This window comes from Loxodonta africana, chromosome 18 (genome assembly GCF_030014295.1).
Source record: "Loxodonta africana isolate mLoxAfr1 chromosome 18, mLoxAfr1.hap2, whole genome shotgun sequence".
NCBI lineage: Eukaryota > Metazoa > Chordata > Mammalia > Proboscidea > Elephantidae > Loxodonta > Loxodonta africana.
The window spans coordinates 34,904,373-35,029,629 of NC_087359.1; the positions used below are offsets into that span (position 1 = coordinate 34,904,373).

At 40.6% G+C, this 125,257-nt stretch overlaps 9 protein-coding genes and 2 pseudogenes across 17 annotated transcripts; 7 read left to right on the plus strand and 4 right to left on the minus strand.

Moving 5' to 3' along the window:
- Positions 1 to 5,947: 5,947 nt before the first annotated feature.
- LOC135228087 (keratin-associated protein 9-1-like) lies at positions 5,948 to 7,893 on the minus strand. The gene has a single exon (XM_064271094.1). It carries the CDS (start codon positions 6,398 to 6,400, stop codon positions 5,948 to 5,950), a length of 453 nt encoding a protein of 150 aa, XP_064127164.1. The 5' UTR covers positions 6,401 to 7,893.
- A 7,381-nt stretch (positions 7,894 to 15,274) lies between these two features.
- On the minus strand, positions 15,275 to 15,727 carry LOC100665335 (keratin-associated protein 9-3-like). The gene is made up of 2 exons (XM_064270316.1): positions 15,457 to 15,727; positions 15,275 to 15,390 (listed from the first exon to the last, which is right to left on the minus strand). The coding sequence occupies exons 1-2, from the start codon at positions 15,725 to 15,727 to the stop codon at positions 15,275 to 15,277; spliced, it is 387 nt and encodes a 128-aa protein (XP_064126386.1).
- A 7,731-nt stretch (positions 15,728 to 23,458) lies between these two features.
- Positions 23,459 to 24,037, minus strand: LOC100665051 (keratin-associated protein 9-1-like). 3 transcript variants are annotated; one of them, XM_003414456.3, is made up of 2 exons: positions 23,767 to 24,037; positions 23,459 to 23,700 (listed from the first exon to the last, which is right to left on the minus strand). In XM_003414456.3, exons 1-2 carry the CDS (start codon positions 24,035 to 24,037, stop codon positions 23,459 to 23,461), a joined length of 513 nt encoding a protein of 170 aa, XP_003414504.1. The 3 variants fall into 3 exon arrangements, with proteins under 3 accessions (XP_003414504.1, XP_023409182.1, XP_023409181.1); XM_023553414.2 differs by having other exon boundaries at positions 23,740 to 24,037; XM_023553413.2 differs by having other exon boundaries at positions 23,459 to 24,037.
- A 19,716-nt stretch (positions 24,038 to 43,753) lies between these two features.
- On the minus strand, positions 43,754 to 44,485 carry LOC100664761 (keratin-associated protein 9-2-like). Its single transcript, XM_023553412.2, has 2 exons — positions 44,133 to 44,485; positions 43,754 to 44,057 (listed from the first exon to the last, which is right to left on the minus strand). The coding sequence occupies exons 1-2, from the start codon at positions 44,483 to 44,485 to the stop codon at positions 43,754 to 43,756; spliced, it is 657 nt and encodes a 218-aa protein (XP_023409180.2).
- A 7,472-nt stretch (positions 44,486 to 51,957) lies between these two features.
- On the plus strand, positions 51,958 to 52,791 carry LOC100664479 (keratin-associated protein 4-7-like). The gene is made up of 2 exons (XM_064270317.1): positions 51,958 to 52,231; positions 52,517 to 52,791. Exons 1-2 carry the CDS (start codon positions 51,958 to 51,960, stop codon positions 52,789 to 52,791), a joined length of 549 nt encoding a protein of 182 aa, XP_064126387.1.
- A 5,241-nt stretch (positions 52,792 to 58,032) lies between these two features.
- Positions 58,033 to 58,463, plus strand: LOC135227212 (keratin-associated protein 4-7-like; annotated as a pseudogene).
- Positions 58,464 to 64,744: 6,281 nt separating this feature from the next.
- On the plus strand, positions 64,745 to 65,326 carry LOC100663908 (keratin-associated protein 4-1-like). Its single transcript, XM_010594442.3, has one exon. It carries the CDS (start codon positions 64,745 to 64,747, stop codon positions 65,324 to 65,326), a length of 582 nt encoding a protein of 193 aa, XP_010592744.2.
- Positions 65,327 to 69,457: 4,131 nt separating this feature from the next.
- On the plus strand, positions 69,458 to 82,202 carry LOC111751744 (keratin-associated protein 4-11-like; annotated as a pseudogene).
- A 6,830-nt stretch (positions 82,203 to 89,032) lies between these two features.
- Positions 89,033 to 89,937, plus strand: LOC100671959 (keratin-associated protein 4-2-like). 2 transcript variants are annotated; one of them, XM_064271096.1, is made up of 3 exons: positions 89,033 to 89,486; positions 89,637 to 89,732; positions 89,808 to 89,937. In XM_064271096.1, the coding sequence occupies exons 1-3, from the start codon at positions 89,290 to 89,292 to the stop codon at positions 89,935 to 89,937; spliced, it is 423 nt and encodes a 140-aa protein (XP_064127166.1). In that variant the 5' UTR covers positions 89,033 to 89,289. The 2 variants fall into 2 exon arrangements, with proteins under 2 accessions (XP_064127166.1, XP_064127165.1); XM_064271095.1 differs by having other exon boundaries at positions 89,033 to 89,732; positions 89,778 to 89,937.
- A 7,749-nt stretch (positions 89,938 to 97,686) lies between these two features.
- On the plus strand, positions 97,687 to 98,810 carry LOC100671674 (keratin-associated protein 4-7-like). Its single transcript, XM_003414727.3, has one exon. The coding sequence runs from the start codon at positions 98,250 to 98,252 to the stop codon at positions 98,745 to 98,747; it is 498 nt and encodes a 165-aa protein (XP_003414775.3). The 5' UTR covers positions 97,687 to 98,249; the 3' UTR covers positions 98,748 to 98,810.
- An 11,677-nt stretch (positions 98,811 to 110,487) lies between these two features.
- Positions 110,488 to 120,823, plus strand: LOC135228088 (keratin-associated protein 4-11-like). 6 transcript variants are annotated; one of them, XM_064271100.1, is made up of 5 exons: positions 110,488 to 110,675; positions 112,982 to 113,004; positions 113,476 to 113,480; positions 120,348 to 120,448; positions 120,494 to 120,823. In XM_064271100.1, exons 1-5 carry the CDS (start codon positions 110,488 to 110,490, stop codon positions 120,792 to 120,794), a joined length of 618 nt encoding a protein of 205 aa, XP_064127170.1. In that variant the 3' UTR covers positions 120,795 to 120,823. The 6 variants fall into 6 exon arrangements, with proteins under 6 accessions (XP_064127170.1, XP_064127168.1, XP_064127167.1 ...); XM_064271098.1 differs by lacking the exons at positions 112,982 to 113,004; positions 113,476 to 113,480 and having other exon boundaries at positions 110,488 to 110,759; positions 120,419 to 120,823; XM_064271097.1 differs by lacking the exons at positions 112,982 to 113,004; positions 113,476 to 113,480 and having other exon boundaries at positions 110,488 to 110,740; positions 120,334 to 120,823.
- Positions 120,824 to 125,257: the final 4,434 nt, after the last annotated feature.

Sequence of the window (125,257 nt, forward strand, 5' to 3'; positions counted from 1 at the left end):
TCTGATTAAATTAACTTTATTAAAAAACACACTTTCCCATCAGCTGAGGTGTGGAATGGGGATGAAAATCTTATGTATATCTTCATTTCTAATGGCACACATTAGCTAAATCCAGACTATCAGTAGCAATCATAAAGTCTAACTTTTAAACGAAGGCAGTGAGGACGAGGATGAGTTTTCTTAAACCTGTTCTTTCCTTGATAACATATTATTTGGTGAAAGGAATGAATATCAGAAGCCTGTTTTAAATGTATTTCAAATCATCAAAAGCCAACTCCACTGAAATAAACTATAGCAAAGAGGAGGAAGGAAGATGAGGGGGTGGAGTAGGTCACTCAGTAGAGCCTGGTTTCTATTACAGGCTTCTTGGATGAGGAATGCTTTTGTTTAGAGACAAGCTTTCTGGCCAGAGACAGGTTACAACTACTGTGAGTACTGGGGTGATCAGAGGTGGGTGAAGAATGTGTGTTTTCTTTATCTGGTTTACACCATCTATGTAGTTTAGGCTTTTTTTGATTTATGATTTGGGTGTGGAGGAGGAGGTTGGTAATGGTTCATTTTGGTGGTGTTGTATATCATGGGTTATTAAGGAGAAGGCCTGGGAAGAGATAACACAGGATGCTATCACGCCTAGAAAATGCCACTAATTTAGAGCTTTTTATGATGTTAGGAGCAGGTAGGGTTGGGAAAAGATTATTGGGTCAGCTTTGAGATAGAACAGGGCCTGACTTCCAGACATTTCTAGTGTTCTGCCAGCTATGAATATGGGAAAAGAAACCAGTTTCCATTAACATTTTTAAATAGACACATTTTTGAGCTCATTGTTTTAGATCTTCTCATGGGGCCTTCGTGGCGTAGTGGTTAAAGAACTCTGCTGCTACCAAAAAGCTGGCAATTTGAATCTACCAGCTGCTCCTTGGAAACCCTATAGGGCAGTTCTACTTTGTCCTATTGGGTCGCTAGGAGTTGGAACCAACTCGATGACAATGGGTTTGGTTTTTTTGGGTTCATAAGTTCTTGGCAATAGGGTGGCTCAAGAAGAAAAAGTGAGAGTGACCTAAAATTGTGGTTTGATTTGTGGACGTGGCAGAAGTCAAGAAGCAAGGACACCTCTTTGGGCAGGCATACTAGGGATTGGAGAACCCAAGCACTAAAGGAATGGGGAAAGGGAGAAGAGTAGACTGATGGCATAAATACCAAATTTTCAAGAGATTTGAAGACCAAAGGCAAAAAACCCATGTTTGAACCATAATATTGATTATGGAACATGTACAATATCCATTATAAAACATGGTCTTGAAGGTAGACATCCAAGTTGCACTGAAGGCATTGGCAAAAAACAAGGTTCCAGGAATTAATGGAATAGCAATAGAGATGTTTCAACAAATAGATGCAATGCTGGAAGTACTCACTTTCTATGCCAAGAAATTTCGAAGACAGCTACCTGGCCAACTGACTGGAAGAGATCCATATTTCTGCCCATGTCAAAAAAAGGTGATCCAACAGAATGCAGAAATTATCAAATAATATCGTTAATATCACACATAAGTAAAATTTTGCCGAAGATAATTTGAAAACAGTTGCAGCAGTACATTGACAGGGAACTGCCAAAAATTTAAGCTGGATTCAGAAGAGGACATGGAATGAGGGATATCATTACTGACATCATTTCTAAAGGTTCTTCTTAACATAAATTAAACGCAGAGTTTGAGCTTGGAGTCTAACATTCATTCTCATTTCAAGCACATACACAAGAAAAATTCCACGTGTACTTTCTGAAACCATGTGCCTGCTATAGGAGAGATTCCAAAGAGAAGGTTTCCAATGAAAAATGGGTTGAGTTTTCTGCACTTTGATAGAGGAAATAAAGACCAAGGCCAGTTTTCTTAGATCAACCCCAGTTCTTTCCATAACAATATTATATTTTACTAGAAGGCCTAATCTAGAGGTTGTCTTTTACTCAAATAAAAAAAGAGAAAGGGAAAAAACCTCAACTCATCCTGAAATGCAATTAGAAATATTTAAATAACGAACAGATATCACAGTAGAAATGAAATAGGCTGAAGCATAAATTTCATCATGGATGTTCATGATGCAATGGCTTGAGTGAGGAGGCATCAAAAGTTAGGGACTACAGTAAGATACCACCCAAGACTGGGAATCTACATTACAAAGAACCAAGCCCAATTTTGCAAAGTCACCTTAAAAAGAATATATGCCAAGCCTGAGGAATTGACTCAGATCTGATTGAAGCTATAAAAAATGTGAAAAAACAAACAGTGAAACTTAGATGGGGGTGGAGGTGTACTAATGAGCCATGAAAACTTAGAGCTAAGAGAAGTGCTGAGGCAAATGTTGGCAGTGTATGGCCAAGCACTGGCCAGGGAAGAAGGAGAGTTAGCGGCAGGACTGTGGGTTTTCCAGTTGCGCTGGTGAGACCTATTGTGAAGTGAATGCATCAAACGCCTCTCAACATTTAGTTCCTTTTACTCCATTGTTTTATCTCTTCCTCGCAAAATAATCTTCTATAAGGAGAATATGTGGTGGTTGAGAAGATTTCCATTCTTGATAAAGTTAATTCTCTTGTAAGTTAATAAATAGACATCTTTGCTTTATTGGCTTGGATAACATTAATCTGCTCCAAGAGGTGGCTTCAGACTTGGTATGTAAACAAAATCAGTTCTGCAAGGCTGAAGACCCAGGCCATGATAAAGTTATCAAGGTTGTGAATGCCTTTTGGAAGACAGTTTTTGTGTTTTTTTTTTTTAATCTCTCCAAATGAATGCCAATGATCATGGCAGTGTGAATGTTTAGTTTAAGGCATTATGCATTTGAATGCTTTATGTATTTGAATACTTATGGACTTCAGAGAATGGTAACATGATAGCAATAAGTCAATCAAATAATGATGGGGTAGGGCAGAGGGTGTTTAAGAAGCTCAAAGAATCTTAGTGATGGAAGGGACCTTGATGAACTTCCTGCCAAATGGTTAGCTGTCAGATTCCATTTTTGAAAATTCCTCATAAAATGCAAGGTGCTGTGTGTAGAGATTGTGGATAGCTCAAATGTAAAATTTCTACGGAGTGGTTGTTGTTTTTGTTGTTAGGTGCCGTCAAGTTGGTTCCAACTCATAGCAACTCTATGTACAACAGAACGAAACACCGCCCCGTCCTGCACCATCCTTACAATCATTATTATGCTTGAGCCCATTGTAGCAGCCACTGTGTCAATCCATCTCCTTGAGAGTCTTCCTCTTTTTTGCTGACCCTGTACTTTACCAAGCATGATCCTTCTCCAGGGACTGATCCCTCCTGATAACATGTTCAAAGTTAGTGAGATGTAGTCTTGTCATCCTTACTTCTGAGGAGTATTCTGATTGTACTTCTTCCAAGACAGATTTGTTCATTCTTGTGGTAGCCCATGGTATATCCAATATTCTTCACCAACACCACAATTTAAAGGCACCAATTCTTTGGTCTTCCTTATGCATCATCCAGGTTTCACATGCATATGAGTCAATTGAAAACACCATGGCTTGGGTCAGGTGCACCTTAGTCTTCAAGGTGGCGTCTTCGGTTTTCAACACTTTAAAGAGGTCTGTCGCAGCAGATTTGCCCAATGCAATGTGTCTTTTGATTTCTTGACTACTGCTTCATTGGGTGTTGATTGTGGGTCCAAGTAAAATGAAATCCTTGACAACTTCAATCTTTTCTCTGTTTATCATGATGTTGCTTATTGGTCCAGTTGTGAGAATTTTTGTTTCCTTTATGTTGAGGTGTAATCCATGCTGAAGGCTGCAGTCTTTGATCTTCATCAGCAAGTGCTCCAAATCCTCTTCACTTTCAGTAAGTTAGGTTTTGTCATCTTATAACACAGGCTGTTAATGAGTCTTCCTCCAACCTTAATGCCCCATTCTTCTTCTTAGAGTCCAGCTTCTCAGATTTATTGCTCAGCATACAGACTGAATAGGGATGGTGAAAGAATACAACCCTGACACACACCTTTCCTGACTTTAAACCATACAGCATCCCCTTGTTCTTTTCGAATGACTGTTGATCTATGTGCAGGTTCTTCATGAGCACAATTAAGTGTTCTGAAATTCCAATTCTTTGCAATGTTATCCATAATGTGTTATGATCCACACAGTTGAATGCCTTTGCATAGGCAATAAAACACATATAAACATCTTTCTAGTATTCTCTGCTTTCAGCCAGGATCCATCTGACATCAGCAATGATAGCCCTCATTCCACATCCTCTTCTGTATCCAGCTTGAATTTCTGGCAGTTCCTTGTCGATATACTGCTGCAGCTGCTTTTGAATGATATTCAGTGGTTAGATTATCTCAATTCCTAAGACTGTGTCCATGCTCAATTTCCTTAATAATGTTCATGTCAGGAGAATAAGTTGCTTTAAAGTTTGGGAGTGCGTGAAATATGTTCAGAGGATATGTTTTCTGATATGTGACTCGATCCCTTTTTTATTTTCCACACTGTACATGGCCAGGTGAAATAGACATTTCAGAATGCGATTTGCATGACATTGAAGAACAAAGAATTCTTTAGATGAGCTTCTAGCTAAATGTTCTAGTACAGTGCCAGAAATACGATGATGCTGAAATATATTGGATGGATTTTAAAACAGCCTGCTAGCCTGTCATGGATTGAATTGTATCTCCCCAAAATATCTGTCCACCTGGCTACGTCATGATTCCCAGTATGATTGTCTACCATTTTGTCATCTGATGTGATTTCCCTATGTGTTATAAATCCTATCACTATGATGTAATGAGACAGATTAGTGGCAGTTATATTGATGAGATCTACAAGATCAGATAAAGTCTTAAGCCAATCTCTTTTGAGATATAAAAGAGAGAAGTGAGTAGAAAGACATGGGGACCTCATACCCCCAAGAAAGCAGTGCTGGGAGCAGAGCATGTCCTTTGGACCTGGGGTTCCTGCACAGAGAAGCTCTCAGACCAAGGGAAGATTGATGACAAGGACCTTCCTTCAGAGCTGACAGACAGAGAAAGACTTTCCCTGGAGCTGATACCACGAATTTGGACTTGTAGCCTACTAGGCTGTGAGAGAATAAACTTATATTTGTTAAAGCCATCTACATGTGGTATTTATGTTAGAGCAACACTAGATGACTAACACATGGCCTTCGTGTGCGAGTGGTCACTGAGGTTTTGGAAATAGAATAAAGAATGCACATGTAAACAGAAAAATAATCTATATTTGGAAAGGTCTGTTTTCACTCGATAGGCAATTCAAAGCATGTGCCTTTCCAGTGTTCTGACCACTGTTTTCTTTGTGTCACTTTATTCCTCTGGAATATGGAGATGAATCATCTTGGTTCTGCCAACTTAGGGGTCATTGTCAGGCTCAAGATAATATTTATGTAATAAAATATGAATGTAATGCCTCGTAAGGTAAATGTAGGAAGAGCAAAATCACAATACAGGTTGGAAGATAACAAAGACTTTATTAAGAAGAAATTAGGGAAGTTTCTCTGGAGCTGGGAAGACAATGCAAAGTGGTCACGAAAAGGAGAAAGTGGCACACTGGGAGAGAGAGTACATTAGAAAAACATGATTATAGAGAATGGTAAACACGAAAAGGATTTATTATTGAGGCTACTTAATGGTAGAGAGTGATGGGCACTAATCCGAGATGGGGCCATGACCTTAGGTCAAGGACATCCAAGGAAGGCCTACAGCTGTCACAGATCAACAGAGATGAAGCGGAAGAAAATGAGAGGAAGTCAACTGCACCCTACCAAGACCACCCACAAAGATTTTAATCAAGATGAGGAGTAATATAAAGATGGTTATATCATGGCAAGTGCCAGCGATGCCTGGTGATCAAGCTTGCGGCAGTAACTGGGGAACTGGCAGGTTGGTTGTGAGAAGGTTGGTCATGATGGATGATTCTGTGGTGAGTGGATCAGCAGCAGGAAGGTTGGCAGCAGCTGGATCCAAAGCTCTGGGGTAGGCCACTAGTCAGGCAGACACACGTTGGGCGGTAGCAGGTTCTCCGACAGTACACGGGGCCAGAGCAAGCTGGCTGGCAGCAGGGTGTGGAGCAGCAACTAGGGCGGCAGCAAGGCTGGCAGCAGCTGGACCCACAGCTGGTTTGGCCAGCGCAGCTGGACACAGAGCAGGTGGGCTGGCAGCAGGGTGTGCTGCAACAGGAAGGACGGCAGCAGCTGGTCTGACAAACTGGTTGGCAGCTGGTGGTACAGCAGGTGGTTTGACAAGTTGGGCGGCGGCAAGGCTGGTAGCAGCAGGACCCAGAGCAGGTGGGCTGGCAACAGGTGGTTGTGTAGCAGGTGGGCTGGGAGCAGGTGGTTGTGCAGCAGCTGGGCTGGCAACAAGGGGAGCAGCAGGAGTGGGTCATGGTGTCAGGTGTGGAAGGTGGGCTTCTGTTCAGAGGTGAGTGTCCCAGGTTCTGAGAACTCCTTCTGCTCTGGGGCTTTTATACACTGAACTGCCAAAGTTTGAGCCAATAACCAGGACTTTTCCTTGTTATTGCTCATGTTGTTTTCTATCATCATTGGAGGAATTGTCAAGGAGGAAGTTGTTCTTTAAGGGTTTTGCATCTTTTGAAAATAGATGCTTAATGTTTCTTAATTGAGAATTATTCATAGAAACTTTTTTTCAGATAAAAGGGAGGCAGTCACATCATCAGCATCCTTCCTGCTCCAATCATCGTCTGGTCACATGATAGTTCCAGCTGCCATGGAGGGTCAGAACGGTGTTCCTCTCAGCTGATGCCGATGCATGGAGTCATAAATTGAAAGCCTGCTGGGCCCAAGCCTGTTCACCAGGAAAGCCTGATATCAAGGCTACAATAAATAGGTATCTGTGGCAACTGCTGTACCTGGGTATCCCAGTTCTATCAAAGATACTGGTGTAGAGGATGTTTGGCACCATCTCTTCCATATGGCAAAGAAGAAGGAAAACAGGTGGTTAGAAACAGAAGCAGTACGCTGGGGACTCAGGCAGCATCCATTACTTTACAACTTGGGTGACCAGGTATTCTGGCTTTCCCAGGGCTGAGGAGTTCCCATGATGTGGGACTTTCAGTGTCTTTATTTGGAGAGTCCTTGAGAAACTGGAACAAATTGGTGACTCCAGCCTTGACCCTGTTTACTGGTAGATTCAGTGACTTGAGGTGAGACACTCTAACCTGCACATTCTTTTTATTGTGGTAAAAATACACGTTTGCCATTTCAACATCTTTTACGTGCACAATTCAGTGACATTAATCACATTCATCATGTTGTAGAACCATCACCACTCTCAGTCTCCTAATTTTTCCATCACTCTTATCGGAAACTCAGTGCCCTCCGGACAATGACTTTCCTTTGCTGCCTTCTTCTTGCCCCTGGTAACTACTAATAAACTTTGGCGTCTATACATTTGCCATCTCTCGATATTTCATAAAAGTGAGATCATACAATATTTGCGCAGTTGTGACTGACATATTTTACTCAGCATAAAGTTTTCGAGGGTCACTCATGTTGTAGCATGTATCAGGCCTTCAGTTCTTTTTATGATTGAGGAATATTCATTTTGTGTATCTATTTATCTATTGATGGGCATTTAGGTTACTACCACTCTTTGGCTATTGTGAATAATACTTCAGTGAACATCGGTGTACCAGTATCTATTTTCATTCCTGCTTTCAATTGTGTCAGGTATATATCTAGAAGTGGAATTGCTTGTTGATATGGTAATTCTATGTTTAAGTTTTTGTGGAGCTGCCAAACTGTTTTCCACAGTGGCTGGATCATTTTACAATCCCACCAGCAATGAGCGAGGGATCCAATTTCTCCACACCCTCATCACCTGTTGCTTTCTTTCTTTTTTTTAAAATCATAGTCATCCTAGTAGGGGTGAAGTGGTATCTCATTATGGTTTTATTATTATTATTTTTTAATGACAGCAATGGGTTTGGTTTGGTTTTTATGACTAATGACCTTGAGCATTTTTCATGTGCTTGTTGGTCATAGGTATGTCTTCTTTGGGGAAATGTCTATTTAAGTCCTTTGCCCATTTTTTAATTGGATTGTTTGTCTTTTGTTGTTAAATTGTAGGAGTTCTTCATATATTCTGGCTATTAAACCCTTTTCAGATATATGGTTCCCCCCAAATTTCTCCCAATCTATAGGTTGTCTCTACACTTTGTCGTTAAAGTCCTTTCATGCACAAAAATTTTAGATTGTATTGAAGTCCAATTTATCTATTTTGTCTTTAGTTGTTCATGCTTTTGGTGTCATATCTAACTAAGATTTTATTATCATAAACTAGATAACAAAGGAATACCCCTATGTTTTCTTTTAAGAATTTTATGGTTTTAGTTCTTATATTTAGGTTCTTTTTTTTTTTTATTAACTTTTATTGAGCTTCAAGTGAACGTTCACAAATCAAGTCAGACTGTCACATGTAAGTTTATGTACACCATACTCCGTACTCCCACTTGCTCTCCCCCTAATGAGTCAGCCCTTCCAGTCTCTCCTTTCATGACAATTTTGCCAGCTTCCAACTCTCTCTATCCTCCCATCCCTGCTCCAGACAGGAGATGCCAACACAGTCTCAAGTGTCCATCTGATATTATTAGCTCACTCTTCCTCAGCATCTCTCTCTCACCCACTGTCCAGTCCCTTTCATGTCTGATGAGTTGTCTTCGGGAATGGTTCCCATCCTGTGCCAACAGAAGGTTTGGGGACCATGACAGCCAGGATTCCTCTAGTCTCAGTCAGACCATTAAGTCTGGTCTTTTTATGAGAATTTGGGGTCTGCATCCCACTGATCTCCTGCTCCCTCAGGGGTTCTCTGTTGTGCTCCCTGTGAGGGCAGTCATCGATTGTGGCCGGGCACCAACTAGTTCTTCTGGTCTCAGGATGATGTAGGTCTCTGGTTCATGTGGCCCTTTCTGTCTCTTGGGCTCTTAGTTATCGTGTGACCTTGGTGTTCTTCATTCTCCTTTGATCCAGGTGGGTTGAGACCAATTGATGCATCTTAGTTGTATGTTTAGGTTCTTGATGCATTTTGAATTAATTTTCATACATGGTATGAGCTATGGGTAGAGCTTCATTCTTCTCTAAATTTTAGGATGGCTTGTAAATCCCACTCTCTGCATTCCCCCTGCCCCGCATACCCTCAAAAACTGCTTGCTTTTCTGCTATAATTATGTTGTATTTATGTATCATTTTGGGGAGAATTGGCATTTTTCCAATATTGGATCTTCCAGTTCATTAATTTAATATATCTTTATTTAATTTTTTTTGCTTCCTGTAATAATGTCTTGTAGTTTCCTGTGCAGTTTTTGCACAGCTTTCATTACATTTATCCTTAGCTAAGTAATGTTTATCATATTATAAATGGAATCGTTTTCATTTAATGTTTACAGCTGTTGTTTTCTGTCATATAAATAACAATAAAATTTTTGTATATTGGCTCTGTAATATCTAGAAACCTTGCTGAAACACCCTTATCAATCCTAATAATTTATCCATAGATTGGGGGTTTCTATGTACACAGTAATGTGACCTGTGAATTTTGAGCCTTGTATTATTTCATTATTAATCCCATTATCAGTTATTCTTCTTGCCTTACTGCACTGCATGCAGCCTCCAAAACTATGTCGAATAGAAGCGGTTATAACAAGGAGCTTTGTTTTCTCCTGATCTCAAAGGGAAACTTTCCTTTCATATAATACTTTCTGTTTAAAAATATTTTAATGAGATATAATTCACATACCATAAAATTCGTCTTTTGAAAGTGTACAATTTAGTGGTTTTTATTATATTCACAAGGTTGGGCAACCATGACCACTATATAATTACAGAATATTTTCATGACCCCAACAGAGAAACTTTGTACCCATTAGTAATCACTTCCTAGTCCTCCTCGTCGCACGTTGTGGCAACCACTAATCTGCTTTTTGTCTCTATAGATTTGCCTATTCTGGACAATTCATAGAAATGGAATCATACAACATGTGGCCTTTTCTGTTTAGCTTCTTTCATTTAACGTAATTAATGTTTTTGGGAGTTACCGACATTGTACTTCACTCCTTTTTATGACTGAATAAGCCCTCACCTGCTAATCAGAAGGTCATTGGTTTGAACTTACCAGCTGTTCCATGGGAGAAAGTAGTGCATTCTTCTTCCATAAGGATACTTGGCACAGCTACGGATACTTCCTAGACACAAGCAAATCTCTCACTGGATGGTCTACTGGGTTTGAGGGCTTGGGACCACAGTCTCATGGGGGAACTTGATCAATTGGCATAATATAGTCCATAAAGACAGTGTTGTGCATCCTACTTTGGTGTGTAGTGTCCGGGGTTTAAAAGCTCACTAGTGGACATCTGAGATACAACTGTTGGTCTCTACTCATTCAGAGGTAAAGAGAAAGAAGGAAACCAAAGACTCAAATAAGAAACTAGTCTACAAAATCAACAGTCTACATGAACAACGACATCACCTGTTTGGAGACCAGAAGAACTAGATGGTACTTGGCTACCACTACTGACCATTCTGATCAGGACCCAATAGATGGTCCTGGATACAATGGGAGAAAAATGTAGAATAAAACTCAGATTCCTAAAAAATGGCCAGATTTACTGCACTGGTAGAGACTAGATGAGCTCCGAGACTATTGCCCTGAAATACTCTTTAAACTTGGAACTCAAACCACTCCCAGGGGTCACCTTCCAGCCAAATGACAGATTGGCCCATAAAATAAAAAATATTACCCATAAGTACTGTCTTCCTCAAAATAATCATGTAGATGAAGCCAAATGCTTAACATTTACCTTAGACCAAAGATGAGAAGGTTAGGGGCTACAGGGAAGCTAGATTAATGGAAACAGAACAACCAAATTGGAAATAATGAGATTGCTGATATATTGTAAAGAATGTAATAAATGTCATTCAATAATATGTGTGGAAATTGTTAAGTAAGATCAATAATTTCTTGTGTAAACTTTCACCAAAAACACAATAAAATATTTTAAAAAATGATTTACAGCCTTGGGAACCCTATGAGGCAGTTCTGCTATGTCCTGTACGGTCACTATGAGTTGCAATCCACTCAACAGAAGTGGGGTTGACTTTTTGGGTTTTGTACAGCTATATCAAACTGTGTTTATCTGTTCGTCATTCCATGCACATTTGTGTTATTTCCACTTTTTCGTATTTTTGAATAGTGCTGATATGAACATTCCTGTACAAGTTTTTGTGTGAGCATAGGTGTATTTCTCTTGGGTAGACACCTATGAAGTCACAGGGTAACTCTACGTTTAAGTTTAGAGGAACTGCCAAACTGTTTGCCAAAGTGGCTATGCCATTTTGTATTTCCACCAGCAGTGCGAACGTTTCTAACTTGTGGGATACAATTGTTCACATGTTTTTCCTTCTAATTTTTTTCATTTCTGTAAGGTCAGTAGCAATGCCCCTCATTCATTCCTGATTTTAATAATTTGAGTCTTCTCTCTTTTTTTCTAGGTTACGTTAGCTTGAATTGGGTATTTTGTTTACATTTTAGAAGAATCAACATTTGTTTTCATTGATTTTCCCCTATTTACTAGTCCCTCATTTATTTCCAGTTTAATATTTGTTATTTTCTTTCTTCTGCTTGTTTTGGGTTTAGTTAGCTCTTCTTTTTAGGTTTCTTAAGATGGACAGTTAGGTTACTTATCTGAAATATCAATGTATTTTCTAATTCCCCTTATGGTTTCTTCTGTGACTCATTGGTTATTTATCAGTACATATATGATCTTTAATTTCCATATATTCTTGAATATCCCAAATTTCCTTCTATTGTTGATTTCCAATTTAATTTCTTTGTGGTTGGAGAATGTACTTTGTATGAGTTGAATCCTTTTAAATTTATAGAGGCTTGTGTTATGGCTTAGTAAATGGTGTGCCCAGGAGAATTGTTTATGTGTGCTTGAGAAAAATATGTATTGTGCTGCTGCTGTTGGATGGAGTGTTCTAGAGAAGTTGGTTAGGTATCTTAGTTATTTAGTCCTGCTATAATAGAAATACCACAAGTGGATTATTTTAACAAAGAGAAAATTTATTCTCTCACAGTTTAGGAAGGTAGAAGTCCAGATTCATGATGCTAGCTCCAGGGAAGGCCTTCTCTCTCTGTTGGCTCTAGGGGAAGGTCCTTGTCATCAATCTTCCCCGGTCGAGGAGCTTCTCAGTGCAGAGACCCTGGATCCAAAGGACACACTATTGTCCTGGCTCTTCTTTCTTGGTGTTATGAGGTCCCCCTGTCTCTGCTGGCTTCTTCCTTTTACATCTCAAAAGAGATTGATTTAAGACACAACCTAATCTTCTAGATTGAATCCTGCCTCGTTAACATAACTGCCTCTAATCCCACCTCATTAACATCATATAGGCAAGATTTACAATGCATGGCAAAATCACATCAGATGACAAAACGGTGGACAATCAAACAATATTGGGAATCATGGCGTAGCCAAACTGACACAAATTTTGGGGTGGCACAGTTCAGTACATTACAGTAGGTATAGTTGGTTTATGTTTTATAGTTTTATAACATTTTAAAAAATCATGTAAGTTGTATTAAAAGGTATAAAATGCTCTTTCTGTATCTATTAAGATAATGATGGGAATTTTTTATTTTATTTTGTTAAGGTGGTGAACTACATTGAGTAATTTTTGCATGTTAAATCTACCTTGCGTTGCTGGAATAAATGCTGTATTAATCTTTGTATGTATCAGAAAATTCTTTTTGTTAATATTTTGTTTAGAAATTTTGCATCTCTGTGGTTTGCCTGAATGTGTTTACCTGTAGCTTTTCTTTCTTGACATCACTGTGTTATGTTTGGGTATCAAATTTATACTGGACTTATAAAATGATTTGTACATTATATCTTTTTAATCATACCTACAAGAATTTAAGATTTTATTATTTCTTCCTTACTATTTGATATTCAGCAAAATACACTGGTGGAAGCCATTTGTTGTCTCAGGGTGTGTATGTGTGTTGCAGGAAGGGGTTTAACGTTTATAATTGTTGGTTCAATTTCTTGAGTAAATACAAAACTCTTCAGATTTTCTATTTCTCATGTCAGCTTTGATTTTTTTTCTCTAAAATTCTCAATTTTATGTAATTTTAAAGAAATTTTGGCATAAAGTTTCCATCATATTGCCCTCATATCTATCATAGATTCTGGTGATGCGCAGTTTCTGCTCATATTCTTGTTCCTCTCATTTCTCAGCTTGTACACAGACATTAAGCAAGTCACTTTTCTCATTTATTGATTGCTAAAGATACTCTTGGAAACCCTGGTGGTGTAGTGGTTAAGAGCTACAGCTGCTACCCAAGAGGTTGGCAGTTCAAATCTACCAGGTGCTCCTTGGAAACTCTATGGGGCAGTTCTACTCCGTCCTAAAGGGTTGCTACGAGTTGGAATTGACTTAACAGCAGTGGTTTTGGTTTTTTTTGGTTTCGAAAGATACTCTTGGTTCAGACCATTTGTGAGGCTTTTGTGAGCACAGGAAGGAACAACAGACGTGAAATGCAGTAGGAATGTGAGCTCTTCTAAAGGAAATGATGCAGAAACAATAGCAAAATGTGGAAATGATGCAAAGTGGTAAATATTATATTAGGAAATAAAGAGGGAGGACTCCTTGTAGCTAAGAAAACATACTAAAGTGAACATAAGAAAGAGAAAAGTGAGACACAAGAGTGGAGAATACATTGAGAAAACATTTATTATTTATTATTGAGGAAAGTTAAGAAAAAAGCCATGAAGTGTTTGTTTGTTTGTTTTTAAACTGCTTAGAGAGAAAGGGCGAAGATCACTTTTCCACGTCTGAGAATGCCAATGATCGTGGCAGTGTGTATGTTTCAGTTCAGGCAGTAGGCATGTAAATCCTTTCTGTATTTGAATGCTAATGACCTTTAAAAAAAAAATGGTAATACATTAGTGATCAATCAAACAAATAATGATGGGACAGGACAGAGGATGTTTAGGGAACTCAAAGAACCTTGGGGATGGGAGACATCTTTATAAACTGCCAAGTTGTTTGTTATCCCATCCAGTCCTTGAAAATCCCTCATAAAATGCAAGATGCTGTGTTCAGAGATTGTGGATGGCTCCAAGGTAAAAATTCCACGGAGTGGCCAGATAAGCTCAGTTCCTAGGGCTGTGTCCATACTCAATCTCCTTAATAATGTTCTTGTCAGGAGAATAAACTGCCTCAAAGTTTGAGAGTGCATGAAATATGTCCTGAGGGTGTGTTTTATAGCATGTTACTTGATCCCTTTTTTATTTTCCACACTGTACATGGTCAGACGAAATAGACATTCCAGAATGCCATTTGCATGACATGGTAGAACAAAGAATTCTGTAGATGAGCTCCCAGTTAAATGTCTTAGCACAGAACCAGAAAAACAATGATCTGCAAATATACTGGATGGCTTTTAAAACAGCCTGCTGGCCTTAATGTGCAAGTGCTCACCGAGGTTTTGGAAATAGATTGGAGAATGCACGTGTAAACAGGAAAATAATCTGCATTTGGAAGGTCTGTTTTTACTGCTAGAGAGACAATCGAAAGCACCTATCTTCCCAGTGTTCCGATCACTGTTTTCTTTGGGGCACTTTATTCATCTGTAGGATGGAGATGATGATTTTGGTTCTGCCAGCTTAGGGGTAATTGTCAGACTCAAGGTAATATTTATGAAATAAAATGTGAATGTAAGGCCTCAGAAGGTAAGTGTTGTACAAACAGCAAAATCACAACATAGGCTGGGAGACAGCAAAGACTTTATTAGGAAGGAATTGGAGACATTTGCCTGGAGCTGGGAAGACAATGCAAAGTAGCCATGAAAATGAGGAAGTAATACACTGGAAGAATGAGCATATTAGAAAAAGCATGAGTATGCAGAAATAGTAAACACGATAAGGATTATTACTGAAGTTACTATACCGCAAAGAGTGATGGTCACTCGTTCAAGACTGAGCAATGACTGTAGGTGAGGGACACCCAAGAAAGGCCTGCAGCTGTCAAAGAGATCAACACGGATGAAGTTGAAGAAAATGAGAGTGAAGTCAATTGCACCCTACCAAGACCACCCACAAAGATTTTAATCAAGATGAGGAGTAATATATCATGGCAAGTGCCAGTGATGCCTGGTGATCAAGCTTGCGGCAGTAACTGGGGAACTGGCAGGTTGGTTGTGAGAAGGTTGGCCCATGATGGATGATTCTGTGGTGAGTGGATCAGCAGCAGGAAGGTTGGCAGCAGCTGGATCCGAAGCTCTGGGGTAGGCCACTAGTCAGGCAGACACATGTTGGGCGGTAGCAGGTTCTCCGACAGTACACGGGGCCAGAGCAAGCTGGCTGGCAGCAGGGTGTGGAGCAGCAACTAGGGCGGCAGCAAGGCTGGCAGCAGCTGGACCCACAGCTGGTTTGGCCAGCACAGCTGGACACAGAGCAGGTGGGCTGGCAGCAGGGTGTGCTGCAACAGGAAGGACGGCAGCAGCTGGTCTGACAAACTGGTTGGCAGCTGGTGGTACAGCAGGTGGTTTGACAAGTTGGGCGGCGGCAAGGCTGGTAGCAGCAGGACCCAGAGCAGGTGGGCTGGCAACAGGTGGTTGTGTAGCAGGTGGGCTGGGAGCAGGTGGTTGTGCAGCAGCTGGGCTGGCAACAAGGGGAGCAGCAGGAGTGGGTCATGGTGTCAGGTGTGGAGGGTGGGCTTCTGTTCAGAGGTGAGTGTCCCAGATTCTGAGAACTCCTTCTGCTCTGGGGCTTTTATACACTGGACCCCCAAAGCAGGGACCAATGAGTAAAACTTTTCCTTGTTACTGTTTATGTTGTTTTCCATAGCCCCTGTGGAAATGGCTCAAGGAGGAAGTTGTTCTCTAAGAGTTTTGAAGCTTCTGAAAATTAGTGTTTTCATCTTTTTCTTAATTGGGCATACTATTTTAGAACATTTCCCAGAAATGAGAAAGGCAGCAATCAGCATCGTTTCTAATCTTGTGACATTATCCGGACATGTGATAGCTCCTGGTGGCCCGGGGAGGTTCAGAGAAGTTGTCTCTCCCTAGCTTGGTTGGTTGTTTGGGTTTTGGCCTTAGGTGGTCCAGTGGTTAAAAGTTCAGCTGCTAACCTAAAGGTTCACTGTTCGAATCCACCAACCACCTCTTGGAAGCCCCATGGGTCAGCCTATTCTGTCCTATAGGGTCCCTATGAGTCGGGACTGACTTGAGGGCAATGGGTTTACTTAGATTGTGTAGTGTCCCTGGAGAGGGGCATGATGTCGATATGTTGTGATGAATTTAAACTCCTCCTGGGTCCAAGTCTCTTTACTCAAAAGTCTGATTCAAGGCTAAACAGGTATCCTTATCTGTGGCTGCCTACTCTATATGTGCACCCAAGTTTAATCAAAGATATTTGGTTAGAGGATGGTTGGCACAATCTTTTCATAAGCAAAATTAGCATCGACGCAGGAGGACAGAGGCAGATGCAATACACTGGGATTCAGAAAGCATCAATCAATTAACTTCCATACTAGGTAAAAGGTCTGGTGATCTGCTTCTGAAAATCAGCCAATGAAAACTTTAGGGATAACGACAGAACATTGTCCAGTATAGTGCTGGAAGATGAGCCCCTCAGATTGGACAGCACTCAGAATACCCTGGATTGTCACAGTGACTGCAGCAATGGGCTCAAAAATAGCAATGATTGTGAGGATGACAGAGGACCTGGCAATGTTTCGTTCTGTTATATGTAAGGTCGCCATGACCAGGAGCCCATTTGGTGGCAATTAACAACAACAACAACAAACCTATATTCTATTTGGGTAGGTGACCTCAGGTGAGGCACCCTGACTTTCACATACCTGCTTTTATAATTGAGGGAATCAGGTGAGAGGAGATGATACTCAAGGTATTTTGCATTTGTAAATTTACGTATTTCAACTAATTTGGGAAATCGTCAGCCATAATATCTTTAAATTTTTTCAGACCCATTCCCTGTCTCCTCTATCTGAAACTCATTGCGTCTTCTGGTCTAGATGTACACCTTTCTGTTGAGTGTATACATAGGAGTGAGATTTCCAGGTCATAGGGAGGGAGAGTAAGTAGTTGACATTAGAAGAAAGAATAAAATAGTATTCCAACGTTCCCCCGTCAGCAATGAATCCTGTGGTGCTGATATTGTGTGTCTTCTGAATTCTACTGGTATGTATGTATGCTTTTAGTTTGCATATCTTTGGTGACTAATGTATATTCTACGTATGTTTCTCCTTTTTTGAGAGATGCCTTGTCAAGTCTTTTGTCCATTTCTATATTCTTCCTGGTTGTCAGTTTCTTATGGATTTTATAGATTCTGGATATATATTCATATATACATGTTATATATATTACCTACCTTACAAATATTTTCTCCCATGATGTGTCTTGCCTTTTCAGTCTCTTAATGTTGTCTTTAGATAATTTAAAGATCTTACTTTTAATATCATCCAATAAATCTATCTTTTTCTTTATTTTGGTGTATTTAACGTTACTACATTAGATCACAAAGATGTTCTTGTATATTCTAAAAGCTTTAGTGTTTTACCTTTTACATTTAGATCTCCTGTATCAAAAATATACATGGAATTGGATTTTATATGGCAAAAGGTAGACAACAGCTCCCCCACCCCTTGCCTCTGGTGGGTAGCCTATCGTTCCAGCATCATTTATTAAAAAGACCAATCTCTCTCCAGTAATCTGCTCACCTTTATTTGCTGTAAATCCAATTACCTCATATGCCTGGATCTTTTTCTTGCTTTCTTATTCTGTTCCTTTGGTCTACTTGTTTATTGTTTTGTGAATATCAATCATACTGTGTAAAGTACAGCATATCTGTAAAACGTTTGGTATCTAGTAGTGTAAATCCTCCTATTTTGTCTTCTGATTCAACGTTGTCTTGAATCAGACAATTCATATTCTTATAATTTTTAAAATTGGCTTATAAAGCCCACCCTCAGCAAACCTCCTACCCCACATGCCCACCAAAAACTGCTTAATTTTTTATTGTGATTATAATGCATTCATAGATCAGTTTGGGGCGAATTGACATTTTTCCAATTTTGAGACTTCCAATTCATTACTTTAATATATCTCTTTGTTGATTTAAATCTTCTTTAACTTCTTATAATAATGTTTTGTAGTTTCCTGTGAAGAGGTCTTGAACATCTTCCATTACATTAATTCCTAGTTAAGTAGTGTGTGTTTATCATATTATAAATGGAATCATTTTGGTTCGATGTTCCTACCTGCTTATTTCTGTTATATAACATTAAAAATTTTGCATATTGGCTCTACAATATCTAGAAACCTTGCTAAACACCCTTATCAATTCTAACAATTTATCCATAGATTGTTTGGGGTTTTCTATGTACACAGTAATGTGATCTGTGAATGTTGAGCATTGTATTATTTCATTATTAATCCCATTATCTGTTATTCTTTTTCTTGCCTTATTACGCTGGATGCAGACTCCAAAACCATGTTGAGTAGAAGTGGCTATAACAGAGAGCTTTGTTTTGTTCCTGAACTCAAATGAAAAACTTTCCTTAAGTATAATGGTATAATTTAAAAATATTTTAATGAGATAAATATAATTCACATACCATGAAATTCATCTTTACGTGTACAATTCAGTGGTTTTTAGCATATTCACAAGGTTGGGCAATCATGACCACTATATAATCTTGGAATATTTTCATCACCCCAACAAAGAAACCTTATATCCATTATCAGTCACTTCCTATCCCTCCTCCCCCCACCTCCTGGCAACCACTAATCTGCTTTTTGTTCCTATAGATTTGCCTATTGTGGACAATCCATATAAATGGAATCATACAACGTGTGGCCTTTTGTGCTTAGCTTCTTTCATTTAGCATGCTGTTTTTGAGAGTCACCCATGGTATAGCATGTATCAGTACTTCTTTCCTTTTTCTGAATGTTTAAGCCTTCAGTTGTTTACCAAAAGGTCATTGGTTCGAACCCACCAGCTAGCTGCTCCATGGGAGAAAGATGTGAAGTCTGCTTCCGTAAAGATGTATAGCCTTGGCACAGTTATGGATATTTCCTAGACACAAGCAAACACAAGCAACTCAGTGGATAATATAGTCTATAAAGACAATGTTCTACATCCTAGTTTGGTGAGTAGCATCTGGGGTCTTAAAAACTTGCTAGTGAATATCTATGATGCGACTCTTGGTCTCTACTCATCTGGAGCTAAAGAAAAAGAAACCAAAAGGCAGAGCCAATGTGGTGCTATAGACAGAATTACCACGCCATCCCTCACAGCAAAGACCTGAAACACTAAGTAGAATGGATACCAATGTTAATCCTGGAAACCTAAACATCAAGTGAATGAATACAGAACTTGATTAAGCACCAAATGGAATAAGAAACTGACAGAGAACAGTGAATGAGAAGAGCTACGTACAGAGTGGAGGTCCCCTACCAGCTCGTCAGTCTTACCCTCTGTCTTCTCCCTGTCCCACATGCCCCCAAAAATTGCTTGCTTTTTGACTGGAAATATGTTGTACTCATAGATTATTTTGGGGAGAATTGATGTTTTTCCAACATTGAGTCTTCTAATTCAGTAATACATGTCTTTGTTTATTTAAATCTTGTTTAACTTCTCATAATAATGTCGTGTAGATTCCTGTGAAGAGGTCTTGCCCGTCTTTTGTTACATTTATTCTTAGTTACATGTTTGCTTATGGTATATAAATGGAATCATTTTGATTCAGTGTTTATACCTGCTTATTTCTGTCATATAAAAATAAATTTTTCATGTACTCTGTCCTATAAGGTCGCTATGAGTTGGAATGACTCAACGGCAGTGGGTTTGGTTTGTTGGGTTTTGTATGGATATACCACACTGTGTTTATCCATTCATCATTTCATCACATTTTTGTTATTTATGAATAGTGTTGATATTAGCATTAATGTACAAATTTTTGTGTGAACATAGACTTTTGTTTCTCTTGGGTAGATACCTGTGAGGTCATAGCGTAACTCTAAGGTTAAGCTTAGAAGAACTGTCAAATTGTTTGGCAAAGTGGCTGTGCCATTTTGTATTCCCACCAGCAGTGTTAGGATTTCTAATTTGAGGGCATATAATTGTTGAGATATTTTTCTTTATAATCTTTTTCATTCCTGTAAGGTCAGTAGCAATGCCCCTCATTCATTCCTGATTTTAATAATTCGAGTCTTCTCTCTTTTTTTTCTTGGTTAGTCTAGCTTAAAGTGGATAATTTTGTTAATCTTTTAGAAGAATCAACACTTGGCTTCGCTGGTTTTCTGTATCATTTTTCTAGTCTCTTTCATTTATTTCCAGTGTAGTATTTATTGTTTTCTTCCTTCTGCTTGTTTTGGGTTTAGTTTGCTCTTCTTTGTGTGTTTCTTAAGATGAACAGTTACTGGTTTGAGATATCAATGTATTTTGTAATTCCTCTTATGATTTTTTCTGTGACCCATTGGTTATTACATATATGATCTTTAATTTCCATGTATTTGTGAATTTCCCAAATCTCCTCCTGTTGTTGGTTTTCCAATTTAATTTCACTGTGGTTGGAGAATGTACTTTTTATGAGTTGAATCTTTCAATTTATAGAGGCTTGTATTATAGAAAAAAAAATTTTTTTTTCTATTGTATTATGGCTTGACAGTGGTAGGTTTGGTTTCTTTTTTTTTTTGGTTTTTGTATTATGGCTTAGTATATGGTGTATCCAGGGGAACTGTCCACACGTGCTTGAGAAAAATGTATATTCTCCTGCTGTTGGATGGAGTATTCTAGAGATGTTGGGTAGTGTAGTTGGTTTATGTGTTATAGTTTCATAACATTTTTAAAAAAACATGTAGTGTGTATTAAAAGCGTGACATGCTCTTTCTACATCTATTAAGATAATCACGTTGTTGTTTTTGTTAGGTGCCGTCGAGTCAGTTCTGACTCATAGCGACCCTATGCACAACAGAACAAAACACTGCCCGGCCCTGCACCATCCATATAATCGTTGCTATGCTTGAGCTCATTGTTGCAGCCACTGTGTCAATCCACCTCATTGAGGGTCTTCCCCTTTTCCGCTGACCCTGTACTATGCCAAGCATGATGTCCTTCTCCATGTCCAAAGTATGTAAGATGCAGTCTCACCATCCTTGCCTCTAAGGAGCATTCTGGCCGCACTTCTTCCAAGAGAGATTTGTTTGTTCTTTTGGCAGTCCATGGTGTATTCAATATTTGTCGCCAACGCCGTAATTTAAAGGCGTCAACTCTTCTTCGGTCTTCCTTATTCATTGAACAGCTTTCACATGCAAATGATGCAATTGAAAATACCATGGCTTGGATCAGGCGCACCTTAGTCTTCAGGGTGACATCTTTGCTCTTCAACACTTTAAAGAAGTCTTTTGCAGCAGATTTGCCCAATGCAACGTGTCTTTTGATTTCTTGACTGCTGCTTCCATGGCTGTTGATTGTGGATCCAAGTAAAATGAAATCCTTGACAACTTCAATCTTTTCTCCATTTATCATTGGTCCAGTTGTGAGGGTTTTTGTTTTCTTTATGTTGAGGTGTAATCCATATTGAAGGCTGTGGTCTTTGATCTTCAGTAGTAAGTGCTTCAAATCCTCTTCACTTTCAGCAAGCAAGGTTGTGTCATCTGCAGAACGCAGGTTGTTAATGAGTCTTCCTCCAATCTTGACGCCCCGTTCTTCTTCATATAGTCCAGCTTCTCATATTATGTGTTCAGCATACAGATTAAATAGGTATGGTGAAAGAATACAACCCTGACGCACACCTTTCCTGACTTTAAACCAATCAGTATCCCCTTGTTCTGTCCGAACAACTGCCTCTTGATCTATGTAAAGGTTCCTCAGGAGCACAATTAAGTGTTCGGGAATTCCCATTCTTTGCAGTGTTATCCATAGTTTGTTATGATCCACACAGTCGAATGCCTTTGCATAGATAATCATAAAAAAAACTAAAAAGTTTTTTTTTTTTTTATGATTATCATAGGATATTTTAATTTTATTTTGTTAAGGTCATGAAATACGTCAAATAATTTTCAAATGTTAAATCTACCTTGCATTGCTGGAATAAATCAACTTGGTTTTGATGTATTAATCTTTGTATGTATCAGAGAATTCTTTTTGTTAATATTTTGTTTAGAATATTTGCATCTCTGTGGTTTGCATGAGTATGTTTGCCTGTAACTTTGCTTTCTGGACATAACTGTGTTACATTTGGGTATCAGATTGATATGGGAATGTAAAAAGATTTGTACATTATTTCCTTTTTATAGTACCTACAAGAATTTAATATTTTATTATTTTTTCCTTGACTATTTGATATTTGACAAAATATATTGGTGGAAGCCATTAGTGTTTGTATGGTGTGTGTTGCAGAAATGCGATGTTTATAACTGTTGATTCTATTTCTTGAGTAGAAATAAAATTCTTCAGATATTCTATTTCTCATGTCAGCTTTGATATTTTTTCCTCTGGGAAATTCTGAATTTTATGTAAAATTTAACTAATCTTGGCATAAAGTTTCCATAATATCACTCTCACATCTATCACGGATTCTTGTGGTACATAGTTCTTGCTCATATTCTTATTCCTCACATTCCTCTACTTATATGCAGAAAAGCACCTTACACATGAAAGTATTAAGATTTCCAATGCATAGAACAGTCAGTGTATCAGTGTTATTCCCACTTGCAGTAAGCAGTGATGAAAGTGTCCCCGAGTTAAAGTAAGAAGTCCAGTGCACTGGATCTCATGACATTAAGGGACCCATTTTTCTAATCTACTCATTGCCAAAGATACTCTTGGTTCTGACCATCTAGTGAGGGTTTTGTGAGAATTGGAAGGGATGACAGAAGTGAAGTGCAGTGCGAACATGAGTTCTTATAAAGGATATGCTGTAGGAACAAAAGCAAAATGTGGAAAAAGATGCAACGTAGTATAAATTTTATCAGAAAGTACACAGGGAGGACTCCTTGTAGCTAGGAAGGCAGACTAAAGTGAATATAAAAAGAGAAAAGCAAGACATGAGAGTAGTAAATACACTGAAAAAATATTTATTATTGAGGAAAGGTAAGAAAAAAGCCAGGAAGTGTTTGCTTGTTTTTTAGGCTGCTTAGAGAGAAAGGGTGCAGGTCAGTTTTCCACACCTGAGAACACGACTTAAGAACAGATAAAGCAGGCCAGGAGCTGGGACACTGATCAACAGAAAAAGAGAAGGTCAGAGTGAGGTAGGCTGCAGCCCATAAAGCACTCTCAAGAGTTATAGGAGAAGACAAGTAACAGTATGGCAAAGCCCGGGAAGTGATTTTGTTGCAGGACCTGCATTGGTGGATGGAAAGTTGGAACGTGGCTGGTAGTGGGTCCTCAGCAAGAGGATCAGCAGCAGGAAGGTTGACAGCAGTTGGTGACACAGCAAGGATGGAAGCTGGTGGTCTGACAGCAGGTTGGGTGATAGCAGGGCTGGCAGGAGCCAGACATGCAGCAGGATGGGCGGCAGCAATTTGGTTGGCAGCAGGGCTGGCAGCAGCTGGATCCAAAGCTCTGGGGTAGGCCACTAGTCAGGCAGACACATGTTGGGCGGTAGCAGGTTCTCCGACAGTACACGGGGCCAGAGCAAGCTGGCTGGCAGCAGGGTGTGGAGCAGCAACTAGGGCGGCAGCAAGGCTGGCCGCAGCTGGACCCACAGCTGGTTTGGCCAGCACAGCTGGACACAGAGCAGGTGGGCTGGCAGCAGGGTGTGCTGCAACAGGAAGGACGGCAGCAGCTGGTCTGACAAATTGGTTGGCAGCTGGTGGTACAGCAGGTGGTTTGACAAGTTGGGCGGCGGCAAGGCTGGTAGCAGCAGGACCCAGAGCAGGTGGGCTGGCAGTAGGTGGTTGTGCAGCAGGTGGGCTGGGAGCAGACGGTTGTGCAGCAGCTGGGCTGGCAACAAGGGGAGCAGCAGGAGTGGGTCATGGTGTCAGGTGTGGAGGGTGGGCTTCTGTTCAGAGGTGAGTGTCCCAGATTCTGAGAACTCCTCCTGCTCTGGTACTTTTATACACTGGACCCCCAAAGTTTGGACCAATCAGCAGAACTTTTCCTTGCTATTTTTTTGTGTGACTTTCCCTGGTTTATGGGGGAATTGCTCCGGGAGGAAGTTGTCCCTTAAGCATTAAGAATATCCTGAGGCTAATTGATTTGTTTGTGTTTCTAGTTAATATAAAAAATGAGAAATGCAGCCATCATTCTTCATATCAGTTAAGCACCAATGCTTATTTTAAAGCTGAGTATAATATTTGGTCACCCCAAAATTGCAACTCTGTTTGGTGAGAGGTCAGAATCATCGCTGGTCTCCATCTATACTTCTTTGCTGCTATTTCCTTTGGGAAGCACTTCTGAAGAGAGGGTGGTGTTGGTGAGTCACGGTGATGAATTAAAATCAAGTTTAGTGAGGCTTCTGAATCCACCTGTAATGTAGAAGCTAGTATAAGACTTAGCCTCCTGCTGTAAACAATAATGAAAGCTGGGAAAATACATAAAACAAGTGTTTGCAGGCATTGAACAGCAATCACCTTGAGGCTTCAACCTTTGAAGGAGGGAAACACACAAGCTGAGGCTCACATCATCTCAGGTACACAGGGAGCAGAAGGGACAAGAGACAGGGGTTGGATGTCCAGTGTCAGACAACCCAATAAGCAAGGTAAGCATGGGCTTACTTGTGCTTACTTACTAATCTGTAGTGAACAATTTCACATTTTTTTTTTTTTTTTTTTACCACTTCAAAGATTCTGCTCTTAGGTATGGCTGGCATCTGTCTTTCTCCCAACCCCACAGCATGTTCCTACAGAATCAAAGCCACTTTTCAAATTTACAATCCCTAACAGGGACAAGGAAATCCTGCTGGCATAGTGGTTAAGTGCTACGGCTGCTAACCAAAGGGTCGGCAGTTTGAATCCACCAGATGCTCCCTGGAAACTCTATGGGGCAGCTCTACTCTGTCCTATAGGGTCGCTTTGAGTTGGAATTGACTCGACGGCACTGGGTTTGGTTTTGGAACAGGGACAAAGTACCCAGTAAGCAAGGTAAGCACAGGCTTGCTCGTTCTTACCTACTAATCTGTAGTGAACAGTTTCACATGCTTTCACTTAGTTGAAATGTGATTTTTGATGACCACATTTTCTCAAATTTGAAATCGTTGAAATTATCAGTTGTCTCTTTTAGAAATAACTCTGTGTCTCTCTTGTTTAAGGGATATTTTCTTACTCTAAGATCCAAAGTCCTTCACAAAAATCATCTAGCAAGGTTTTCAGGGTTTTGTCTTTAAGCTTTAAGTCATGAATACTTCTGGAATTAATTTTTTGTACACGGTGTGGGGTTGGAATCCAGGATGATCTTTTCCACGTGGGTACTTTTTATTTCTAGCTTTGATTATTGTACAGTCTGTTTCATTCCTAGATATGTCCCCCATTTTCATTGATACTATTCTTTATTTCTGTCTTCTCTCTTTTTCTTTACCAACACTATCAGTGGTTTATCAGTTTTGTTGAGTTCAAACAAACAAAACTTTCTTTTTATTGTACTTTAGATGAAGTTTTACAGAACAAACTAGTTTTTCATTAGACAGTACACACATTGTTTTACGACATTGGTTAACAACCCCACGACATGTCGACACTCTCTCTTCTCAAACTTGTGTTCCCTATTACCTGCTTCCCTGTCCCCTCTTGCCTTCTAGTTCTTGCCCTTGGGCTGGTGTGCCCTTTTAGTCTCATTTTGTTTTATGGGCCTGTTTAATCTTTGGCTGAACAGTGAACCTTGGGAGTGGCTTCATTGCTGAGCTAAAAGGGTGTCTGGGGGGCCATACTCTTGGGGTTTCTCTAGTCTCTGTCAGGCCAGTAAGTCTGGTCTTTTTTTGTGAGTTAGAATTTTGTTTTACATTTTTCTCTAGCTCTGTCTGGGACCCTCTATTGTGATCCCTATCAGAGCAGTCAGTGGTGGTAGCTGGGCACCATCTAGTTGTGGTGGACTCAGTCTGAAGGCTGTGGTAGTTGTGGATCATTCATTCTTTGAACTGATCGTTCCCTTGTGTCTTTGGTTTTCTTTATTCTCCCTTGCTCCTGATGGGGTGCAGCCAGTGGAGTATCTTAGACGGCTGCTCACAAGATTTTAAGACCCCAGATGCTACTTACTAAAGTAGAATGTAGAACATTTTCTTTATAAACTATCTTATGGCAATTGAGCCAGCTGTTCCCCAAGACCATGGCAAACCCAGCCCTCAGCCCAGCAATTTGGTCCCTCAGGGAGTTTGGATGTGTCTATGGAGCTTCGCCCCACATGTCTGTCAGTTTGTCGTACTGGGGGGGCTTGCGTGTTGCTGTGATGCTGGAAGCTATGCCACTGGTATTCAGATACCAGTAGGGCCACCCATGGAGGACAGGTTTCAGCTGAGCTTCCAGACTAAGAAAGACTAGGAAGAAGGACCCGGCAGTCTGCTCCTGAAAAGCATTAGCCAGTGAAAACCTTATGAAGAGCAGTGGAACATTGTCTGATATAGTGCTGGAAGATGAGCCCCCCAGGTTGGAAGGCACTCAAAAGATGACTGGAGAAGAGCTGCCTCCTCAAAGTAGAGTCGACCTTAATGACGTGGGTGAAGTAAAGCTTTCGAGACCTTCATTTGCTGATGTGGCATGACTCAAAATAAGAAGAATCAGCTGCAAACATCCATTAATAATGTATGTATGAAGTATGAATTTAGGAAAATTGGAAATCGTCAAAAATGAAATGGAATGCATAAACATCAATATCCTAGGCATCAGTGAGCTGAAATGGACTGGTATTGGCCATTTTGAATCAGACAATCATATAGTCTACTACGCTGGGAATGACAACTTGAAGAGGAATGGTGTTGCATTCATCGTCAAAAACAACATTTCAAGATCTATCCTGAAGTACAACGCTGTCAGTCATAGGATAATATCCATACGCCTACAAGACCAGTTAATATGACTATTATTCAAATTTACGCACCAACCACTAGGGCCAAAGATAAAGAAATAGAAGATTTTTATCAGCTGCTGCAGTCTGAAATTGATCAAACATGCGATCAAGATGCACTGATAATTACTGGTGATTGGAATGGGAAAGTCGGAAACAAAGAAGAATCAGTAGTTGGAAAATAAGGCCTTGGTGATAGAAACACTGCTGGAGATTGAACAATAGAATTTTGCAAGACCAACTACTTTTCCACTGCAAATACCCTCTTTTACCAACATAAATGGCAACTCCATATAGACCTCGCCAGATGGGACACACAGAAATCAAAATGACTACATCTGTGGAAAGAGACAATGGAAAAGCTCAATATCATCAGTCAGAACACCCAGAGGCTGACTGTGGACCATCAATTGCTCATATGCAAGTTCAAGCTGAAACTGGAGAAAATCAGAACAAGTCCATGAGAGCCAAAATACGACCTTGAGTATATCCCACCTAAATTTAGAGACCATCTGAAGAATAGATTTGATGCATTGAACACTAGTGACCGTAGATCAGACAAATTGTGGAATGACATCAAGGACATCATCCATAAAGAAAGCAAGAGGTCACTGAAAAGACAGGAAAGAAAGAAAAGACCAAGGTGGATGTCAGAGGAGACTCTGAAACTTGCTCTCGAATGTCTAGTGCTAAAGCAAAAGGAAGAATTGATGAAGTAAAAGAACTGAACAGAAGATTTCAAAGGGCAGCTTGAGAAGACAAAGTAAAGTATTATAATGACATGTGCAAAGAGCTGGAGATGGAAAACCAAAAGGGAAGAACACGCTTGGTGTTTCTCAAGTTGAAAGAACTGAAGAAAAAATTCAAGCCTTGAGTTGCAATAGTGAAGGATGCTATGGGGAAAATATTAAACGATGCAGGAAGCATCAAAAGAAGATGGAAGGAATACACAGAGTCTTTATACCAAGAAGAATTAGTCGATATTCAACCATTTCAAGAGGTAGCATATGATCAGGAACCTATGGTACTGAAGGAAGAAGTCCAAGGTGCTCTAAAGGCATTGGTGAAAAACAAGCCTCTGGGAATTGATGGAATATTAATTGAGATGTTTCAACAAACAGATGCAGCACTGGAGGCGCTCACTCGTCTATACGAAGAAATATGGAAGACAGCTTCCTGGCCAACTGACTGGAAGAGATCCATATTTATGCCTATTCCCAAGAAAGGTGATCCAACCAAATGCGGAAATTATAGAACAATATCATACGCAAGCGAAGTTTTGCTGAAGATCATTCAAAAATGGCTGCAGCAGTATATTGACAGGGAACTTCCAGAAATTGTGGCTGGTTCCAGAAGCGGGCGTGGAACCAGGGATATAACTGCTGATGTTAGGTGGATCCTGGCTGAAAGCAGACAATACCAGAAGGAAGTTTACCTGTGTTTTATTGACTATGCAAAGGCATTCGACTGTGTGGATCATAACAAATTATGGATAACATTGCAAAGAGTGGGAATTCCAGAACACTTAATTGTGCTCACAAGGAACCTTTATGTAGATCAAGAGGCAGTTGTTCAGACAGAACAAGGGGATACTGATTGGTTTAAAGCCAGGAAAGGTGTGCATCAGCGTTGTATTTTTTCACCATACCTATTCAATCTGTATGCTGAGCAAATAATACGAGAAGCTGGACTATATGAAGAAGAATGGGGCATCAGGATTGGAGGAAGACTCATTAACAACCTGTATTATGCAGATGACACAACCTTGCTTGCTGAAAGTGAAGAGGACTTGAAGCATTTACTAATGAAGATCAAAGACCACAGCCTTCAGTATGGATTGCACCTCAGCATAAAGAAAACAAAAATCCTCACAACGGGACCAATGATAAACGGAGAAAAGATTGAAGTTGTCAAGAATTTCATTTTACTTGGATCCACAATCAACAGCCATGGAAGCAGCAGTCAAGAAACCAAGAGACACATTGCACTGGGTAAATCTGCTGCAAAGGACCTCTTTAAAGTGTTGAAGAGCAAAGATGTCACCTGGAAGACTAAGGTGCACCTGACCCAAGCCATGGTATTCTCAATTGTATCGTGTGCATGTGAAAGCTGGACAATGAATAAGGAAGACTGAAGAAGAATTGATGCATTTGAATTGCGGTGTTGGCAAAGAATATTGACTATACCACGGACTACCACAAGAATGAATAAATCTGTCTTGGAGGAAGTACAACCAGAATGCTCCTTAGAAGCAAGGATGGCAAGACTACGTCTTACATACTTTGGACATATTGTCAGGAGGGATCAGTCTCTGGAGAAGGACATCATGCTTGGCAAAGCAGAGGGTCAGCAGAAAAGAGGAAGGCCCTCAAGGAGGTGGATTGACACAGTGGCTGCAACAATGGGGTCAAGCATAACGATTTTAAGGACCGCACACGACCGGGCAGTGTTTCGTTCTGTTGTGCATAGGGTCGCTATGAGTTGGAACCAACTCAATGGCACCTAACGACAACAACAACAATGGAGCTTCCATGACCTTACCTTGTACAAACTGTGCTGGCTTCCCCAGTATTGTGTACTGTCTTACCCTTCACCAAAGAGACAGTGAGGGTGGGTTATAAAATGGCAACATGAGGGATTTTCGTGGTGATGGAAATGCTCTGTATCTTGATTATATCAGTCTCAACATCCTTGTGATATTGTGGTATTGCTTTTCAAGGTGTTACCATTGGGGGATATCTAAAGGGTACCTGGGATCTTTGTATTATTTTTTACATTTGCATATGAATCTACAATTATCCCAAAACAGAAAGTTAATTCAAAAAATCTAAATGAAGAAAGGATATTGCATTTTTAAAAAGTAGAAGGATAATGGCATTTGGGTTTGTGAAATATCTGATCACCCCCACTGTAGCCATGGTGATCATCTTAGAGGGAAGTTGTTATGGATTGAATTATGTCCCCGCAAAATGTGTGTTGTAAATCCTAACCTCTATGTCTGTGGTTATAATCGCATTTGAGAATGGGCTGTCTTTGTTAACCTTAACGAGGCAGGATTAGTGTATATCTTGAGACAATCTCTGTTGAGGTATAAAAGAGATTAAATAATCTAGCAGTGCAGAGATGGGGTAAGAAAGATGCCAAGATACGTGGAGATCCCCAAGAAACCAGGAAGCAGAGCTAAAGAGACAAGGACCTTTCTCCAGAGCTGACAGAGAGAGAAACTCTTCCCCTAGAGCCAGTGTTCTGAATTTGGACATTTAGACTCCTAAACTGTGAGAAAATAAAGCCTTCCACTTGTGGTATTGATGTTACAGCAGTACCAGATAATTAAGACAGAGACAAACAGTTTATTAAAGAAAAAACCCAACTTCCAAACGAATCTGGATTCACAATGTCTGGGTTGTATTTGTAAAGAACTTCTCGAATTTTTTTTTTTTTTTAATAATTTTTATTGTGCTTTAAGTGAAAGTTTACAAATCAAGTCAGTTTCTCACACAAAAACCCATAGACACCTTGCTACACACTCCCAATTACTCTCCCCCTAATGAGACAGTCAGCTCTCTCCCTCCACTCACTCTTTTCCTGTCCATTTCACCAGCTTCTAACCCCCTCCACCCTGTCATCTCCCCTCCAGGCAGGAGATGCCAACATAGTCTCAAGTGTCCACCTGATCCAAGAAGCTCACTCCTCACAGGCATCCCTCTCCAACCCATTGTCCAGTCCCATCCATGTTTGAAGAGCTGGCTTTGGGAATGGTTCCAGTCCTGGGCCAACAGAAGGTCTGGGGGCCATGACCACCAGGGTCCTTCTAGTCTCAGTCAGACCATTAAGTCTGGTCTTATGAGAATTTGGGGTCTGCATCCCACTGCTCTCCTGCTCCCTCAGGGGTTCTCTGTTGTGCTCCCTGGCAGGGCAGTCATCGGTTGTGGCCAGGCACCATCTAGTTCTTCTGGTCTCAGGATGATGTAGTCTCTGGTTCATGTGGCCCTTTCTGTCTCTTGGGCTCGTAATCACTTGTGTCTTTGGTGTTCTTCATTCTCCTTTGATCCAGGTGGGTTGAGACCAGTTGATGCACCTTAGATGGCTGCTTGCTAGCATTTAAGACCCCAGACGCCACTCTTCAAAGTGGGATGCAGAATGTTTTCCTAATAGGTTTTATTATGCCAATTGACTTAGATGTCCCCTGAAACCATAGTCCCCAGACCCCTGCCCCTGCTACCCTGGCCTTCAAAGCATTCAGTTTATTCAGGAAACTTCTTTGCTTTTGGTTTAGTTCAATTGTGCTGACCTCCTCTGTACTGTGTGCTGTCTTTCCCTTCACCTAAAGTAGTTCTTATCTACTATCTAATTAGTGAGTGCCCCTCTCCCACCCTCCCTCCCTCCCCCCTCTTGTAACCACGTAAGAACATTTTCTTCTCAGTTTAAACTATTTCTCAAGTTCTTATAATAGTGGTCTTATACAATATTTGTCTTTTTGCAACTGACTAATTGCACTCAGCATAATGCCTTCCAGGTTCCTCCATGTTATGAAATGTTTCACAGATTCTTACTGTTCTTTATCGATGCGTAGTATTCCATTGTGTGAATATACCATAATTTATTTATCCATTCATCCGTTGATGGGCACGGTGGTTGTTTCCATCTTTTTGATATTGTAAATAGTGCTGCAATAAACATGGGTGTGAATATACCTGTTTGTGTAAAGGCTCTTGTTTCTCTACAATATATTCCAAGGAGTGGGATTTCTGGATTGTATGGTACTTCTATTTCTAGCTTTTTAAGGAAGCACCAAATCGATTTCCAAAGTGGTTGTAGCATTTGACATTCCCACCAGCAGTGTAGAAGTGTTCCAATCTCTCCACAGCCTCTCCAACATTTATTATTTTGTGCTTTTTGGATTAACGCCAGCCTTGTTGGAGTGAGATGAAATCTCATTGTAGTTTTGATCTGCATTTCTCTAATGGCTAATGATCGTGAACATTTCCTCATATATCTGTTAGCTATCTGAATGTCTTCTTTAGTAAAGTGTCTATTCATATCTTTTGCCCATTTTTTAATTGAGTTATTTGTCTTTTTGCAGTTGAGTTTTGCAGTGTCATGTAGATTTTAGAGATCAGGCTCAGATCAGAAATGTCATAGCTAAAAGCTTTTTCCCAGTCTGTAGGTAGTCTTTTTACTCTTTTGGTGAAGTCTTTGGATGAGCATAGGTGTTTGATTTTTAGGAGCTCCCAGTTATCTAGTTTTTCTTCTGCATTGTTTATAATGTTTTGTATACTGTTTATGCCATGTATTAGGGCTCCTAACGTTGTCCCTATTTTTTTTTCCATGATCTTTATCGTTTTAGATTTTATATTTAGGTCTTTGATCCATTTTGAGTTAGTTTTTGTGCATGGAGTGAGGTATGGGTCTTTTTTCATTTTTTTGCAGATGGATATCCAGTTATGTCAGCACCATTTTTTAAAAAGACTGCCTTTTCCCCATTTAACTGTTTTGGGGCCTTTGTCAAATATCACCTGCTCATATGTGGATGGATTTATGTCTGGATTCTCAATTCTGTTCCATTGGTTCATGTATCTGTTGTTGTACCAGTACCAGGCTGTTTTGACTACTGTGGCGGTATAATAGGTTCTAAAATCAGGTAAAGTAAGGCCTCCCACTTTGTTCTTCTTTTTCAGTAATGCCTTATTTATCCGGGGCCTCTTTCGCTTCCATATGAAGTTGGTGATTTGTTTCTCCATCTCCTTAAAGAATGTTTTTGGGATTTGGATTGGAATTGCATTAAATGCATAGATCGCTTTTGGTAAAACAGACATTTTTATAATGTTAAGTCTTCCTATCCACGAGCAAGGTATGTTCTTCCACTTATGTAAGTCTCTTTTGGTTTTTTGCAGAAGTTTATCGTAGTTTTCTTTGTATAAGTCTTTTACATCTCTGGTCAGATTTATTCCTAAGTATTTTACCTTCTTGGGGGCTACTGTAAATGGCATTGATTTGGTGATTTCCTCTTCGATGTTCTTTTTGTTGGTGTAGAGGAATCCAACTGGTTTTTGTATGTTTATCTTGTATCCTGATACTCTGCTGAACTCTTCTATTAGTTTCAGTAGTTTTCTTGAGGATTCCTTAGGGTTTTCCGTGTATAAGATCATGCCATCTGCAAATAGAGATACTTTTACTTCTTCCTTGCCAATCTGGATGCCCTTTATTTCTTTATCTAGCCTAATTGCTCTGGCTAGGACTTTTCCAGCACAATGTTGAATAAGAGCGGTGATAAAGGGCATCCTTGTCTGGTTCCCGATCTCAATGGGAATGTTTTCAGGCTCTCCCCGTTTAGGGTGATGTTGGCTGTTGGCTTTGTATAAATGCCCTTTATTATGTTGAGGAATTTTCCTTCTATTCCTATTTTGCTGAGAGTTTTTATCATGAATGAGTGTTGCACTTTGTCAAATGCCTTTTCTGCATCAATTGATAAAACATGTGATTCTTGTCATTTGTTTTATTTATGTGGTGGATTACATTAATTGTTTTTCTAATGTTGAACCATCCCTGCATACCTGGTATGAATCCCACTTGGTCATGGAGAATTATTTTTTTGATATGTTGTTGAATTCTGTTGGCTAGAATTTTGTTGAGGATTTTTGCATCTACATTCATGAGGGATATTTCTTGTGGTGTCTTTACCTGGTTTTGGTATCAGGGATATGGTGGCTTCATAGAACGAGTTTGGTAGTATTCTGTCCTTTTCTATGCTTAAAATACCTTTAATAGTAGTGGTGTTAACTCTTCTCTGAAAGTTTGGTAGAACTCTGCAGTGAAGCCCTCCGGACCAGAGGTTTTTTTTGTTGGGAGTTTTTTGATGACCTTTTCAATCTCTTCTTTTGTTCTGGGTCTACTTAGTTGTTCTACCTCTGTTTGTGTTAGTTTAGGTAGGTAGTGTGTTTCTAGGAATTTATCCATTTGTTCTAGGTTTTCAAATTTGTTTGAGTATAGTTTTTCATAGTAATCTGATATGATTCTTTTAATTTCAGTTGGGTCTGTTGTAATATCGCCCATCTCATTTCTTATTCAGCTTATTTGTTTCCTCTCCTGTTTTTCTTTTGTCAGTTCGGCCAGTAATTTATCAGTTTTGTTGATTTTTTCAAAAAACCAGCTTTTGGCCTTATTTCTTTCAATTGTTTTTCTGTTTTCTATTTCATTTAGTTCAGGTCTAATTTCTATTATTTGTTTTCTTCTGGTGCCTGTGGGTTTCTTTTGTTGCTCTCTTTCTATTTGTTCAAGTTGTAGGGATAATTCTTTGATTTTGGTCCTTTCTTCTTTTTGGATGTGTGCATTAATGATATAAACTGGCCTCTGAGCACTGCTTTTGCTGTGTCCCAAAGGTTCTGATAGGAAGTGTTTTCATTCTCATTGGATTCTCTGAATTTCTTTATTCCATCCTTTGTGTCTTCTATAACCAAGTCTTTTTTGAGCAGGGTATTGTTCAGTTTCCAAGTGTTGATTTCTTTTCCCTGCTTTTCCTGTTATTGATTTGCACTTTTATGGCCTTATGGTCAGAGAAGATGCTTTGTAATATTTCAGCGTTTTGGATTCTGCTAAGGCTTGCTTTATGCCCTAATATGTGGTCTATTCTAGAGAATGTTCCATGTGCACCAGAAAAGAAAGTATACTTGGTTGCTGTTGGGTGGAGTGTTCTGTATATATCTACGAGGTCAAGTTGGTTGATTGTGGCATTTAGATCTTCCTTGTCTTTTTGTCTTTATTGAGCTTCTTTCTGGATGTCCTGTCCTTCACCGAAAGTGGTGTGTTGAAGTCTCCTACTATTATTGTGGAGCTGTCTATCTCACTTTTCAATGCTGATAGAGTTTGTTTTATGTATCTTGCAGCCCTGTCACTGGGTGCATAAATATTTAATATGGTTATATCTTCTTGGTGTATTGTCCCTTTAATCATTATATAGTGTCCTTCCTTATCCTTTCTGATGGATTTAACTTTCAAGTCTATTTTGTCAGAAATTAATATTACCACTCCTGCTCTTTTTTGATTGTTGTTTACTTGATATATTTTTTTCCATCCTTTGAGTTTTAGTTTGTTTGTGTCTTTAAGTCTAATGTGTGTCTCTTGTAGGCAGCATATAGACAGATCTTGTTTTTTGATCCATTCTGCCACTCTCTGTCTCTTTATTGGTGCATTTAGTCCATTGACATTCAGGGTAATTGTGGATAGATATGAATTTAGTGCTATCATTTTGATGTCTTTTTTTGCGTGTTGACAGCTTCTTTTTCCCACTTGATTTTATGTGCTGTGTAGATTTTCTTTATATAGTGTCCTTTCCTCATATTTGTTGTTATTGATTTTGTTTCTGCTCAGTCTGTACTTTTCCCTCGTATTTTATTTTGATGAGTAGGATAGTTTGTCTCCTTTGTGGTTACCTTATTATGTACCCCTATTTTTCTAAATTTATAATTAACTTTTATTTCTTTGTATCACTGTATCTTCCTCTCCATATGGAAGGTGTGTGACTGCATTTCTTAGTCCCTCTTTATCATTTTAATGTTGTCTTCTTTTATATAATAACATCGCTGTTACCCTGTTTGGGGCTTTTTTTTTTTTTTTATAATCTTGCTTTGTTTCTTTCTATTTCCCTGTCTGGATTGACTTCTGGTTGCCCTGCCCAGTGTTCTAGTCTTGGGTTGATACCTGATATTGGTGATTTTCTAACCAAAGAACTCCCTTTAGTGTTTCTTGTAGTTTTGGTTTGGTTTTTACAAATTCCCTAAACTTCTGTTTATCTGGAAATGTCTTAATTTCACCTTCATATTTAAGAGACAGTTTTGATGGATATATGATTCTTGGCAGGCAATTTTTTTTCCTTCAATTTTTTAAATATGTCATCCCATTGCCTTCTTGCCTGCATGGTTTCTGCCGAGTAGTCCGAGCTTGTTCTTATTGGCTCTCCTTTGTAGGTGACTTTTCATTTATCCCTCGTTGCTCTTATAATTCTCTCTTTATCTTTGGTTTTTGCAAGTTTGCTTATAATATGTCTTGGTGACTTTCTTTTAAGATCTACCTTATGTGGAGTTCGATGAACATCTTGGATAGGTATCTTCTCATCTTTCACAATATCAGGGAAGTTTTCTGCCAACAAATCTTCAACAATTCTCTCCGTATTTTCTGTTATCCCTCCCTGTTCTGGTACTCCAATCACTCGTAGATTATTTCTCTTGATAGAGTCCCACGTGATTCTTAAGATTTCTTCATTTTTTAAAATTCTTTTATCTGATTTTTCTTCAAATATACTAGTGCCAAGTGATTTATCTTCAAGTTCAGAAATTCTAGCTTCTACTTGCTCAATTCTGCTCCTCTGACTTTCTATTGAGTTGTCTAATTCGGTAATTTTATTGTTAATCTTCTGAATTTCTGATTGCTGTCTGTCTATGGATTTTTCTAGCTTATTAAACTTTTCATTATGTCCCTTAATAATCTCTCTAATTTCTTCAGTTGCTTTATCTGTGTGTTTCTTGGCTTGTTCTGTGTATTGCCTTATTTCCTTCCTGATGTCTTGAAGGGTTCTGTATATTAAACTTTCGTATTCTGCATCTGGGAATTTCAGGAATGCACTTGCATCTAGAAGATCCTTGGATTCTTTGTTTTGAGAGCCTGTTGAGATGACCATGGTCTGTTTCTTTATGTGACTGGATATTGACTGTTGTCTCCGAGTCATCTATAAGTTATTGTATTAGTTTATGCTTGGTTACTGTGTCGCAGCTGCTTGCTTTGTTTTGTTTTGGTATACCCCTATGGGTTTCTTGAGTGAGCTAGCTTGATTATTTTCGCCTTTGGAGCTCTCTTGTTCTGTCCCCAGCTGGCTAGAGCTGTTATCAGGTATATCAGTCTAGGAGTCCATTCAGTTTTCTTGTATGAATTTAGCTCAGGTTTCCAGGTAGATGATCATCAAGTGTGTGGTACAGGCTCTGTCCTACAGTCTGAGAGGGGCAGGGGTGATTGGCATATATGCCAGTATCTGACTGCAGCAGGGTGTCATGCTCTGAATAAGGCAGGGCGCTCAGATCCGACCTCCAAGTGTCTCTGAGAAGAAAGCGTCTCTGTTCCCTAGAGTGTGCTGGTGGGTGGGTTCGGCAGACGGACCATGGGCACCCAAAGTTTTTGACTGTAAGGCCTGGGAGGTACCAGTTATCTTTGAACCCCTGTCGCGGGTGACTGGGTGACCTGAGTGGAGCTACCAGTCCTCAGGTCCCTGATGTGGGTAGGTGAGGACCTTGTTTAATAGGCAAAGCAATGTCAAACATCAAACACCCACCTCTCCACTGCACAGCTGAAATGGTTGGAGTTTGCCAACACGGGGCTATTCTCTTGAAATAGGCCCACACGGGTCCATGCAGAAGGGAAAGGTGCTCAAGGTCCACGGACGGTTTATGCCTGGACAGGAGCTGCTTCTGTCCTAAGCTCCCCTGGTTAATGGAGCTAGCAAATTATCTTTTCCTCCCAATTGCAATTTTTTTTCCTTCCCCAAGGCTGGGAGGATGGCTGTAGGTGCTCAGCAGAGTCTATCTCAGGCCCAGGGATTCAGCCGCTGAAGCCAGCTTGGGGGTGGGGGGGGCATGGTAAAATATATGCAATTACTTAGCTTTTGCCGAGAGCACCCTTATCCTTAGGTTCCGGAGGTGTGAGTAGGCTGTGTGGCTGACTGCTTCTCCCTGAGGAAACTGTGGCTGAATGCTAGCACCAGCCCGCTGCCGCTCCAGAAATGGTGCCTGAGGGCTCCCCGCGATTCAGGTCCGGCAACTCCTCTCCACTTCTGAATGGTCTCTTCCTTCCCCTGACCCTCAGTTCGTTGTCTAAGCTTGCCTTTGATGCTCAGGGCTCCCAGTTCATCACACATACACTTGTTTCACTCGTTTTTTCGGGTCTTTGTTGTAAAGAGGGCTCACTGGAAGTCTCTGTCTATTCTGCCATCTTCGCTCTGCCTCGAGAACTTCTCAAATTTTACCTCTTAAGCCTTTATATTAACTAGATAGCTGTCAGGCTGGATAGTTCTTGTCACCAATTTGCAAAGGAGTTCAACATCCTAATCTGAACTATCTGAGAAGGCATTAAATCATCATGCAAATACTGTGGACATCTCTCTAAACAATTTATGTAATACTAGCATTGTCAGCTTTCCAAATGACTGATTTCATAATTTGTATAAAAAATTTTCTACACTGAATCCCTCAGTGGGAGTGATTATACATTCCCTTTGATTCTTTCTCCATTTTCTCCACATCTTACACTTACTTAAACTCGGAACCTAGCAAGCTTCTGAATTCTCCTGCCAATCAACTTGACATTGATATGACTTTCAATACTAGAATTTCTAAGGGCTCTTTCTTACTCCTGGGTGGTATAGACAGTTAACATTCTCAGCTGCTAACTGAAAGGTTGGAGGTTCAGGTCCAGCCAGAGGTGCCTTGGTGATCTGCTTCTGGAAAAAAAAAAAAAAAAATCAGCCAATGAAAACTCTGTGGAGCACATTTCTTCTCTGATGCACATAGGGCCTCCGTGAATCAGAATTGACTTGATGGCAACTAGTTTCTCTTAGTCCTTAAATTATCAGTGCTAGCAGAGTTTGGCTTCAGACGCCGACATTCCTTTTCTTTTTAAACACATACATGAGCCAAATCATGCCATGTAGGGGAATTCAGAGTAGATGTTTTCTAGCAGAAAAAGACACGAGCTTCGTTATTTACTTTGGACAAAGGCAAAGAAGAATAGTTTTCCTGAGAGTATTTCCTTGTGCCTTTCATAATAATATCATATTTTACTAGAAGACTGAACTGTGGAATTATCTTATGTCCAACTGGAGTCATACCCAGTAACACAACCTGGAGTCATAGGAAGAGGGAATTGCTGAATGGCTTGCATTCACCATCACAACTCATCAAGGGAACCCTGGAGAAGACATGTGGTGCATGAATTGCTCACTGTAAGCCGGTGATGTCATATTATTACCTAATGGAAACAAAGACCCAATGCTAGCTTCTGAAGACAGGCCTGCAGAGTTGAATTTTATGTTTTTCTTTGGAAGAAATAGAAAGTGGACAAAACCCTGAGTTTTCTAAAAGATGAGACCTATGCCCTGAAACTTAAGAAATGTTCTATAAATATTATGGCAAAATGAACATAAGTAAAACATAAAATTCCTTGTATACACTCATGAGGTAAGGACTCAAATGAAGTTGTATCAGAAGTTGGGGAACACTGGAGGTGCTGCTTCAAGACTTGCAGAATTTACACGAAGTAGATTGAAGATGTTTTATAAAAAGAACATGTGACTCTTAAATGGAAGTAGGGGGTACATGTTGGCAGTGCCTGGCCAACCACTGCATGGGAAGAGGGGAGACAGACAGTCATCAGCCAAGGCATCCTGAGTCTTTCAGATTCATTGGTAAAGTCTATTTTTAAACTTATGCATGATATACTATTTAACATTCCTCTTCAAATACTCTGTTCTAAGTGTTTGCTCAGAAAATAACCTTCTGGTTAAGATTTAAGTTTTCATGCAAGTATGCCCACAGGAAGAATGTATGCTAGTCAAAAAAGACCTATGAAAGCTCCAATACCTCTTTAAGTTATTTCTCATATAAAATTGTAAATTGGTACACTGATTTTATGGCCTTGTTTAAATTGAGTCTGTCACAGAGGTGATTTCACCCTTGGAATATAAATAAGATCAGTTATCAAAGTCTGCAAGGCTGAAGGCCCAAATCAGAAAAACCAAACCAGTTGCTATTGAGTCGATTCTGACCCATGGTGACCTCATGTGTTGCAGGATAGAATTGCTCCATTGGGTTCTCAAGGCTGTGACCTCTCAGAAGCAGATCACCAGGCAGGCTGAAGGGCCCCACCTAAACCAAACCCGCTGTAGCTGAGTTAATTCCAAATCATAGTGACCCCAAAGGACAGAGTAGAACTGTCCCATAGAGTTTCCAAGGCTGTAATCTTTACAGAAGCAGACTGCCACATCTTTCTCCTGCAGAGTGGCCGGTAGGTTTGAATCACCAACCTTTTGGTTAGCAACTAAGCACTTTAACCACGGCACCAGCAGGGTCTCTTGGCTGAAGGGTAGACTCATAAATTTGTCAGGGTAGTGAATACCCTGGAAGCCTTGCAGAAGGCAGCCTTCCTGTTCTCCCCAAGTGAATGCCTAATAAATGTATATGGCACTGCCTATTTCTTTTTAAAATTTTATGTATTTTGTTGCTTATGGGCTTCGAAGAATAACAGCAAACAGTTTTAAATAAAACAAAGAACTTTAAGGGGCTTTGAAGAATCTCAAGAACTAAAGCGGCCCCCAGAGTCCAGTAATAATAATCAATTACCAAAATTTGTGAATCCTTCGTTCCATATCCAGCCAGATGATTTTTCAGCCAATGCTTAAATCCCTATAGTGTTTGGAATTCATATACCCAGGATAATTCTCATATTAAGTTCCCTCCACCCTGGGCCTCCTGCATATTTTCCTCTTTAGGATCACTTGTGAACACACTGACTCAACAGAAATCCTGCGAAGTTTCTACCCTTCTTAGCCATCTTCTCTCCCAGTGCCTCTTTCCATGATTTCACATTAATTTTCTTCTAAACTCTGGATTCTGTCTTTCCACTGAATAGACTACATTCTGGCAACGCACTTCTTTAACATCTCCAATCATCACAAACTTTAGGATGGTCAGCATTTGCCAAAGTCCTCCTCGCTGACTTTACCAACCATACCCTCCTCTTTGTTAGGATCAAGTTCAGAATACTTCTTCTGGATATTCACAACCTTACTATGTTCTATTTTAGCAGAATGAGGTTCCAAGGAGTGTAAGGAGAGCTGACTATCTCTTCATTTGTGCCTCTTGCATCCATGTCTGTTTTGTGAGGTGCAATCTATCTGATCGTTTCACCTCAGGTAAGTTCCTTCAATGACAACCCATGTAACCACCTCTCTTTTTAACTTCATCCATATGTTCTCCATTGTTAAGAAGACATTAGAGTGTAGGACTTGAGCATGGGGAGTGCAATCAGGTATAATGAGTATTCATAGCCCTGCCCTGCCACTCATTGGCTGTGAACTTGGGTGAACTAACCTATTTAAGCCTCCTATTTCAGTTAGGGGAGCCCTGGTGGCAGTGATTAAAGGGTTCGGCTGCTAACACAAGATCGGCAGTTCAAATCCACTAGCCTCTCCTTGGAAACCCTATGGGGCAGTTCTACTCTGTCTTATAGGGTTGCTGTAGGGTCACTATGAGTCAGAATTGACTTGATGGCAGTGGGCAGTTTAAGTTAAGGGCCGGGCAGAAAACTGTAACCACACCAGTTATTTTAGTGGAGAGAATTTAATATAAGGAATTATCAAGTAGGTATTAGAGAACCCAGTAAAAAGGGAACACTAAATTGTGACAGAGATGGTAACTATAGGAAGCAACTATCACCATAGGACTGACAGAATAATGGGAGGAGGTTGGGTTATTAAAATTTAGACACTTGGAGGTAGAGTCCTGCAGAGCTGAGAGCAACAACCTGTAAGGAGGAGCACTGGTCGGCACTGGTGTCTTATGAGCTTAGAGGAGAAGTTGTAGACCTGAGATTCAGGCCTCTGAAGAGGAGACTCTGCCTGGCTGGTCTGGCATATCTGAAGACCCTAACGGGGATGATTCTCCAAGCATTAAAGACAACTGCAAACTGGTCTTCATTTTTGCTACCTGGCCTCAACAGGTACCGCCTGGATGAAGAGTCACTGCAAGGTGAAACTGACAGCAACAAGAAGTGAACAAGAAGCCTGCTAGTCTCCTTCTAGCCTTCCCATCTGCCATTATATTGCTTAACGAAGTGCAAAGGAGAAATGTGGTTTGCAGCATCGCAGAACAGAGTACAGAAGTACGTTTGGACATAAGATACAATAGCTTAATAACTAACACAGTCTGTACTTGCCATTCACTTTTTTTTTTTGGTAGAGTTTCTGTTCAAATCTACTGCCCATTTTTAAAATTGGATTGTTTTTCTTATTACTGAGTTTTAAGAGATTTTTAAAATATTTTCTGGATACAATTCTTTTATCAAATATGTGTTTTGCAAATATTTTCTCCCAGACTAGGCCTTTTCTTTCTGTTTTCTTAATAGTGTGTCTTTCAAATACCAAAAGTTTTTATTTTTGATAAAGTACAATTTACCAACTTTTTCTTTTATTATTTATGCTTTTTTTTTTTTTTTTTTTACTAAGAAATCTTTGCCTAACCTAAGGTCAAAAAGCTTTTCTCTTATGTTTCCTTCTGAATGTTTTTCAGTTTTAAGTTTTACATTTAAGTTTATGGTCCACTTAGAGTTCATTTTTGTGTATGGTATGAAGTATGAATTAAGGCTCTTTTTTTTTTTTTTGGTACATGGTTGTTTAATTATAGCACAATTTGTAAAAAAAACTACACTTCCTCTGTAGGTTATCAATTATCAAATTGCTTCAAAGTCTGAGAGCCCCAGAAATGTGGCCTGAGTTGGTGGGCTTTTGACTCCTAGTCTCAAGTTCTGCGGAGATGTATACAATGACATCAGAATGCTAATTCCACCGCATCAAAGAAGAAGTTCCTTTAGGTGAGGGTCAGATCAGGCACTTCAATGATGCTCATTTTTTTTGTTGGTGGTGGTGGTGGCAGATTGCCCTAGTGGCTGATCAGAACCCAGAGAAAATGTAAAGGCTCCTTTTATTGATTAGAACGCTTAAAGATGGTCTCTAAGGATCATAGATGTGGAGAGACTATTTGGGAAGATCTTTGTAGACAGGGAATGATTCTGTACATGAAAGGGATAATTACTTCCATCGTTAGAGAAGCAACTCCAAACGTACATCTTTTCTGTGCCCAGTCCACAGTATAATTTCTACTCATAGAAAGATATAAAGAAAAGTGCCCTTGACCTGGAATCAAAAAACCTGGACGGACATTATAGCTACTGTCAATCACTAGTTCTATAGCAAATCATTTTTGCATCACTAAAATGGGAATCAAAATCTTTGCTCCACCCAATTTGTATGACTACTGTGATGCTTGAGTGAGATAATAATGCATATAAAATGTAATTCAAAAGAAAGGCCTCATAAAGGAAGCTCCACAAACAAACAAATAAACACGCCATAGGATGCAGATTAATACGGATTTTATTAGGAAAGATCAGTTAGGAAGACAAGTCAATGGGATCATGAAAGGGTGAAAAGAAGACACAAAAATAATGCACATGTCCAAAAAAATACACGAAATACTAGTCATTGTAGACAGCTAAATATACAGTCATAAGAATTTTTTCTTAAAGTTTCATAGAGACTAAAGGTGATGATCACTTTCTTGAGGCCTAGACCCTGAATGCATGTCAAGTTCCGATGGACTTGACCAGCATCTGGTATAATGATCAAGACGAAATGAAGAAGAATAATAGCAAAGTGACTTACATCATCCCCTCAGAAGATTCACAAGCATAGAAAGAAGATGACAACAACATTCTGTGACAAGAAGTTTCGTGCCAGCATGTAGTTTCTCAGCAAGGTTTGGGAACAAGTTTATTACAAGAACAGGCTCTTTGCAAAACGATTGAGGAAATGTGCTCTTTGGTGGGTGGTAGGTCTGTGGTAAGTGGGTCTATAGCAAGAGGATCAGTGCAGGATGGTTGGCATCAGCAGCTGGGGTGGCAGCAGGCAGTCCTACAACAGGTGGTCTGACGGCAGGCTGGGTGGGGGCAGGGCTGGCAGCAGCTGGACACGCAGCAGGCTGGGCGGGGGCAGGGCTGGCAGCAGCTGGACACGCAGCAGGCTGGGCGGGGGCAGGGCTTGCAGCAGCTGGACACGTAGCAAGTTGGGCGGGGGCAGGGCTGGCAGAAGCTGGACACGCAGCTGGTTGGACAGGGGCAGGGCTGGCAGCAGCTGGACACGCAGCTGGTTGGGCGGCAGCAATTTGGTTGGCAGCAGGGCTGGCAGCAGCTGGATCCGAAGCTCTGGGGTAGGCCACTAGTCAGGCAGACACATGTTGGGCGGTAGCAGGTTCTCCAACAGTACACAGGGCCAGAGCAAGCTGGCTGGCAGCAGGGTGTGGAGCAGCAACTAGGGCGGCAGCAAGGCTGGCCGCAGCTGGACCCACAGCTGGTTTGGCCAGCACAGCTGGACACAGAGCAGGTGGGCTGGCAGCAGGGTGTGCTGCAACAGGAAGGACGGCAGCAGCTGGTCTGACAAATTGGTTGGCAGCTGGTGGTACAGCAGGTGGTTTGACAAGTTGGGCGGCAGCAAGGCTGGTAGCAGCTGGACCCAGAGCAGGTGGGCTGGCAGTAGGTGGTTGTGCAGCAGGTGGGCTGGGAGCAGATGGTTGTGCAGCAGGTGGGCTGGCAGCAAGGGGGACAACAGGAGTGGGTCATGGTGTCAGGTGTGGAGGGTGGGCTTCTGTTCAGAGGTGAGTTTCCCAGGTTCTGAGAACTCCTTCTGTTCTGGGGCATTTATACACTGGACCCCCAAAGTTGGGACCAATGAGCAGAACTTTTCCTTGTTATTATTTACTATACTCTTTTTCATGACCCACAGGAAATTGGCCAAGAAGGAAATCTTCCCTAAGTATTATGAATCTTCTGAATATACATGATTGAATTGTTGTCCTAACTGATAAATAACTCATAAGAACTTATTTCCAAAAATGAGAGAGACAATCAACATCAATAGCATCATTTAACTATGAACCATCATTTTTTAAAGGGAGTGCATCAGTTGATCACCTGACAGTTCAAGTTCATTTAGGGAAGAGGATAGAACCATTGTCATACCGCCTTCTTTTTTCCCTCAGTGCCCCATAGAGTGGGATGCACCTCTGAAGATAGAGCATGTTGTTGATGAAACTGTGGTGACAAGTTTGAGCCATATTTTAGCACAGTTTGAACTAAAACCGTAGTTTACCAAGGTTTAGTCCCTGGGTGGTACAAGCGATTAATGTGCGCAGCTGTTAACCAAAATGTTGTAGGTCTGACTCTACCTAGAGGGACCTCAGAAGAAAGGCCTGGGGATTTACTTCCGAGAAATCAGCCATTGCAAACCCTATGGAGCACAGTTCTACTCTGACACACATGGGGTGACTACGAGTTGGAATGGACTCCACAACTGGTTTGGTTCGGTTAACAAGGTATTTATCTGTGCCACACAAAATCCTGATTCAAAGATAGGTGACTATCAGCAGCAGACACTTGGTATCTCCACTTTGGTATCTTATTTCTTTGAAGAGGACACTGAGTTTAATTATAATTGACATAATCTCTTCCAAACTGAGTTCCAAATCTGTAGAGAAAGTCACTACCAGACCTACCCCCGGGACGCTTATTTACCATCTCAATGAGACAAACTGGCACAATACCCTCAACAGCGGGTTCAAACACATGAAAATCATGGCTATGGGGCAGGAGAGGAGCTGACTCCAGGCAACTAACAACAAGTGGTGAAATGCAGTTACTCTGACAAAGAATTTTTCCTTGAATTGTAGTTTAAAAATGCCAAGGCCCAAAAGTGTATTTAATGCAGGGAAAAAAAAGGAAAGCGATCACTCCATCATCTGTATCAATGAAGCTAAGGCAGAATAGGGTGCATACTACCTTGGATGCTTAGCAATTTCCATATTTGGCTAACCTAGAGCCTCAGAGTGGGCTTTTGATACAGTTTCATTTGCTCTGACTTAAGCTGCGGCTGAGGATTTCTGGGGCTGCTGCAGTATTGATGGCCTTGGCTGTACAAGTGGATAATCCCCCTGTTTGCAGATCTTGCCAAATAATCTGCTGCTGTTCACTGAGTAAGGAGCCCCGCTGGGGCAGTGAGTGGTTAAACCCACCAAACGGTGGTGGTTCGAACCCACCAGCTGCCCTACAGGAGAAAGGTGTGGCAGTCTGCTCTCAAAAGATTATAGACTTGAAAGCTCTATGGGGCCTATAGGGTTGCTATGAGTTGGAACCCACTCAATGGCAATGCGTAGTAATAGCAGTTCCTTGAGTCAGAATAGAATCATGTTGGGAAATGGGATGGGATGGGGTATTATTCATCTCTGTGTCTCTTCGTTGAGAATAGGCCCAGCGCATCATGGGAATCAATCATTCTTGAAAAGGAGAACTAAGTTTGCTAGCTTGAAAACTTGGACTGACAGTAATTTGTACTAGGACTGGAGAATTGTGGTTCTGGTTTGAAAAAGCGACACAATGACCAATTCTATTTTGAACGAGTCAAATTTGAAGCCACATACCTTAAACGCAGCCCATTGCACTCCACATTTCTTAGCTTCTTCACAATTCATAAGTGCACTGTGCTAATTTCACTGCCAGCCATTTTACTGTAATATATGGGGGGGAGGTCTGTTTTATTGTGTATTAACATATCTTGTTTGCATTTACTTTAAGCACTGTCCAAATAAAAGGCTAACTCTACATCAATATCCTACCAAAATCAGCATGTCTTTAGAAAGACAAACAATAGCAAGAAAATAATCCTGGGCATGGCAACAGCAGCTCCTTAACATCCCCCTCAAAACAAACAAACAAAACAAATAAACAACAAACAAACAAAAACCCTGTTGCTGTCTAGTCGATTCTGACTCACAGCATCCCTATAGGGCAGAGTGGAACTGCCCCATGGGGTTTCCAAGGTTGCAATCTTTATGGAAGCAGACTACCACATCTTTTTCTCACGGAGCAACTGGTGGGTGCAAACCAAGAATCTTTCAGTTAGCAGCCGAGCACTTAACTATTGTGCCACCAGAACTCCTTTTAGTAGCTCCTTCCAAAACCAAAAACCCATTGCTGTGGAGCAGCTCCTTCGAAGGGTGTAAAAGAGAACTTAGGGGAGAAGACTTTCAAACTTGAGACCATTTCACTGTTGCTAGGTGGACAGAAAAAGAGATTAGCGAGGGATCAAGATCCTGGATGAAGCCAATGGCTGGAGGTGGGGTTGAACTTGAAGGTACAAATAAAAGGTGACTTTGAAATGAGACATCTGAAAAGACAAGACATTTTAGTAATTAGGGTGAAAAAATGCAGGTGAGATGGCAGTCCCTGATGGCCTTGGTTTCCTTTACAATGACAAATTTAACAACAATCACTCCAGCAATGGCACTCATACTTAATATTCACTGAGTATTTAACATATGAAGACTGTACTGAATTCTTCACAAGCATTATCTCTTAATCCTCACAACACTAAGGTTGGTACTGTTAGGATTCCCATTTAAAATCAGAGAAACGAGGTTTAGTGAGGTTCAATGACTTGACAGAGCAAGGCGTCAGTGGAGCCATATTGTATTCAGGCCTGACTGCCAAACTCGTGTTCTTCCCATTCCTGCATTCCATAAAGCTGGAGGTTATGTTCTTAGTGAGCACTGTAGATCATGAGACTAAAATGGTAGACATGATTTGAAACTGAGCTGTGAAAAATGTGAAAATGAATCAATAAGAGAGGGGCAACTGAAAAACTTGAAGAATTGCTTGACCAGCTCTTGGGCTGGTGGACTGGCTTCTTCTAGCCCCCATTTGCACACATCCAAATAATGTCAGCTCTGAAAGTACAGTTCAAGAGCTACCTCCTTCCTAGCATTTTCCCAGATCCCCCCACCTGACTGTGACCACTCTTACCTATTAATTCTCTAACATTTTATTTCAATTTTTCTTATGGTCCCTTGTACTTTAACCTTGGAATAAAGCTATTTGTTTATGTGTACATTCTATCTCTTCCAGACAGCAGATTCCTGCTACAAAGCCAAGTGATGTTAGTGCTTTACCTCTTAGTATTTCTAATTTTCTCGATTACTCAGCAAGGTTGGCATCATTTTCATTTTATAAATGGGAAAACAGAGGTGCAGAGCAATTAAGAAACATGCCCAAATGCCATAGGGTGGCTGAATTGGGTTAAGACCAGGTCTCTCTGATTACAACCTCCTTGTTCCTTCCCTTTGCCCCAAAACACAATGTATTTGGTTAACACTAATTAATATTTGCTCGATAAATGAGTTCTTGGCTCTGGACGCAGTCTGGTCTAACCTGACAGCAGTTGACTTTTATCCATATGGGCGCTTTGAAAACGGCTCTTTGTTTCATGGACTCATGGGGTAATGACACTGAAGAAATAGTGACCACATTAAAGAATGGTGACAAATCATCAGAAGATAAACCTGTAGTAAAGGTACAGCACACACCAAATTGTCTTCCCTAAAACAATGTGAAACGCAGAAGAGAATTTCAGGAAAAAATGATATCTTGGATAAAGCCAACCAGAAGGAAGTTCTCTCTTCCATCAAATATAGGCACTCAGTATAATTGCCTAAATTTGACACATGCTTTTCAAATCTGATAAACAACAGCTAAGACATAATGTACATTTCAACAGGATATTCAATTTTTTTTTATCTTTAGTGGCCTATGAAATGACAGTTTCAGCAACATGAAAACTGTTCTCTAGTGGGGGTTATTTTCTATGAATGCGTAGGAGAGAATGCCCAGCTAACAGGCAGACTCTGATTTGTCACAGAAGAGAAAAGTGGCTGAAGAATGAGAAATAATCAAGGACCAGAGGTAATATTGCTAACACCTCTCTCCCACACACCCCCAAAATGGAGGGGAGGGCACAACTAATTTGATTTTTAGATTAAAAAATGTACCTAGAAAACACATTAGTGGTAGAATATAGTTCCTTCATTAGATTTATAATATTTCTCAAGAAAAACCCATTTGTAATTATCTGTAATTGAAGATACTGGTGACAAATAGAGTCCTGCGTATGGTAACATAATCTGCCTGTTAGCTGGGCATTCTCTCCTATGCATTCATAGAAAATAACCCCCCCTAGAGAACAGTTTTCATGTTGCTGAAACTGTCATTTCATAGACCACTAAAGATAAAAAAATATTTGAATATCCTGTTGAAATGTACATTATGTCTTAGCTGTTGTTTATCAGATTTGAAAAGCACGTGTCAAATTTAGGCAATTATACTGAGTGCCTGTATTTGATGGAAGAGAGAATTTCCTTCTGGTTGGCTTTATCCAAGGTATCATTTTTTTCCTGAAATTCTCTTTCGTCCCTCAGCAGGCTATACAAGAGGATAAGGGACAAAGAGACTTTCAAAACAAACAACCTTCCTCTCTGGGAAGTGCACCCAGAGCCTCAACCCACTGACAACATGACCAGCTCCTATTATGGTTCTGTCATTTCTGACCAAGGTTCTGGCAAGAGACCTGCTGTGCCCTCAGCTCCTGCCAGACCACCCGGTACTGAACGATCTGCTGCTGCCCTTCCTGCTGTACCTTCAGCTGCTGTTGCCTGGTCTGCTGCCAGACCACCTGTTGCCACAATACTTGGTCCTATCCCAACAGCTGTGGACCTTTTCTCTACTAAACTTTAAGCTTGACTATGAACCAAACTTCAGTCAACATGATGCCAATTGCAATCTAAGCAACGGTCTTTGACTTTCTTCCCTGGTCTTGCACTAAACTGCCATGATCTTTACTAACAAATTTTACCATATAACCTGTTGGTGTTGCTGTGTGCTATCGAGTTGATTCTGACTCATAAGGATCCTATAGGACAGAGTAGAACTGCCCCATAGAGTTTCCAAGGAATGGCTGGTGGATTCAACTACCAACCTTTTGGTTAGCAGCCTAAGCTCTTCACTACTTCGCCACCAGGGCTCCTATCATATAACCTAGCAACTGTCAATAAAGCATAAATCTATATACTGATAACTGAATAAACCTGTCATCTCCAAGATATCTCCCCTGACTTGAAACAGAGGACCAAACGTCTCTAAACAAAATAACCATAGAACTGTAGTCCAATTAGACCAGAATTCTAAGCCTATCATACTTGTACTTGACCTTGATGGTGACTTCTTTGTGGTAGCTCCAAAAACATTAACTTTCTTATTTTTATAGTCACTTGGCTTACACTTAAATCAAGTGTAAGAAGCTGTTAAAAAATACACAGGAAAATGATTAAATCCACAATCATAGCAGAGAATGTAACACACTATTTCAAAAGCAGTCATTTGAAGAAGAAAAATAGAGATAACAGAGAATTTTAGGAAGACTTAGATGTAATGGATATTTACATCTAAAAAAAAGATGGGCTGAGGGCTACAGACCATGGTCTTGGGGGACAGCTAGCTCAATTGGCATAACATAGTTTATAAAGAAAATGTTCTACATCCTACTTTGGTGAGTAGCGTCTGGTGTCTTAAAAACTTGTGAGTGGCCATCTAAGACACTCCACTGGTCTCACCCTGTCTGGAACAAAAAAAGAGTGAAAAAAAAAAAAAAAAACCCAAAGATACAAGGGAAAGATTAGTGCAAAGAACTAATGGACCACAACTATCACAGCCTCCACCAGACTGAGTCCAGCACAACTAGATGGTGCCTGGCTACCACCACGGATTGCTCTGGCAGGGGTTATGATACGGGGTCCCTGACAGAGCTGGAAAAAAGTGTAGAACAAAATTCAAACTCACCAAAAAAAGACTGCACTTACTGGTCTGACAGAGACTGGAGAAACCCTGAGAGTGTGGCCCCCAGACTCCTTTTAACTCAGGACTGAAGTCACTTCTGATGTTCACCCTTTAGCCAAAGATTAGATAGGCCTATAAAACAAAGAATAAACCACATAGTCCAACCATGTATACGAGACTAAATGGGCACACCAGCCTAGAGGCTGAGGTTTTAAAAATGAAATATTTTACATTTGTCATTCCAATTGGTAACAATAACAGCTACTCATTACTGTATCCCCAGAGCATAGGGTAGGACAGGCAAATAGTAGGTGTTCAACAGGTGGTTTGATGAATGAATAAATTGTTCAATTAAGCATGTTTTTATAAATGATAAGATTGAACATCTTTAATAAGCTTAAAAGGCATTATATTTATTTTTCTTTGAACTGTTGATATTCTTTACTCAATTTTGTATTTTTAAACTTTTTTTTTAAATTGAGTTGTAAGAGGTATTTGCAGCCCTAGTGGCCCAGTGGTTAAGAGCTCAGCTGCTCTCCCAAAGGCCAGCAGTTCAAATCCACCAGCTGCTCCTTGGAAGCCGTATGGGGCAGTTCTACTCTGTCCTATAGGGTCACTAAGAGTTAGAATTGACTCGATGGCAGTGGTTTATTTATTTATTTTTTGGTAAGAGGTATTCATATATTAAGGAAAACAGCTCCTTTTGTGGTATATTGATTAATGAGTTTGTTCCCAGTTGCCCTTAAACTATTGATTTTAAGGTTTTTTTCTTTTTTGACCAGGCAGTAAATTTTTTCTGTTGTCTAAATTTTAAATCTTTTCCTTCATTACTATTAAGTTTTCTGTGTCTTGGAAAAACTATACTGCTTCAAATATTTTAAGAAAAAAAATTCCCAAATTTTCTTCTAGTATTTTCACATTTCATTGTTCTCAAAAGGGTCTCTAGAAACAAGAAACATTGTTTCCAGTTGAGGAATGATGTGAGACACAAGGCTTTAAGGGATACACAGAATGTTGAGTTCCAAATGATTGATCACATGATAGGCAATCCAATGAGGAAGCTGAAGATTCTTTGGAATTAGATGATACCCATAAGAAAGAAAATCAGAGGTGATTCAGTAGGACAGATTAGATTGGTTAAACCCTAACACAGAGAAAGGAAAAATACATTCCATCTAACTTACATATACTCCCCTACAATTAACTAATTTCAGAAGTGTCTATCTATTAATATAAACAATAACAAGGAAATAGCCATTAACATGGTGACAGCGGCTCCTCAGCAGGGTATAAAAGGTGAGGCGGGGCAAGGAGACTTCCAAATTTGAGAAATCACTCTCCTATAAAGACATCTACAACCTCCACCCTCTGACACCATGGTCGACTCCTGTTGTGGTCCCATCTGCTCTGACCAGGGCTGTAACCAAGTCTTCTGCCAGGAGACCTGCTGCCGCCCCAGCTGCTGCCAGACCAGCTGCTGCCAAACCACCTGCCGCCCCAGCTGCTGCCCCCCAGCCTGCTGCCAGACCACCTGCCGCCCAGTCTGCTGCCGTCCAGTCTGCTGCCAGACCCCCTGTCGCCGCAGCTGCTGCCGCCCCAGCTGCTGCCGCCCAGTCTGTTGCCAGACCACCTGCCGCCCTGTCTGCTGCCGTCCAGTCTGCTGCCAGACCACCTGCCGCCCCAGCTGCTGCCCCCCAGCCTGCTGCCAGACCACCTGCCGCCCAGTCTGCTGCCGTCCAGTCTGTTGCCAGACCACCTGCCGCCCCAGCTGCTGCCGCCCAGTCTGTTGCCAGACCACCTGCCGCCCAGTCTGCTGCCGTCCAGTCTGTTGCCAGACCACCTGCCGCCCAGTCTGCTGCCGTCCAGTCTGTTGCCAGACCACCTGCCGCCCTAGCTGCTGCCCCCCAGCCTGCTGCCAGACCACCTGCCGCCCAGTCTGCTGCCGTCCAGTCTGTTGCCAGACCACCTGCCGCCCCAGCTGCTGCCGTCCAGTCTGTTGCCAGACCACCTGCCGCCCCAGCTGCTGCCGTCCAGTCTGTTGCCAGACCACCTGCCGCCCCAGCTGCTGCCCCCCAGCCTGCTGCCAGACCACCTGCCCCCCAGCCTGCTGCCAGACCACCTGCCGCCCAGTCTGCTGCCGTCCAGTCTGCTGCCAGACCACCTGCCGCACAACTTGCTGTCGCCCCAGCTGCTCTCAATCCTCTTGCTGAGCATCATACCTGACAATCAACCATGAGCTGGCCACCATCTTATCAACAGAAAAGTGGCATTCATATGAACTTTTCTCTGTTTTAAACGGCCACTACCTTTATTATCCTGTTATACCAGTAAGCAACTGGTGAAAGGCCACAAGTCTACACTGAATACCCCTTATGTCTCCCATGGACCTTTTCTTTGCATTCAGTCCTCAGATACATGATGCAGTGGACAAAGTCCCTGAGCCCATGATTATTACCCTCATCTTGAGATTCACAATTATATGTTAATTCTTTCTCAATAAATTTTTTTTTATCAGAAATTCTTGTATACTGAATTGTATTTGAGAGTTGACTGTCAGTTTTTTTCCCCTAGCGTTATTTCTTTCAAGATGAAGAATAGTTTGGGTTTCTGTGGCCGGAAAGAAAATTGATTTTGCAAATATTATCTAATGCCTATATTGTAGGCAGGACCTTCTTCACATATTTTTCAAAATAAGATAACCCACCTTACTTGTCTTATTCAGTCAACAAAATTATTGATCACTTGCCATGTTCATTGCACCGTTGGGCTCTGGGAATCATATCAAGATATGTGAGCCACTGTTTCTTCCTACACGGATCTCACAACCTAGTCTTGGAAATAAGAGGAAGGTCAAGGCAAGTAGACTGTTTTGGGTAATATTGATCATAAGGGGTGAATTCCTGTTTTGAAAAAAGTTAATATAGAAGTAATAATTTTTAGAAACAGAATGAGTCAAGTCAGTAAATTCAAGGGAAATGTACACATTCATAAAATAAAGAGGAAGCAGAGGAGACAAGAAAGTGTTTGCATTCTTGTGATGACTAGAGAAAATGAGCCAAAAAATAAAAAACCACCTGCAGTTGACCAAATGTGACAGACTAAACCTCCCTGGCCTTACCCAGCCCCCTTCATTTTAATGATGGCTGTTGTTATTCGCTGTTGAGTCAGCAGGGACTCGTGGTGATGACATGTACAACAGAATGAAACACTGCCTGGTCCTATACCATCTTTACAATCGTCGTCGCAGATACTGTGTATTTTGAGTGCCTTCCACATAGGGGGCTAATCTTCCAGCACTACATCTGATGATATTCTGTTGTGATCCACAGGGTTTTCACTGGCTAAGTTTTGGAAGTTGACAAGGTCTTTCTTCCTAGTCTGGAAGCTCTGCTGATACCTGTTCACCACTGGCGATCCTTCTGGTATTCAAAATACTGGTGGCATAGATTCTAACAACACAGCAACATGTAGTACAACACAACAGTGCAACACACTGACAGACGAGTGGTGTCGTTTTAATGATCCCAGCCCAATGATACTATACTAAAAAAGTCATAAGCAAATGAGGAGACCATTAGTCAGAGGGGGAGTAACACCCCCTTTGGGGAAGATTCGGGGAGGAGGAAGAGGGTTTGAATGGTAGGCAAAGGTGAGTTTATAAGAGGGAAAGATTTAGGTTGTGCCTCAAAGCTCTGCACTAAGACTGCACTCATCGGACATTCTTAGATCCTACAGGTCTCCTTTATCTCAAGCAGACTTAATCATGTTCAGGTAAGTAAGCCAAATGTCTCCTGCAGTCACATTGCTTCACTTGTCTTGTCTGATGCCACTCCCACATGAAAAGAAGATACTGGGGTAGGAGCAGAATAAATGAGCCAACGATCTTTTTTGGGCAATGATCTAACAGTCTGTAGTACGTAAAAATATTCCCATTCATTCTTTTTAATTTTACATTTTAATTCTATTACTCCTTATACCAATCTCATCAATCAAGATACAGAATACTTCCAGTACCACAAGAATTCCTCAAGTTACCCTTTTATAGCCACACACTACCTCCTTGACTCCTGGCAACCATCGATCTGGTCTCCATTTCTATAATTTTGTCATTTCAAGAATGTCATATAAATGGAATCATACAGTACATAGCCATTTCAGATTGTCTTATTTTCACTCAGCATAATTCTCTGGAGATTCATCCAGGTTGTTTTGTGTATCAATAGTGCATTCCTTTTTATTGCTGAGCACTAGGCCATGGTATGGATGTACCAAATTTTTTTTACCCATTCACACACTGAAGGGTATTTGGGTTGTTTTCAGTCTTTGGCTATTATGAACAAAGCTGCTATAACTAGGGTAGTTACAGAATAAATTATGAAACAGAAAGACCCAAAATTATAAGATCTTTTTTATCATAAAAGAATATATACATTTCAACACTAAAAAGGCAAAAAGGACTAACATATATCAGAGTAAAGGGGTACTCCTCAAATGACTACATTGTTATATCAAAATACGTACCTTATTCTTATTTTTTCTCATTTAACTTCATGATTATGAAAACATTATCACAAGCTGGACCTGGGTCATAGACTAGTATTTGGAAACCATTCCTCTAGACTACTGTATAGAAGTGGCACAAAATCACCATGTAATAATATTTCTTATAGGTGCATGGGACAAAATTAAAGAGCTTCCATGAACATAAAAATAAAACTGTCTTCTGAAAGTTACTTATAAATCACCTCTGGCTTAGAGCCTAACCCATTGCCATCAAGTCGATTCTGACTCATAGTACAGGACAGAGTAGAACCACTCCATAGGGTTTCTAAGGCTGTAATCTTTACAGAAGCTGACTTCCACATCTTTCTCCTGTGGAGTGGCTGGTGGGTTCAAACAGAAGACCTTTCACTTAGCAGTTGAGCATTGAACCACTGTGCCACCAGGGCTCCTTTGGCTTAGAGCTGAGTAAGAGCAAATTAAAATCTGAGGCACTTGGTTTGTGGAAGGCTATGGCTTAGAGCTGGAGTCCTGACTCCATCTTGAGGTTTGATATAAAATCAGGATCCATTTTACTGTTTGTTAAGTTACTTCTTTAATGCTTGCTGGTAAGCCACTTGACATGGTAAAGGATTCTGTCCCAAATACAGGCCAAAATCCGCCTTGGCCTCTTGAACCTTGCCCGGAATTAATTCTACTTTAAAATATGTTTTACAACCTGTTCCAGGGAAACTCTTACTAAAACTTGTCTCTGATAAAGTATCAAATAATCAGAAGTAAGAAACAAGTTCATCGTGGTTCTTTTGCTCGAGCTACTTAACATGTTTTACTATATTCATAGTTTTTCCTGTAATTTCTACTAATATTCATGACTTTTACTGTAACTATTTAACATGTATCCAATCAGACTGTGATTATTACAACATTCATTGATCTTCCTGTAAATGGCTTAGCACATGGATTTGTTCCTCTTTCTACCCCATAAGTATGCTTCTGTAACTGCCCCACCATGGATTGCTTGGTTCCATTTTCAGTGGGCTATGCAGCTTCCCAATTGCAATTGCCTTGAGGCTTAACAAATCTCTGTACTTTTAATTTCAAACAGTGCCTGAGCTTTTACGCTCGTTCACAGAGCAGAGAAATGCAAAACCATACACAGGGAGAGAATGACTCCAAAGAACCAGTCTTGAATTAAGACATTGATATGCCTAAAATATTCATTTGCTCATGAGAAAGGGGAGCATGTCCATACTGGACGCAGAAACCAAACAGAGTTTGAAAGCAGAAAGAAGAATGTATTGTTCAAAGATACGAGCTGCAAATGAGTTACCCTAAAGCTATGCCTTCTAAACCCAGCTTTTAATCCAACATAGTCGTTTTAAAAATTTTGCTTTTAAATAAGAATTGCATGGATATAGACATTCTAAAAATTTGAATAATGCACTGTTTCTTGTACACTTAGTGGGATATTTTTATGCTTTAGTTTTTCATATGGCTGGAGTACTTCCTTGGGTAATTTTACCGAAAGTGTACATACATAGTATACTTTTTGGTTCCTTGCATGCCTGGAAATATCTTTCTTTAGCTCTTTCATGTGAATAAATTGTCTGCTTGTGGCTTAAATGGGTAGTCGTCTACCAAAAATTCCTTCTCGCTCTTGTATTGTGTAGAATTACCCCTGGGAAGTAGCCCCCATTCAGGCACTATATTTCCCAGCACCCAGCAGAGAAAGAGAAAGAAATGGGAATTTTGTGAAGAAATAGGCTTGGCTGAGTGTGGTCAGTTAAAGTTCTTTGACTGGATGGAAGAGAAGCAGTTATATCCATTAGCACATCTCCCTCAAGGGCACTGTGAATCTGTGAAATCTCTAAGAATTGCAGGTAACAAGCAGACAGAAGCATACTCCCCTATACGCTGGGTGTCCATGCCGCTCAGGTCAGTAGCCACTCTCAACCAGCTGCAAGGTCATTTGTCTTTGACCACACAAGCTCCACCAGAAATCATAATTTAGTCCTTACATGGTTTCCTCACTAAGTCTTCGGCCTTTCCTGCCTCACTGTATGCCACATTTAACACAGTTCCACTCCTGTTTCATCTTCTTGAGAAGACTAAGTCTCTAGTGCATTTGTCTCAGCAAGGAGTTGGAAGAAAAAGTCATGGCCATGGACCCTCCCTGCCACCTTCCCTGAATAATTCCCTGGGCAGCTTATTAAAAATGTAGATTTATTGGTTGCACTACTGGAGATTTTGTTATTTGATTTTGGTTATTTATTACTTGGTTGTTTCAGAAAGAAGAGATTATGATCATTTCACATGCAACCTTGATTCCTAAATAGAGTGATACTACCAATAAGAGTTGGTTAATGTCATGAGGAAATATGCCAAAACGCATTGTTTGGGATTTCCTTCTCTAACTCACTAATTACCAGCCGGCACCTAGAGTTGTCCCCTTACTCATCCCTCAAGGGTGACCCACAGTGGTGGACCTTCCCCTTTTCCCAAGCCCTCATTCCCTCATTCTGAAATGGGCTTGATTTCATTCCCATTGATTTTCCTCAGATTCAGTCCCAACTGCTGTGTGTTGTGTCATGATTGAAAGAGGAATATATGGAATCTAGTAACAACCTGTCAGTCACAGGATAGCCAATTGGAGAATAGAGCGGCCTTCTTGAAAATTAGATGATACACACACACGAAGAAACAGAACAGTCCATCTGGAAGGAAAGATTAGACTTAATATACATTATAGAAAGGAAAGATGCATCCTATTTGACTTTTGCAAGAAAAAATGGCTACAGTTATCTGATTTGATAATTGGTTATGTACTAGGATAAACAATAACAAGTAAAAAGCTCTCTCAAGGTGGCTTAAAAGGGGATCTGGGGCTGTGAGACTCCCAAACTCTAGAACATCGTTTTCCTGGAAACACCAGGATCTCACCCTCCAACACCATGGTCTACTCCTGTTGTGGCTCTGTCTGCTCTGACCAGGGCTGTGGCCAAGACATCTGCCAGGAGACTTGCTGCCACCCCAGCTGCTGCCAGACCACCTGCTGCCACCCTAGCTGTAGTGAGTCCAGCTGCTACAGCCCCAGGTACTGCCTCCCCAGCTACTGTGTGTCCAGCTGCTGCCACCCCGGCTGCTCTGTGTCCAGCTGCTGTTGCCCCAGCTGCCTTGTGTTCAGTTGCCACCGGCCGAGCTGCTGTCGTCCAATCTGATGCCAGACTACCTGCTGCCGTACCACCTGCTGTCGCCTAAACTGCTGTGGGTCCTCTTATTGTTAAATTTCATTCATAACCACCAGGCCTGAGTCAACCACCGTTATGCCAATTTATCAGTCTTACTCATATTTCCTTTCTTCACAGCACCTGGCCTTGTTCTAAACTGTCACTATGTTTAGTCATCCCCTTGGTCATGCTGCCAAGCAACTATTTAAAAAGCAGCAATGTAAACTAACTACCACACAAAACCTCTAAGTTCTATGGCCATTGACCTGGCATTCATTCAGATGCCAAATGTCTACACTACTCCATTGGAAATATTGCTAATCTATGACTGCTGTGCATGGCTTGACCTTTACAATAAATTTTGTGTAATACAGTAACTATGTCTCAATAAATATTTACTATCTTGGTATCAGAAATGTTTGTGGTCCTTAATTACTTTTTAGTGTTGACTGCTTATTTGGAGTTAAGTTTGGATTTGTATCACATGAGCAAAGAAAACTGATTTTACAAAATAAACCTAAGCCATATACATTTTCCCCAAACCAGATTGCCCACCTTACTTGCTGACAAGTCTTTTGAGAGAAAATAAGAACTTCATTGCTACTATAATGATTTACAGATCACCTGGCAGGGTTCTTGCACTATTGGGGTCTGGGGAGCACATGAGATGAATGAGACCCCGTTTCCATTCCTCAAGTAAATCACAATGAGATTTTGGATTTAAGAGGAAGGCATATGTCAGGTGGAGTGTGTTGGTAATATTGGTAAGAAAAAGTAGAGTATTTGATAAGAGTAATATGCAAGGATTGATTCACAAACATAAAATGTGTCAAGTCTAAAAATTCAAAGGAATATGTACAGCTCACAAACAAACAAGACAAAGTGAAGAAGAGGATCAGATGACAGAAGAGTGTTCATATTATGAAGGTAATTACTGTAAAAAAGGTACCAAGCAAAATTATAGTCATTTTAAGGAGGGGGAGGTAAATCAGGATAAATTCATGGTGTGGGACTAATTATGATGGAACCTATGAGAAGAGAGGAGTCAGGGATTTCAGGTTGAAGTCACAGATGCTGTGGGAAACCGGCGAGTATGATGTCACTTGTCTTAGGCTGGGTTCTCTAGAGAAGTAAAACCATTCACGCTTACAAATACGTATATATAAGAGAGAGATTTATATCAAGGAAATGGCTCATGCGGCTGTAAAATCTAGAAAGTTCCAAGTCTGAGGGTCACTGTGGATCAGGGGGGAGGCTTTTCTGACTCATGTAGCCACAGGGGCTGGCAAGCCCAGGATTGGCAGGTCAGATGGCAGGCCTCTGGCTCACAGGTTGTGGAAGTCAACAAATCCCAAGATTGGCAAGTAAGCTGCTAGCTCAGGTCCCAAGAACTGGAGGTCAGATGAACAGGAGGCAGCTGTAGGATCCAGAGTGAGCAAAAGTCCAAGAGCTCTGCCAGAAAGTCCACCTATATTGGTTGCAGGCCACAGTCTCAAGGAAACTCTCTTTGAACTGACTGGCTGCTCCTAACAGATCTCATCATGGAAGTGATTACATTATATCAGATCTCATTACAGAGGTGATCACATCAATACACAGCTGCCAAACTGCATTGTAACTGCCAAACCACTGAGAATCATGGCCCAGCCAAACTGACACACAACCTTAACCATCACACTTGTGGTAAGGAAAGTAATGCGAGTTAAATTGGAGACGCTAGTTGGGTGCTATTTTTGAGGGGATGGATTGACACTGTTGGGGGAATGGTCTGCCTCTATGCTGCCCATCCAGTTAGCCTGAGTAAAGGCCTTGGGCATAGAACATTCTCTGATAAGGAGGCTGGAAGCTGGGTCGCTGTCTCTTTCCCAATTCTTTCTACTTATTAGAGGAACCTTCCTCCTGTTCCAGGCACGCAGTAACTTTTTCTGTCTCTTGCACATGTGTAGGCACCATATGGCACCTGGCCAACTCCACTTCTGTTTCTCTTTCCATCAGGGAGAGAACGGGGTCTCTTGCACTACAGCACAAGAGGGGTGAACGTAGAACACCTGCCCTGCACAGGCCATATGTGGGATGGGCCTGCTGGCCATGGGAGACCAGTGCCCACTAGTGAAGCTCATCTCGCTCTGTCTCTTCTCTATGTGAGTAAACCATTTCCTATGCACTGTTATAGCATGTGTGTGATCTTTCGCTGGCGATTGTGAATGCTGCCGTGACAGACACATTAATGACATTCACCCATTCACGCTCCATTAAACTCTAATTGCAGGGTTTGCATGCATTTCTAACTATGACACATATAAAGAATACATTTGAGCCCACTTAGCATGACCTGGCATGAAGTCTTCCAGCTGCCTCTGTCTTCTCTATAACTCTGAAATTCTCTTTTCCATTGAGAGTTCAGTTTAAGTTGGACTTCCTATGTCTTTTCAAGAGTTTCCCTTCCCTTCCTAAGTGAAATCATAGGTTCAAGAGCTGAATATTTTAGGATTAGGCAAAAGCTTTTACGCGGAAAAGATAATAAACAAAGGGAAACAAAGACTAGCACAAAACTAAAATGACATATTTGTAAATTAGTAATGTGATACAAGTTTTACTCCCAGATTTATTCTAAGACAGCAACTGCTCTACAGAGGTCATTTCTCATTGCAGTATTTCTCAAATGCCCAGGCCTGAGAAACATGTTAGAGCCGCAAGCTATTATGCCTGCCGTATTGTCTCTGTATTTTAAAGCTGTTTTTGTTTTCTTATGCTATGCTGCCGATACCATATTATATGGCACATAAACATTTATGAATACTTCATCTTAATTTTTACATTTTTCCCTTTATTACAATAAAATATGTTATTCTATTATTGTTTTTGGCACTTGCCTTTTGCATTTCTCTTGTATTTATGCTTGAGTTTTCTTTGCTGATTTTTATCCTTTACTAATTCCAGAATATATTTGAACCTTTAAATTTTACTAGTTTCTTCTCTCAGTACCATTTTTTTGGTATACTACTTCATAGTGGAATTCTTTATTTTGATTCATTTCTCAGTTGGTTGGAATACTTCTTAAAATAATTTTAAAGGAAGGAATAAGCCGGGAGTCCTTGCAAATCTTTCCATTGCCCTCACACATGACCAATAACTTGTCTGGATTTACAAAACATTTTAGACGTGAGCAAAATATTTTAAAAATTGCCATGCGGTATATCTAACATTGGAAGAAAAGCCTGGTGATCTACTTATGAAAAAAATCAGCCATTGAAAACCCTATAGAGCACAGCTCTACACTGACACACGTGGGGTTGCCATGAGTCAGAATTGACTCTACAGCAACAGGTTTTTGTTTGTTTGTTTTTACTGCTCTAACATGTTATGGATACACAGAGAAGGAGACTCTCACTAATATGTGGAGCATGAGTAACTAACAGGTTGACTTCAGGAAAAACTTTAAGGAGGAGCATATATATCAACTGCTAGGCTTAATTTTCCCTGACATATCTGTCAGTTTGTTGTACTGTGGGGGCTTGTGTGTTGCTGTGATGCTGGAAGCTATGCCACCGGTATTCAGATACCAGCAGGGTCACCCATGGCAGACAGGTTTCAGCTGAGCTTTCAGACTAAGACAGACTAGGAAGAAGGACCCAGCAGTCTACTTCTGAAAAGAATTAGCCAGTGAAAACCTTATGAAGAGCACTGGAACATCGTCTGATATACTGCTGGAAGATGTGCCCCCCAGGTTGGAAGGCACTCAAAGGAGGACTGGGGAAGAGCTGCCTCCTCAAAGTGAGTAGGTCTTAACGATGTGGATGGAGTCAAGCTTTCAGGACCTTCATTTGCTGATGTGGCATGGCTCAAAATGAGAAGAAACAGCTGCAAACATTCATTAGTAATCGGAACATGGAATGTACAAAGTATGAATCTAGAAAATTGGAAATTGTCAAAAATGAAATGGAACTCATAAACATCTATATCCTAGGCATTAGTGAGCTGAAATGGATTGATATTGGCCATTTTGAATCAGACAATCATATGGTCTACTATGCTGGGAATGATGACTTGAAGAGGAATGGCGTTGCATTCATCGTCAAAAACAACATTTCAGAATCTATCCTGAAGTACAACACTGTCAGTGATAGGATAATATCCATAAGCCTACAAGGAAAACCAGTCAATACGACTATTATTCAAATTTACACACCAACCACTAAGGCCACAGATGAAGAAATTGAAGGTTTTTACTATCTTCTACAGTCTGAAATTGACTGAACATACAATCAGGATGCATTGATAATTACTGATGATTAGAATGAGAAAGTTGGAAACAAAGAAGGATCAGTAGTTGGAAAATATGGCCTTGGCGATAGAAAACAATGCCAGAGATTGCATGACAGAATTTTGCAAGACCAATGACTTTTTCATTGCAAATCTTTTTTCACCAACATAAGTGACAACTATACGTGTGGACCTTGCCAGATGGAATACACAAGAATCAAATCGACTACATCTGTGGGAAAAGACGATGGAAAAGCTCAATATTATCAGTCAGAACAAGGTCTGGGGCTGACTGCAGAATAGACCATCAATTGCTCATATGCAAGTCCAAGTTGAAACTGAAGAAAATTAGAACAAGTCGATGAGAGCCAAAGTATGACCTTGAGTATGTCACACATGAACTTCAGACACAACCTCAAGAATAGATTTGATGCATTGAACACTGATGGCCGAAGACCAGACGAGTAGTGGGATGACATCAAGGACATCATTTATGAAGAAAGCAAGAGGTTATTAAAAAGAGAGTAAAGAAACAAAAGACCAAAATGGATGTCAGAAGAGACTCTGAAACTTACTCTTGAACATCGAGTAACTAAAGCAAAAGGAAGAAATGATGAAGTAAAAGAACTGAACAGAAGATTTCAAAGGATGACCCCAGAAGAAAAAGTTAACTATTATAATGACATGCGCAAAGAGCTGGAGATACAAAACCAAAAAGGAAGAACATGCTTGGGCCTTTCTCAAGCTGAAAGAACTGAAGAAAAAATTCAAGCCTCGAGTTGCGATAGTGAAGGATTCCATGGGTAAAATACTAAATGACACAGGAAGCAACAAAAGAAAATGAAAGGAATACACAGAGTCATTAAAACCAAAAAGAATTAGTTGACGTTCAGCCATTTCAACAAACGGATGCAGCGTTTGAAGTACTCACATGTCTATGCCAGGAGATTGGAAGACAGCTACCTGGCCAACTAACTGGAAGAGATCCATATTTATGCCCATTTCCAAGAAAGGTGATCCAACCAAATGCAGAAATTATTGAATGAGATTATTAATAACAGCTACTCATTACTGTATCCCCAGTGCGTAGGGTAGGACCTGGCACATAGTAGGTGTTCAACGATGGTTTGATGAGTGAATAAATTGTTCAATTAAGCATTTTTTATAAATTATAAGTAACATTGAACATCTTTAATAAGCTTAAAAGGCATTATATTTATTTTTCATTGAACGGTTGCTATCCTTTACTCAATTTTCTGTTTGTTAAATTTTTTCTTTAATTGGGTTGTAAGAGGTATTCTCAGCCCTGGTGGCCCAGTGGTTAAGAGCTCAGCTGCTTACCAAGAGCTCGGCAATTCAAATCCACCAGCTGCTCCTTTGAAGCCCTATAAGGCAGTTCTAGTCTGTCCTATAGGGTACCTATGAGTCAGAATCGACTCGATGACAATGGTTTTTTTTTTTTTTTTGGTAAGAGGTATTCACATATTAAGGAAAACAGCTCCTTTTGTGGTATATTGATTAATGAGTTTGTTCCCAGTTGCCCTTAAACTATTGATTTTAAGATTTTTTTTTTGACCAGGTAGAAAATTTTTTCTGATGTCACATTTTTAAATCTTTTCCTTTATTACTATTAAGTTTTCTGTGTCTTGGAAAAACTATACTGCTTCAAATATTTTAAGAAAAAAAATTCCCGAATTTTCTTCTAGTATTTTCAAGGTTCATTGTTCTCAAAAGGGTCTCTAGAAACAAGAAACATTGTTTCCAATTGAGGAATGAGGTGAGACACAAAGCTTTAAGGGATACACAGAATGTTGAGTTCCAAATGATTGATCACATGATAGGCAATCCAATGAGGAAGCTGAAGATTCTTTGGAATTAGATGATACCCATAAGAAAGAAAATCAGAGGTGATTCAGTAGGACAGATTAGATTGGTTAAACCCTAACAGAGAGAAAGGAAAAATACATTCCATCTAACTTACATATACTCCCCTACAATTAACTAATTTCAGAAGTGTCTATCTATTAATATAAACAATAACAAGGAAATAGCCATTAACATGGTGACAGCGGCTCCTCAGCAGGGTATAAAAGGTGGGGCGGGGCAAGGAGACTTCCAAATTTGAGAAATCACTCTCCTGTAAAGACATCTAGAACGTCCACCCTCTGACACCATGGTCGGCTCCTGTTGTGGTCCCATCTGCTCTGACCAGGGCTGTGGCCAAGTCTTCTGCCAGGAGACCTGCTGCCGCCCCAGCTGCTGCCAGACCAGCTGCTGCCAAACCACCTGCCGCCCCAGCTGCTGCCCCCCAGCCTGCTGCCAGACCCCCTGTCGCCCCAGCTGCTACCGCCCCAGCTGCTGCCGCCCAGTCTGTTGCCAGACCACCTGCCGCCCTGTCTGCTGCCGTCCAGTCTGCTGCCAGACCACCTGCCGCCCCAGCTGCTGCCGTCCAGTCTGTTGCCAGACCACCTGCCGCCCCAGCTGCTGCCCCCCAGCCTGCTGTCAGACCACCTGCCGCCCCAGCTGCTGCCGTCCAGTCTGTTGCCAGACCACCTGCCGCCCCAGCTGCTGCCGTCCAGTCTGTTGCCAGACCACCTGCCGCCCCAGCTGCTGCCCCCCAGCCTGCTGCCAGACCACCTGCCCCCCAGCCTGCTGCCAGACCACCTGCCGCCCCAGCTGCTGCCATCCAGTCTGCTGCCAGACCACCTGCCGCACAACTTGCTGTCTCCCCAGCTGCTCTCAATCCTCTTGCTGAGCATCATACCTGACAATCAACCATGAGCTGGCCACCATCTTATCAACAGAAAAGTGGCATTCATATGAACTTTTCTCTGTTTTAAACGGCCACTACCTTTATTATCCTGTTATACCAGTAAGCAACTGGTGAAAGGCCACAAGTCTACACTGAATACCCCTTATGTCTCCCATGGACCTCTTCTTTGCATTCAGTCCTCAGATACATGATGCAGTGGACCAAGTCCCTGAGCCCATGATTGTTATCCTCGCCTTAACCTTCACAACTAAAATTCTTTCTCAATAAATTTTACCTTGGTATCAGAAATTCTTATATACTGAACTGTATTTGAGAGTTGACTGTCTCCACCCCCCCCCCGCCCCCCGCATTATTTCTTTTAAGATGAAGAAGAGTTTGGGTTTCTATGGCCTGGAAGGAAAATTAATTTTGCAAATATTACCTAATACAGGACCTTTACATATTTTTCAAAATAAGATAACCCACCTTACTTGTCTTATTCAGTCAACAAAATTATTGATCACTTGCCATGTTCATTGCACCATTGGGCTCTGGGAATCATATCAAGATATGTGAACCACTGTTTCTTCCTACAAGGATCTCACAATCTAGTCTTGGAAATAAGAGGAAGGTCAAGGCAAGTAGAGTGTTTTGGGTACTACTGATCATCAGGGGGAAATTCCTGTTTTGAAGAAAGTTAATACAGAAGGAATAATTTTTAGAAATAGAATGAGTTAAGTCAGTAAATTCAGGGGTAATGTACACACCCATAAAATAAAGAGGAAGCAGAGGAGACAAGAAAGTGTTTGCATTCTTGTGATGACTAGAGTAGATGAGCCAAAAAAAAAAAAAAGAAAGAAAAAAAGGGAAGAACACCCTTGGGATTTCTCAAGCTGAAAGAACTGAAGAAAAAATTCAAGCCTTGAGTTTCAGTAGTGAAGGATTCCATGGGAAAAATATTAAACAATGCAGGAGGCATCAAAAGAAGGTGGATGGAATACACAGAGTCATTATACTAAAAAGAACTGGTCGATATTCAGCCATTTCAACAAAAGGATGCAGTGCTGAAAGCGCTCACTCGTTGTCTATGCCAAGAGATTTGGAAGACAGCTACCTGGCCAACTTACTGGAAGAGATCCATATTTATGCCTATTTCCAAGAAAGGTGATCCAACCAAAAGTGGAAATTATCAAACAAGATCATTAATATAAAGAAGAATGGGGCATCAGAACTAGAGGAGGACTCATTAACAACCTGTGTTATGCAGGTGACACAACCTTGCTTGTTGAAAGTGAATAGGACTTGAAGCAGTTACTGATGTAGATCAAAGACTGCAGCCTTCAGTATGGATTACACCTCAACATGAAGAAAACAAACACTCTTATGGCTGGGCCAATAAGAAACATCACGATAAACTGAGAAAAGATTGATGTTGTCAAGGATTTCATTTTACTTGTATCCACAATCAACACCCATGGAAGCAGCAGTCAAAAAATCAAAACATGCATTGCGTTGGGCAAATCTGCTGCAAAAGATCTCTTTAAAGTGTTGAAAAGCAAAGATGTCACCTCGAAGACTAAGGTGTGCCTGACCCAAGCCATGGTATTTTCAATCGTATCATATGCGTGTGAAAGCTGGACAATGAATAAGGAAGATGGACGAAGAATTGATGCCTCTGAATTTAGTGATGGTGAAGAATATTGAAGATACCGCGGACTGCCAAAAGAACGAACAAATCTGTCTTGCAAGAAGTACAAGCAGAATGCTTATTAGAAGCAAGGATGGTGAGGCTACGTCTTATATACTTTGGACATGTTATCAGGAGAGATCAGTCCCTGGAGAAGGATACCATGCTTGGTAAAGTACAGGGTCAGGGAAAAAGAGGAAGACCCTCAATGAGATAGACTGACACAGTGGCTGCTACAATGGGCTCAAGCATAACAACGATCATGAAGGTGAAGCAGGACTGGGCAGTGCTTCGTTCTGTAGTACATAGGGTCACTATGAGTTGGAATTAACTCGACAGCACCTAACAATGAAAACAATAGGCTTAATTTCAAAAGTTTAGAAGTAGTAGTTCTCTAAGATGTCACAAAATAAACTGTGTATGCCCCGTTGTCATCTCCAAATTCATTATTAACAAACCAACAAGGAGAATGAAAAGTAGAAACACAAATTCTATTCTCTTAGGAAAGGGACAACAGCAGGTAAGAAGTAGCAACACATTTTTGGAGGGAGAAGTCATGACCAACTTAACAGAGCAAAAGGATCTACACCCCGAAAGGGCGCAAGCAGAATACTCCTGAGTGTAAAGTTGATTTCCCTTGAAGACTCAGAAAGTCTCAGAACAAGAGAGCTGGTAGGCCCCTAGGTTCCCTTGTCCACTCTGCAGAGTCCTAGTTTCCACCAGGCAGCAGGTTTTTCTCTAGAGAATTTAATGAGAGAAGCCTCACATCTGGGGATACTGCAAGGGACAAAGGTGAAGTATGGGACTGAAAATAGGGTGACGAAGTGAAAATCCGAACACTGTGCTCAGCATCCAGGGCCCCAACAGCCAGGCATAAACCTTCCTAGCAGGATATTGAAAGATTCTTCTCTAAAGAAAATGAAGGGACCCAGGGAAAAGATCTATATAGCCTGACAATATTTTGGTGGTAAGGAAGGGAGAGGTGAGGATCAATTCATGAAGCCCACCAATGGACAAGTCCTACCATCCACACAGTACTTCAAATTGACATTTTAGTGACATATTACTAAATATGCCGTAGGCATTTGAGAAATGTGTCCATCCAGACATATTGGGATCAAATTACAAACAAACATTAAGGGGGAAAAAAAGCAAATTGGCAATAATTAAAAAAGCAGGAAGTAGAATAGAACTAAAAAAACTACAAAACCAGAAACTATACTGTCTTCAAAGAAATGAGAGAGGAAATTGTACCCATGAAATAAGAACAAAATGCCATGAAAAAGGAGCAATCAGAGAAGCAGAATAAAATCACCTGCTTCTCCAAGAATTAAGATAAACAGAATTAGAAAACAGTAAAATATTTAGAAGATAAAGTAGAAGAAATAAAAGAAATGGACAAAATTAAAGAAAATGTAATGACAAAGAGTATCTATTCAGAAGATCTACCACACAACGAGGAGGTAGTGGTGGCTCAGGGGTAGAATTCTTGCCTTTCATGAGGGAGTCCTGGGTTTGATTCCTGGCCAATGTACCTCAAGCACAGCTACCACTCATATGTCAGTGGTGGCTTGTGTTGCTATCATGTTGAACAGGTTTCAGCAGAGCTTCCAGACTAAGATGGACTAGGAAGAAAGGCCTGGTGACCTATTTCTGATGAAAACCTTATAAATCACAAAGGTCTGATCATGTTGTGCATGGACTTGCAATGAGTGTGAGGCCAGCTTGACAGCACCTGACAACAATACTACCACCACATAACTAAGAGAAATTCTACAAAAAGAGAGAAAAGGAAACAGAAGGGAAAAAATTATCACAGAAATAGCCTAAGAGAGCTTTAATGGCATGAGGATATGAACCAAGATACATAGCTTAAGGCACTACTTCCCCAGTCCCCTGATGACCAGGCCACGCTTAGAGCCACACTGTTTATCATGGTTCAGGAATGACTCTCAGCGATGGACCTTTTCCTTCTCAGCCTGAACCGACATCCCATCCTCTTAAGTGGCCAGCAGAAAAGAGTCCTCCATAAGAAACGCTGCCTACATTAACTCATGATGTGATACACATAGAGTGGAGAGGAACACATAGAATCACTGATAACAAGCCAATTAGACAATGAAGTTCCAGTCTTGAAATTAGATAATACCGATAAAGAAGATACAAAACTGATGATTGAGGAGCAAAACAAGACATATATATCTTAAAACATCAGGGAGAAGAATATATTCTATCTAAATTTATAATAATTAAGTAATTTTAATTTGATAAATATGTAACTTGATACCTGATTATGTACTAGTAGGAATACTAACGAGGAAAGAGGATTGCACATGGTGACAACAGTCTCTCAGCTGGGTATAAAAAGGACAATGTCGCAAGGAGATGGTCAAACTCAGGAACTTATTCATCTGGAAACTCACCCAGAACTTCCAACCTCTGACACCATGGTCAACTCCTGCTGTGGCTCCTCCGTCTGCTCTGACCAGGGCTGTGGCCAAGACCTCTGCCAGGAGACCTGCTGCAGTCCCAGCTGCTGCCAGACCACTTGCTACAGGACCACCTGCTGCTGCCCCAGTGCTGCCAGTCAATGGGCTGCCAGTCCACCTGCTACAGGCACAATTGCTGCATTTCTAGCTGCTGCTGCCCCAGCTGCTGCCAGACCACCTGCTGCCGTACCATCTGTTGTTGCCCCAGCTGCTATGGATCCTCTTGTTGCTGAGTTCCCCATTCTATACCTACACCCTCCCCATCAACATTCTCCTCACTAAATCAGGAGCTTCTTTCTTCCAGGGCACTAGGGCACAGAGTTCTGGCTGAGCCAGTCCCAATGACTGTGTGTCTAATCTCTGAATTCCTTCCCACACTGGCCCTAAGGCTCCTGGGCACAATGATTACTCACTGTCTCTCTCTCTAAGTGTCCAGTAAGAGTCCCAGATTGCTGTCCTCCTCCCTGGCATCCAGATATCACCTTCCACTACTCAAAAAGAAGGAAACTATTCGTCAGGCTTATGTGAGCACGGATAGTTATCCAAATTCTCAGATTTTATTGTTGACACTTTCTCAGCTTTTTCTGTTAGGGTGATGTTTCTATGTCTGTTTTTTTCTGTTTGATTATGCATTTCTGTTTCTAAGTACACAAATAAAATTGACTTACTATTCATTCCTTCTTATGTGTTCATAACTAGATGATGAATAATTGCTTTTACACACCATTGCAGACAAGAATTTAGACCCGGGTCACAACATAACAATAGTCTTTCCAAACCAAAACACCTCAGCACAAAAAAAACTCGTCTCACTGATCCTCCAGTGAAGCAGTCAAGCTCTATTCTTTCTAGACACCCTGGCTTGAAGAGAACAGCCAACAGGTGGACAATAGCTGTGGAAAGTTCTGGGAAGAGTTATTCTCCGTTCATGTACAAAATGAAGACTTCATTCCCATTTTAGTGTTTCTATTTTTAGGCAATAAAAGCTACAGAGGAACATTCATGTCTCCTGCTCCATAGTGGTGCTCTGTGACACTTCAACATCCCCCAAAGTATCTATCACTTGGGGGCAGAAAACGTGTTTGCCTTCTATTACTCTCGATAATGATTTTTCTGCTGGGCTCACTTTTTTCCACAGGGTATCTTCCCTCATAAAGAGATCACCCAATCTCTAGGACATCACACTTCACAAAGGCCACGGTGACCTCACTTTTAGATTGTTGTTTTTCTCAGTGTAGTACATTTGGGGGATTGGCTATATGCATAGACTTGACATACTGGTGCCTCTTTTTCAAAGCAACATTGAATCATAGCTCAAATAAATTACTGTACCTACTCTGACTGGCTCTTTTGGATAGAATAGTAGTTTTCCAAATGAGCTGCTTAGAGTTTCACAGAAGTACCTCAAAAGCTGCTGGACTGTGGCTGAGAGCTGGGCCTCCTCCCTTCAACTTGAGCGCCTCTGTTTTATCTGACTTTTATAAAGCGAGTTTCTGGATGAGGGAGAATTTTTAAAAAGTTAAAAAAAAAAGCTTACAAATCATTAAGTTAAAATAAGAAATTCACACCAGTATGAATATTGTGAATAAAACAGTAAGAAGGCAGTGTAAGTGGGGGAAAAAAGTAGACGAGAAATCTTATGTTTGAAATACTAGTACAAAAAGAACATCAAAGTGGCAAAAATCCACAATTCTTCCCTGGTCTATGGGTTTTTCATTGAGTTCTACTGAAGTAAGGATTAAAACTCATTGCAATCTGATATTCCTGATACTGCTTCTCTACACGAACCAGAAATACTTGCGGGTACTTATTTAAAATGCAAATCCCTGGGCTCTGCTCAAGATTCCTAAATCAGAATTTTTAGGGGCCAGTTTAGAGATTTAGAATTATTATCAAGTTCCCAAAGTAATTTTTATGTACACTATGTAAAAGAACCTCTGTAAATTCTAGCTCTACAAAATCACTTACCGTTCCATGAACATGCCATGATCTCCCACGCTTCTGTGCCTGTGTATGTGTCACTCTGGTTGGGGCTCCCTCTTCAGCCCTGTCCCCTTCTTGTTCTTCAAGGTCTATGTATAACAGCACTTTTATGCATCTTTTCCGGACATCTGGTTGCTCCTCCTACTCCATGGGAGTTCATAGCAGTTCTCTATACAGGATTTTTCATTGTACTGTAGCTGTTTGTTCATCCATCTTTCCCCGTTTCTACACTGAATTTCTCAAGGATAGGGACTATATTATCCATTCAATGAACACTTATACAGAGCAAGCTCTTGTTCATGTTGTGAGCATAGGGGATTATAAAGAAGACCCACTGGTATCTTTTCTTAGGGAGCTCAGGAATAGTGATGAGAAAGCAATATGAAACACATAAGGAGCACGCTCTCAGATATGAGAAGAAGCTCACCTACGGTAAGGGTGGTTTGGGAGGAGAACACCCCTAGAGGAGGTGACAACACCTAAATCTTAAATAGCAAGTAATATGAAGCTTCATGCGTAGTGCCTGGAACAGAAGTTCTTGACCACCGTTTGTTGAATAGATGAGTGAGTGATAAGCTACAGTACTCCAGTTTTACCATTCTTTCAAAATTCATCAAAGACCTTTCAGGAAGAACATTTCTCACCAACAAAAAGCTTGTCTGCATACATGGGCCTGATATTGTGATCCCAATCGTGAGTCACTCAGGCCTCTTTTAGGCCCCAATCCAATCCCTCCATGACCCTGTGCCACATTCTGAGCATTGAAGACTGTGGGATTACTGACTCACTTTGGCTCTCAGGAAAGTGACTCTGAAGACATTACATGTTTCTGGAAGTACTATTTGTTGGGACAATAATCCATTACTCAGCTGACGGATTTCCTGAACCTTCAGAAAAGGATTAGGACAAGGGTCTGAATGTTTTCTACACCCTCTAAATCCCCACCTATGACATTTATGGAATAAAATCTCATTGATTTGAACACAGTTCATTTGGGACATGTGTGGACTAATTTGCTCTGGCCTACACCCAAGTGAAATTTGGTATATTCCATAAAATAACTGTTTACAAGGTAAAATGAGAAGGTAAATATAATTATGGAAGATATATTTAACTCAATGTGGATTAACTTTGCATTAATTACAAGTGAATCATCTCTTTCTGAACTTAAACCTTGAAACTCATTGTTCAGAAGCATTCCTTAGCCATGATTCCTAATTTTGTTTTAAATGTATTAAAAAGAGACTAAAAGGTATTATTTTTCAAAGTTCCTAGCCAACCAAATTAGCCTAGCCTGCCTTCCTGTTTTTTCACACTAGAGAAATTTCATTATACTGTTTCTGTGGAGAAATTTGGTATTTTGTTATAAATTTAAAAGATTTCTTACATTATTAAAATGCTTACTCAAGTTCCAAAAACTTTTATTAAGTATCTGCTGTGTACCAAAGACTTTGCTACATGCTGGAGATTCAAAGAGGAATAACATGGATGCAGCCCCAGAGGTGAGGATGCACCGAGCTTTGCGGGTGTATCAAGAGAATAACACCAAATAATTGCTTGAAAGAGTAAGAGAAGGTGTAATAGAAAGTGGCTCTGAGCTAGGATTTTGCTCAATAGAAAATAAGGAGTAGGTTTTCCAAGGAGTTGGACAGAATTGCAAAGAACAGGGTCTGGAACATGTATAGCACAGAGCTTAGGGTGATAAGGGAGGTGGAAGAGTGGCTGGAGATGGGCTTGGGAAGGTAGATTGTGAGAAGGTTGTTATGCCTTGTTAAAGAGTTTGGGCTACATCCTGAGGGCTCCAGGGAGTTCGCACAAGCAGAAGCCTTTCTTCTTAAGGCTCTGCCCCAAACCTGGCCGTGGCACACAAAATCTGGCAAAACAGACATAAGGAGGAACACAGTTCACAAGATGTGTTTCTTGGCTAAGCCAACTCTTCTGTTTGTTTTAAAATTTGATTCTATTTAATACTGAAAAGATTCTCCAATAATCCCAACATTAAAAAATAATATAAAAAGTAAAATCCCCCTGATGACTTTCCTCCCATCGCTTTTTCCTATAAAAACATATCAGTGTGTAAATACATTTTACTTTCTTCTCTACAAAAATGGGTCCATGTGGTACATTTATTCAATGAATACTTACTGAGTATCTATACTATACTATACCTTGCACTATTTGAGTGACTAAGCATAAGACACTGAACAAGAGATCATATTCTAGAAGGATGATATTGATAATAAGCATAAGAATGAATTAGCTAATTTAAAATAAAGATAAGTGCTAGGAAGACAATTAAAACACAAAAAGTACAATGTGATGGAAGAGCCTGGAAGGTTCTTGAGATTGGGAGGTCAGGAGCGGCTTCTCTGAAGAGAACATTTGAGTCAAGACTTGAGTGATGCTGAGAAGCCCCAGGTCATGTGCTAGAGGCCAAGTCTCTCAGGCCCAGGAAATATCAAGTGCTAAAACCCTATAGTGGGAACAACCTTGGCATGTGCTCAGGACAGGAAAGCCACCAGTGTGGCTGGAACACAGTGAATGAGGGGGAGGCTTGCAAGGGATGAGCCTGGAGAGGTGAGTGAGGACCACTTTAGGGACAGCATCAAAGTTCAAGATAAGATTTCAAAATTGTTTTTAACAATTTTAACAACTTAAAACTTATTTTATGTTTAAAATAAGCATTGAAGGGTTCTAAGGGCAAGATGTTTTGACTTATGCTCTAAAAACATAACTGTGGCTGTTGTATGGAGAATGGATTGCAGACAGGCAAGGAAGAAGTAGGGAGAATAGTTAAGAGATGATTAATTTATTACAAGTAAGATAAGACAGTTGTTTGGACAAAAGTAGTAACAACAGAGATGGAGAAAAGTGAATTTATTGGGCAGTGTTTTGGAGACACAGTGGACAGAACTTATTGATGGCCTAGGCATGGACAGTGAGAAAAAAGGAGGGTGAGAGAGAAGATTTAATCATGGGCCATCTAGAATTTTTGTGTTAACAGTTAAAACTATCATAGTGCCAATCTGAGGGCAGAAGGAGACTAAGAGTTCTGTTTTGGCCGTGTCAAGCTGGAGATGCATATTAGTTACTGGAATGAAGAGGTCAAGGAGGAAGTCTACAGATATGTCAGGGATAAAGGTATAAACATGGTATTCTTGGGGGTGGGTGAAATCACACAAGGAGAGAGAATAGGTAAATAAAAGAAAAAAAGAAAGAGGGTAAAGGATGGAACCAGGGAGTCTCCTAACATTTAGAGGCCAAGGCAGGAGAAGCTGCAGCAAAGGAGGATAAGAGAGGACAGCCCTTAGAATCATTAAGTGGCATTGAATCACAGTTTTGCCTTTAAAAGGTTAATAAATATTGCAACTCACTTTCCAAAAAGGTGACACCAATTTACACTACCATGATACACTTATAAATCTGGTTTCTATGCATCCTCACCCCACATGTGTCTGTCAGTTTGTCATACTGTGGGGGCTTGTGTGTTGCTGTGATGCTGGAAGCTATGCCACCGGTATTCAGATACCAGCAGGGTCACCCATGGAGAACAGGTTTCAGCTGAGCTTCCAGATTAAGACAGAAGAGGAAGAAGGACCTGGCAGTCTACTTCTGAAAAGCATTAGCCAGTGAAAACCTTATCAATAGCAGTGGAACATTGTCTGATATAGTGCTGGAAGATGAGCCCCCCAGGTTGGAAGTCACTCAAAAGATGACTGGGGAAGAGCTGCCTCCTCAAAGTAGAGTCGACCTTAATGACATGGATGGAGTAAAGCTTTTGGGACCTTCATCTGCTGATGTGGGATGACTCAAAATGGGAAGAAACAGCTGCAAACATCCATTAATAATTGGAACCTGGAATGTACGAAGTACGAGTCTAGGAAAATTGGAAATTGTCAAAAATGAAATGGAACGCATAAACATCGATACCCTAGGCATTAGTGAGCTGAAATGGACTGGTGTTGGTCATTTTGAATCGGATAATCATATAGTCTACTACGCTGGGAATGACAACTCGAAGAGGAATGGTGTTGCATTCATCTTCAAAAAGAACGTTTCAAGATCTATCCTGAAGTACAATGCTGTCAGTCATAGGATAATACCCACATGCCTATAAGGAAGACCAGTTAATACGACTATTATTCAAATTTACACACCAACCACTAGGGCCAAAGATGAAGAAACAGAAGATTTTTATCAGTTGCTGCAGTCTGAAATTGATCAAACATGCAATCAAGATGCATTGATATTCACTGGTGATTGGAATGCAAAAGTTGGAAACAAAGAAGAAGGATCAGTAGTTGGAAAATATGGCCTTGGTGATAGGAACAATGCCGGAGATCGAATGATAGAATTTTGCAAGACCAAAGGCTTCTTCATTGCGAATACCTTCTTTCACCAACATAAACGGTGACTATACACACAAAAAAAAAAAAAAAAAAAAATTTTTTTTTTTTTTATACACATGGATCTTGCCAGATGGAACACACAGAAATCAAATTGACTACATCTGTGGAAAGAGACAATGCAAAAGCTCAATATCATCAGTCAAAACAAGGCCAGGGGCCTACTGTGGAACAGACCATCAACTGCTCACATGCAAGTTCAAGCTGAAACAGAAGAAAATCAGAGCAAGTCCACAAGAGCCAAAATATGACCTTGAGTATATCCCACCTGAATTTAGAGATGATCTCAAGAATAAATTTGATGAATTGAACACTAGTGACCAAAGACCAGACAAATTGTGGAATGACATCAAGGACATCATCCATAAAGAAAGCAAGAGGTCACTGAAAAGACAGGAAAGAAAGAAAAGACCAAGATGGATGTCAGAGGAGACTCTGAAACTTGCTCTTGAGCGTCAAGCAGCTAAAGCAAAAGGAAGAATTCATGAAGTAAAAGAACTGAACAGAAGATTTCAAAGGGTGGCTCGAGAAGACAAAGTAAGTATTATAATGACATGTGCAAAGAGCTGGAGATGGAAAACCAAAAGGGAAGAACACGCTCGGTGTTTCTCAAGCTGAAAGAATTGAAGAAAAAATTCAAGCCTCGAGTTGCAATAGTGAAGGATTCCATGGGGAAAATATTAAATGATGCAGGAAGCATCAAAAGAAGATGGAAGGAATACACAGAGTCTTTATACCAAAAAGAATTAGTTGATATTCAACCATTTCAAGAGGTGGCATATGATCAGGAACCGATGGTACTGAAGGAAGAAGTCCAAGCTGCTCTGAAGGCATTGGCAAAAAATAAGGCTCCAGGAATTGATGGAATATCAATTGAGATGTTTCAACAAACAGATGCAGCGCTGGAGGTGCTCACTCGTCTATGCCAAGAAATAATGGAAGACAGCTTCCTGGCCAACTGACTGGAAGAGATCCATATTTATGCCCATTTCCAAGAAAGGTGATCCAACCGAATGTGGAAATTATAGAACAATATCGTTAATATCACACCCAAGTAAAATTTTGCTGAAGATCATTCAAAAGCGGCCACAGCAGTGTATCATCAGGGAACTGCCAGAAATTCAGGCCGGTTTCAGAAGAGGACATGGAACCAGGGATATCATTGCTGATGTCAGATGGATCCTAGCTGAAAGCAGAGAATACCAGAAGGATGTTTACCTGTGTTTTATTGATTATGCAAAGGCATATGACTGTGTGGATCGTAACAAACTACGGATAACACTGCGAAGAATGGGAATTCCAGAACACTTAATTGTACTCTTGAGGAACCTTTACATAGATCAAGAGGCAGTTGTTTGGACGGAACAAGGAGATACTGGTTGGTTTAAAGTCAGGAAAGGTGTGAGTCGGGGTTGTATTCTTTCACCATACCTATTTAATCTGTATGCTGAACAAATAATACGAGAAGCTGGACTGTATGAAGAAGAACGGGGCATCAGGATTGGAGGAAGACTCGTTAACAACCTGTGTTATGCAGATGACACAACCTTGCTTGCTGAAAGTGAAGAGGACTTGAAGCACTTACTAATGAAGATCAAAGACCACAGCCTTCAGTATGGAGTACACCTCAACATGAAAACAAAAACCCTCACAACTGGACCAATGAGCAACATCATGATAAACGGAGAAAAGATTGAAGTTGTGAAGGATTTCATTTTACTTGGATCCACAATCAACAGCCATGGAAGCAGCAGTCAAGAAATCAAAAGACGCATTGCATTGGGTAAATCTGCTGCAAAGGACCTCTTCAAAGTGTTGAAGAGCAAAGATGTCACCCTCAAGACTAAGGTGCGCCTGACCCAAGCCATGGCATTTTCAATCACATCATATGAATGTGAAAGCTGGACAATGAATAAGGAAGACTGAAGAAGAGTTGACGCCTTTGAATTGTGGTGTTGGCGAAGAATATTGAATAGACCATGGACTGCCAAAAGAACAAACAAATCTGTCTTGGAAGAAGTGCGGAATGCTCCTTAGAGGCAAGGATGGCAAGACTGCGTCTTAATACTTTGGACATGTTGTCAGGAGGGATGAGTCCCTGGAGAAGGACATCATGCTTGACAGAGTACGGGGTCAGTGGAAAAGAGGAAGACCCTCAACGAGGTGGATTGACACAGTGGCTGCAACAATGAGGTCAAGCATAACAACGATTGTAAGGATGGTGCAGGACCGGGCAGTGTTTCTTTCTGCTGTGCATAGGGTCACTATGAGTTGGAACCAACTCAACGGCACCTAACAACAACAACAATGCATCCTCACCAGCCTTGATTATGATCAATCGTAATAATTTTTTTTTTGTCGTTTGGTAAAAGAAGATAGTATTCTATTGTTTTGAGTTGCATTTTCTTAATTACAAGTTAATTTAAGCATTTTTTCTTATGTCTATTAGCTATTTGCTTCTATTATCTCCTATTTAGCCCACCATTTACCCTCAACCTGCTCCATTCCTGCCAGTTTCACCGGTGTCCTCTGTTTCAATCTTTAAGCTCACCTCCAACTTTGGCACCTCATTCGGGGGGTCTGAAACTGTAGCTCTGCACCAGAAGGATCTCAAGAACTATAAAGAATAGAGAGAGGAAGTGTAGGTTCCTCCCCAGACCTCCTGAGTCAGACTCTCTGGAGGTGTATTGAGAACCACAGTATTAATGCTGTGTCTCCTGCCTAGAGCTCTGTGGCTTCCCCTACCAGTTCGTAGCAGGCCCCTTGCCCCCTGAGGAGGCATTGATTTCCTGTCTACTAAGCAGTTTAAAGGCAGTTTTATCTGTAGAACACTTTCTCAAGAAATGTACCAGTGGACACCCTTGGGTTTGTATATCAGCATACCAGGGCAAGACGAGATTCAAAATACTTAACAACCAGTAAGTCAAGGTAACTGTCTTAGTTATCTAGTGCTGCTATAAAAGAAATACTACAAGTGGATGGCTTTAACAAAGAGAAATTTATTCTCTCACAGTCTAGTAGGCTAGAAGTCTGAATATAGGACACCAGCTCTGGGGGAAGGCTTTCTCTCTCTGTTGGCTCTGGGGAAGTTCCTTGTCATTAATCTTCCCTTGCTCTAGGAGACTCTCTGTACAGGAACCCCAGATCCAAAGGACACTCTATGCTCCTGGGCTGCTCTCTTGGTGGTATGAGGTCCCCATGTCTCTCTGCTGGCTTCTGGCTTTTATATCTCAAAAGAGATTGACTTAAGATACAACCTAATATTGTAGACTGAGTCCTGCCTCATTAACATAACTCTCTAATCCTGCCTCATTAGCATCATAGGGGCAGGGTTTACAAAATATGGGAACATCAGATGACAAAATAGTGGACAATCACACAACACTGGGAATTATGGCCTAGCCAAGCTGACAGACATTTTGGGGGGAACACAACCAATCCATGACATTCCACCCTTTGGCCCCCAAAAATTCATGTTCTTGCTACATGTAAAACATATTCACTCCATCATATCAGCAAAAGTCTTAATTCAACTCCAAATCCAAAATCCAAAAATTCTTCTTCATCTGTGAAATCTAGAATATAAGTTATCACTTCCAAAGCACAATGGTGGAACAGGCACAAGGTAGATACTTCCATTACATGGGAGAAATTGGAGGGAAACAGGGGATAACAGCCACCAAGCAAGTCAGTAGAACACATTACATTAGCTCTCCAGTCTTGAAAATAATCCTTTGTTCTCTGAGACCATTTAGACAATGGACCTGCCCTCCAGATTATAGGTATTGGCCATACTCTCCAGACTCTGGGTGGAGACCCCTCAGTCCTGGGCTTCAGCTCTGCCTTCCAGGCTCACTGGAACAGCAACTCTGCTCCCCTGGCTTTGGGCGGCCCCATTCTCCTAGTCCATCTGAGTGGTGACTCTATCCTTTGAGACTGAGGCAGCTCTGTTTCCCGTGCTCCTTGTCTGTTCAACTTATGCTTCCCGGTTTCTTGGCCTCTCAGCCCCTTGGACCTCATCGCCTGTGTCTGCCTTGTTCAGCCAAGTGTTCCAAAGCTCTTTAACTCCACTGATAAGTGCCCGGAGGCACCCCACTCCTGGTACCAAATGTCATAGGCTGGGTTCTCTAGATAAGCAAAACCAGTAAAGCATATAAATATATATATGGAGAGATTCATATCAAGAGAATGGCTCATGTGGTTGTAGAGGCTGGAATGTCTCAAGTCCATGGGTCAGGATAGAGGCGCCTCCTGAGTCACGTAGCTGCAGGGGCTGGTGAATGAAAGATCAGCAGGTCAAAGAGTGGGGCTTTTGCTCAGAGCCTGTGAAGATCGATGAATCCCAAGACCAGCAGGCAAGACCACAGGTAAGCTGTTAGCTCAAGTCCTAAGAACTGGAGGTCAGACAAACAGGAGTGAGCTGCAGGATCCAGAGCAAGCAAAAGCCCATGAGTCTTGCCAGAATGTCCACTTATACTCAATGCAGCCCACATGCCCAAGGAAACACCCTTTCAACTGACTGGCTACTCACAGCAGATCCCATCATGAAGGTGGTCACATTACATCAAATCTCATCATGGAAGTGATCATAACACCACACAACTGCCAAACCACTGAGAATCATGGCCCAACCAAGTTGACACACACGCTTAACCATCATAGTCACCAACTAATCAGAATGGACATCAGGCTTAGCCCTAGAGCAGGATCCTAGAGCCCTCCTCGCAGTTCTTAGCTTTAACTCATTCGTGCTGGATCACAGGGATGCAGCATGGGGAAAAAGGACACTCAGAGAGCTCAGGGCAGCGGCTGTTTACCAACAGAACTTCAATATCTTAACACTCAGTACAACTAAACTGGCTGAACATTAGCCTGGCCTGAGAACCACCCCCAACTCTCAGCCCTAGAGGTTCACAGTGGAGATCTCTAAGTAGGGTAGTGGCATGAAAAAATTTCCTTTAATTTTTTTTTTCTGCTTACAAAAGATAAACAAATCATCATAGAAAAAGCAGGAAAAAAAGTGTTAAGGAAATTAAGTTTCCATAATCGCATCAACCAGAGATAATTACTACTAATAGTTCCAGCCATTGCATTAATATTTTCTACACATTTTTAGATAATTGAGGTTATATTGTATATTTATTTTTATATAAATATAAATATTTTCAGTATCATAAACAAAATTTTCAATTTCAGTGGTGATCCCTCAAAGTCTATTTCATTCCACATAATCTACCAATATTTTCAAGTCAAGAAAAGGGAAGAAAACAAGGTCCAGGTGTCCTGGGGGTTCTTCTATCTTGGTCCACTGACCATTATTATTTACAGCTGACCACCCTGATATGCCTTTACCCTGCCTCCTGATGCTAAGATGCCATTATTCTGAGATTTCCTTATATCTGCATTGGACTTTCTTTTTACTATAAGGAATGCTCCAAAAATCACGGACATGGTATTGCCCACGCATGGGGAAGAGTGACACCTGGACTACTCCATGTCACGGTTCACACGACAACTGCTCTGTGTAAGAAGCTACAGTGTCTGTAAACATAGATGATGCCCACAAGGAAGAAATGACAGGAGACAATTCAGTAGGAAAGAGTAGATGGAGTGAGAGTCAACACATCCATCTTAGAATATTTAACCAGCATCCGAGCCAAGAGGATGCACACAGAAGAAGATACACAATATTCGATTCAGGAAGAGCCAATGGGATTAATCCTAACACATCAGGCAAAGGAAACAATGTTTTGTATTCATCTTGGGAAACATAGTTGCCTAATTTGATAATTGCTTAATTATTAGAATAAACAATAACAAGAAAAGAGCTCCCTCAGAAGGGGACATGGGGCAAGGAGACTTCTAGATTCAAGAACTTTACTCTCTTGGAAACACACCCAGTACCTCTACCCTCTGACACCATCGTCAACTCCTGTTGTGGTTCCTTCTGCTCTGACCAGGGCTGTGGTCAAGACCTCTGCCAGGAGACCTGCTGCCACCCCAGCTGCTGACAGACCATCTGCTGCAGGCCCATCTGTTGTGTGTCCAGCTACTGCAGGCCCCAGAACTGCCAATCCGTGTTTTGCCAGCCCACTTGTTGCAGGCTCAGCTGCTGTGTATCCAGCTGCTGTAGGCCTCAATACTGCCAGTCTGTGTGTTGCCAGCCCACTTGCTGTGTGTCCAGTTGCTGCTGCCCCAGTTGCTGTGGTTGCAGGTGTCGCTTGCCCCTCTTGTTGCAAGACCACTTGCTATTGAATGACCTGCTACTGTCCCAGTTGTTGTGGTGGTTCTTGCTGTTGAGCGTCCTGCCCTAGATCCATGAACTATCCATCAGTTTCCTTGCTCCCATCCTCAGTCCAGGCAGACAGTGTCTATGCAACAAAACAGCTGGCACTTCTTGATGCCATAAACTTATAAATAGGACCACCAAACTGATTTGGAAATGTCTGGTCTTTATATTATTGCCTCCTTTAGTCTCTTTTGTAGAAACATCTTATTATTAGTGACTCAGACTTTACAGTGAGATATTGTAACAATTTATTTTAGAATTCCCAACTCTGATTCAAAATATGAGTCTTCAAATATTCCCTTTCTGTATTTTTCTTTGTAATAATATTTTTCTCATGTGGAACTGCTTGAAGTTCCCCAACAAAGCCTTTTAGCATTCAAAGGCACTAAAGTTTCTCATCTCTCATCATTTGTTGTCATTGAAATATTCTACCTATATCCTTTTTTTTTTTTTTTTTTTTGCACAACGTAGGAGCACATTATCTCAGGGGACTTTACAATAGAAAAATTAAATTGGAACTCATTAATGAGATTTTATCAAGACCAGAATTTAGTCTGACAGCAGCAATAAGAAAAGGTTTAAAGGATTTTAGATCTAAAATGTACAACATGAGAGCTACAGATTGCAGCTCCCACCAAAAAAAAAAAAAAAAAAAAATCCTTTATATACTATCTATAATCTATGAATTGTTTCAAAACCAATTTGATGGAGGCACCATAGTACAGCGAAAAGCCCATGGACTTTGGAGTTGGACAGGGTTGGATCCGAATTCTGGCTCTCCTGCATGCCAACTGTGATCCTGGACACATTACTTTAAACTGTTGACCTTGAATTGCTTTTCACTAAGGGATCACAATACCCACCTATTAAGGTTGTCATAAAGATTCAGCGAGATAAAGGTGCATTGCAGACAAATAAAAGCCTGCTCCCTTTCATCTTCAATTAGCCTCTTTTGTATTATTATTATTTTCTTTTACTTTTTATTTTGCAAGTTTAGATTCAAAGGAAGTTGCAAAAAAACTACAGGGACGTCCCATGTGCTCTTGACCCAGTTTTTAACTAACGGTAATATCTTCCATAACTATAAAACCAAACCCATGGCTGTCGAGCCGATTCCGACTCATACTGACCCTATAAAAAAGAGTTATTAATATCTTCCGTAACTATAAAACCAAACCCATGGCTGTCGAGCCGATTCCGACTCATACTGACCCTATAAAAAAGAGTTAAAACTGCTTCATAGGGTTTCCAAGCCTGTAAACTTTGTGAAAGGAGACTGCCACATCTTTCTCCAGCGAGAGCAGGTGGTGGGTCCAAACCGTGGATGTTTTGGTTAGCAGCTGAGTGCTTAACCAGAGACTGTATCAAAACCCAGAGATGGACACTGGTACAGTCCAGTGCTTCTGCAGATTTTACCAGTTTTGCACACACTCATTTATGTGTGTGTGCGTCTGTGTGTGTGTGTGTAGAGTTCTCAGGGACAGATCACCCAATAAACAAGGTAAGCACGGGCTTACTTAGCTACTAAGCTATAGTGAACAATTTCAAAGATGTGGTGAAAAACACGTGAAACTTCACTTCAGATTAATAAGTAAGCACAAGTAAACCTGTGCTTACTTTGCTCACTGGGTACTCCATTCCTGTCAGGGATTGTAAATTTGAAAAGAGGATTTGATTCTGTAGGAAGGTGCTGTGGGGCTGGGAGAGAGACAGATGCCAGCCATAGCTAGAAACAGAATCTTTGATGTGGTGAAAAAAATGCGAAATTGTTCATCTTAAATTAGTAAGTAAGCACAAGTAAGCCCATGCTTACCTTGTTTATTGGGTAACCCAACACTGGTATTTCTATGCAACTGCGTGTGCGTGGATTTATGTAGCCACCACCATAATCAAGGTACAGAACTGTTCCATCTCCATCAAGCTCCCTTGGAGTAAATTTTTATAGCGGCCCCCACCTCATCTCTAACGCTGGCAATCACTAATCTGTTCTCTACCTCAATAATTTTGTTCTTTCACAAATAGTATGTAATTTTTTTTTGTGACAGGCTTTTTTGTCTCAGCAGAATTCCCTTGAGATGCATCCAGATTGTGGCTTGCATCCGTACCGTGCCAAGTAGTATCCCATGGTACGGATGTGCCAAAGTTTGATTGGTTTAACTGTTCATCTGTTAAAAGACATTTGAACTGTTTCAAATTTGGATTTCTAAAAAAAATAAAATTATTGCGGGTTCTTACTTGTGGGCGAACAGTGCCACTTTTCAGCTGTGAGACATGCTGTTTTCTAGTATTCTTAGATTGGGTAAATGCGTCTTTATTTTCTTTATCTCTTGGTTCATTAAGGCTTTTGAAAACTCACATCATAAAACAATCTATGTTCTTCTTGGACAAAAGGTTTCTAATATTTGAGGTTTTACTTGCAAGAGAATCACTTTTCCTCTGGGAACCACAATATCACGTTTCTGATAATCATCAGCTTACATCTCAGTTAAATTCTGAAAAGCAGATACGCATGAAACAGGAAGAATAGTTTGCTAAAAGTGTAAAACACAGGTTGTACTTATGTTTATAGACCCCCTAATTATGCCTAACATTTAGGGGGCTTTGATGGATTTAGCACTACCCTGAGACCATAAACATAGTGAAAAATAATTTTCCAAGAGCTCTATATCACTTTCCAATGTCATTGTGTATCTCAGATAGAATTATCTTTTGGGCATTTATGGATGGGTATTTTATTTTGAATTTATCTTTTTTTTTTTTTTGGCTGAGCTCAAAGGGACATTTGTTGTGTACTATAAAAGTGAATACTCTTAAAAATGCTATTTTACATCACTAAATCTGAGGACTATTATAAGTTCTAAAAGATAAATCTGAACATGATAGGAGGAAGAAAGGAGAATAAGAAGAGTTCAAGTAAAAGGGAATTGAAAAATAGTCATAAATTTATGGATTCCTAAAACCGAAAGTCATGGTAGAGACACTCTAAATCTTTCAGTGCGGTATGCCGTTGAATAATAGCGTACAGAAATAGACTTAAAAGACTATAGGAACTAATTATAAGATGAAAGTGGCAGAGTAAAATCAGGATAAAAACAAAGGATTATTTAAAAAATGGTATAGGACAGCTGCAGCTTGGACTTTCTCCTGTAGTATCATCGGTTATTGGTCATATGTTACCTTCTGAAATGGTTCAACATCAACCAATTTTTTTTTTTTTTGGTACAGTGACTCTGTGTATTCCTTCCATCTTTTTTTGATGCTTTCTGCATTGTTCAATATTTTGCCCATAGAATCCTTTAATACTGCAACTTGAGGCTTGAATTTTTTCTTCTATCTCTCATCTTGAAGAATGCTGAACATGTCCTTTCTTCCATTTTGGTTTTCTAACTCCAGGTCTTTACACATTTCATTATAATACCTTACTTTATCTTCTTGAGCTGCCCTTTGAAATTTTCTGTTCAGCCCTTTTACATCATCATTTCTTCCATTTGCTTTAGCTCTTCTATGTTCAAAAGCAAGATTCAGAGTCTCTTCTGATATCCATTTTGGTCCTTTCTTTCTTTCCTTCTTTTTCAATGATCTTTCACTTTCTTCAGGTAGGATGTCCTTTATACAGTAAAGGCATTGGTGAAAAACAAGGCTGTGGGAATAGATGGAATACCAATGCTTCAACAAACACATGCAACACTGGAAACACTTACTCAACTATGCCAAGAAATTTGGAAGACAGCTTCCTGGTCAACCAACTGGAAGAGATCCATATCTGTGCCCATTCTAAAGAGAGGTGATTCAACAGAATGCTGAAATTATCAAACAGTATCATTAGAATCACATGCAAGCAAAATTTTGCTGAAGGTAATTCAAAAATAGCTATAGTCACACATCAGCAGGAAACTTCCAGAAAGTCAAGTCAGATTCAGAAGAGGATGTGGAACAAAGGATATCATTGATGTTGTTAGATGGATCTTGGCAGAAAGCAGAGAACACGGGAGAGATGTTTACCTGTGTTTTATTGACTATGCAAAGCATTTGGCTATGTGGATCATGACAAAATATGGTTAACATTGTGAAGATTGGGAATTCCAGAACACTTCATTGTGTTCCAGTGTTGTATCCTTTCATTATACTTATTCAATCTGTATACTGAGCAAATAATTGGAGAAGCTGGACTATATGAAGAAGAACAGGGCAGCAGGATTGGAAGAAGACTCATTAACAACGTACGATATGCAGATGACACAATGTTGCTTGGTGAAAGTGAACATAAAGAAAACAAAAATCCTCATAACTGAACCAATGAGTAACATCATGATAAATGGAGAAAAGATTAAAGTTGTCAAAGATTTGATTTTACTTGGCTCCGCAATCAATGCCCATGGAAGCAGCAGTCAAGAAATCAAACGATGTATTGCATTGGGCAAATCTGCTGCAAAAGACCTCTTTAAACTGTTAAAAAGGAAAGAAGTCACTTTGAGGACTAAGGTGCATCTGACCCAAGCTATAGTATTTTCAGTTACCTTATATGCATGCAAAAGATGGACAATGAAAAAAGAAGACTGGCAAAGAATTAATGCATTTGAAATATGGACTTGGTGAAGAATACTGAATATACCATGAGCTGCCAGAAGAACAAACAAATCTGTCTTGGAAAAAGTACAATCAGAATGCTCCTTAGAAGTGAGGGTGGTGAGACTTTGTCTCACTTACTTTGGACACATTATCAAGATAGACCAATCCCTGGAGAAGGACATAATGCTTGGCCAAGTAGACAGTGAGTGAAAAAGAGGAAGACCCTAAGGCAGGTGGGCTGACACAGTAGCTGCAACAATGGGTTCAAACATACCTGCTAATATGACAATGGCACAGGACCTGGCAACACTTCGTTCTGTTATACATTGGGTCACTATGTGTTGGAACTGACCCAATGGCACCTAAGAACAGCACTACATACAGCAGGTAGGTAACTTCTGGAATAAAGAAAGAGGGGAAAGAAGGGAGAGATACTACTTTATTCACTAAACCAAAATAAATTTCAGTTGGATGAAAAACTCACTGTAAAAATGCAACTATTAAAGTACTAGAAATCATGAGAAATGTCTAAACACAATCTTAAACTTATTCTATGCATGACACACACAGAAATTATGTAGGGGGAAGAAGTGTGGAAGATGGACACAATGTTAGGTGTGTGGGTTTCTCCCAAGAAATTTAGATGTATTTACTCCTCCACAATGTCATGCGGTGTCCCGGTGGTGCAGTAGTTAAGGATTTGGCTGCTAACCAAAAGGTTGGCAGTTTGAATCCACCAGTCATTCCTTGGAAACCCTATGGGGCAGCTCTACTCTGTCCTACATGAACGTTGTGAGCTGGAATTGATTTGATGGCAATGGGTTTTGTTTAATGTCACACACCATGCTGCATTAATAACCACTTTTTAGGTCTAAGAGTGGCTCTGACATTTTATGTGTTTAGATTTAATCTCTTCTGAAAGGATGTCTAAAGCATTTGGAGCCATGATTCTGCCATTCAGCACGCTCACTTTCCCCCAACTTTATGGTCTCCAAGTATTTTGATGAACACATTCAATGGAAAGACTCTCAACAAAATTGAGACGCCCAGGATTGAATTTAGAGAGGCCAGTCCAAGTTAGTCTAACACCCGAAGGCCATCTTAAAGTGGAAAATAACACATATTTGAAATAAAATAATACAAAGACAGAATTTTCCAGTAAGCAAGTGTCCTCTTCCTTTCCTTGGTTTCCTCAACCCACAAGAAACACACACACACATACTGGCAGCACAACTCATTTTCTGAAACACTAGTCATTTGTTTGAGCATTTTTACACCATTTAAGCTTTTCCTTCATTCCTATTGTGAAAAAAAAAAAAAAAAAAAAGGTTGATGTCCTTTAATCTAGATGTCTGTTTTCTTTCTCCTTTCTTGAAGGTAAACACCTGGAGGGTGAAATCTGATCAACACTTGAGTAAAGAAGCAGAAGGGCACAGGGCATCTTCAGAGCCCAGCAATTCAACAGAGACAGCAAGACGGTCAGGGATGAGTTAGAGTAAAAGCCAAGGACACTTGGCAGCCTAACTTGGGCTGGCAGGCAAAACTTGGAAGCAGTGGGTATGAGTCAATATGCCCTGTTAAAACCTGAAGGACTGTAAGTCAGAGTCGGAAGGAAAATCAGCCCCACAGAGCAGGGAGTTCAGGGACCTGAACCTTATGGAGAGCTCCTAGCTATCTCTGCAGCCAACTTCCCCCCAAACCAAAAAACCAAACGAAACCCTTTGCCATCGAGTCGATTCCGACTCACAGTGACTCTATAGGAAAGAGTAGAACTGCCCATAGCATTTCCAAGGAGTGCCTGGTGGATTCGAACTGATGACCTTTTGGTTAGCAGCCATAGCACTTAACCGCTACGCCACCAGGGTTTCCACTCTCCACCCCCCACCCCAAGAGGTCCTACAACTGAGTTTTGGAGGTTTGTTTCTGGAGAAAAAGAAACATCAAATGTTATCACTTAGTTTTCCTCCTTTAAACACTTCCCATCAAAAGTCTAGAAAACAGGTCATGATTCACAGTGGGGAGGGGTATGTCCTAAATAATCTTCTGATTCACATGTCAGTGATCCCATTTTACAGGTAATACATTCAAACCTTTGCCCGCCTGACCCACAGTGAATGAGCCATCAGACTAAAACATAATTTTACCCTCCCAGGTCACCAAAAAGAATTGTGGGCCCATAAGAAGCATTGTCACCCAAGTATAGACATGATGTGCTATGCAAAATGAGACTGATATATACAGAGACAGAATGTCATGTGACAGCTCTCTTGGAGGAAGGTAAAGCAAGAAAGACACAGAAGAGGTGAGTGAGGAAAAAGGAAACAGTGTTTTCCACCCAGCTTGAAAAATGTAACCAGGAAAACAAACTTGCCTGATTTGATAATTGCCTATTTATTAAGGTAAACAATAACAAGGAAGAGAGCTGAACTTGACGACTGCAGGCCCTTGGCAGGGTATAAAAGGGGACATGGGGCGAGGAGATTCCCAAACTCAAGAACTTCACTCTCCTGGAAACTCACCCAGAACCTCCACCCTCCGACACCATGGTCAACACCTGTTGTGGCTCCGTCTGCTCTGACCAGGGCTGTGGCCAAGATCTCTGCCAGGAGACTTGCTGCCACCCCAGCTGCTGCCAGACCACCTGCTGCAGGACCACCTGCTGCCGCCCTAGCTGCTGTGTGTCCAGCTGCTACAGGCCACAGTGCTGCCAGTCCGTGTGCTGCCAGCCTACTTGCTGCAGGCCCAATTGTTGCATTTCTAGCTGCTGCCGCCCCAGTTGTTGCATTTCTAGCTGCTGCCGCCCCAGCTGCTGTGTGTCCAGCTGCTGTAGGCCCAGTTGCTGTGTGTCCAGCTGCTGCAGGCCCAGTTGCTGTGTGTCCAGCTGCTGCAGGCCCCAATGCTGCCAATCCATGTGTTGCCAGCCCACTTGTTGCAGGCCCAGCTGCTGTGTGTCCAGCTGCTGCAGGCCCCAGTGCTGCCAGTCCATGTGCTGCCAACGCAGCTGCTGCCACCCCAGCTGCTGCATATCCAGCTGCTGTCGCCCCTCTTGCTTTGGTTCCAGCTGCTGCAGGCCCGCCTGCTGCATCTCCAGCTGCTGCCGCCCAGTCTGCTGCCAGACCACCTGTTGCCGCCCCAGATGTTGCCAGACCACCTGCTGCCATCCAACCTGCTCTAGTGTTTCTTGCTGCTGAGCGCTCTGACCTGCATATTCCTGTTCTTCATCAACCAGTCTTCTTGATGTAGTCCATCTGTGAGCTGAATCATGTGTGGCCATTGTAAAACCTCAGTGCTACTGATTCTTAGACTGGGTTTGGCTTCCAAACACACTGCCCCCCCAAGTTAATTTATCTCTCCCAAATTAACACAAAATTTGAATTTTCTTGAAATCTGCCAACTAACACATTACCCCAATTGCAATATTTGTTCCCTGACAAATTTTCTCCTATCTCTTAAATAAATCGTAACCTTCCAATTATAGAAATAGAAGTGCATGGTGTCTCATTATTTTTCCTCCTTGAATTTTCATCTTTAGCTGTCAATTGTTCTGTTGTTCTTCTCTGCAGGAAGAGTGGACTGTAACAGATAACTTCAGGTGCCCCACCTTTATTTGCTCGGTACTCTCCATTGTCGTACAGAAAGATGCTTTCTTACAGCAAGCACCTGGGACTCTCTGCCTGAGGATTTTCTCTAGACGAAGGAGCAAGCTCTGGGCAGGCAAAGGTAGGAGAGTTAAAGCCTCAGGAACAGTCCTGGACCACTGGATGCAAGTTTGTGGATAAATGCCCTAGCTTCTTCCCCTCCAGAGAGAAAAAAAAACCAAAACCAAACCCACTGCCATTGAGTTGATTCCAACTCATAGCCACCCTACAGAACAGAGTAGAACTGCCCCATAGAGTTTCCAAGGAGCACCTGGTGGATCCGAACTACTGCATCCGGTCTTGGTTAGCAGCCGTAGCACTTAACCACTATGCCACCAGGGTTTCCCCTCCAGAAAGAGAGGTATGTTATATTGATTTTCCAGAACCCCTCAGTGGGAAGGAGTCCCAGCTGCCTACAGGAATAAGCTGCTCATTACCACCAGCTACCAGCCATGTATGTCAGAGTAGAACTGTGCTCCACAGCGTTCTCAGTGGCTGATATTTTGGGGAAGCAGATCTCCAGACCTTTCTTCCAAGACACCTGAGTGGACTTGAATCTCCAACCTTTCAGTTAGCAGCTGAGTGTGTTAAATATTTGTACCACTTATATTTGTACCAGTCTGCTCATTAATTCAGTCTGTATTAGCTTCTTTTCCTCCACTTCCCGGTATCACTTCTCAAGTTTCCAAAAGGCTTCTTGGGATTATCTCCCAAATAAACTATTTGCTCCCAAACTTCTGTTTCTTGGTCTACTCTTGTGAGAACCCAGTCTAAGACATCATCATTGCAAATCTCAGTATCAGCGCCCTTCTAAACATTCTTCACACAGTATGAATGGTTGCCATGTGGGCCATGGTTACCTCTTAATGAGTGTAATGCCAACCAAAATACTATGTCTTTTGAATGTTTTGCTGTTTATACAATTTTTGCACAGTTGTTTTTAGACTAGCAGTTCTCAATGTATTTCTTCATTATATATGAGGGATAATGATAATATATCATTATAAATGAAGGATAGGATACATCTCCATGACTACTGTGGCTCATCATGCTATTAACTCCCATCCTAAAGGAGGCTGTATTTAAGGCAGGTATCACCTTAAACTGTGTGTCTTAAATTGGGTTCACTACAAGCAGAGCCTAAGACGAGGATTCTTATGTAATGATTTGTTAAGACAGTGCTCTCAGGAGAAACCTACAACAAATGGAGGAAAGCAGGATAGGGTAGCAAAAGAAGCTAAGTCAAGACGTGGCTTCAGTTGAATTCTATCTTTAGCTGACCCCATAGGCAGTTCTGGAGTGCGAATGGCACCACATACATGTCCATCCTGGAGGCAAGTTGACTGGGCCTTTGTACTCCCACACTATTATTAGCTGTAGGCCATCCCCAAAGAGGAGGGGCAAAAATCCTTGAGGTGAGGTGGCTCCTGTAGCTGAGGACAATTACCTGGAGAACAGTGCAGGGGAACAATGTGAGTCACTAGCAGTCCATACTCACACCAGCTGGGGAGGGGGCATCTTTCTGGCAAAAGGGGTAGGGATGGGGTATCACACGGTCTACTCCTGTCACTGTTCAGATCCACCTATTTCTCTAATTAAACTCACTCCAACTGGTTTGTCAGCATTTCTAGAGAAACCTGTAAGAGGAGGGTTAGTTCAACAAATACAGCCTATAAAATAAAAATATATAAGCAAATTAATAGGATAAAAATACTGCAAGGGGTTTGGTCTATCAATGCACCTAATTAATACATTTAAGGATGCCATCATAGGGCGGCCAACTCATCTCTGTCTACCTGGGACTTTCCTAATTTTAGCACTGAAAGTTCCATGTTCTGGAACCCTCCCCCCCCCATCCTGGGAAAACAGGGATGGTTGTCACTGTAACGTGAAATTGGTTGGTAATAGTTAAAAGAAAGCCTTGGTAATTCATTTGTACAATTCTAAACGAACTAGTGATACATACATTAGCACTGGTGGTTCTCACAGACATATGCCAAGCTAAAGATACCAGACAGAAAACAAACTGTGCATTTCTGTTTTTTTTTTTTGAGGTTCTAGATCAAACACTAGTCTATTTTGAAGAAAACATTAGAACAGTGGTTGCCTCTATGGTGGTGGGGAGTTTACTGAAGTGATATGTGGGAATTTTCTGGTGTAATGGGAATATTCTTCATCTTGACAGTTGTGGGGATTACATGCATATATCCATTTATCAAAACTCATCAAGTAGTACACTTAGGATTTGTGCATTTCATGTATGCAAATTTTATCTAAGTTACAAAATAAATTCTAAAAGTAAATAAAAAACAGCAACTAGAGGTGTCTATTTAGGAATAAATCTATATACTTCTACCAAATTGTCATCTTGACTAATTGCTTTAAACATAATTCTTTTAAATTATGCTATTACGAGTCTCTTTCCCCCATGTGTCTGTCAGTTTGTCATGCTGTGGGGGCTCGTGTGTTGCTGTGATGCTGGAAGCTATGCCACTGGTATTCAGACACCAGTAGGGCCACCCATGGAGGACAGGTTCCAGCTGAGCTTTCAGACTAAGACAGACTAGGGAGAAGGATCCAGCAGTCCACTCTGAAAAGAATTAGCCAGTGAAAATCTTATGACTAGCAGTGGAACATTGTCAAGTATAGTGCTGGAAGATGAGCCCCCAGGTTGGAAGGCACTCAGGACAACTGGGGAAGGGCTGCCTCCTCAAAGTAGAGTCAACCTTAATGACATAGACGGAGTCAAGATTTTGGGACCTTCATTCGCTGATGTGGCGTGACTCAAAATGAGAAGAAACAGCTGCAAACATCCAGTGATAATCGGAATCTGGAATGTACGAAGTATGAATCTAGAAAAATTGGAAATCGTCAAAGATGAAACGGAATGCACAATCATTGGTATTCTAGGCATCAATGAGCTGAAATGCACTGGTTTTGGCCATTTCAAATCAGATGATCATATGGTCTACTGTGCTGGGAATGACAACTTGAAGAGGAATGATGTACTCATCATCAAAAAGAACTTTTCAAGATCTATCCTGAAATACAACATTGTTGTGATAGGATAATACCCATACACCTACAAGGAAGACCAGTTAATATGACTTATTCAAATTTATGCACCAACCACTAAAGCCACAGATGAAGAAATTGAAGATTTTTACCAGCTTCTGCAGTCTGAAATTGATCGAACATGCAATCAGGATGCATTGATAATTACTGGTGATTAGAATATGAAAGTTGGAAACAAAGAAGAAGGATTGGTAATTGGAAAATATGACCTTGGTGATAGAAAAGATGCCAGAGATTGCATGATAGAATTTTGCAAGACCAACGAATTCTTAATTGCAAATACCTTTTTTCACCAACATAAATGGCAGCTATACATGTGGGCCTCTCCAGATGGAATACACAGGACTCATATTGACTACATCTGTGGAAAAAGATGATGGAAAAGCTAAACAAAAAGCTTGTCAGAACAAGCCAGGGGCCAACTGTGAAACAGACCATCAATTGGTCCTATGCAAGTCCAAGTTGAAACTGATGAAAATTAGAACAAGTTGACATGAGCCAAAGTATGACCTTGAGTATATCCCACCTGAATTTAGAGACCATCCCAAGAATAGATTTGATGCATTCAACACTGATGACCTAAGAACAGAGAAGTTGTGGAATGACATCAAGAACATCATACATGAAGAAAGCAAGAGGTTATTAAAAAGATGGGAAAGAAAGAAAAGACCAAAATGGATGTCAGAAAGTCTCTGAAACTTGCTCTTGAATGTCGAGTAGCTAAAGCAAAAGGAAGAAATGATGAAGTAAAAGAGCTGAACAGAAGATTTCAAAGGGCGGCTCAAGAAGTCAAAGTAAAGTATTATAATGACATGTGCAAAGAGCTGGAGTTAGAAAACCAAAAGGGAAGAACACCCTTGGCATTTCTCAAGCTGAGAAAACTGAACGAAAAATTCAAGTTTCAAGTTGCGATAGTGAAGGATTCCATGGGGAAAATATTAAATGACACAGGAAGCATCAAAAGAAGATGGACGGAGTACACAGAGTCATCACACCAAAAAGTACTGGTCGACGTTCAACCATTTCAAGAGGTAGCACATGATCAGCGACCAATGGTACTGAAGGAAGAAGTCCAAGCTGCACTGAAGGCACTGGCAAAAAACAAGGATCCAGGAATCTACGGAATATCAACTGAGATGTTTCAACAAACAGATGCGGTGCTGGAAGTGCTCACTCATCTATGCCAAGAGATATGGAAGACAGCTACCTAGCCAACTGACTGGAAGAGATTCATATTTATGCCTATTCCCAAGAAAGGTGATCCAACCAAATGCAGAAATTATCAAACAATATCATTAATATCACACGCAAGTAAAATTTTGCTGAAGATCATTCAAAAACAGCTGAAGCAGTGTACCAACAGGGAACTGCCAGAAATTCAGGTCAGATTCAGAAGAGGACGTGGAACTAGGGATATTATTGCTGATGTCAGATGAATCCTGGCTGAAAGCAAAGAATATCAGAAAGATGTTTACCTGTGTTTTATTGACTATGCAAAGGCATTGGACTGTGTGGGTCATAACAAATTACAGATAACATAGCAAAGAATGCAATTCCAGAACACTGAATTGTGCTCATGAGGGACCTGTACACAGGTTAAGAGGCAGTTGTTCAAACAGAACAAGGGGATACTGTATGGTTTAAAGGCAGGAAAGGTATGCATCAGGGTTGTATCCTTTCACCATACCTATTCAATCTGTGGAAACCCTGGTGGCGTAGTGGTTAAGTGCTACAACTGCTAACCAGGAGGTCGGCAGTTCAAATCCGCCAGGTGCTCCTTGGAAACTCTATGGGGGCAGTTCTATTCTGTTCTATAGGGTCGCTATGAGTTGGAATCAACTCGATGGCAGTGGGCTTGTTTTTTTTTTTTTTTTTTTGGTTTATTCAATCTGTATGCTGAGCAAATAATCCAAGAAGCTGGACTATATGAAGAAGAATGGGGCATCAGGATTAGAGGAAAACTCATTAGCAACCTACAATATGCAGACGACAGAACCTTGCTTGCTGAAAGTGAAAAGGACTTGAAGCACTTACTGATAAACATCAAAGACCACAGCTTTCAGTATGGATTATATCTCAACACAAAGAAAACAAAAATTCTCACAACTGGACCAATAGGCAACATCATGATAAATGGAGAAAAGATTGAAATTGTCAAGGATTTCATTTTACTTGGATCCACAATCAATACCCATGGAAGCAGCAGTTAAGAAATCAGTGGGCAATTCTGCTGCGAAAGACCTCTTGAAAGCATTGAAAAACAAAGATGTCACCTTGAAGACTAAGGTTCACCTGACCCAAGCCATGGTATTTTCAGTTGCGTCATATGCATGTGAAAGCTGGACAATGAACAAGGAAGACCGAAGAAGAATCTATGCCTTTGAATTGTGGTGTTGGCAAAGAATATTGAATATACCATGGACTACCAAAAGAATGAACTCATCTGCCTTGGAAGAAATACAACCGGAATGCTCCTTAGAAGGAAGGATGGTGAGACTACATTTTACATACTATGGACATGTTATTAGGAGGAGTCAGTCCCTGGGGAAGGACATCATGCTTGGTAAAGAACAGAGTCAACAAAGAAGAGGAAGGCCCTCAAAGAGATGGATTGACACAGTGGCTGCAACAGTGGACTCAAGCATAACAATGATTGTGAGGATGGTACAGGACAGGGCAGTGTTTCGTTCGGTAGTACATAGGGCCACTGTGAGTTGGAACCAACTCATGAGTCCCTTTGATGTTGCCTTACCATACTGTATTACAATTGTGTGTGTGTGTGTGTGACCTTCCAATAAACTGTGAATTTTCCAGGGGTGAGATTCTAGATCACATCTGCACCCCCAGTGACTTGCAACATGTCTTTCCCAGCTCATCCACTCCACACTGTTTTATAAACAAGGCAGTAACTTGATGTGGGCACTTCTTCCTCAAAGCTTCTTCATTGAAAGAAATGTATAACAAGAAATACGACTGTCCAGATTCCATCCTGGTATAAGATACAGGTGGGGAGAGTGAGATACATAATTCCAAATGCAGAAGGAATGAACAGAATAAAGCCGGTCTCAGAGTGTAGTCCTCGTACCTGCAGCATCTACATCATTTGGGCACTTGTAAGAAATACTTAAAAAAAAAAAAAAAAAGTTTTTTTTTTTTTTTTTTAAGAAATACAGAGCCTCAGGCTCCACCCAGCACTCTGGAACTCTGGGAGTGGGGCCAGCCCTCCAGATGGTTCTGACGCATGCTAAAGTTGAACTACCACTAAATAGAGGAAATGTAAAAATATCAATTCAATATATTTGACTTTTTATTTCATTTTAAGTGAAAGTTTACAATTCAAGCCAGCTTACCACACAAAAACTTATACGCACATTGTTATGTGACCCTAGTTGCTCTCCCTACAATGTGACAGCATACTCCTTCTCTCCACCCTGTACTTCCCATGTCCATTCAACCAGCTCCTGTACCCCTCTGCCTTCTCATCTCGCCTCCAGACAGGAGCTGCCCACATAGTCTCATGTGCCTACTTGAGCTAAGAAGCACACTCCTCAGCAGTATCATTTTATGTCTTACAGTCCAGTCTAGGAAACCCTGATGGTGTAGTGGTTAAGAGCTACGGCTGCTAACCAAAAGGTTGGCAGTTTGAATCCACCAGGCGCTCCTTGGAAACCCTACAGGGCAGTTCTACTCTGTCCTATAGGGTCGCTATGAGTTGGGATCGACTCAACGGCAACGGGTTTAGTTTTTTAATTTTTTTTTTTAGTACCGTCTAATCTTTGTCTGAACAGTTGGCTTGGAGAACGGTTTTAGTTTTGGGTTAACAGAGAGTCCAGGGGCCATGACCTCTGGGGTCCCTCCCGTCTCAGTTAGACCATTAAGTCTGGTCTTTTTACTAGAACATTAAATTTGAATTTACTAAAATCCACTGACACTTCAAACTGAGGGAAAACAAAACAAAACAAAAAAATATGCTGTAGATTTCCCAGCTCTGGAAATAAATTCTGAAGAGAGGCACATTCTAGTTATTCAACGTATTTTTTTTTTTTTTGGTATCATAGAAGAAATATTTTTGATTAAAAATGAGACAAGGGATAAAAACAAGGCTATGTCTTCTGGAGTCTAAGGAACCAGCCGTAGAGACAAGACACAAGCAAAAAATAGAAAAGTAACAATTTAAGAAAGTATGTGACATTGTAGTCACATGAATTGGACAGATAAATTGCCCGCCAGAGTTTGATACAGAACATAATCCAAAGTTTGAAGCATCCAGGAAAACTCATTCCAGACATGTAAATGTCACCTGGGTCATGCACACATAGAGATGTCCCCTTCCTCATTGCTCAGAAATGACCCACCGCACAGGATCTTTCCTCTTGTCTTGTGCCAGATGCCACACTATGGAGACTCATTGGAAGAAATGTATAACAAGAAGTATGACTGTCCAGATTCCATCCTGGTAGAAGATACAGGTGGGGAGGGTGAGATAAGTAATTCCAAAGGCAGAATATCACATGAAAGCCCTCTGTGGATGAAGACGCCAGCAAGATGTGAATCAGAAGGAAGCTAAGACAGGATAGAATGAACACATTTGGGAAAGGAAATTTTGTTTTCAATGAGTTTAAGCCATTAAGTAGTCTGGTAATTACTTAACTATCAGTAAACAAAAACAAGGAAAACATGTTGACACAGACCCTTTGGGGGCAGTATATAAAGGTTGTGGCACAGGGAGACTTTCAAACTCAAGAACCTCATTCTCCTGGAAACACCCAGAAACTCCACCCTCTAAAACCATGGTCAACTCCTGTTGTGGCTCTGTCTGCTCTGACCAGGGCTGTGGCCAAGACCCCTGCCAGGAGACCTGCTGCCACCCCAGCTGCTGCCAGACAACCTGCTGCAGGACCACCTGCTGCTGCCCTAGCTGCTGTGTGTCCAGCTGCTGCAGGCCACAGAGCTGCCAGGTCCCCTGCTGCCACCCCAGCTGCTGCATCTCCAGCTTCTCCCACCCCTCCTGCTGTGGTTCTAGCTCCTGTGGCTCCAGCTGCTGCCACCCCAGATGCTCTGTGTCCAGCTGCTGCAGGCCACAGTGCTGCCAGCCCACCTACTGCCACCCCAGCTGCTGCCCCCCCTCCTGCTGTGGTTCTAGCTCCTGTGGCTCCAGCTGCTGCCGCCCCTGCTGCTGCTTCCGCCCTGTCTGTGGCCAAGTCTCCTGCCATACCACTTGCTATCGCCCAACCTGTGTCATCTCTACCTGTCCCAGCCCCACCTGCTGTGCCTCCTCTTGCTGCTAGTCTCTACCTGTAATCACACCATGGATATCCTCACAAGTTGTATAAAACTTGTGGGAGCCAGCCAGTGACTGGGAATGGACTCTTAACTACCAACTCCTCTTCTTTTGATTTGGCATTTAGGGTCTGCATCCAGTTCTTCTAGAAAATGGCAGAGGTAAAACATTTACTGAATAATTTTAACCAAGGCCCAAATGCACCTATTTTTAGACCAGCAAATTTTCCATTCTAAGTCTACACTGATTGAGACAAGCTCATATTGTTTCCATGTGTTCTTAATAAACATCTATATCCTGTGAAATTGAAAGCCCTGATTTGTAATGATTTGGGGTGTGTGTGTGTGTATGTGTGTATACCTGTCACTTCACACCAAAGGCCATCGCTCTCCAAATGCAGGAGAGCATGGGCTCTTGATTCTTCTTAAGTGTGTTGGAATTGAGACTCCACTAGGCATTTGTTGAATGACATGAGGAAAGTTATTTAACCTCTCCAAGCCTCAGTTTTCTTTCTCTGTGAAACGGGGATAGTACACATCTTCTTCAAAGTTAAAAGACATAATCGTTGCAATATACTTAGCACAAGTCCTGGCACTCTATGCAAGCTCTCAATAAATGTCATTTTTATTGTTCTTGAAATATTAACCTGGATTAGAATATTATCTTAGCATATTATTCTCTTTGACAGGACATTTAGGAAAGTTTGGATAATTATTTCACAATTCTCTATAGGAAGCTCTGGTGGCATAGTGGTTAAGAGCGATAGCTGCTACCCAAATGTTGGCCATTTGAATTCACCAGGAACTCCTTGGAAACCGTATGGGGCAGCTCTACTCTGTCTCGTAGGGTTCCTATGAGTCAGAATCTACTAGACAGCAGAGGGTTTGGTTTTGGTTTTGGGTCCTCTATAATTCAAAATTAAGTTTTGTGATAATGTCCCTTAAAACCTCCAGTGAGTTGAACATGAAGAAATCTCAATTTCACCTGACTTTATTTCTACTTTCAGTGTGTTCTATCATTGGGTATGTAAATCTTGTGTGTCTACCTACCTCAAGCCTGTCTGCCTGCCTCCCTCAAGCTCCTCTTTCCTCCATTCTTTCCTATCTTTCTAAACATAAAACTCTTCCAGAATACAAAGTTTACTTTCTAAATCCAGATTTCTGGAAATTTATGAAGTCCATGGCAACTTTTCCATAAAATATTTAAAATTTTTACTCATAACTCTTTAAACTGTTAGCATTTATAGACTGAAATTTCTTAATAATTTTAGCCTCTCATATTATCAAGATGTCTTAGGCTGGGTTCGCTAGAGAAGAAAAATCAGTAAAGTGTATAAATATATACAGAGAGAGATTTACATCAAGGTAATGGCTCATGCAGTTGTAGAGACTGGAATGTCCCAAGTCTGTGGGTCAGGATAGAGACTTCTCCTGATTCACGTAGCCACAGGGGCTGGCAAACCTAAGATTGGCAGGTCAGAGAGCAAGGCTCTTGTTCACAAGCTGGGGAGGTCAGTGAATCCCAAGATTGGCAGGCAAGACCACAAGTAAGCTGCTAGTTCAAGACCTAAGAACTGGAGGCCACGTGAACAGGAGCCAGATGCAGGATCCAGAGCGAACATGAGCCAACGAGCCTTGCTAGAATATCTACTTATGTTTGATGCAGGCCACAGGCCCAAGGAGACTCCCTTTCAACTGATTGGCTACTCACAGCAGATTCCATCATGGAGGTGATCAAGTCTCATCATGGAAGTGATCACAACATTTTACAACTGCCAAACCATTGAGAATCATGGCTCAGCCAAGTTGACGCACAACCTTAACCATCACACAAGGTGTCTCCATTTTCTTGATGGCTTTACTCTTCAATTTTGGGCTTTCATCATCTTGTTTGGTCTTGCAAAAGAGAACGTGGCAGGCCATTTCTTTGAGACTCCAGTTTTTACCAAAACTCAGGTAGAAATGATCCTCCTTAGCTGGGAAAATTGTGTCACAATATATAAGATACATCATATTGATACCACTATAAGGGTTTATAAGTTTTGGTTTATGATCTAAAGTTTATTAAAAACAACTTAAATTTTAAAATTTCATACATGAGTGTTTTATACATTGTTGTTGTATGCCATTGAGTCGATTTCTACTTATAGCGGCCCCATAGGACAGAGTAGAACCAACCCACAGTGTTTCCTAGGCTGATTGATGTCTTTATGAGAGCAGATAGCCAGATCTTTTTGCCAGGTGGGTTCAAACCATGGACCTTTTGGTTAGCAGCCAAGTACTTAAACATTATGCCAACAGGGTTCCTTGTTAGTGCTGTTATATTTCTGAATATCTTAACAAGTGTAACTAAGATTTGACTGTTTTTTTTTTTAATTAAAAAAAGTTTTAAAATGTCAAGAGGCAAAATGGGTAGAAATTGACAAAAAGTGGGTATCAATCCAGCATAGTTTGTGTGTTACATCCTTAGTATATCATAGAGATGTCTTGCAGACTTTTTCAGCTTAGTCCTTTTCAACTTATTCTAAATCATTGTACAGGGTAGGGCCCTGTCTTTTCATACACCAGAACAAACAAATCTTTTATCCTTCCATCTGTTCCTCTTTAACAGCTACTAATTATAGGATGCAAGTTCTAGTTTTAGTATTATGTTTTATTGGCTAGGGCCAAATCAAAGAATATGAGCTTATATTGTCTTTATCAGTATTAAAGAATATAAGGCTTATAATTTCCTGTTTTTACAGCAAGAACTGGGCCATGGCAAGAACAAAATGGGACACTGAGTATGGATAATAAGAAAAAACTATTTACAAAGTTGTGGACAGGGTGGGGGGAAAGCAACAAGGGATAGCTCACTACCTAGAGCTCGTAACAGCAAGGAGCAGCTACCCCTAAGCCTGAAGGCTTATGCAGTGATTTGGTGAAATGATCAGTGGGTGGCATGCAAAACAGGATTGCTATATACAGAAATTCAATGAACAGTAGTAATTCCTATTGGGGAGAATTATGGTGTTCTGGAAAGTCCAAAAGTGATAATGTAGGGATCATGGTAGACAAAACCAAGGTAGAGATAAAGCTGCAAATGGAAAAGCATGACTAGAGTGATTATTCTGTGGTCACATCAACTTTATCCAAATGCATAGTTGGGATGAACTTTATGTGAATGGAACATTAACTAAGTCTGCTTTTCAATCAGGTCTATTTGGACATGCTAAATACGAGCCTTTGGAATTACCCAAGCCCTCCTATATAGTAAATAACAAGCAATAGGGAATTCAAGGAGGGTAACATGGGATGACTGTATTGATTAAAGAGAGAGTTGAAGCAAGAGCTTAACTCCCATTGACTCACTTTACCAGTGCTATCTGACCAGTATGTAAGGCAGACCGTTCCTGGAGGTTAACCTTGAACACCTGATGATTCAACAGGTGATTTCTCCAGTTCCTTCAGCTGTACCAAACATGTAAGAATTTTATAGAAAGTGCAATAGCCTGGGGAAACTGGTCTGTCACTGCAGACTGGGCTACTGCTTTCTTTTCAATTCCGCGCACGAGTCCGTAAAGCACAATTTACATTCTCATGGCACGGAACGTAGTATACATTTACTGTTGTGTCACACAGATATTTGAGTTCACCAGTACATTGCCATCATCTAGTGAGGTAGACTAGGATTTGATAATCATTAAAAGTAAGTTAGTACTATACACTGACAACTGAGGTGCTGTTGTTACTGCTGTTAGGTGCCATGGAGTCGGTTCCGACTCATAGCAACCCTATGCACAACAGAAAGAAACACTGCCCGGTCCTGAGCCATCCTTACAATCGTTGTTATGCCTGAGCTCATTGTTGCAGCCACTGTGTCAGTCCACCTCGTTGAGGGTCTTCCTCTTTTCCACTGACCCTGTACTTTGCCAAGCATGATGTCCTTCTCCAGAGACTGATCCCTCCTGACAACATGTCCAAGGTATGTAAGACACAGTCTCTAAGGAGCATTCTGGTTGTACTTCTTCCAAGACAGATCTGTTCGTTCTTTTGGCAGTCCATGGTATATTCAATATTCTTTGCCAACACCACAATTCAAAGGCATCAATTCTTCTTCAGTCTTCCTTATTCATTGTTCAGCTTTCACGTGCAAATTATGCAATTGAAAATACCATGGTTTGGGTCAGGAGCGTCTTAGTCTTCAAGGTGACATCTTTGCTCTTCAACACTTTGAAGAGGTCCTTTGCAGCAGATTTACCCAATGCAATGTGTCTTTTGATTTCCTGACTGCTGCTTCCATGGCTATTGATTGTGGATCCAAGTAAAATGAAATCCTTGACAACTTCAATCTTTTCTCCATTTATCATGACGTTGCTCATTGGCCCAGTTGTGAGGATTTCTGTTTTCTTTATGTTGAGGTGCAATACATACTGAAGGCTGTGGTCTTTGATCTTCATTAGTAAGTGCTTCAAGCCCTCTTCACTTTCAGCAAGCAAGATTGTGTCATCTGCATAACAAGGTTGGTAACGAGTCTTCCTCCAATCCTGATGCCCCGTTCTTCTTCAGATAGTCCAGCTTCTCAGATTATTTGCTCAGCATACAGATTGAATAGGTATGGTGAAAGAATACAACCTTGACGCACACCTTTCCTGCCTTTAAACCAATCAGTATCCCCTTGTTCTGTCCAAATAACTGCCTCTTGATCTATGTAAAGGTTCCTCATGAGCACAATTAAGTGTTCTGGAATTCCCATTCTTCGTAATGTTATCCATAGTTTGTTATGATCCACGCAGTTGAATGCCTTTGCATAGTCAGTAAAACACAGGTAAACACTGAGGTACTAGTGCATGAAAAATTATTAATGAATTAGAAAAGCAAGTCCAGAAGTAGACCCAAATCAGTAGGGAAAAGAAGTATTGCTTAATAAGTTGTGTTGGGCTAACTGGTCCTATCTGCTTAAAAGACATATTTAAACCTCACACCTTATGTTTCAATAAATTCCAAAGGAATCAAATACTTAAAAATATAAACACAAAATCTTGGATTTACCAGGAGAAATTATGGGAGAATTTTTACATAAATTAGCAACTAGAAAGGTGTTTCAAAGTAGGACACAAAGTCCAGAAGCCATAAAAGAAAAACTAATAAATTTGGCTGCAGAGAGAATGGCATGAAGGTAATTTGTTCTTTCCCTGAAGAGTTTTATTTTTCCTGAATGCCTATGACAATAAAGAAACCTCCTTATTTAGGACCATAATCATATGAAGCTTTGATTATAAAACTCTTCATGGATGCAATTTCTGTGTAAGTGCATGTAAGATAAATAACATGTCTTTTACCCTGGGCTGGATGGCCTCACTGGAGAATTCTACCAAACATTCAGAGAACAGCTCACACCAGTACTACACAAAGTATTTCAGAGCATAAAAAAGGAAGGAATAATCCCTAATCCATTCTATGAAGCCAGCATAACCCTGATACCAAAGCCAGGCAAAGACACCATAAAAAAAGAAAATTACAGACCAATATCTCTCATGAATATAGATGCAAAAATTCTCAGCAAAATTCTAGCCGATAGAATTCAGCCTATATTAGAAAAATAATACACCATGACCTAGTGGGATTCATACCAGGTATGCAAGGATGGTTCAGCATTAAAAATTAACCAACATAATCCACCACATAAATAGAATAAAAGAATCACATGATCATCTCAATCAATGCAGAAAAGTCATTTGATAAAGGCCAACACTCATTTCTAATAAAAACTCTCAATAAAATAGGAATAGAAAGGAAATTCCTCAACATAATAAAGGGCATCTATACAAAACAGACAGCCAACATCATTCTTAAAAGAGAGGGGTTGAAAGCATTCTCCCTGAAAATGGGAACAAGACAAGGATGTCCTTTATCACCACTTCTAATTAACATTGTGCTCAAGTCCTAGATAGAGCAATAAGGCAAGAAAAAGAAATAAAGCATACCTAAATTGGAAAGGAAGAAGTAAAACTATCCCTATTCATAGATGATATGATTCTATACATAGAGAACCCCAAAGATTTCCACAAGAAAATCACTAGAACTAATAGAAAGATTCAGCAGCCTAGCAGATACAAGATCAACATACAAAAATCAGTTGAATTCCTATATACCAAAAAGAGGACTTCGAAAAGAAAATCAGGAAAACAATACCATTTATAATAGCCCCTAAAAAGATAAAATACTTAGGAATAATCTAACCAGGGACATAAAAGACCTATACAAAGAAAACTACAAAACACTTTTGCAAAAAACCAAACGAGACCCACATAAATGGAAAAACATACTGTGCTTATGGATAGGAAGGCTCAACATTGTGAAAATGTCAGTTCTAACAAAAGCGATCTACAGATATAAAGCAATCCTGATCCAAATACCAACAGCGTTCTTTAATGAGGTAGAAAAACTAATCACCAAATTCATATGTAAAGGAAACAGGCCCCAGATAAGCAAAACCTTACTGAAGAAAAAGAACGAAGCAAGAGGCGTCACACTACCTGTCTTAGGCTGGGTTCTCTTGAGAAGCAAAACCAGTAAAGTGTATAAATATATAGATAGATAGATAGATTTATATCAAGGAAATGGCTCATGCAGTTGTAGAGGTTGGAACATCCCAAGTCCGTGCAACAGGATAGAGGCTTTTTCTGATTCACGAAGCTGCAGGAGCTTGCGAACCCAAGATCTGCAGGTTGGAGAGCAGGACTCTTGCTCACAGACTACGAAGATTGATGAATCCCAAGATTGGCAACTAAGACTGCAGGTAAGCTGCTATCTCAAGTCCCAAGAACCAGAGGTCAGGTGAACAGAAGCCAGCTGCAGGATCCAGCACAAGCAAAAAGCCCAGAGCTTTGCCAGAAAGTCTGCATATATTTGATTCAGGCCACATGCCCAAGGAAACTCCCTTTCAACTGACTGGCTACTTACAGCAGATTCCATTATGGGGGTGATCACATAACAAATCTCAACAAGGAAGTGATCACAACATTATATGACCAACAAAACATTGAGAATTATGGCCCAGCCAAGTTGACACACAATCTCAACCACCGCACTACCTGTTCTCAGAACCTACTATACAGTCATGGTAGTCAAAACAGCCTATGCTAGCAAGCAGCCATCTAAGATGCATCAGTTGGTCTCAACCCACCTGAAGCAAAGGAAAATGAAGAACACTGAATACACAAGGTAATTATGAGCCCAAGAGACAGAAAGAGCCCCATAAATCAGAGACTACATCAGCCTGAGGCCAGAAGAACTAGATGGTGCCTGGCTACAGCCAAAGACTGCCGTGACAGGGAACACAATAGAGAATCCCTGCAGGAGCAGCAGAGCAGTGGGATGCAGACCTCAAATTCTCATAAAAAGACCAGACTTAATGGTCTGACTGAGACTAGAAGGACCCTGGAGGTTATGGCTCCCAGACCTTCTGTTAGCCCAAGACAGGAACCATTCCCAAAGCCAACTCTTCAGATGGGGATTGGATTGGACTATAAGATAGAAAATGATATTGGTGAGGACTGAGCTTCTTGGATCAAGTAGACACATGAGACTATGTGGGCAGCTCCTGCTTAGAGGGGAGATGAGAAGGCAGAGGGGGACAGAGCCTGGCTAAATGGACACGGAAATACAGGGTGGAGAGAAGAAGTGTGCTGTCCATTAGGGGGAGATCAACTAGGAGTATATAACAAGGTTATATAAATTTTGTGTATGAGAGACTGACTTCATTTGTAAACTTTCACTTAAAGTACAATAAAAATTAAAAAAAACAACAAAACAAAACCTGGTACTGGTACAATGACATACACATAGACCAATGGAACAGAATTGAGAACCCAGATATAAATCCATCTACCTATGGTCAGCTGATCTTTGACAAAGGACCAAAGGGAAAAACAGTCTTTTTGACAAATAGTGCTGGCAAAACTGGATATTCATCTGTAAAAATATGAAACAGGATCCATACTTCACACCATACACAAAAACCAAATCAAAATGGATCAAAGACTTAAATAAAAACCTAAAACAATAAAGATAATGGAAGATAAAATAGGGGCAATGGTAGGGGCCCTAACACATAGCATAAATAGAATACAAACCATAACTATCAATGCACTAGCATCAGAAGATAAACTAGATAACTGGGAGCTCCTAAAAATTAAGTACTTACATTCATCAAAGACTTCACCAAAAGAGTAAAAAGAGAACTTATATTGGCTACAGCATATCCGGCAAGGGTCTAATCTCTAAAATCCATAGAATACTTCAACACCTCAGCAACAAAAAGAACATATAATCCAATTACAAAATGGGCAAAGGATATGAACAGACACTTCACCAAAGAAGACACTCAGGCAGCTAACAGACCGTGTGGAAATGTTTGTGATCATTAGCTGTTAGGGAAATGCAAATCGAAGGTACCATGAGATACCATCTCATCCTGACATTACTGGCATTAACAAAAAAAACAGAAAATAACAAATGTTGAAGAGGTTGTGGGTAAATTGGAACTCTTAGGCACTGCTAGTGGGAGTGTAAAATGGTACAACTACTATGAAAATCTATATGGCACCACCTAAAAAGCTATAAATAGAAATACCATATGATCCACCAGTCCCACTCCTAGGAATATATCCTAAAGAAATAAGAGCCATCACACAAATAGACATATGCACACCCATGTTCACTGAAGCATTATTCACAATAGCAAAAAGATGAAAACAACCTAAGTGCCCATCAACAGCTAAATGGATAAACAAACTATGGCACCCGCACACAATGCAATACTATGCAACAAAAAAGAACAATGATGAATCTGAGAAGCATCTCACAAAGTGCATGAATCTGCAGGGCGTTAAACTGAGTGAAATCACTAGCACAATCGCAGAAGGACAAATACTGTTTGAGACCACTATCATAAAAACCCAAAAAAAGGTTTACACACAGAAAAAAAAAATTTTTTTTTTTTTTATGGTTATAAGGGAGGGAAAATTACTAATTAGATAGTAGACAAGTGCTAACTTTGGTGAAGGGAAAGACAACACACAGTACAGAGGAAGTCAGCACAACTTGACCAAGCAAAATCATAGAAGCTTTCTAGACACATCCAAATACCCTGACGAATGGAGTTACTGGGTCTGAGGGCTGCAGACCATGGTCTCAGGGGACATCTAGGTCAACTGGCATAATCTATAAAGAAAATGTCCTACATCTTTCTTTGGTGAGTAGTGTCTGGGGTCTTAAAAGCTTGTGAGCAACCATTTAAGATACATCTATTGCCCCCATCCCATCTGGAGCAAAGGAGAATGAAGAAAAACAGACACAAGGAAAATACTAGTCCAAAGGACTAATGGACCACATGAACCACAGCCTCTGCCAGTCTGAGCCAGGCTACCACCATCTACCGCCCTGACAGGGATCACAATAGAGGGTCCCAGACAGAGAAGGGGGGAAAATGTAGAATAAAATTCAAATTCACAAAGAAAGACCAAACTTACTGGTCTAACAGAAACTGGAGGAACTCCCAAGACTACAGCCCCTGGACACTCTGCTAACTCAGAAGTGAAGCCAAAGTCCACCTTTCAGCCAAAGATTAGACAGGCCCATAAAACAAACAAATAACACACATGAGGAAGGTGTTTCTTTGTTCAATCAAGTATACGGGACCAAATACACAATACCTGCCCCAAAGCAAAGACGAGAAGGCAGGAAGGGACAGGAAAACTGAACGAATGGACATGGGAAACCTGGGGTGTACAGGGAAAGGGGGAGAGTGCTGACACGTTGTACAGATTGCAACCGATGTCACAAAACAATTTGTGTATAAATTTTTGAATAAGAAAATAATTTGCATTGCAAACTTTCACTAAACACAATAAAATTTAAAAAAATGTCTTTTATATTATTTAATACATGATACTACAAAAACAGCTAGACTTTGAAGTGTGGCATCTGGGGTCTTAAATGCTAACAAGCAGCCATCTAAGATGAATCAATGAGTCTCAACGCACCTGGATCAAGGGAGAATGAAGAACACCAAGGACATAAGGTAATTATGAGCCCAACAGACAGAAAGGGCCACATGAATTAGAGGTTTACATCACCCTGAGATCAGAAGAACTAGATGGTGCCCGGCCACAACCAATGACTGCCCTGACAGGGAGCACAACAGAGAACCCCTGAGGGAGGAGGAGAACAGTGGGATGCAGACCGCAAATTCTCATAAAAAGACCAGACTTAATGGTCTGACTGAGACTAGAAGAATCCCAGTGGTCCTGGTTCCCAAAATTTCTGTTGGCCCAGGACAGGAACCGTTCCCGAAGACAACTCATCAGACATGGATTGGACTGGACAATGGGTTGGAGAGAGATGCTGATGAGGAGTGAGCTACTTGTATCAGGTGGACACTTGAGACTATGTTGGCATCTCCTGTCTAGAAGGGAGATGGGAGGGTAGAGGGGGTTAGAAACTGGCAAAATGGTCATGAAAGGAGAGACTGGAAGGGGGAGAGTAAGTGGGAGTATGTAGTAAGGTGTATATAAGTTTATATGTGAGAGACTGACTTGATTTGTAAACTTTCACTTAAAGCACAATAAAAATTATTAAAAAAAAACGGCTGGACTTTTTAGCTCAGAATGTATGAAAAAGATTTTAATAAAACTTCCATAAAGTATAAACCATGATATATTTTGATATGTCAGAAGACAGACCAAAAACTATTGTCCTAAATACTCTGCCCCAGCTTAAAGAACATTTTTGAAGACACAAATCAATCTCAGATGACTCTTCGGAATTAAAAAAAAAACTAAGTCACTATTTATCGGGTCACTATGAATCAGAATTGACTCAATGGCAATGGATTTTGTTTTGGGTTTGGTAAGTCACTACTAAATGTTTCAAGGTACATCAGGGTGATGAGAATGTCCTAGAAATTTCAATAGCCCCCTGACCACCCAGAATATATACCCGTGCACGCGCACACACACACAGGCACACTCCCATTGCTGTCAAGTCAATTCTGACTCATAGCGACCCTATAGGACAGAACAGAACTGTCCTGTAGGGTTTCCAAGGCAGTAATCTTTATGGAAGCAGACTGCCACATCTTTCTCCCATGCAGTGGCTGGTGGGTTTGAACCACATATCTTTCAGTTAGCAGCCAAGTACTTAACCACTGTACTACCAGGGCTCCTAGAATACGTACACAGAAAAACAAAAACAAAAAGAAATACACACGGTGAACCATAATTTTCCTCAGTTCTCGCACTTATAAAAAAGAGTCTACCGCCTTTTTTTCTTACCAGCATTCCGTCTGTTTGAAAAGGCATTTCTCCACTAGGCATCTTTGCCCATCAGAAGTTCTCCCAAATTCATATCAAGGCAAGAAACAGACAAGTGAGAGTGACCTGTTCATGTCATGTGACACCCAGGAGTTAAAGTCGTATGTTATTGAAACCAAAGGGAGAAACACATATGGTGATTCATGTGGAAACACCAGGGAATTTGAGAAAAGGGAAATAACTAATTTCTATATATCCGGACTTCTTACTAGAAAAATATAATTTACTAAGTGCATTGGTAGTCATATAAAAAAAAACCAAGGAAATAATATTTTCATAACCGCAGAAGTGCCTCAGCAGGGTATAAAAGGGGACATGGGGCAAGGAGACTTCCAAACCTTAGACACCCAGATTCTCAGAAACAAACCCAGAACCTCCACCCTCTGACACCATGGTCAACTCCTGTTGTGGCTCCGTCTGCTCTGACCAGGGCTGTGGCCAAGATCTCTGCCAGGAGATCTGCTGCCTCCCCAGCTGCTGCCAGACCACCTGCTACAGGACCACCTGCTGCCGCCCCAGCTGCAGTGTGTCCAGCTGCTGCAGGCCCAGCTGCTGTGTGTCCAGCTGCTGCCGCCCCAGGTGCCTTATGTTCAGCTGCTGTCGTCCAACCTGCTGCCAGACTACCTGCTACCGTACCACCTGCTGTCGCCTAAACTGCTGTGGGTCCTCTTGTTGTTAAATTTCATTCAATGACCACCAGCCCTGAGTCAACCACCGGCATGCCAATTTATCAGTCTTATTCATATTTCCTTTCTTCACAGCACTTGGCCTTGTTCTAAACTGTCACTATGTTTATTCATCCCCTTGGTCATGCTACCAAGCAACTATTTAAAAAGCAGCAATGTAAACTACCTACCATTCATTCATTCAGATGCCAAATGTCTACACTACTCAGTTGGAAACCTTGCTAATCTATGACTGCTGTGCATGGCTTGACCTTCACAATAAATTGTGTGTAATATGGTAACTATGTCCCAATAAATATTTACTATCTTGGTATCAGAAATGTTTGTGGTCCTTAATTACTTTTTAGTGTTGATTGCTTATTTGGAGTTAAGTTTGGGTTTCTATCACATGAACAAAGAAAACCAATTCTATGAATATAAACCAGAGCCAAATAATTAACTTTTCCCAAAACCAGATTGCCCACCTTACTTGCTGGCAAGTCTATTGAGAGAAAACAAGACCTTCATTGCTACTGTAATGATTTATAGATCACCTGGCAGGGTCCTTGCACTATTGGGCTCTGGGGAGCACATGAGATGAATGAGACCCAGTTTACATCCATTAGGTAACTCACAATGAGATCTTGGATTTAACAGGAAGGCATATGTCAGGTGCAGTATGTTGGTAATATTGGTAAGCAAGAGTAGAGTATTGAATAAAACCAAAAATCCAAACCCAGTGCTGTCAAGTCAATTCCAACTCATAGCGACCCTATAGAACAGAGTAGAACTGGCCCATAGAGTTTCCAAGGAGCGCCTGGTGGATTTGAACTTCCGAACCTTTGGTTTGCAGCCGTAGCACTTAACCACTACACCACCAGGGTTTCCAGAGTATTGAATAAGAGTAACATATAAGGATTGATTCACAGAAATAAAATGTGTCAAGTCTGAAAATTCAAGGGAATATGTACAGATCACAAATATGTAAGACATAGTGAAGGAGAGGATCAGATGACAGATGAGTATTATATTATGAAGGAAATTATCATAAAAGTGCCAAGCAACATTACAGTTATTTTAAGGAGGGATGTATATCACGCTAAATTCATGCAGTGGGCCTAATTACGATGGAACCTATGAGAAGACAGGAGTCAGGGATTTCAGGTTGAAGTCACAGACGCCATGGGAAACCAAAGAGTATGATGGATGACACATGTCACTTATGGTAAGAAGAGTAAGTTAAGCCAGAGATGCAAGCTGGGTGCTATTTTTGAGGGGCTGGATTGACAATGTTGGGGGAATGGTCTGCCTCTATGCTCCCATCCAGGCTGCCTAAGTAAAGGCTTAAGGCCCAGAATATTCTCTGATAAGGAGCCTGGTAATTGGGTTACCTTTTCTCTCTCAGTTCTTTCTCCTTATCAGAGAAGGTTTCTTCTGCTCAGCCCTGGTGGTACAGTGGTTAAAGGACTTTGCTGTTGATCAAAACTCCTGCAGTTCAAACCCACCAGCCTCTCTGCAGGAGAAAGATGTGGCAGTCTGCTTCTGTAAAGATTTATAGCCTTGGGAACCCTATGGGGTAGTTCTACTCTGTCCCGAGGTGTCACTATGAGTTGGAATCAACCGGACGGCAGTGGGTTTGGTTTGGTTCCTCCTGTTCTGGGCACACAGTAACTTTCTCTGTCTCTTGCACATGCACAGCCACCATCACACCTGGTCAGCACAGAGGGAATGGGGGCTCTTGTACAAGAGGGGTGAACATTGAACATCTGCCCTGCACTGGCCATATGTGAGGTGAGCCTATTGGCCATGGGAGACCTGTCCCCATTAGTGAAGCTGATCTTGTTTCTTCTCTATGTGAGTAAAGCATTTCCCATGCACTGTTAGAGTGAGTGTGTGTGTGTGGTCTTTTGCTGGTGAATGTGAAGCCTGCCACAATAGACACATTAATGACATTCATCAATTCATACTCCATTAAACTCTAACTGCAGGGTTTGCATGCACTTCTATGACACATGCAAAGAATACTTTTGAGCCCACTTAATATGACCTGGCATGAAGTCATCCAGCTTCCTGTGTCTCCTCTATAACTCTGCCAGGAGACTTGCTGCCATCCCAGCTAATGCCAGCCCAGCTGCTGTCTCCCCAACTGCTGCATTTCTAGCTGTTGCCATCTGAGCTGCTGTGACTTCAGTTGCTGCAGGCCCACCGCTGCATCTCCAGCTGCTGCCACCCCTCCTGTTGTGGTTCTAGCTGCTGTGGCTCCAGCTGCTGCTGTCCCTGCTGTTGCCTCCACCATTTGTGGCCTAGTATCTTGCCACACCAGCTGCTGTCGCCCAACCTGTATCATCTCCACCTTCCCCAACCCTACCTTTGCACATAGTCTTGCTGCCAAGGCCCCTTCCCTGAACCCAACCTACTTTATCTCCTTCCTCACAGAAGCAAACCCTGTGTACCTCAACATGGGAGAGGCCATTCTCACCATCCCACATCCTAGTCTCAGGTCAAGCACTGTCATTTGTTGACTCAAAGTATGACATTAGGTGGCATTTATGGCAAGAAATTAATAGAATCACCCAAATTCTACATCCTATGTTTTGATTTCTGGGCGCCAGGCCATCCTGCCCCAAATACAGACGTTACCTGCAGAACCTGACTTCCCACCCTCAGATCTGAAAGTCTGATGGCACCCTCCTGTATTTCCTTTTATAGCTAAGTTTCTGTATCTTATTGCTGCTGTTTCTGGATAAAGTTCCACTTTCCTGGCTTAGAAATATAATCTCCTCATGTTTGTTTCTTTGCTATGATTCTCCTCAGTTTCTGGGAAATTATATTCAAAACACAATTTCATTAGGCTTTCCAATTCCTGCTGTCATCTTTCAGAAAATCTCAACAGGTAGTGACATTAAAAAAAAAAAAAAACCATCAAAAACAAGTAAAAACAAACAAAATCCCCTAGAAATAACAGCAATACATAAACCACCCCAGCAATACATAGATGTCTCTAAAAGCATTGGAGAATAATATTTTTTACTTACGCTCCATAGGGGTGTGGAGGAGAAGGGTTACATCCCACAACAAAACTTTCTTAAATGTTTTCTAAAAAGTATCTTTCCCTACAGTTTTACTTCTCTCTTAGCTGCTTCATTTCACCATTCTCCTTCCCTCTCTCTTTCTTTCTCCATTCTTCCACCATCTGCTTTGTTTTGTCCTTGTCTTTTTTATCCAATTCTTGGAAAACCAGAGGATCCTCCTTAAGGTTTACCCATCCTCACTCATGTAACTCCATTTATCACACACTTAGCGTCTTCAATTTCACCTCCATCTGCCAACAAAATAATCACCTTCTGGGAAAATCAACCTTCCTGAGAAGCTGGGAGGATAGAAGAAAATGGAAAATACTCAAAATTTAGTATTGTCTTATTTCAGTGACTTTTCTAGATGTGTATTTGCCAACATGGTCTTGAGGAACTTTGTCAACATATTCTGTGAAAAATATGGAGCTAACAAGGAACCAATTACTGGATTAGTTTAGTTCTTAGGCCAATCCAGAATGCCCTCAGATTCTTATGAACTCTATCCTAGGACAAAAAGGTTAAAAAAAATTCTGATGAATTCATGCTAGTAAAAGTGGGAGAAACATTTAGAAAGATCTGTACAAAACATACACTCTAAGAGTTGGTGGTAATATGGTAGTATTAAATCTTACATGTCCTTAACTTTTATAAATTCTAATACACAAATAATAACAATGAGAGAATAGTTTTATATTGTGTAGAGGAATTATTCCTCCATTCCATTCAAGACAAAGAACTCTCGAAGAGCTTAGGATTGTAAATGAGAATTATTTGTGTCTTTTGTTAGTCTCAGTGTATAAAATTCTTTTTAATGTCATGGGAATATATGTGGTTTCCTGGGCTATGGGGAGTAAGAGTCTAAAGAGAATACACCTATGACCTGAGTTATTAGATGCTCTGGCATTTATAAGATAGTTGAGAGAAGAGTAACAGCCACCACAGTAGTCTAAAAGGAATAACCATAGAAGCAAGAAAACAACTAACAGAAAGTGGAGTTCAAAAAGCCAAGTGAAGGAAAAATAGCTATTTGAAAAATTAAGGGACAGAATTCCACTTTCAGCTGAAAGAGTAGCTGCTATCAGAACAAATCTCTCACTGAGGCTAACTATGAAAGGTGGATAAAATTCAGAAAACAGTCATTAGAAAGGATTGGGAATTGACCTATGTAGCCAGGATTTGAAAGCCCGTCATCTCAGAAGAAAAGTAAATTCTCTCAGATGGAAGATAATATCATCTACAGCTTCTACATTTTTCTATAAATGTTTAACATTCAGTAAAAAACTACCAGGCATGTCAGAAAAGAAGGTTAAATTACTAAAAACAGAAGAAAATACAATAGAAATAAATGCAAAGATGGCCCATATGTAGGTGTTAACACCAACTTTAGAATAACTTCGATTAGTATGTTTGAAATAATAGACGAAAAATAGCAAATTTCATCAGAGAACTGGAATCTGTAAAAAAAAAAAAAAAAGCCAAGTGAAAATCCTATAGCTGATAATCATGAAAACTGAAATTAAGAATTCAGTAGATGGGTTTAACAACAGATTATACAAATGAGAAAAGAGGGAGAGAAAATTGGAAGTAGCAAATTGAAGTGAAGAGAGGAAAGAGGTAGAAAATATAGACAAGAGAGTAAGACACATAACAGCATGGTGAAAAGGTCTAACATACATGTAAATTGGAGTCCCCGAGAGAAGGGAGAAGGGGATTGAAGCAATACATGAAGAGATATTGGTACAGAATGTGCCAAACCTAAGATACCAAGTTACAATTTCAAGAAGCTCTTTGAGCCCAAGGCAAAGTAAATGCAAGGAAAAATAACATCTAATTACATCATAGATAATCGTTGATAACCAAAGATAAAGACAAAATCATGATAAAAGCACCAAGACAAAAAGACCCATACTTTCCCCAAAAGAACAGTAAGTCTGATACCTAACTAAAATAATAGAAGCAAGACAATGAAAAGACATCTTTTAAAACGATGAAAGAAAATACTGCCAATTTAGAATTATATGTCCAGGGAAACAAAAAGGACAGTGAAATAAACTTATTATCAGACATACAAAATAAGGCAATTTGTCACAGTAGAATGCACTAAGAGAAAAAAACAAAGGGGACTTCTTCAAAAGGAATAAAATGATAGAAGCACAATGAGATAAAAGAAATGAAGACCATAATAAAGGTTAAAAGCTATGTGGTTCTTTTCTAAATCAGCTTTTTTTCTAAAACATTCAATTCCTTAATTAGGATTTTTTTTCTTACATTTTCAAAATTTTTAGAATAAATTTATATATAGCCTCCTTCAGAATTTTTAATTATCTGAATTACTGGGAGTTATATTTTTCTTCCATCTCGTATGTCACTATGAGTTGAAATCAACTCGACGGCACTGGGTTTGGTTTGGGTTTAGTATGTCACTCATTGTGGATCATCTTCTTGTATACTTTGTAATATTTGCCTGTGAGTTTATCTTATGCAGGGATTTTCGCCAGTGGAAGTCCCATGTAGTCTGTGTGTGGTTTCTTAGAGGTTTTTTTCACTTATGATGAATGCTTTTTTATTTTAAATTTTTCAGTTTTTCTGTGTGTTATGAACTTTGCCTTTGTTTCTGATTATTCTAAGGATGCTCACTATCCTGTAACAGTTTCTCACCTTGAGATTCCTTTACTACGCATATGTATAAAATAAGAGGCTTGATGACTTTGTTGTAGTTGAAATGTTCACAGGAGACTTGGTTGCCATGTAGAATCCCATGTTGGCAGGCTGAGGTTATCTTATGCCCATCTCACTCATAAGGCACCATTTTAAGAATCCAAACTTTATATGTAGCTGTTGTTAGGTGTCCTAAAGTCAGTTCCCACCCATAGAGACCCTAAGTACAACAAAATGAAACACTGCTGGGTCCTGCGCCATACTCACAATTGTTGCTATGTTTGAGTCCGTTGTTGCAGCTGGTGTGTCAGTCCATCCCACTGAAGGTCTTTCTCTCTTTAGCTGACCCTCTACCAAGCGTGATGTTCTTCTCCAGGGACTGGTCCCTCCTGATAATATGTCCAAAGTAAAAAATACGTGAGACAAAGTCTCACAATCCTTGCTTCTAAGGAGCATTCTGGCTGTACTTCTTCCAAGACAGATGTGTTCTTTCTTCTGGCAGTCAGTGATATATTCAATATTCTTTGCCAACACCATAATTCGAATGCATCAATTCTTCTTTGGTTTTTCTTATTCATTGTCCAGGTTTTGTATGTATTTGGAATGACTGAAAATACCACGGCTTGGGTCAGTCCTCAAAGTGACATCCTTGCTTTTTAACACTTTAAAGAGATTTCTTGCAGCCGATTTTCCCAATGCAATACATTGTGTATTTTCTTGACTGCTGCTTCCATGGGCATTTATTGTGGATCCAAGTAAAATGAAGCCCTTGGCAACTTCAATCTTTTCTCTATTTATCATGATGTTGCTTATTGGTCCAGTTGTGAGGATTTTTGTTTTCTTTATGTTGAGGTGTAATCTATACTGAAGGCTGTAGTCTTTGATCTTCATCTGTAAGTGCTTCAAGTCCTCTTCACTTTCATCAAGCAAGGTTGTGTCATTTGCATATTGCAAGAAGTTAAGGAGTTTTCCTCTAATCTGGATGCCTCATTCTTCTTCATATAATCCAGCTTCTTGGACTATTTGCTCAGCATACAGATTGAATAAGTATAGTGAAAGGATACAACACTAGCACATACCTTTTTCAATTTTAAACCATGTAGTATACCCTTGTTCCTTTCAAACTACTGCCTCTTGGACTATGTATAGGTTCTGCGTAAGCACAATTAAACGTTCTGCAATTCTCATTCTTCCCAATGTTATCCATGATTTGTTATGATTCACACAGTTAAATGCCTTTGCATAGTCAATAAAACACAGGTAAACATCTTTCTGGTATTCTGTGCTTTTAGTTAAGATCCATCTGACATTAGCAATGATATCCCTCATTCCACATCCTCTTCTAAATCTGGCTTGAATTTCTGGAAGTTCCCTGTCGATGTACACTGCAACTGCTTTTGAATGATCTTCAGCAAAACTTTACTTGTGCGTGATATTAATGATATTGTTTGATAATTTCCACATTCTGTTGGGTCACCTTTCTCTGGAACGGGCACAAATATAGATTTCTTCCAGTGGGTTTATAATAGGGGTTTCGTTTCCTGGTCCCTGCCTTGTGATGGTTTGAGGTTCCATTTCTTACACCTGCCTGGGTTTTAAACCATAAGCTTCCAACTCTGAGAGCCTATAACTAGGTGCCAAACCTTCATAGGCCAGAGGATACCAGCTATTGTTTATAGTTTTAGTCCCTTCTTTGTTCCTGGAAAATGAGGGTTTTTCTTTTTTTCAAGTTCAGCTACAAAATTAATATATTTAAAAATATTTTCTCAAATATTTCTATTTGCTTGCACCAGGAAGTGCATATGCCCATGCCAGCTCAATCAGCCATGTTGCCAGAAGTCTTTCATCCCTTTATTTTCAGGGACCCAAGAGCAGATGAAAGATTTCATGCATTAGTTAGGTATGTAAAAAAGAGTTCTTCTAGTGGAAACACCTATAATATAAAATTTATTGTATACTTTAGCATTTTCCCAAAAAGGCCCAAACTACTCACTCTTAATACACTAACCCTGAAAAATTTTTTTTTTCTTAACCGCAGTACAGATATAAATTAAATTAAATAGTGATGTAATTCTATTATCTAACATACATTCCTGCATTCGAAATGTGATGATGTTGATGAAGAATATTGAAAATACTGTGGACTGCCAGAAAAATGAATAAACCAGTCTCAGAAGAGATACAACCAGAATGCACCTCAGAAGCAAGGATAGTGAGACACTGACTCACTTGCTTTGGACACGTAATCAAGAAAGACCAATCACCAGAAAAGAACATCACATTTGGTCAAATAAGGGTCAGTGAAAATGAGGAAAGCCTCTAGTGAGAAAGGATGACACAATAGCCATAACAATGGACTCAGATAAACCAACAATCATAAAGATGGAGCAGGACCGGGCAATGTTTGGTTCTGTTATACATAAGGTTGCCATGAGTCAGAGGTGACTAGACATCAACTAACAACAGCATACATTCCTTACCCAAATATTGCCGATCGTCCCAATAATGTCATATAGAGAAATTTTTCAATCTGAAACACTTCCTTAGCGTCTTTGTCTTTGTTGGCACTGACCTTTTTGAAGAAAACAGGCCAGTTGTTATGTGGAATGTCTGTCTGTCTGATGTTTCCTCATGATTAGACTCAGGTTATGCATTTGGGGAGGAATACACATAAGTGATGTCAGTGCGTGATTTCAGGAAGCACATGTGTCAGTTTGTCCTATTATTAATGACATTAAAGCTTCAAGTCTTTGACTAAGGATGTTTCTTCAGGTTTTTCCATAGTAAATTCGGCATTTTTCCCTTTGAAATTAATAAATAATCCATGGAGAAATACTTCAAAAGTGTGAAAATATCCTGTTTCCCAACAAATTTTCACCTAATAGTTATAAATTCCATTGCTGATATTTACTTGAATCGAGTTCTACTGTGATAGTTTTAAGTAGGGATTTTGTAAGTCCATCATCCCTTCTATACTTATTAGTTGACATTCAGCTGCCATGGATAACTTTTTTTGTCTTTCTGTTTACTTATGTAATGGGTCTCAGTATAGACTCATGGATTCTAATTTTGTTTAATGGGTTAAAATCCACTACCGCCATTGTTTATTTTGGTGCTCAAGTTGTCCCATATTGAGCCAGTGAAAGTCCCTTCAAGGTGGCTCCAAACGCCTTTTAGTATTTAAAACCAACGAGTCACTGGTAGCAGTTTCAAACTGAGTCAACGAAGTCCTTCCTAGCACTTATGTTGAGATTTCACTCTCTAAATGAGCATCCATGATTCAGAAAGAGCATCCGTCTTCCTCATTGCACACAAGTGACCCACAAAGATGAACTTTTTTCCTTCTGTTTCCCTACCATAATTCTACCTCTCTTTTGACATCAAGAGATCTTGGCATCATGAGACCAGTTCCCCAAATGGCATCATTGTGTGATGCACAGATCACAAGAACAAACTGCTGATGGGATCTGTGTGACGGATGCTCCTGAGAAGACATAGTAGACAAAGAAATGGAAGAGATAGTTCTATGAGAAAGACCAGATAGAAAAATATTAAGACACCAGGAAAAGGAAGTCTTATTTTTCTTCATCTTAAAATATTTAACCAGAAAAGCACAATGACATAACTTAATGACTAACATTTCTATAGGAAAATAAACTAGGAAATGGTCCTAGACATGGTCACAGCAGCCTCTCAGCAGGGTATAAAAGAGGACATGCAGTGAGAAGACTTTCATATTCACCAAACTCACTTTCTTGCTAATATCAGAACCTCCACCCTCTGACACAATGGTTAACTCTTGTTGTGGCTCCGTCTGCTCTGACCAGAGCTGTGGCCAAGACCTCTGCCAGGAGACCTGCTGCCGCCCCAGCTGCTGTGTGTCCAGTTGCTGCCACCCCAGCTACTGCCAGACCACCTGCTGCAGGACTACCTGCTGCCGCCCCAGCTGCTGTGTGTCCAGCTGCTGCAGACCTAGCTACTCTGTGTCCAGCTGCTGCAGGCCCAGCTGCTGTGTGTCCAGCTGCTGCAAGCCTAGCTGCTCTGTGTCCAGCTGCTGCAGGCCCCAGTGCTCCCAGTCTGTGTGCTACCAGCCCAGTTGCTGTCACCCCAGCTGCTGCATTTCCAGCTGCTGCCGCCCCTCCTGCTGTGATTCTAACTCTTGTGGCTCCAGCTGTTGCCGCCCCTGCTGCTGCTTCCGCCCAGTCTGTGGCCAAGTCTCCTGCCACACCACTTGCTATCGCCCAACCTGTGTCATCTCCACTTGTCCCCATCCCACCTGCTGTGCCTACCGTTGCTGCTGAGCCCCCTGCCCTGGACCCATCTCTTCCTCCACCTTTCTTCCCACAGACTTAGATCCTCTTCTTGTGCTGACCTTTAGGACACATGGATTGGGGTTGATGTTGCTCAATGACTTGTGTTTCATGATTTTAATGAGCCAACCGCAGGCCATTGACTCTGTGAGCATATTCGAATCTCAGTCCAAATCCTTCTCCTTGTGGACCTTTCCCTTACATTCAAGGGTGAATTTGCTTGTGATATACCAACTACTCAACTCACAAATTCTCCTTTTTGAGTTTTGGGCAACAAGCCATCAAGCTCAAGAAGCTGAAGATTAATTTCGGTACTTCTCCATCACAGATTTTTATAGTCTTTCTCTTAACTGTCCAATGAAGTTTCTCCTCTATAATTCCTGCTCCCCAAATATGTCACCTCTCTATGCCAAAATAAATCACTGCTTTCCTGTGTAGAAAATCCATTGTGATTGTGCCCTTCTTTAAGATTTTATATTCAGTCTGGACAACTGCAGGACAGACAACATAGTTTTGTCAATGTTACAACAGAGATTAAGTCACGTTAGCCACAGCCTAGTTTTCATGAGCAGTCACTTTAGTTCTTAACAAAACGGAAACTCTCAGTAGTGCATGGACAAAAAGTAAAAAAAAAAAAAAAATTTTGTAAAGACTGTGAACAATTAATGTTCTATAGGACAACATCTTTTCGACATATCTGTGAAAGTAATTGTAAGGATAATGGAATTATATGTCAGAAGCTAGAGGTGTTGATTTGGAAAACCATACTGAAAGGCTGAGAGTGATAAATCAGAATTAAAGGATTGATTTGAAAGCCAGAAGGTTTCAATGACAGCGTGTAAGTAGACTCTCATCTCATGCAACCACAAGGCAGATAAAACTGAGGACCAAGCCTAGGACTTAATCATAGGAGCAGCAGAGCCCCACACATGGTTGTTCTATCATCCTAATCTGTTCTGTCATGCCAAGGGCCCTGATTGGGAAAGAATGGGACCCGAGACATGGGTTGGGGACATCTGAGTTGATGCATTTGAAGATCCTGAATTCCCAGATTTTCCTCAAGGAAAAGTGGCTCAATCCTTCCTATGAAAGTCTAGTGCCACCTCTTTCCTTGAATATGATGTCTTAAAAGACAACACAGGCTCCGATCTGCATCTCCTTCTTTCTCTCTTCTTTGCCACAGGCCAGTAACTAGAGTTAAACTGCAACCCAACCCACCCAGAGAACAGCTGAACCTGCTAATGGGAGACTATAGCCCAAAGGATCTGCAGGACCCAAAGACTATTTCTTTTCTTCTTCTTTTTTTAAAATTTATTTTGTTTTGTTGTTGTTGTTGAGAATATACACAGCAAAATATACACAAATTCAACAGTTTCTACATGTACAATTCAGTGACACTGATTACATTGTCTGAGTTGTGCAATCATTCTCACCCTCCTTTTCTGAGTCATTCCTCCCACTTAGCATAAACTCACTGCCTCCTAAGCTTCTTATCTAATCTTTTGAGTTGCTCTTGTCAATTTGATCCCATGTAAATAGATCTTGATAGAGCACAATGCCTGAGGTAGACATTTTTACTAATTAAACTATTTTTTTTTTTTTATTGTTTAGTTTTAAGAAGACTTTAGGGGATATTTTCAGTTTAGGGTTTAAAGATTATCTCGGGGCAATAGTTTCTGGGGTTCATGCACCTTCTATGGCTCCAGAAAGTCTGGAGTACATGAGAATTTGAAAATTCTGTTCTGCATTTTCCTCTTTTTGCCAAAGACAATTTCACAGGTAATGATATGAGCTTCCTTCAGAAGGCACATATTGTCTGGTCATCCCTCTTTTTGTGTTGTAGCTCTTGATGCTAATTTCCTTTGCAATGGAATGGCTATATCATATAGTAGATGTATGCTTAATTCTTTAAGAAACTGTCAAACTGTTTTACAAGGTGTTCATACCATTTATGTTCCCAACTTATATGAGAGTTCCAATGGCTTCATATCATCACCAACTGTTGATATGTTCAGGCTTTTTTAATTTTAACCATTCTAAAAAAAAAAATTTTTTTTTTTTTTTTAGAGAGTATATAGTGCCATCCAATTGTGGTTTTAATTTGCTAATGGCTAATGATGTTGAACATATTTTCATGGGACTTATTTTCCTTCCATCTATTTTCCTTGGTGAAATGTTGGTTCAAATCTTTTGCCCATTTTTTTTTGGGGGTGGGGTCAGATTGTTTGTCTTCTCATCATGGAGTGGTAAGCTTACTTTGGAAACCCTGGTGGCGTAGTGGTTAAATGCCGTGGCTGCTAACAAAAGTTTGGCAGTTCGAATCCACCAGGTGCTCCTTGGAAACTCTATGGGGCAGTTCTACTCTGCCCTATTGGGTAGCTATGAGTTGGGATCAACTCAATGGCAATGGGTGTGGTTTGGTTTTGGTTTAAGAGTACTTTATATATTCTATGTACAAAGCCTTTGTCAAATATGTGTTCTATAAATATTTTTCCAAGTCAGTGGCTTACCTTTTTATTTTCTGAACAGGATCTTTTGAAGAGTAAAAATTTTAAATTTTGATGGAGTCCAATTAACTGATTGTTCTGGGATACAATTAAGTTACTTAACAGCTCAGTCCTTTCTAGGCTTACTTTTCAGGGTTGTTAAGCAGGACCAGAGCAGCTTTTAGTCTAGAGCAAAAATGTGTCCCACTCTTGAGGCAATACTCTTCTGAATATTTTTACCAATGACCCATGAATTATAAGGTTTTCAACTGTAGCTTGTGGGAACTTGAACTATTTCTGGCCCTGTGTGAGCTCCAAGGATTATTCTCTCTTCTATTTATTGGTGGTGGTGATGGGAAAAAAGACATCTTTTTTTCCCCCCCAACCATTGGGTAGCTTTTTTACACGATGCACTGATCGGTATTCAGACTCAGACTCAGACTCGAGGTGGACCTTCCACAGATCTCAGGGGCTCTGGTGAAACTCTCCCGTCTCTGGTATTCTACATCCCTGTGAATTCTAGCTGCCTTGGCTTCTCCTACTCCCAGCTCCATGTCCTCAAGTTAGGGAGATTACAGGCTCTTCAAGCAATAAACTGAGGCAATCCTAGGGATTGCCTCATTTGTTTCCCCTCTCTAAGACATGAGTATCCTGCCCTGTGTGGCAGCCAATGTCTAACAACCATTGTTTCACTTATTCTGTCTGGTTTTTCAATTGTTTCAGGCAGGAGGATAAACCCAGTCCCTGCTACTCCATTTTGGCTGGAAGCAGATGCCTTTTTCCCCCCCGTTTTCTCATCTCCTCTTTCTCTACTCTTTCATTGTTTTTTTAATGTAAGCAAATATAATTTTATATTCATATCTCCAAATAAAAATTTAGACAAATTTTAGAACACTCTACACACTTTTCTGTACCATGCTTTATCTTCTCTTAATATATCCTGGTAGGATGTATACAATATTAATAGTTTATCATAGTAGTACATAAAGATATTTCTTATCCTTTTAATGGGAATGCACCATAGTTTATCTACCAGTACCCCACTGAAGGCTATCTGGATTGTGTCTACTCTTTTGTTGATTTATTCGTTTGCTTGTTTTATTTTTTATTTAACAAATAGTGTTCCTATGAATAACTACGTTCAATATATTTTCATATTTTTACCTGAGTCTCTTTTGGATAATTCATAGAATTGGGATAGCTGGGTCAAAGAATAATGCTGCTGGATACTGTCAAATCCTCTCCAGAAAAGTATGAGCATGTCTATTTCCCCACAGTCTCATCATCAGAGAATGCTGTCAAATTTTGAATGTTTGACAATCCAACAGGTAAGGAGAGAAATTCCATTTATCTTATTATGAATGAGATTGGGCATTTTCAAATGGTGAGGAGACATTTCATTTTAGTTTTCTCTCAGGCTTTGGTCTTTTTCCTAATCTATTTTTAGAAGCGCTTTATATATTAGGGCCATTAACACTTTGTGATATAAATTGCAAGTTTTTCTTTTTTTTAGTTGTCTTTTTACTTTTCTTACATTTTTGTTTTTTTAACCAAGCATTTTTTTTTATTACAAATTATTTTCTTTTCATTATTGGGAGGGATTTTATTATGTGTGTGTGTGTATAAAATTGAAAAATATTAAATTGTGTGTCCTCTGTAATGATGAGGTCTCTTATTACTTTTATTGTCCAGTTTGTAACTGGTTTTGGTTGATTCTCTTTGAAGTGCCTACTGCACCAATACCTTCCCTTCCACACTCATTGTCACCACCTTAGGAAGCCATTCATGTCTTACCCCTAGACTGCAACCACCACCTACATGTTCTTCCTGCTTCCTGTCACTCCCCCAGCCAACTAATATTTACAAAGTCTACAGGTCTGCTCACACTTTTCTCCCTACTGTGTAATGATATGAAATCTAGTCTCTTTGCATAAATTCAAGAATATCCTTAAATTCTCCCCATTCCAA

What these genes read in the sequence shown, in the direction of transcription:
- LOC135228087 (XM_064271094.1), bottom strand. Translation starts at nt 6,400, where the DNA reads ATGACCCACTCCTGCTGCTCCCCTTGTTGCCAGCCCAGCTGCTGCACA.
- LOC100665335 (XM_064270316.1), bottom strand. Translation starts at nt 15,727, where the DNA reads ATGACCCACTCCTGCTGCTCCCCTTGTTGCCAGCCCAGCTGCTGCACA. An exon ending in CTGTGCTGGCCAAACCAGCT is followed by an intron (nt 15,391 to 15,456) that starts GTGGGTCCAGCT and finishes GCTGCCAGCCAG; the next exon opens with CTTGCTCTGGCCCCGTGTAC.
- LOC100665051 (XM_023553413.2), bottom strand. Translation starts at nt 24,037, where the DNA reads ATGACCCACTCCTGCTGCTCCCCTTGTTGCCAGCCCAGCTGCTGCACA.
- LOC100664761 (XM_023553412.2), bottom strand. Translation starts at nt 44,485, where the DNA reads ATGACCCACTCCTGTTGTCCCCCTTGCTGCCAGCCCACCTGCTGCACA. An exon ending in CCAGCTTGCTCTGGCCCTGT is followed by an intron (nt 44,058 to 44,132) that starts GTACTGTTGGAG and finishes CTTCGGATCCAG; the next exon opens with CTGCTGCCAGCCCTGCTGCC.
- LOC100664479 (XM_064270317.1), top strand. Translation starts at nt 51,958, where the DNA reads ATGGTCGACTCCTGTTGTGGTCCCATCTGCTCTGACCAGGGCTGTAAC. An exon ending in CTGCCGCCCTGTCTGCTGCC is followed by an intron (nt 52,232 to 52,516) that starts GTCCAGTCTGCT and finishes CCTGCCGCCCAG; the next exon opens with TCTGCTGCCGTCCAGTCTGT.
- LOC100663908 (XM_010594442.3), top strand. Translation starts at nt 64,745, where the DNA reads ATGGTCGGCTCCTGTTGTGGTCCCATCTGCTCTGACCAGGGCTGTGGC.
- LOC100671959 (XM_064271095.1), top strand. Translation starts at nt 89,290, where the DNA reads ATGGTCAACACCTGTTGTGGCTCCGTCTGCTCTGACCAGGGCTGTGGC. An exon ending in CCCCAGTGCTGCCAGTCCAT is followed by an intron (nt 89,733 to 89,777) that starts GTGCTGCCAACG and finishes CTGCATATCCAG; the next exon opens with CTGCTGTCGCCCCTCTTGCT.
- LOC100671674 (XM_003414727.3), top strand. Translation starts at nt 98,250, where the DNA reads ATGGTCAACTCCTGTTGTGGCTCTGTCTGCTCTGACCAGGGCTGTGGC.
- LOC135228088 (XM_064271097.1), top strand. Translation starts at nt 110,488, where the DNA reads ATGGTCAACTCCTGTTGTGGCTCCGTCTGCTCTGACCAGGGCTGTGGC. An exon ending in CTGCTACCGTACCACCTGCT is followed by an intron (nt 110,741 to 120,333) that starts GTCGCCTAAACT and finishes GCTGTGGCCAAG; the next exon opens with ACCTCTGCCAGGAGACCTGC.